Source organism: Quercus suber, unplaced genomic scaffold, assembly GCF_002906115.3.
Source record: "Quercus suber isolate HL8 unplaced genomic scaffold, Cork oak 2.0 scaffold_825, whole genome shotgun sequence".
Lineage (NCBI taxonomy): Eukaryota > Viridiplantae > Streptophyta > Magnoliopsida > Fagales > Fagaceae > Quercus > Quercus suber.
The window spans coordinates 127,711-268,329 of NW_027070255.1; the positions used below are offsets into that span (position 1 = coordinate 127,711).

The 140,619-nt window shown below is 33.4% G+C and overlaps 15 protein-coding genes, 1 non-coding gene and 1 pseudogene across 19 annotated transcripts; 12 read left to right on the forward strand and 5 right to left on the reverse strand.

Annotated features, from left to right (window-relative positions):
• Positions 1 to 1,673: 1,673 nt before the first annotated feature.
• LOC111992289 (acetyl-CoA acetyltransferase 2) lies at positions 1,674 to 6,747 on the forward strand. The gene is made up of 15 exons (XM_024024160.2): positions 1,674 to 1,803; positions 2,769 to 2,837; positions 3,153 to 3,251; positions 3,354 to 3,527; positions 3,648 to 3,753; positions 3,831 to 3,969; positions 4,059 to 4,136; positions 4,216 to 4,281; positions 4,520 to 4,605; positions 5,224 to 5,323; positions 5,471 to 5,581; positions 5,659 to 5,700; positions 6,012 to 6,098; positions 6,268 to 6,374; positions 6,544 to 6,747. The coding sequence occupies exons 2-14, from the start codon at positions 2,789 to 2,791 to the stop codon at positions 6,355 to 6,357; spliced, it is 1,227 nt and encodes a 408-aa protein (XP_023879928.2). The 5' UTR covers positions 1,674 to 1,803; positions 2,769 to 2,788; the 3' UTR covers positions 6,358 to 6,374; positions 6,544 to 6,747.
• Positions 6,748 to 22,993: 16,246 nt separating this feature from the next.
• LOC136061201 (uncharacterized) lies at positions 22,994 to 24,986 on the reverse strand. Its single transcript, XM_065767582.1, has 6 exons — positions 24,868 to 24,986; positions 24,168 to 24,414; positions 23,869 to 24,024; positions 23,674 to 23,753; positions 23,519 to 23,568; positions 22,994 to 23,295 (listed from the first exon to the last, which is right to left on the reverse strand). The coding sequence occupies exons 1-6, from the start codon at positions 24,984 to 24,986 to the stop codon at positions 23,162 to 23,164; spliced, it is 786 nt and encodes a 261-aa protein (XP_065623654.1). The 3' UTR covers positions 22,994 to 23,161.
• A 2,645-nt stretch (positions 24,987 to 27,631) lies between these two features.
• On the forward strand, positions 27,632 to 33,534 carry LOC112017543 (protein RETARDED ROOT GROWTH-LIKE). The gene is made up of 7 exons (XM_024050007.2): positions 27,632 to 28,112; positions 28,464 to 28,572; positions 28,710 to 28,869; positions 30,467 to 30,615; positions 30,743 to 30,894; positions 32,918 to 33,032; positions 33,133 to 33,534. The coding sequence occupies exons 1-7, from the start codon at positions 27,715 to 27,717 to the stop codon at positions 33,268 to 33,270; spliced, it is 1,221 nt and encodes a 406-aa protein (XP_023905775.1). The 5' UTR covers positions 27,632 to 27,714; the 3' UTR covers positions 33,271 to 33,534.
• Positions 33,535 to 37,116: 3,582 nt separating this feature from the next.
• LOC112017580 (protein NRT1/ PTR FAMILY 2.7) lies at positions 37,117 to 42,973 on the forward strand. 2 transcript variants are annotated; one of them, XM_024050041.2, is made up of 4 exons: positions 37,117 to 37,250; positions 37,368 to 37,585; positions 40,525 to 41,063; positions 42,016 to 42,973. In XM_024050041.2, the coding sequence occupies exons 1-4, from the start codon at positions 37,148 to 37,150 to the stop codon at positions 42,851 to 42,853; spliced, it is 1,698 nt and encodes a 565-aa protein (XP_023905809.1). In that variant the 5' UTR covers positions 37,117 to 37,147; the 3' UTR covers positions 42,854 to 42,973. The 2 variants fall into 2 exon arrangements, with proteins under 2 accessions (XP_023905809.1, XP_065623649.1); XM_065767577.1 differs by lacking the exons at positions 37,117 to 37,250; positions 37,368 to 37,585 and adding an exon at positions 39,136 to 39,402.
• A 2,865-nt stretch (positions 42,974 to 45,838) lies between these two features.
• Positions 45,839 to 48,673, forward strand: LOC112005394 (kinesin-like protein KIN-8B). The gene is made up of 8 exons (XM_065767583.1): positions 45,839 to 45,851; positions 45,989 to 46,118; positions 46,266 to 46,514; positions 46,584 to 46,734; positions 47,283 to 47,345; positions 47,424 to 47,657; positions 48,172 to 48,276; positions 48,358 to 48,673. Exons 1-8 carry the CDS (start codon positions 45,839 to 45,841, stop codon positions 48,481 to 48,483), a joined length of 1,071 nt encoding a protein of 356 aa, XP_065623655.1. The 3' UTR covers positions 48,484 to 48,673.
• A 1,498-nt stretch (positions 48,674 to 50,171) lies between these two features.
• On the reverse strand, positions 50,172 to 52,465 carry LOC136061429 (kinesin-like protein KIN-8B). Its single transcript, XM_065767589.1, has 2 exons — positions 51,467 to 52,465; positions 50,172 to 50,831 (listed from the first exon to the last, which is right to left on the reverse strand). The coding sequence occupies exons 1-2, from the start codon at positions 52,043 to 52,045 to the stop codon at positions 50,628 to 50,630; spliced, it is 783 nt and encodes a 260-aa protein (XP_065623661.1). The 5' UTR covers positions 52,046 to 52,465; the 3' UTR covers positions 50,172 to 50,627.
• A 204-nt stretch (positions 52,466 to 52,669) lies between these two features.
• On the reverse strand, positions 52,670 to 54,954 carry LOC136065000 (protein NRT1/ PTR FAMILY 8.2-like). The gene is made up of 2 exons (XM_065767584.1): positions 54,642 to 54,954; positions 52,670 to 53,022 (listed from the first exon to the last, which is right to left on the reverse strand). Exons 1-2 carry the CDS (start codon positions 54,952 to 54,954, stop codon positions 52,670 to 52,672), a joined length of 666 nt encoding a protein of 221 aa, XP_065623656.1.
• Positions 54,955 to 55,955: 1,001 nt separating this feature from the next.
• LOC112017563 (protein NRT1/ PTR FAMILY 2.3-like) lies at positions 55,956 to 60,151 on the forward strand (annotated as a pseudogene).
• A 3,003-nt stretch (positions 60,152 to 63,154) lies between these two features.
• LOC112017564 (protein NRT1/ PTR FAMILY 2.7) lies at positions 63,155 to 67,185 on the forward strand. The gene is made up of 4 exons (XM_024050022.2): positions 63,155 to 63,285; positions 63,387 to 63,604; positions 65,171 to 65,709; positions 66,334 to 67,185. Exons 1-4 carry the CDS (start codon positions 63,156 to 63,158, stop codon positions 67,169 to 67,171), a joined length of 1,725 nt encoding a protein of 574 aa, XP_023905790.1. The 5' UTR covers position 63,155; the 3' UTR covers positions 67,172 to 67,185.
• Positions 67,186 to 75,169: 7,984 nt separating this feature from the next.
• Positions 75,170 to 80,567, forward strand: LOC112017574 (protein NRT1/ PTR FAMILY 2.7). Its single transcript, XM_024050034.2, has 4 exons — positions 75,170 to 75,353; positions 75,509 to 75,726; positions 77,826 to 78,364; positions 79,658 to 80,567. Exons 1-4 carry the CDS (start codon positions 75,224 to 75,226, stop codon positions 80,493 to 80,495), a joined length of 1,725 nt encoding a protein of 574 aa, XP_023905802.1. The 5' UTR covers positions 75,170 to 75,223; the 3' UTR covers positions 80,496 to 80,567.
• An 848-nt stretch (positions 80,568 to 81,415) lies between these two features.
• On the reverse strand, positions 81,416 to 83,276 carry LOC112017530 (uncharacterized). Its single transcript, XM_065767585.1, has 3 exons — positions 83,108 to 83,276; positions 82,188 to 82,977; positions 81,416 to 81,846 (listed from the first exon to the last, which is right to left on the reverse strand). The coding sequence occupies exons 1-3, from the start codon at positions 83,274 to 83,276 to the stop codon at positions 81,594 to 81,596; spliced, it is 1,212 nt and encodes a 403-aa protein (XP_065623657.1). The 3' UTR covers positions 81,416 to 81,593.
• A 2,819-nt stretch (positions 83,277 to 86,095) lies between these two features.
• LOC112017565 (FAD synthetase 2, chloroplastic) lies at positions 86,096 to 89,633 on the reverse strand. Its single transcript, XM_024050023.2, has 5 exons — positions 89,411 to 89,633; positions 88,738 to 88,790; positions 88,490 to 88,625; positions 86,742 to 86,917; positions 86,096 to 86,636 (listed from the first exon to the last, which is right to left on the reverse strand). Exons 1-5 carry the CDS (start codon positions 89,554 to 89,556, stop codon positions 86,125 to 86,127), a joined length of 1,023 nt encoding a protein of 340 aa, XP_023905791.1. The 5' UTR covers positions 89,557 to 89,633; the 3' UTR covers positions 86,096 to 86,124.
• A 28-nt stretch (positions 89,634 to 89,661) lies between these two features.
• LOC112017568 (uncharacterized) lies at positions 89,662 to 94,214 on the forward strand. Of its 2 annotated transcripts, none has more exons than XM_024050026.2 (8): positions 89,662 to 89,862; positions 89,951 to 90,437; positions 90,541 to 90,658; positions 91,639 to 91,760; positions 92,290 to 92,375; positions 93,291 to 93,400; positions 93,491 to 93,526; positions 93,744 to 94,214. In XM_024050026.2, the coding sequence occupies exons 1-8, from the start codon at positions 89,769 to 89,771 to the stop codon at positions 93,798 to 93,800; spliced, it is 1,110 nt and encodes a 369-aa protein (XP_023905794.1). In that variant the 5' UTR covers positions 89,662 to 89,768; the 3' UTR covers positions 93,801 to 94,214. The 2 variants fall into 2 exon arrangements, with proteins under 2 accessions (XP_023905794.1, XP_023905795.1); XM_024050027.2 differs by having other exon boundaries at positions 93,494 to 93,526.
• Positions 94,215 to 99,637: 5,423 nt separating this feature from the next.
• Positions 99,638 to 101,185, forward strand: LOC136065001 (uncharacterized). Its single transcript, XM_065767586.1, has 3 exons — positions 99,638 to 99,882; positions 100,001 to 100,117; positions 101,086 to 101,185. The coding sequence occupies exons 1-3, from the start codon at positions 99,638 to 99,640 to the stop codon at positions 101,183 to 101,185; spliced, it is 462 nt and encodes a 153-aa protein (XP_065623658.1).
• A 3,485-nt stretch (positions 101,186 to 104,670) lies between these two features.
• On the forward strand, positions 104,671 to 106,297 carry LOC112041108 (uncharacterized). The gene is made up of 3 exons (XM_024074005.1): positions 104,671 to 104,924; positions 105,025 to 105,141; positions 106,198 to 106,297. The coding sequence occupies exons 1-3, from the start codon at positions 104,671 to 104,673 to the stop codon at positions 106,295 to 106,297; spliced, it is 471 nt and encodes a 156-aa protein (XP_023929773.1).
• Positions 106,298 to 112,598: 6,301 nt separating this feature from the next.
• On the forward strand, positions 112,599 to 114,436 carry LOC112041115 (uncharacterized). The gene is made up of 2 exons (XR_010626646.1): positions 112,599 to 113,113; positions 114,111 to 114,436. It is a non-coding gene; the product is annotated as an uncharacterized LOC112041115 (transcript).
• Positions 114,437 to 131,508: 17,072 nt separating this feature from the next.
• Positions 131,509 to 134,836, forward strand: LOC112041112 (probable RNA-binding protein ARP1). 2 transcript variants are annotated; one of them, XM_024074010.2, is made up of 6 exons: positions 131,509 to 131,947; positions 132,071 to 132,227; positions 132,780 to 132,912; positions 133,141 to 133,183; positions 133,405 to 133,633; positions 134,482 to 134,836. In XM_024074010.2, the coding sequence occupies exons 1-6, from the start codon at positions 131,762 to 131,764 to the stop codon at positions 134,520 to 134,522; spliced, it is 789 nt and encodes a 262-aa protein (XP_023929778.1). In that variant the 5' UTR covers positions 131,509 to 131,761; the 3' UTR covers positions 134,523 to 134,836. The 2 variants fall into 2 exon arrangements, with proteins under 2 accessions (XP_023929778.1, XP_023929779.1); XM_024074011.2 differs by having other exon boundaries at positions 131,510 to 131,947; positions 134,462 to 134,836.
• The last annotated feature ends 5,783 nt before the right edge of the window (positions 134,837 to 140,619 follow it).

Sequence of the window (140,619 nt, forward strand, 5' to 3'; positions counted from 1 at the left end):
TAGTGGGGACCGATCTGGAAGTGGGGTTCCTACTTGGATAATTGCTTGATCCTCTAATGAATTTGATAGGTAGATCATGCGTTAGTATTTGGTTACGGTAAATCTGTCATATTACTCATGCAAAGTGGTTTAAAAAAAAATTTCATGCGAGGCTTTAGAAACAATAAGGTTGGACAATCGTGAGATCTAAGGTAGCAATGTTTGACACAATTCACAAATACGATACAACACTAATTTTTATTAATTAGTTTTTAGTATAAATGAGCTATTGCAAAATAGGTTGATGATTAATAAATAATTGGGTCAGCTAACTTTATTAGATTGAAACTAACTTTTCTCAAGTAACTCTTTTATTTTTCATGGGTTTCGGTAGAGAATAAGGTGAGACTTTCATGTGTCACTTACCTTTCTTTTTTTTTTTTTTTTTTTTTTGACTCATGAGTAGGGAGTGAACTAATATAATCAAAAGCTATGAAACCACTTCTTTATATATATATATATATATATATATGTAATTCAATTGGGAAAACCTAATGAATTGTACCTAAGTTACTATTTCTAAATTTTACTACTAATTCAAAGGCTCACACTTCCTTGTAACAATTAATTATCAAAATAATAATAATATTTTTTTTTAAAACAAAGGCCAACAAAAAAGTATCACTAAAGAAAAATGTTAGAACACAAGGATATAACAAGTAAGTAGTACATTCACAACATTTTTACATCAAATCTTAAGTGACAAACTGTAATTAACTATAATATAAGTGAACAAAAAAGTACTTATAGTGGCGAGTCAGATTAGAACCAATAACAACTTAGTATTTTAAATTTATTATTAAAATGGTACTTACCTAACATTACTCTTACTCAAATATAAAACTATATAGGCTAAAATGGGATGGTGGGTTTGACCAATGGAGAAGGAAAGTGGCTGTAGAGGTGGAGGGATGGGACTGCGGAGGGATGGGATTGCAGACCAGTGGTCACGGACTAAGAATGGGGTCCTTTAGGAACAATGGATGAGAGATTATACATTGAAGTCTCCAAAGGGAAGCTTTGCACATATATATATGTTTAGATTATGTTAGATTAGAATTTTTATCTTGTATAAATTAAAAAAAAAAAAAAAAAGTTCAGTGGGTAACACGACGTCGTTTTTCATTTATGGTTTTTTTTTTTAATAAAAAAAGTGTTATCGCAATATTTTCATAACAAATCTTAGGTGATAAGTTGTTATTAGTTTTTTAATTTGAACTAACAATTGAAATTACTTTTTTACACATTAGTAACAATCAATAACAACCTGTCACTTTAAATTTATCGTATAAATAATATTAAAATATTGTGAATATGACATTTCTAAAATAATTATAATAATAAATTTAATAATTAAATATTAAAATAAGACAAAAACAGCTTTGTTTTGGTGCTAAGAACATAGATAAATGGAAGTCTGTCAGAGGACTGAGTTTTGAACACTTTTAAAATTTAGAAGACTAAATTTAACCGCTTGAGAAATATAGATGATTGAATTAAATTAAAATAAAGTTAAATAACTGGAATAAATTTTACCTTACTAACTAAAAAAAAATAAATAAAGAAAAAATAAAGTGGGATTTAAAAGTGAATAAAGCTAGTCTTAATGGGTTTTAAGTAAAATCCATATACTTCTACTCGTCCTTGTCCCGTTCCATGATCCTTGTATATATATACACCAACTCAGACTTAAATTTCCAGCTGACCACTTCTCACTTCTCTCTCTTTCTCTCACTCGATCATATAGCTCACCAGAAGAGACAGGTACGATTTTATTATACAAAATCATGAACCTTAATTTCTTCTCTCAATTTTCATTTTTTTTTTGGGTTTTCCCGCACTTTCCCGTCGATTTTCCCGGCATTTCTCTGATTTTTTTTCCATTTACCCATTTTGCTATTTTTGTTCATGATTGAATTGGGTGTCTAGATCTTTTGTTAAATTTTTTGATAATGGATTCGTGTGTGTTGTTGGAGTGGATCTGTGTTTCCCGCACTTTTGTGTTTGGTTGCTGAGAAAACTCTGATACAAACATAAAACTTTCCAGTCAACTTATGCATGCAGTTTGTATGTTAGTACTTTTTTTAACTTCTTACTAGGAATTGGGTTTATGCATTAAATTAAGAAATAAGAGTGGTTGGATTTATTTATTTATTTTAGTTTTGATTTTCATTTGCTCTTATTTAGTGCATGATTTGTTAATTTCTCAACTCTGTTCATGTTCCTGATTTGGAGCTGTTTTGAGGTTAGTCCTCTTTATAAAGCCATGAAAATAAGTGGGTTTAAGTTAGCTCAACTACTTAAGTTCATTGTCGTCGAATAAGGACTTGGGTTTGAATCTCGTCTACACCAAAAATTAATTGGTGACTTGGTCTGATGATATGGAGAAGTTCTCATAGTGAACGCTATAGGTTCAAATTTATCATAAGTATTAAAAATATCCATGAAAAAAAGTGCAGAGTTTTTTATTTTTTATTTTTATTTTTTTATGTGTAAAAAATTTTCTGATTTTATCTTCCTATCACATTTTTTATTTTATTTATTTCCCTTGAAATCAAACATTGGTTAGTGAAAGCAAAAAGATCCATGTGTTTATTTTTGTTGCTTTCTCTTAACTGGGTGGTTATGCATAAAGTTTTTGCTTTAATTGTTTGACTTTATGTATGCTATCTTATGTAATTCTTTGTCTCATAAGCATATCATGTGCTAATAATTCTGTTAATCTGCAGATTTCCATTTGCAAATATCCATGGCTCCAGCAGCAGCAGTAGCATCTTCAGATTCAATTAAGCCTAGAGGTATTGTGTGTTGCTCTGCATTATATACCCCAGGAACTGGGATTGCTGGTTAAGTTTGTAACATTGATGTACACCAGCACCATGAAGCTATTGCAATCATACTAAAGTTATTTAAAATTGAAAAGACAGTGTTGCCTTTGTGCCTTATGTCTATGTGATTAGTTACTTTTTCTTCTTTTTCACCTATTTTTTTCTATGTCCTATAGAGTTCTTTCTGAGCTGAGGTTCAGATGGGAGGATTAATATGGATATTAAACTTTTTGAACTTAACAGAGAACTTAAAAAGTGGATGCTTGCTGGTTTTTTTTTATGCAGATGTTTGCATTGTTGGTGTTGCACGTACGCCAATGGGTGGATTTCTAGGTTCTCTTTCATCTTTACCTGCCACCAAGCTTGGATCTATAGCTATTGAAGGTGAGCCCACGACCTTTATTTCTGCTTCATGAATGGGCAATCTCTGTTTTTGGAATGGTTTATTTTGCCCTTTTCTTGAACTATTTTTTGTGTTCCTTGTAGTGGCTCTTAAAAGAGCAAATATTGATCCATCACTTGTACAAGAAGTAATCTTTGGCAACGTTCTCAGTGCAAATTTAGGGCAGGCTCCTGCCAGACAAGCTGCATTGGGTGCAGGAATACCTAATTCAGTGGTCGCTACCACTGTTAACAAAGTTTGTGCATCAGGGATGAAAGGTGGACACCCTATCATTTTGGAATGTTTATCTGTTTATTTATTTTATCGAAATTTCTTCTTATATAGGAAATGATTATTAAGTGTGTTATCTACTTATCTAATCATTTTTGTCATTGCAGCAACAATGCTTGCAGCACAGAGTATCCAGTTGGGAATCAATGACGTTGTTGTGGCTGGTGGCATGGAAAGCATGTCCAATGCTCCCAAGTACTTCGCAGAAGCAAGGTCTATATACCTTTCTCCTTCCTTTCTCTCTTAATTAAGCTCAAATGCAAAATTTCTGAGTTTATTCCAAAATGCAGGAAGGGATCTCGCTATGGACATGATTCTCTTGTTGATGGAATGCTGAAAGATGGTTTGTGGGATGTCTATAATGATTGTGCCATGGGAACTTGTGCTGAACTATGTGCAGATAAACATACAGTAACAAGGGAGGAGCAGGTGTTCTTCAAAACCCATTTCCTTATTCCATAAAGTTCTATCGAGTCTGCCATAATAGAATTTAATTTGTGACTATTTGATTCCTGCAGGATGACTTTGCTGTTCAGAGCTTTGAGCGCAGTATTGCTGCCCAAAACAGTGGAGCCTTTGCATGGGAAATAGTTCCGGTTGGACATCTATCAATAAGTTAAATGATGTGATGCCACCAGTTGGTTGTAAATACTAACATTAATATGATACATGCAGGTTGAAGTTTCTGGGGGAAGGGGAAAACCATCAACAACTGTTGACAAGGATGAAGGTCTAGGAAGGGTAAAAGAATCCTTCCTTATGAAACAATAGTTGTATAATTTAGTTGTCCTTTAGTTTCACCCTGATGAGTACTTTTCCAGATTTCATAGCAGTTCTCTTTCTCACATTTGCAAACTTTTTGTTAATTTCAACTTTCTGTTAAAGCATGTTTGATAAATAGGTTAACTGACTGTTCAAGTTCTCTCTCCCTCCCTGTCTCTCACTAATATCCTTGCATATTTCTTCTGTGCTCTGTCAGTTTGATGCTGCCAAATTAAGGAAGCTCCGACCTAGTTTCAAGGATAGTGGAGGTTCTGTCACTGCTGGCAATGCTTCTAGTATAAGGTTCATTGATCTGTTTCTGGTCTTCTTTTCCTACTCTGTCATCTTCATCTACTTATATATCTCAGCCAGGGCCTGTACGTTTATTCTTAATAGCTCTTTCTTGGGCCACTAATTATTTGCCATAAGAGTCTGAAATAAATGTTTTTCACAGAAAAAGATATGCACATTAAATACTAAGTTGACCACCAATCTGACTAGAAAAAACTTGATATCACTCTACTAAAGGTTGACCTACCACCCCTTGATTGAAATTCTTTTCTGTGAAAATCTTAATTATTTGGTGAAAGAAAATAGCATCTTGCTTACATCATGTTTGGAGCCTTGAGCAATTACAATATTTTTTGTCTGAACTCTCTTGTATACAACTTGTGTACTAAACCTTCATTAGCTAAAAGTGGACTCATCATTGGTTAAGTTTTTAATCTGCGGACATGTATGAAGTGTCGTTCTTTTTATATATATATATATATATATATTTTTTTTTATGAGCCTTACAAAGACATGAGGATAGTAGCTTCTATCCTTGGAAGGATGAATTGTCCTTCATTTTTTAGTTATGAAAGTATTGCAAAGACATGAACTGAGGCATTTACTGAAAAGTTATTGTCTCATTGACAGTGATGGTGCTGCCGCTTTAGTTTTGGTGAGTGGAGAGACGGTACTAAAGCTTGGATTGGAAGTGATTGCAAAGATCAGTGGGTATGCTGATGCTGCTCAGGTAATACACAAGTGTTAATTACTTTGGCTGGCTTTTAGAGCCACTGCAAATATCGGAAGTGAAAATTGCCATTTTTTTCCTTGACATTATTTTCCACAATAAGTTTTCTTTGTCATACGCTATGTTAATTTTGAACGGACTGTGCAGGCTCCAGAATTCTTTACAACAGCTCCTTCTCTAGCAATTCCAAAAGCTATTTCAAATGCTGGCTTGGAGGCCTCTCAAATTGATTTTTATGAAATAAATGAAGCCTTTGCTGTAAGTTTATGCCACACTTTTAGCATAATTGGCTTATCAATATATGAGTTGCCAATCACATTCTGTAATTTGTGCAGGTTGTGGCCCTTGCAAATCAGAAACTGCTTGGACTTAATCCTGTGAGTTTTTAAACTTCCTTCTCTCTCTCTCTCTCTCTCTCTAACATGTGCATCATTGTGTTGTGCATTTACAGGTGTGTGCATGTGCAGCTTTGTATGTGGTTTTAAGCACTCAAATGATATTTTATGATACTGAATTCTCTTAATTGCATTTAGCATCCATTTACATAGCATCTCTCTCATTGCCCTCTTAAAATTTTTATTAACATAAAGTCCCTTCCTCCAAACCCCCAACCAAAAAACACAACCCTTCTTTATTTTATTTTACTTCTTCATTATTTATTAAATACCTTCCTTATTTTGTTTTTCAGGAGAAAGTTAATGTGCATGGTGGAGCTGTATCCTTGGGACATCCTCTTGGTTGCAGTGGAGCTCGTATCTTGGTCACACTATTGGGGGTATAACTATGGCAGATTACTTCTTTGTTCTGCAATATTTTTTGAATTGCTACTTTTGCATCAATATGTTGCTCTCTCACCAACCTTATCGTTTGGTCTTGCTGACCTGTTGGTATTTATTGTGGTAATTCTGCTTTCTAATTTTCATAGTATCTTAATGCTCTTGTAGGTACTGAAGCAGAAAAATGGGAAATACGGTGTTGGTGGTGTTTGCAATGGAGGAGGTGGTGCATCTGCTCTTGTTGTAGAGCTCGTGTAGACCTTATTTCATTTTAGGTACGTCTCATGCATACTATAGTTGGGAATGACAAATGTATTACTCACTAAACTGCGTGGACCTTGTAAGATAACATATTGATTTTCTGGTGAATGAGAGCATTTATTTTAAAATGGTTTTAATCTTTACTTTATCAAGTTACATGATTGATTATGTGCTTCATGCCAGATTACAAGTCGGGAGTTACATGATCGTTTGTGTTATGCGCTTCAAGCCAGATATGAAATCAGGAGATACTCTGGGGAGAAAGTCAAAATTTTTTGTATTTTATGCCATTTTAATCCCTTTTCTTTTAAATTTTAGCCTTCTTTGTAATAAATGACAAGTGTATTTAGCATTCAAAAGAATGTATTTCTAATACTGTTTTCTCTCTCTCTCTCTCTCTCTCTCTCTCTCTCTCTCTCCAGAGTATTGAATTCATTTGATATACTACTTTAACCAACAGGAGAAAAATAGAAATATTTTTTGGGTAAGAACAATATGGTTCTGAATCTTTTGATGCATATCACACTTCGTTTTGTGGAAAATTCAGAAACTTACATTAAGTAGCCAAAGTTACACACAGGTGTGACTGCATAAAATATTACAACTCAAAACAAAGTAGTAATTCCAACTTTCAGCCACGGTTCAGCAGATACAGTTCAAAAGAATCAGACGATAAAACAACCAGATTCAAGCTGTTCTCTTAAGGGCCCGTTTAATATACCAGTACATGTTGGATGTTCACTACATTCTACAAAAAGCAATTTTAGAGATTCAATCTTTCTCAATTTTAGAGATTCAATCTTTCTCACAACTTGTTAAAGTGACATAATGTGATTAGAGCAACATCACTTTTGCATTAACCTTCTTATTAAAAAAAAATAATTGTTTAGTATTAGCAAAATATCAACAAATAGGGGAAAAAAAAAAACACACACACACACACAAACAATTGTTTCTTAATAAATAGCAGTGCAATTAACTAACAAAATGGAACTCAGCATTCTTTTAAATCTCAAAATCCTCTATGATTGTTTACATATTAAATGTCGCATCAATCTCCCTTTAAATTTATTAAATCAAGAGTCCGCTAAAAAACAATCTTCCATTTTGTTTTGTGAGACCTAGTTTTGGCAACATTCATTGCTGCAATGCTAACTATGTAGTTGCAGTAGAAACTAAAATAGTAATCACAAGTATAACCATATAAATTGGTAGACACTTAATTTTCTAATCCTTTCCTGTCATTGGCACCATTCAAAAATACTTGAAAAGTTTTTGAAGTTTGGGTAGCAATAATTACATTATGCTCATGATGAGGAAACACTTGAACTTATGTTTATTCTTTCAGATGTGATTTTTACCTCAACTTGGGTTTGAGGACTATAAATCTATATATATATATATATATTGTAAAAACTAAAATGTAACATTTACTTTTATTATGCTTTTTATTGAAACACATCAGTGACCATATCATTCACATATTTCCAACTCATTCTCTCTATTTTTAACTATTTTTCTTCTAATTAAATTTCCAACTTAATGTTACACTTTCTCTCTTCCCTTTTTCCCTTTTCACCTCTCTCTACTATCTACCTTAATATCACCTTCCTCTATTTCTTTATTTTCATTTATTTTTTGCTGTTCTTATCCCCATCCTCTTATTATAAATTTGTAGTTCTTTCCCTTTCTATGCATAGGTTTCCCACACCCAAAAAGTTTATTTCTCTCTCTCTCTCTCTCTCTCTCTCTCTCTCTCTCTCTCTCTCTTTTGTTTTTCATTTTTTTTTTTTGTGGATTTTTATATTTTTCTTGCATCTCTACTTTAGGTTAATGAATTTTTGTGTTTGTGTTTTTTTAGAACTCTACTTTAGGTTGATGTGATTTAGTCTTGTATTTTTAAGTTATCATTTATTTATTTATTTTTTTATTTCATTAATTTTATTTTATTGCATTCTAAAGATAATCTATAAGAATATAATTAATGTTATTATATTACATAACATAACTTGGATAATTTGGTGTTTATTACTATATCTTTTATTTTTACTCTTTTTTTCTTATCTTATTTTCTATAAATTTGTTATTCTCTCTTGAGAAATTGATTATTCTATCACTCTCTTGATTTTATATTCTTTGCAACTCTACTTTAGGTTGATGAATCATTGTATTTTTTAAAACTCTATATTAAATTAATATGTTTTGATGCGGTATGTTTTAGGCTTTTAGCACAAGTAGTCTCTCTCCCCCTTATAACTTTGGTTTGATTTTTGTTTGAGTTAATACATAGTTATTTTGGAAGTGGGAATTGAATTTATATATATCAAAACACAATATTGATTATGCATTTGAGTGTGCCTATCATTTGAGTAATATTAAGTACAATTTTGTTATGATTTTTTCATATCATGATAATCACTTTTACAAGAATGAGGAATTTCAATAATTTATTTGAAAATTAAAAAGTATAGTATAATATAATTTTGAAGAATATGGATCACCTCATGAAGGAGTAGTATCATTCACACCTAAAATAATAGAATGATATATTGGTAGGGATAGAAAGAAAGAATAATTTTAGAAATTGTTTAATTTTTAGGAAGAATAAATTATCTTTAACAAATTTTAGAGAACAAATTATACATTATTCTACAATTACAAAATAATTATCTATTTCCGCGTATTGCGTGGGTTTGCAACTAGTTAGTAATAAAAATCAAATAGACATAGGTGATAAATCATTGATAAAAAGTGCAATAACTCAAGGCCACACTCAGTGGTAGCTCTAGGAATATTTTTTAGGGGGGGTTATTCAAATTCGTGTTGAAGAGGTTGATAAGGACCTCTTTGTAAATAATATTTTCTTATTTCATCTTGATCAGTAAAATGATAGGATGAGATATTTTCTTATAACCCATGATCTGATGGAAGATTTTTCAAGTCAACATGAGTTCTCTTAAAAGACAAATCTTCGGCCGGGGATCAATATTGTGGTAGACATGATTTAATTATCAAAAATTTATCCGTAGTACTAACAAGAGAATAAAAGATAAATTATAAGTCCATTGGGTTTTGTTTCTTAGCAGAATTGAGATATTAATTATTGTTACTAAGATTAGATCTTGAAAATCATCTATTTTACTCTTATTATAATAACATTATTAATTATTGTTGTTAAGTGAAATTTAATTATTATTGGTTATAATACTTTAATTTATTATTTATTAGTTTTTGTCTTACTCTTTTCAATTCATTTATTTAAGAATTCAACTCAACTTTGACAACTTCGTAGTCTTTGTAACTCATTAAGAAGAATTTTTGTTGTCTTTTGCATTACTCTATTAACAATCATTAAAAAAAGAAAAATGTTTTCTCTTCAACTGTCTCACGTCCCACTTTCACTACTTCATACTTAACTGTCTTTTAGTGTTTACACTTTATTGCTTACTTAATTGTCTTTTTTATTTAAGACCAACAAATTATTAATTTTTGTTGGTAGGCTTGCTTTTTTCTTTTTTCTTTTTTTTGTGGAGTTTTTTTTTCTTTTGTTTAATATTGGCGTTGAATTAGTTTGTTGTTGGGTTTCTTTAGGGGGTTTAAATTTTTATTTTTGAACCAGTGGAGCCGTCACTGCCCACACTAATTCAATTCTCCATATTCCCACAAATATATCCCTACACACGTGCGAGCATGTGAAAGGGACATATTGCATATTGGTTTCAATCCGTAGCCCAATATTAACATTATCGATCATTACCAATTTATCAAAGTTATTCGTTTGCTGCACCATAAATCATATATCAGTTACTGCTTATTTCTAAAACAATTTTATTTGAATGCGAATTTGCACATGACAATGAAAAGATTTACTAACTTTATTTCTTTCGATAGGATCAAAAATCATGCACTCTATTTTCTTAGTTAGTAATTAATTCTTCGTACATGGCTTTGAGCATGAATCCACACATTCATCTACTTGCTCTCCATCTGTCCAAAAAAAATATATTAGTATTCGTAAACTTGATTAAGTACTTAGCTCCAAGAGAAACATATAATAAGTTCTATAAAAAACAAAATGAAAAAAAAAAAAAAAAATTAAAGAGAAGTTAAAGTTCTTACTAGAATTTTCTTTGGTGCTAATATTAGTGCATAGAGAGGTAGCACAACTAGTTTACAGAAGTATTGGAAGTCTGTGGTGGAGGAAGGTTCTATGCAATCTTTAATGCATTTTAAACCACATGTGAATACATTTTTTGATTGGAAGAGACAAAGACCCAAGCAACCTGTATAGCAATCCTTGAAATTAATAGTGGATTTCCCTACAAGCATCCCAAGAACAAACAAAGCATCACAAGTAGCCCAACTCTTCGTTTCACGATCTTTCTTATACTTTGTAACAATGTAAAACTTTAGAATTGAATTAGAATGTGAATGCCTCCTTCATCCAGCAAAGACTTATATAGACCCAATAAGTTATTGCATGAATAGGAAATTGAGTAATGAAATTTAAATAGAAAATACAAGACTACATGTATTTAAATTAATGGATATAATGCATCACACTTTAAAAGGAATGTCCTACACTTGCGCACTACGGCAACTTGACAGCAGATATCCTATTCCTTACTTCCCACTTCTCCAAGGTTCAGTTTTCTTTTGTAAGGAGACAATGTAATAGGTTAGTGCACTCATTAGCCAGACATGCATCCATTATTCAACAAATGTCCGTTTGGATGGAAGAAGTACCACCAGACCTTATGCTTGTATTCTTGGCTGACTTACACAGCCTTAATGAAAAGTTTCAGTTTTGGATTCCAAAAAGAAAAAAAAAAAAAGAAAAAGAAAAAAAAGGAATGTCCATTATGGTGGATATTTCCCCATGATCTCTGCATATTTGGGCACTAATTAAGTAGCATTTTTTTTTTCTTTCAAGTTCTGATCTAGTTTGAAAATAATTCTTACATTGTTTTTTTCTTAGGAAGCATAGACACGGATATAGATATGACAATTTTTGAAAAATTAGGATGCAACACGATGGAGATACGCATATTAATTTATTATTAAATATATTTTTAAGCATTTATTTGTTAATATAATGTTAAACATATATCAATTTAACTTTAAGAGAAATAATTGATAATAAAATGAATTCATGACTAATAAATTATGTTTAGAAATTAGAATACAGACCCAAAATAAGATCTAAAAGAGTAAATCAAAGGAAAAAATTTGTCTACAAATAAGGGTCGTCAATGGGCCGGGTCGGGCCAACTCGGCCCATTTTTACTTAGCTCATGGGCATAATGGGCTGGGCATAATGGACTATTAACTAGTTAATGGGCCGGGTCGGGCTGGGCCGAAAGAGGAAACTTTAGCCCATGACCCTGCCCATGGGCAATGCCCATTTTGTCTTTAGCGAGCTGGGCTATCGGGTTGGGTCTAATGGGTTACCCATGGGCTTGTGTTAGCATATTATTTTATTATTTTTATAAGGAAAGAATTAATTTTTTATAAGGGAATAATCAATCTATTTTTTTAAAGGAAAGAATTAAGGAATTCATTACTTAATTACAAATTTTTTTACAGTCAAATCTATTTAATTTTTTGTTTTGTTGATGGAAACCTATTTAATTTTTTATTTATTAAGGCTTTAAATAGTTTTTTTTTATTTTTATCTTTAATAAAAAAAATGTCAAATGGTTAATTCAAATTTGATAGACTACTAGAAAAATATATATTTAGTAAACTAAGTTTAGCACAATTACTTTAGGTATCTTACTGGTTGAGGGAGTTCTCTTAAGAAATTCCTCTATAATATCTCAAGATCAATCCTTCATATACGTCCTATATATTTTTATTATGAATTATGAGTTATTAGGCTGGGTCAATGGGTTAGGCCAACGGGCTGGGCAACGGGTTGGGCTACTGGGCTAGCCCACCGGGTACCCATGGGCATAAAAACTGGCCCACAGCCTAACCCACTTGGCTAGTGGGCTACCCATGAGCCTCAATAACAACGGGCCGGGCCGCCCATTAGCCTGGTGGATCGTCGGGTTTCTGGGTCGGGCTGTGGGCCATGGGCTATTTGATGACCCTTATCTACAAACTTGGTTGTAGCCAATGACAATAACTCCCACTAAAAAAATTAATATAACTATAAATTTTGAAAATCTAGTTGTTGGATTGTATATTCTTTATATTAACATTCAAGTTCAATTTATGCCAATTGGATGTTATATACTATTTGATTGATAAACTTATTTTATATGCATAATTTTAGACTATAAAAAAACTTGAAATTCGAATATTTAATTGATGACATAGCTATTAAACTTTGATTTTTTTTGGAAAGTATAAGAAGAAAATATAATCCAATATTGAATTTGTCAAAATTTACATCAAATTAAAAGATATCAAGCGAAGTTGTAACCATTGGCTACAATCAAGTTTGTAGCAAAACTTTTTCTCAAATAAAAAATAACTAAAGTCTTCAAGATTGATACTAAAAAGAAAAAAATGATCAGTGTCCCTATAGTGTCCCAACCGTATCCTACAATTTTTCACAAAAAAATAAGAGACACGATTGGATCACTTATGTAGAAGTGTCTCAAGAGTATCCCGTGTCCAATACGGGTACAACTCCCTAAATAAAGTGTACGTGCTTTCTAAAATTTCTTTCTTTAGTTAAGTATTTACAATGGGATTAATTGGATATCAATTACACTTGGAATAGAAATTTTTTTAAAAATATTTATCTAATTTTTTTATGTATTTTTTTTTTCCAATTAGTTTGTTGTTTCATCTTTTGACAATCATAAAATGCTAGAACGAGGGAAGAGCACAAATAAAACATTTTTCATGATTTATTTATGACTTTTTCTTTTGTTGTAACTCTTGATTTCTATGAAATTATTATATAGCAAAGTTATAAAAATTAGGAATTCTTTAAATGATTTCAATTGCAAAGTTTCTTACATTTTGTTTTCATAAAGGACAAAGTTTAACTACAAAATTGGTTATAGCCAACCTTACTCAATGATGATGTTGAAAATCATCAGTAAGCTACACGGTCCTCATGTGCTCTAGACAAGACCTGCACAACAAAGACAAAGAAGACCCTACAGAGAGTACTGGTGTGGTATTGGCCAAATACCCTTCGAAGGTTAAGTCAGCAAACTTTCATAACTTTAGAGTACTAGAGTTGGGCTAAATTATGTGTACCATGATTTGTGAGGGTTTTGGGGTTTTTATAGTAGTGTAGAGTTGACATTTGTTCTTTGACGGTGAAGGCCTTTTCTTGTAGGGAAGATCCTCATTAATATGCGTATCTTGTGGGATCCTTTCCTTGTAGGAATCCTCTTGATTTGGGTTAATAGTGGGGTGCAAGATGTTTCCTTATATATTCATGCGTTGAGGCCAAGCAAGGTCTTGTCAAACCTGTCAAAGGTGTTAGGACATATGTGTTTTCACTTGTTAAGAACATATGTCACTTATTTATGTAAATTGGCTAATCCTTTGACAAAACACATTCTACTTGTAATTGGGTAGTTCTAGGTGTTTTTAATACTTCAAGAAATAAGGTTTCAAGGTCAAAAGTTGAAGTCATCAAGTTTGTCTAAGAAAAAGCAAGCTGAAGTGCAATTTCATTAAAGCTCGACACCTGCTCGATAGCTACATCGACACCTGCTATCTGTCGAGATTTAAAATTTCAGATTTTTTGATCTGATTTTCTTGGGATCCGTGAATATGCTTTTGGGTATTCTTTTCTCCAAACCCTAAACATATAAAAGGATTTGTTTTAAGAGCCGTTAAGTGTGACACAAGTTGCAAAAGTATTGAGCAATCTCTGTTCAAGAAATTTGTGATCAAAGATGAAGTTCTTGATCTAGTTTATCTTCTCTGAAGAAGTTGCTGTGTATTTGCACCATAGGGTTTTGTGATCAAGCATCTTCCTGATCTTCATCATGTAGGATGAACTGAAGAACTTTGCAGCCAACCTTTCTTACTTAAGTTGGTGTTTTGAAGTCGCGTACTAGGATCCCCGCATTGGTTAGTCACGTACTAGGGAGCCATGCATCAAAGGTGGGAACTGTCACTACAGATCAAGTCCAATTGGGTATTGGGGTAAGTGTTCAACTGTAGGTTGGTAAGGTACTTAGGATTCCTTTACTTGTAACCGCTTGATTTGATAATAGTGGAGTTTCGGGAGTGGTGGCCTGAAAATCACCCGATGCGGTTTTTGCTGCGAGGTTTTTCCCCATTTGTAAACAAATCACCATGTCATTTAATTTCTGCTGCATATTTAGTTATTTGGTGATTTGTTTGTGCTTCCACATATTTGCATGTTAAATTGATTAATTAATAACTTGGTTAATTAGTTAATTGGTTTAATCAGGGGTCATTCAGATTGTGGCCTTTCAAGTGGTATCAGAGCATGCACACTCTGATTAGGTTTAATCTTTGCTGTGTTGATCCATTGACCCCTGCTTGTCATGGATAGAGGACAGTCATTAATTATACCTCCTTTATTTGATTGCACTAACTATGCAAACTGGAAAGTACGCATGAGAGCTTTCTTGCAGTCTTTAGATTAGAAGGTATGGCAAGCTATAGAGATTGGCTGGACCAAGCCAAAAGAAGAACCGGCCGATTGGGATGACGCAAAGATCAAGACGGCTAACTTCAACAGAAGAGCGCTAAATGCTCTATTTAGCGCAGTCACCAATGAGGAGTTCAAGAAGATATCCTCAACTGAAACTGTTAAGGAGGCTTGGATCATCCTCCAGACAACCAATGAAGGAACAAAGGCTGTCAAAGATTCAAAGCTTCAAAGGCTCACTACAAGTTTTGAAGAAATTAAGATGGAGGAGGATGAGTCGTTTGATAAGTTCTATGCCAAGCTAAAGGATATAGTGAACTCAGCTTTCAATCTTGGGGAAACCATTCCTGAACCCAAGGTTGTAAGGAAGGTGCTCAAAACTCTACCTAAGAGATTTCATGCCAAGATTACGGCAATAGAAGAATCAAAGGATATTGACAAAATTCCTTTGACTGAGCTGGTTGGAAACTTGCAGACCTATGAGCTAGGACTATCTTGGATTGGAAAAACAAGTAAAGGCAAGAGCATGGCCTTGAAGGTAAAGAGCAGTGATACAGATGAGTCTTCCGATGATGAAGATTCTAAGATGAAGTCCTACATTACAAGACAGTTTAAGAAGTTTATGAAGAATGCCAATGGGAGGAACTTCGACAAGGACCGCAGACAATCCAATTCTTCTCAGTTTAAGAACCAAGACAAAGGGAAGAAGGACACTAAGGATGGCGGTCAGTACACTATTCCAGCTGGACCAAAGTGCTTTGGATGTCATGGATTCGGTCACATGAAGCATGAATGCCCAACGTATCTTAAGAGCATTGGGAAGAGTAAGGCACTTGCTGCAACCTTGAGTGACATTGAGCTCGAGGATGATTCCGACAATGAGGATAACGGAATCTTAAATACCTTCATTGCCACAGTCAATCCTACTGAAGGGATTGTTGAAGAAGTGGATGAAGAAAAAGAACTGGTGGAGTCCAAATTTGAGAAAATGGATGATCAAGATGATATCTATTCAGCCTATGAGAAGCTTTACAAGCTCTCTGAGAAGCATGAGAAATTGTATAGGCTGGCCACCAAGAAACTCAGTGATATGGAACTTGATCGTGAAGAGTTGTCTACAAAGTTTGATGAGGCGAATCAAACTATTGGAGCACTGAGATTTGAGAACAACTTTTTGGCTGAGAAGACCAAGAAGCTTGAAGCTGAGCAGCTTGATGAGATGCTAAGCAATCAGAAAATTGCTTCGGATCGAACAGGCTTAGGGTATGGTCTTTCTTTCTCTAATACTGCTTTTACTAGTAATACTGTTTTTGTTTCTGTTACTAATAACACTGAAATTGAGAACACTAATGTTAAAACTGAATTAGCTAGTGAGAACTTAGACAAGGGTAAATCAATCTTAGGAGCACCCCCTAATCAAGATAAGAAAGATGCTAAAAACCCTAGGACTAAGAAGGCTAACTCTCAAAAGCCTAAACAAAAGAAGCAGCATCTCTGTCATTATTGTAGAGCTGCTGGTCATACTTGACCTAATTGCTATAAGTGGCTAGCCACTCAATAAAGCAACGACATAATAGCATCTAGAAGCCAAAATCAGCTTCAATCCTCTCTTGCTCCTCTTGGAGATCTTCTGAAAGCCCTCATGTTCCTTTCGAACTTGAATGGTTTCAATTCTTCCCCCTCACCGTCTGTTCAAGGGTTCAATCAAAGGAAAGGTTCCTCCAAGGTGTGGAAGAAAAAGGACTCTAAGTGATTTCATCACTTTCTTTTCCCTTCTTACTTTTCTTATTTGTTGCATTGCTTGTGTGTTTTGCATTTTTGTTGAGTCAGTCTAGTTTTATGTTTTGTTTTGTTTAACATGTTTTTGTGTGTTTACTTTCAGTTTTGTTTACTTTTGTTTTTAAAATAAAAAAAAAATTGAAAAAATCAGAAAAATACAAAAACAGTGTGTGTTTTGTGTACTTGGTACTTGTGTACCTTGATGGCCATTGAAACAAAGTTTCTAAATTTGTATCTTTGTAACTTAGATGAGCATCTCTATGCACAACTAAGCAAGTGAGCTTTGTGACTCTTGTTTGTGATGAGTAAGATTAAGTTATCTCTTAAACTTAACACTCATATCACTCTTTTTGACGGGTAGACTAGAAAATCTTAAGAGAAAGGTAAATAACCATCTCACCACTGTTGCTCGCCAATCATAAATGACACCGTTGCTTCGGTATAGCAAAAGTGCAGTGTCAAAGACATTCGTATGTTTCGGCATAGCAAAAGTGCGATGTCAAATGCTTAACATCTTGGGTATTTCTTTTCTCTCTTTTATGCCCATGTATGATATGCTAAAATAAAGAAAATATGAAAAGAAAATAAAAAAGCAAAAAATCAAAAAAAAATGCTTTTAAATATGTTGCAAGCGTGTATTCTAGGAGATGTGGAGTTATAGATGTACCTCGAAGGTGATAGTCCCCATCAAACAGTTTATGATTGTGTGTGAGTTAAAGTTATTTTCTCATATCTCAGATTGTCATAACATATATACACATATGCAATCTTGCGATGTTTTTCACACACAGCACGCAATATTCTTTGCTACTTTTGATACATGTGCAGGTACAATATGATTTGGCCATCACAAGTGTTTACATGTGCTAATGTATGCTCACTGAACTGTCTTGACTTGTTTTTGAAAAAATAAAATTGGTTAGACTTGTTTAGTGTATGTGTGTGTTTTTGAGGATCCATGTGCTTAATTCTTTGTTGAGAGATGTTTTTGAGAGCTTTATATGTTGATTGGATCAATGGTTGAGGTGTATTTTGGATTGCATTCATGTCTGTGTTTTTCACTTCTCGAAAAACTGCTTTTTAAAGCTGGCTCGACACCTCCTCGATACCTTGTTATCTGTCGAGCTTTTCAAGCCTTTTTCTTATCGCAATCTCGACACCTCTTCGACACCTGGTGGATCGATTGAGAAATCTCCTATCTCCTTGATACCTTCTCGATACCTTGTCGATCGATCGAGCTTCTGTTCTTGGTTCTGGTGTTCATTCCTCGACAACTTCAGCTGTCGACGTGCTTTTTCTCGACACCTACCTCGACACCTTCCTTGATACCTCTTAACACGTAAGCTGTTGAGAATTACTGAGGTTCCTATTTAAGACTCAGTCGCGATTCATACTTCATTTTCTCGATCTCTCTCGATCTATCCGTGACTGTTCCTCTCCCAAACTTGATTGTCTCACTCAAAATCTTTAACACACTTGATTTTCGGCCATTCCTTGCTTCTAATCACTTGGTAAGATCTCATTTTCCATCCTTTTTCATGGATTTCATGTTTTGAAGCTTAGGTTTTGGGGTTTTTGAAAATTTTTGGGGTTTTTGAAAATTAATGAGTTTTTCTTGCAATTGTGGGTTGGGTTTTCACTTAAATGAGTTCAAAATGTCATACATTGCATTTCATGTGCATTAGAATGATATTTACATGCATTTAGATGTGTGTTCTCTGTTTGTGTGCTGGTAGGATTGGATTGGGCTGAGTCATGATGCTTTTTAATTTGCATGTCACATGTCCATGCATTCCCCATACATACGTACTTTTTGTTCAATATATTTGATATATGTGAACTGTTTTGGGACTTTTCTAATTGTCTCCCTCTCTATCTCTTTCTCATTCTGTTTACGTTAGTAGTGTCTATGGCACCCAAACGTAAATCCACTCCGGCTCGGAACCCTCTGCGTTCTAAAGTTTCTTCATCTTCTAATTCTACTCCTCTAAATCTTCGGTTCCGTGATGGAGATGCCCATAAGGCATTTACGGAGAACTTTTCTAGACGAGGTGTTCATTCGGAACGCCAAGTCATTTTGGCGGACTTCGCCGACACTGACCTTCCCTCTGTCATTCACAGTAAGGGATGGGAGTCGCTATGTGATGTCCCGGTCACATGTCCTCTCGTGCTTATTCAGGAGTTTTACTCCAACATGCACGAGATTGATCGTTCAGTACCTCTCTTTTTCACTCGCGTTCGAGGTACGCGTATTCCTGTCACACCGCAGCTTGTTGCGGATGTGCTTAGGGTTCCTAGGATAGAGTTTCTGACTATCCTTCCCGTGAGCATCTGAGAACTGTGTCCAAAGATGAGCTCATTTCTGCTTTTTGTCAGCACCCAGCTAATTGGGGTAAGCATCAGTACACATCATGTAGATCTTTTGCTAAAGGTCCTAGATTCCTAAACATGGTGATGACTTTTGTACTCCATCCACTCTCTCACTACAACTCCATCACAGAGCCTCGTGCTCGATTTTTGTTATCTCTTCTTGAACATCTTACTATAGATTTTCCTTCTCATTTTATTTTTTCTATCATAGATGTTCATCTAGATTCAGCGTCCCGTGATAAGCTCATCTTTCCTTCCGTTATCACGAGAATCTTACGCCATTTTTCTATCCCTTTTCCTGCGTCCAACCACTTCACACACATCTGTGCCATAGATGCCACTACTGTAAAACGTAGTGAGGCTCAGTTTAGGTCACGACAGACGGATTCCACTCCTCCCTCCCATTTAGCTCCATCCAGATTTGCTTCATCAACATCTACTTCTTCTTCCTCTACGGGTGATGTATCTCTTGGAGACATTATGGCGTAGCTGCAGCGCATGGATGCTCACCTCAATACACTCTCCTCTGAGTTGTATCAGGTGAATATTCATGTTGGTCGTATTGCACGACAGCAGGCGACCATGGGTGGTTTTGCTCCTGAGACTACTCCTTCACTACCTTCTCCAGCGTCTTTAGACTCTAAGGATGATGATGATGACACTTCGGATAATGATGATGGAAATGCTAGCTCTACTAATGAGATGTCTACATGACACTCTACCCTTTGTCACTTGTGACAAAAAGGGGGAGTAGTTTTGGGTTATGATAGTAGTCATCTTAGGGGGGGAGTTAGTATAAGACATTTTTGATAGGAGGAGTGTTGATATTTTGAGGGATGTAGTGAGGTTTTGATGTATCTTTTTCTTTTATATTCTTTATAGATACATTGATCTTATATATAAGGTCTTGTGACCAGTTTTACATACATTATACTTACTTTCTCTATATGTGGATGTTATTTCTTTCACCTCTCTCTTCATGTGTTGTTTCTTCTCTATCTTTATACACATGTTCATTATACTTGTATACAATCTATTATTTCTGTTTCACGTAAGATGCCTTGATGATTTTTGTTTAAGTATTTCAGAAATACAGGTTGTCAAAGTCTACTTGCCATAAATTCTCTTATTGCAAAGTTTTTCAAGACTTTGTGTTAGGATAGATTTTATTGTATTCAACAAGTGAATATGAGTTGAGTGATTTATGACTTCTCTCATATGCTCATTTGTTTGTTATGGTTTTGTCACGGATTGCCAAAAGAGGAGATTGTGAGGATATATGTGTTTTCACTTGTTAAGAATATATGTCACTTATTTATGTAAATTGGCCAATCCTTTGACAAAACGCACTCTACTTGTAATTGGGTCGTTCTAGGTGTTTTTAATACTTTAAGAAACAAGGTTTTAAGATCAAGTGTTGAATTCATCAAGTCTGTCCAAGAAAAACAAGCTAAAGTGCAAATTCATTAAATCTCGACACCTGCTCGATAGCTCCTCGACACCTGCTATCTATTGAGAATTACAAAATCAGATTTTCTGATTTAATTTCCTTGGGATCTGTGAATATGCTTTTGGGCCTTCTTTTCTCCAAACCCTAAACATATAAAATGATTGTTTTAAGAGCCGTCAAGATGGACACAAGTTGCAAAAGCATTGAGCAATCTCTCTTAAAAAAAAAATTGTGATTAAAGACGAAATTCTTGACCTAGTTCATCTTCTCTGAAGAAGTTGCTATGTATTTTGCACCAAAGGATTTTGTGACCAAGCATCTTCCTGATTTTCATCGTGTAGGATGAACTGAATAACTTTGCAGCCAACCTCTTCTTCTAAGTTGGTGTTTGAAGTCGCGTACTGGGATCCGCGCATTGGTTAGTCACGTACTTGGGAGCCATGCATCAAAGGTGGGAACTGTCACTACAGATCAAGTTCAATTGGGTATTGGGGTAAGGGTTCAACTGTAAGTTGTTAAGATACTTGGGATTCCTTTACTTGTAACTGCTTGATTTGATAATAGTGGAGTTTCGGGAGTGGTGACCTAAAAATCACCCTGTGGGGTTTTTTACCGTAAGGGTTTTTCACATTCGTAAACAAATTACCGTGTTATTTATTTCCGCTGCTTATTTAGTTTATTGGTGATTTGTTTGTGCTTCCACGCGTTTGCATGATTAATTAATTAATTAACAACTTGGCTAATTAATTAATTAGTTTAAATCACAAGGAGTCATTCAGTTTGTGGCCTATCATTCTTATTATGATTTCAGAAGATTTGTAAAAAACAAAAACAAAAACAAATACAAAAACAAATACAAAAACAAAACTAAATAAGTGTTTTCTATATTTGTATATAAAAAATTTGTCATATTTTCAAGCAAAACAAAAATTATTTATTGTCTCACATTATTAACTTAAAATTATTTGATTTTTGTATTTAACATCTAATATACATACATGATACATTATAAATAGCCTTTAAATCTAATCATCCAAATTATTAGAAAAAATCTTAATATAAATAAATTCGAAATTTGTAATAAAAATATAAATTTGTTAAGTTTAATATAACTATAAAACATTGAACAAGGAAATATTCGTTTTTATGATAAATAATAACATAAATTGGCATAATATTCAATTATAGAATTCGTTTTTATATTCAATAAATATAAATTTATATATAGAATTTGATTTGTAAAACATTTGAGAAATGCTATGTTCATAACATTGTCACAAGAAATCCTAAATAGCAGGTTATTACTTCTATTGTTACTAGTGGATAAGAAAGTAACTCAGTGGTGGGTTTATATTAAAACCAATAATATCCTGCCACCTATAATTTGTTGTGAAAATTTTGTAGATGTAGCATTTCTCAAACTATTTAGATGAGTTTAAGATATGAATAGGTTTTTCAAATATAAATGGAACGAGTTTGAGATGTACTGTAATTCTTAAAATTTATATATAGAATTTGATATGTAAAATATTTAAGAAATGTTATATTCACAACATTGTCACAAGAAATCCTAAGCGGTAGGTTATTACTTATATTGTTATTAGTAGCAGGTTATTACTTATATTTTTACTCACTAGCCTCATCACACGCGCTCTACATGAGCAATGAGGCTCTTTTTTTATTTATTTATTTTGAGTTTAATGTAATTTTCAATTTGAATTTATCTACGGTTAAGGAATTTTTAAGAAACTAAAATTTATGATTTAAAATAAAATAAGGTGAAAACACCATTTTGGTCCGCATATTTTGGGGTCACAATCAATTTAGTCCCTATATTTTGGTAGCAGTCAATTTGGTCTCTCTTATTTTCAATTTGCAGTCAATTTAGTTCTTACCATTAACTCACTAACGAAAAATGTCTCGGTACAAATAGTTTGCACTGTTGGCATATCTAATATTAGAATATTAAATAAAATACAAACTTCTAATATTAGATATGCCAACAATGCAAATCGTTTGCCATGTAGGTATTTTTCATTAAAGAGTTAACGGTAAGGACCAAATTGACTGCAAATTGAAAATAATAGGGACTAAATCGCTGCTACCAAAATGTAGGGACCAAATTGACTATGACCCCAAAATGTAGGAACTAAAATGGTGTTTTTGCCATGAAATAAACTGGGTTTAGTGTATGCTAGTTTTTAGGGAAAAAAATGTATTAAACGAGAGAGATATATTTAAATGAGAAATACTATAAATAGAGTGTGCTAATTTTTAGGAAAAAAGTTTCTCTAATAGTTTTTGAATTTTTTTGAATTACAATTTTAACCCCTTTTTTTTTCTTTTTCTTTTTTTAAGAATAAGGATTATTTAGAAGTATTTTTGACATTTTTTAAAACCATAACTAACTTTCTAAATCTTTTAATACACAGAGATAATACAAATTTAAATCTGGTCTTCATTATTTCATCAAAAAAAAAAATCTTGTCTACATTACACTAGTCTACATTCTGCGGTTTGGCTTTGCTCTACACTAAAAAGCAGAATCTTATTTTTGGTGTCAACTTCACAATTGATCCATGACTACCATTATGTGTGAACATCTATCCAAACTTACGCAAATCTTCGTAGTACTTGTCAAACCACTGTTTTGTTATCTTGGCTTGTTTTAGTCGCTGGTCGATCAGCCAATCTGGGTCGTCTTTACTTGAAACCAATATATCAATGCTATGAGAACCTGCAGAAATCAACTTTATATTAGTAAAGTTGTTCTTCAATAAAGGCCAGCAAATTAAAGATAATTATTTTGATATTTTTTGGGTTCACAAAAATCCAATGGAACTAAAATGACAATGACAATTTGACATTCGTACACATTATTCCTTTCACATTTTAAATATAGCCGTTGCGTATGAAATTGTGAATGTAATGTGTTCGGAGTGTATATTATGAATTTTCACCATTTTTTGTAGTCAAGGCAACGAGGGTGTCTGATATGTCTTCCAATATCCTGAAATAAGAACATATTAAATCATTCTAACTAAATAAAAGGAACAATATTTTTGCCCCCCCAAAAAAAAATAAAAATCTAGATTATATATTTTAGAAAAGTTACCCTGCACTACTATATGGGTCACGGAGGCCATTGGTGAAGATGATGTTGCTACCAAACTTGTGGAGAACCCTTTTTATATGCTGCAATTTTTACATTGAGAAAAAAAAAATAAAAAAAAAATAATGTACATCATTTTTAAATCACTTACACAGACAGAGAGAGAGAGAGAGAGAGAGAGAGAGAGAGAAGCCATACTTCACCACCATAATAAGTTGTGAGCCAATGAGGCGCAGGTTCGACTCCAAATTTGTCCACGCAGTAGTCCTTATAATCTTTGTAATCATATGATATTTCAGGAAACATGGTTTCATTTGGGCCACATCCAATTATCGTAACCTCTTCACTACATGTCTACAAAGGCCAAGGAGAGAGGTCTAATCAAAATAAAGTTCTGTAATTGTTGAAGCTGTGTGAATTCCATGATTTAATTTTGTAAATTAAAATGACTATATAATTAAGAAAAAGATAATTGATAAAAATTTCATATGCATTACCTGCCAGTCCCAACCATCCAAAATTTCTGATGAAATGATTTCACCTAAATCATAGCACTTTTTACTTTCCCCGTAATAAGCAACAACTCCTGAGAAAATTCGGCCAAGAATGTCGGTTCCATTAGCTCCTCCGTCAATACCTCTGCAGAGAGTGTCCACTGGATAGTCTGGAGGACTATCATATTGAGCCACGAATGTATACAGAGTGTTCAAGTAATCTGTTAACTCGGATGCCTTCTTCAATGGCCTAATGGGGGAAAAAATGTTAATAGGACAAAGAAAGAGCTATATAGTTGAAAACTGTGTAAGATGAATGTAACAACATAATTGTATATTATGAATGTACCAACATACATAATTGTATAATATGAATGTACCAACATACATAATTGTTCATTATGAATGTACCAATATACATAATTGTATGTGATGAATGTATTATGGATAATGCAGGAGGCTAGTTGGAGCTGCTAATATAATTGTATAAGATGAATGTACCAACATACATAATTATATGTGATGAATGTATTTTGGATAATGCAGGAGGCTAATTGGAGCTGCTAATATAATTGTATAAGATGAACGTACCAACATTTTCCTTGGAAAAACAAAAATACAGTCCAATGAGTCACCATACATTGTAATTTAAAGTTAACAAAGAAATGGGATATGGAGACAATGAAGAACTCAATATTATTACTTGCAAGTTTTGAATTTCTTGCTGAGTTCGGAAAGGCCATTGGGTTTTGCTGCAACCCTATCAATCTCAGACCATGAACTCTTTACGGTTTCATAGCAGCTCCAACTAGCCTCCTGCATTATCCATAATACAAAGCTTCAAATTTTCAATTGTTACAAGTGAGGGAGGGGAGATTTGAACCATAGTTCTATTTATAAAAGAGATCAGACTATGTCACTGAGCTATAAGCTTCGTGACACTAAGTTAACCCTTTACTAAATATAAGGTATGGTTCAAAGTAAATAGAGTATAAACTATTGATTTTAACCTGAAAGTCCTAGGTAACAACAACAAAATATGAATTTGGTGGCACAAGGTAATCGAAGTAAAGAATGGGTGCTGAAGAGGCCAATGCCCCCATTGCAATATGTGGATACTTCAGGCGGAACCATGTTGCAAGTTCTGTTGAGAAAAAAAAAAAAAAGTGGAAAACAATAGGAAGTGAGATTAATATATGAAGTTTATAGTTTGAGTGGGATTTAATTTTTTATATTCATAAGACTTACCTCCACTATAAGATCCTCCAGCTACTAAAACTGGAGAGGAGTCGGCTGATAAATTTTTCTTCAAGCTTACAATTAATTCTGCATAATCTGCTAGAACTTGATTTGAGTTAAAGTAGCCGCGAATGGTAGCATTTTTCAATGCTCCTTCTCTTGTAAATCCATGTGGGATTGACTGTCCATAGAAGCGATGCTGCACGAAAAATAGTTAGGATGAACAACTTTAGAATATATTTCTTTCATGATGCCACCAGTTTGTTCCAATAAAGGTTAAACAAAAAGGAAAACAATTTGAAGGTCAATAAATGAACAATGTTAAATTTATATATAATTAATCAATTACCAACAGTAGTGGAATCGTATATTTAATGTAGTGAATCTAGTGATTGAACCAAGTAAAGATAGAAATTCAATCTCTATGCTATATAGGCTTGTAGCAATCTTGTTATTCCCATATCGAGTAAACATTGATCAGTAATTAACTTTTAAGAACATAATTTATTCTAAATCCAAGATTATCCGAGCTTGTAAAATATTTTAGCAATTATATTAAAGCTTGTTACAGTATAGTCTTTTGTTCTGGAATAAGAAATTTGTGTTCGAGTTCCATATTATTGTATATTCATATCTTATAGTATGTATCAAAACAATATATTACAATACAATTGGATATTCTAAGAGTCATTCTAGTAATCTTATTATTCTTGAAGCAATTTTAATTTCTCATAAATTATATAAATATGTATAACTACTATATATACATATATATATATATATATTTTTTTTTCAATTCATATCAGAACATTTTCTTATTCGGTATGCAAAGAATGAGGTTATTTATTTATTTTCAATTCAAAATGTAGATATAAAAAGGATTTTTTTTTTTGTGATGTGACCATAATTTTCTTTGTTTTAGAGACATTAAGAAGCAAATCAATGAGGTATTTATTTATTTTTAAGAAATTTTATACACACACAAAACCATATATATCAAGCATGGTTTTAAAAACTGGATCGGACCGGCCGGTCCGACCGGTTCAACCGGGAACCGGCATCAAATCCGGTCCGGTTATGATAAAAAACCGGAAATAGCTTAAAACCCGGTAAACAGTAATAACCGGCCGGTTCAATCTGAGAACCGAAAAAACCGGAGGTCGAACCGGTTTTGCTGTGGTGGTCTGTCCTCTCGCTCTCACGTTACAGTTTCAGTCATTACCGGCCTAAATAAAATTCAATCGGAATGTATTTCTCACTCTCTCAAAGAAAAACCAGTACTGCTTCTCAAAAAAAAAAAAAAAAAAACCAGTACAAGTTCACCTAAAATACTACTAATATAAAGGAAATGCACGCATAAACCTGTACAGGTACGCCGTACGCCTAAAAAACCAAGTGAATGGAGGCCAAAAATTGTTCAGGAGAAAAAAACTCATGAATATTGCTCAAGAAATGCTGAAGTTTCAGGCGAAAACTTCCTTATTTCTCATGAGGAAGACAAACTGACAAAGCAGAGAGAGTGGGGAAAACGAAAAGACGAAAAGAAAGATAGGAAAAAAGAAAGAGAGAAGTCAAAAAGACAAAGAGACAGAGAGAGGGAGAGAATATTGAAGAGGGAGATCTGGAAATGAGACTTTAGCAAAAAGTGGAATAGGAAAGAAACTTTTTAAGTCCAGAGAGATGTTTGAAAGTTTGAATAAATGTGTGGTGGGTGTGAAATGGACGTGTGAGTGTAGGATAGGTGGGAAAAAAGTATCATGTGGGTAAATATATTGTTACCTATTGGTGACTTTCTTTTGGTTATTTGACAAATTAAAAAATAACTAAAAATGTTTGGTAATTGTTACAATTTACCTTTTTATGATTTTTTTTTTTGGTTGAATTTTGTTAAGTGGTGTCCAAAAGTTGGTAACTTAATATTTAATGTTTTACTATTATTAAATTTTTTAGTTAAAATGACTAGTTATAAAATTATTTATTTATTTTATAATTAATAATTATTTATTTATTATTTATGACATCATCGGTTCGACCACCGGTCGGACCATAAAACCAGTAAACACCCTCTATTTCGGTTTTTTCACCGTACCGGTTTTTAAAACCATGGTTATATACACAATTATTGTGATCTCAATTAAGAAACAAGATTTTGAAACAAAACTTGCCCCATTTGAAGGCAAAAAGTCGAAAACCACAAAACCCCTAAAAAAAAATATCTAGCAACAAAAAAAATAACCAGTTGATAAACCCTGACAAAATATATTAGACCCTCTTCCAAAACCCCAACAACTGAAGTAAACACACAAAAAAAATGTGGCGCACCATTGACGCACAGCTAAGAGCCGCGCGTCTCTTCCCTTCTCTCTTCTCATCTTCTTCACAATCACAACCTCTTCACTTCTCACTCAAACCCATCCGTACATTCCTCACCACTAACCCAAAACCTCGCCACACTCTCTACTTAGCCCCCAAAACCCTAAACCTCCGCACCATTTTCTTCACCGCCACCACCACCGCCACCGACTCGATTTCTTGCGCTGCAAGTCTGACTGTGGTACGGTGCGTTTCGTCGTTCTCTCCTGCGGGTTCATTGGACTGGAACGAGCCCGTTTCGTGCTCCGAGGTCGGCGAGGGCAACGGCGACGATGACAACCTTGACGAAGACAACAAACCTTGTATTCCTGTTCGCGCTTATTTCTTCTCTACTAGGTTTGCATTTTGACCTATTTTTAGGAACGTTTCTGAAAGTGTTCAATTTCGTACGTGAAATGAAACCATCGATTGTGTTATAATTAGGCCGGGAATTTTTTTAAAATGGTTCAATTTGCATGTTGAAACTTCAAAAAAAAAAAAAAAATTGAGTGATTTCCGAAATTGGCATAATTGATAAGTTCAAGAACCAAAATACTTAATTGGGTCTTTTTTTTTTTTTTTTTCAATGGAAGGAGCAGTGCCTAAAACATAGGAAGTGGAAAACAAAGAGTGCTTGCATAATTGAAGTTTACTTATCTTTATTTGAATTTTCTGGTTAATTCATTTGTTTATTTATTTTTGGTATAGTGTGGACTTGAGAAGCTTAGTGGAACAGAATAGACAAAATTTTATCCCGCCAACGTCTCGTATGACTAATTATGTTGTTCTTAAGTTTGGCAATCTTTCTGAGATCAATGTAAGATCTTTTTAATTTTTTATTGATTTTTTGTGCCGTTAATGTGTTCATGTTTTGCATCTTAACTATATATATAGCATTTGCTTGTGTAATGCAATTAACTTGACTGTATTGCTGAGGAGGGTTCTCTACTTCAGGGTTTGGGTGCGTCCTTAAGCGGAAGTAACTGCTGTTACATGGTAGTTTTTCAGTATGGCTCCATCGTCTTGTTTAATGTCCGTGAACACGAGGTTGATGGGTATCTGAAAATTGTACAAAAACATGCTACAGGATTACTACCTGAAATGAGAAAGGATGGTAAGATCTTATATCCAGAATATCTTCAATTGAATATACCCTCCACCCCTTTTTATGGGGAAGAAGGTGTCATTTGAGCTAAAACGTACTGGCTCTTTGATTGAATATGAATTTATTGGGTTATCTTTTGTAAATATGTTTGAATCATTACAAGGAAACCTTTGTGAGGAATTTCCTGCATTGCAGTTAGCTTTTCATTGTCAAGCCAGAATGCAAAGAAGTATTAATGATCAAAAAGCTAAAACTTCTGACTTTTAGCATCCTCCTGCCTTGCAACCTTATAGCATTTGCCCTTCTTTGTTTCAAAAACTTATCTTTGTATTTGTTTCTATTAAGTTTTGGCAAAATCTGCACTTATAGTTTTCCTGGAAAATCCATTCTGGACATAACCAAGGTTTTGTTAGAAGGGAGAAATGAATGAAGGATAGGACGCAAATGGGCCTTCCCAAGATTTTGAGTGGCTGATTTGCGCGCTCACACACACACATATATATTAGAACTTAAAAAGGTTTCTGTTAATGACACATTTACGTAGTTGTGTTGTTATTCTTTTTTTTTTTTTTTTGGGAGGGGGGGGGGAATCTGTTACGCTTCTTTTATACTCTGCTTCTTTCATACTCCTCATTTATAAGTTAATGATCTCCCTACTTATTCCAAAAAAAAAAAAAAAAAGAGTCAACGATATCCCTTTGAAATAGCATGATTATTATCAGTGAGTTTAGATAATAGATAACTTTTTTCTTTGGTCGATTTCTTTCATATCCTTGTATCAGGACTGACATATAAATAAGCTTACTCAGTAGAAACAATTATGCGACGGCCCTGCTGGAAAAGTTTTTGTTTTTATTTTTATTTTTATAAGTAATAGTGCTTATTGAAAATAAAAAGAAGAGTAAATGAACCCAAGTACACGGACAGTGTACTATGGATAAAAAATTCAATCAAAATGACATAGATCTCGAAATTCATTTAGAGAAGACAACAAATGGCCACTTAAGGCAGCTAGCCAATCAAACATGGTATGAAGAAGATGCATTTTTAGTGCCACAGACAAATGCTTAGCCCCATCAAAATTACAATGGCTCCTCTCCCTCCAAATATTCTGCATCACACTATAAGGCATGGCTCCTCATACTTAAAACCTAAAACTTCAACAAAAGCACCCCTTCCAGCATTCCAACAACTCCACTTCCTTGGCATGACCTATTGCACTCCAAACGGACAGAATACCAGGTCCTGATGGGCAACTTCACTTATCTTTAAGTTTAATTTAAAGCTTAGTAAGTCATTTCATTTATTTTTTTCAGGTAGCTCAAATTGTTGATATTTATGGTTTGATAATTATCCTCTTAAATCTTCTCCTGTTGTTACCAACTTTCTTTGCTTGAGCGTTGTTATATTCTTTGCCTCTAATGAATAAGAAATGCTGAAGATCTTATATGTTTGGATTCTTTTTTAATTACAAAGTTGCATACACATCCTGTGGGTCCTTGCCCTCCATATGTTCTTGGGAGAGGAGGAAGTGCCAATTGAGCTAGAGCCCATTGACATATTTGGAGTTTTTAATATCTGAATCTGAATTTTTTCAATACTCCAGAGTATGAGGTGAGGGAGAAGGCATCATTGAACACGTGGATGCAAGGTGGATTAGATTACATTATGTTGCAGTACCTGAGTACTGATGGGATCCGTACTATTGGTAGTGTTCTTGGCCAAAGTATTGCTCTTGATTACTACGTGCGCCAGGTATGTTCCATGACAATGCAGTAATGTATTAAAAAAATAATAATAATAAAATAAAGACTTCTATGACAATGTAGAAGTTTTTATGTTGTGAAGGTAAGCGTGTTCATAACTCTTTTTCTTCTCATAGGTTGATGGAATGGTTGCAGAATTTACTGATATAAATCGTGAGATGGAAACAACTGGAAAGTTCAAAATGAAGAGGAAAAAACTTTTTCAGTTAGTGGGAAAGGCAAATTCTAATCTTGCTGATGTGATTCTTAAGCTTGGGCTTTTTGAGAGGTAACAGTGTTAAGTTTAGTGGCTTGCATTAAATGAATTGTTTATGATGGTTCACCAGCCTATATAAGATTACTTTCTCAATACTTTTCCCCAAAAAGAAAATGGGAATTAAAGCTTCAAGAACTGTCTTTACAGTATTCTCATGAAACTGGGAGTCCTGTATGAGTAACAAGAAAAATGTTAATGAAATTGAAGATTAACCTCTGTTCGCTAGTTCTTTCTGTTTGCTTGTAGCAGGAAAGCATTAATCCCAGTGGTAATGTTAGGTTTTGTTAGAGTTTCTTTATTTGTTGTGCTTTTGTTATTTTCTAATAGAAATTTTTTTGTGGAATCATTCTTGTTTTCTTCCCCTCCATATAGTGTATTACCTAGGTTATTGTCTTCGTCTTCAAGGTTGGGAAACATGTTTTATCCTAAATGCATCTGTAGTATACCCAATTTGACAAAACTGTATCCATGTTAGTATCGATTATTTTAGTCTTCTCCAATTTATTTGTTTATTTAGTTTTTTCTATATTTCTTATTCAATTAAATTTTAATTTAAAATATTTAATGCATTTCCATAATTTTCTTTTACCGATTGTTTCACTGCTCTGACTATTGAGCTGGAAAGCAATTTTAATTACTATTTTGATCTTTACCCTGGATGTTGGTAGCACTTGGCTTAATTGAACAGCATGAGGATGATGCTAATTTCAAATACTCAGTTCAGTTTCTTTGATAATGATCCGTCTCAACTTTCTAATCATACTTAGAGCAGAGCACTCACACCAGTGTTTGCAAAATAGCATAAGGGTACAATGTACACATTCAGCTGTAAGAGCAACCACATCAGTTCATGCATTATACACACCTATTTTTACATTTAAAACCTACTTTTTCTATTTTACACATCCACTTTTACAAAACACCCACATCAGTTTATCTATTCTATCCCTTCTTTTATTTAAATAATCAATTTTATCCATTTTTTTATTATTTATCTCAACTACCACTTTACATACACGCGGTCTCTCTCTCTCTACTCATTTTTTCTGATTGCTTGCTCTCTCTCTATACCCATCTCCATACCCACACATCACTCTCCCTCACAGCTCCAATCTCACCCATCTCCATACCCACAACCCATCTCCATACCCACACATCAACTCTCCCTCAGCTCCGATTTCACCCATCTCCATACCTACACATCACTCTCCCTCACAGCTCCGGTCTCACCCATCTTCATACCCACAACCCATCTCCATACACACACATCAACTCTCTCTCAGCTCCGATCTCTCCCATCTCCATACCCACACATCAACTCTTCCTGTCAGCTCCAATCTCACTTAGCTCTGACCCACACATCAACGAGCTCCGATCTCACCTAGCTTCGATCCACACATCAATGAGCTCTGATCTCACCTAGCTCCGATCCACACATCAACGAGCTCCGATCATTCCAGTCAAGCTACGATCAGGCTCCGATTTGTCTCTTTGTTGTTTGTCTGTGTGGGTTTGTTTGTGTGTGGGTGTGTTTGTGTATCTCTTGTGTTTTTTTTTTTTTTTTTTTTTTTGAGCAAGTGAATCTCTGTGTTGATTTGTCTGTGTGGATGTGTTTGTGTGTGGGTGTGTTTGTGTGCATCTGAGGAAAAGGAAGAAGATGAGAAGTGGAGAGTTTGTTGAGCACGGAGAAGAGAGAGAAAAAAAGGAGTGAACAGAAATTAATAAAATAATCTTTACACGAGCTATAGTAACCGTGTAAAATTACACGGTTACTGTAGCTCGTGTAAAGATATACACATTTTTAGAAGCACTGATGTAGTGCATTTTTTAGGCAAAATGTGTAAAAATGGGATCTTTTTCTATTTTACATGATTTTGTCAGTGGATGCTCTAATTGTGTAAAATAGAAAATTGCTACAGTGACCATGTAAATATACACGGTTACTATCTTGTATTCTTCCATCTCATTTAAGATTTATATTTTGTTTGCTATGCATGCTCGGTTTTACTAAAGCAAACTTTACTGATTTTTACAGATCAGACATTGCCTGGAAGGATGCAAAATATGCTCAAATATGGGAATATCTCAGAGATGAATTTGAATTGACTCAGAGATTCGCTAGTCTTGATTTCAAGTTGAAGTTTGTGGAGGTGAAATTTCTCTTTTCTGAACTTATCGTATATCATCTGAATGAATTTAATGTTTCAATTGATGTGCATGCTGTGGTGACATCTTGTTTTCTCTTTACAGCACAATATCCGCTTTCTTCAGGAAATTCTACAGAATAGGAAATCAGATTTTCTGGAGTGGCTCATTATTGCACTGATAGGTGCCGAAATACTTTTATCTGTTTATGACATTGTCCACAGGTCAGCACTTAATCTTTAGGACTAATTTCTGTTGGAGTCTTGCAACAATCACCAAATGTTACTTCAAAAATTTGGCACAAAAACAAGAGTGAAATATTCGGTGAAATTTTTTCGGTGGGTGTAGTTAAACGTTCCATTTCCGTTGATGCACAAAGCCAGAACTAATGCATTGTTCGGTTCATTGTTACTTTGCAATGCATCATACTATTTACTAGTCCATTTTGTAATTTGTATATAAATATTTGAACTGTATTGATAATTATAATACTATTCTTCTGAATCATATGTATGTAGTGTTACTGTTAATCATGATTTGGAAGAATTATTACCTCATAATCTAGTTTTATACACACATTCTAATCTTTCCTGCACAATGTCTCCATTTTAAACTCTGCATGTAATTTCTATGGGGATTGCAAAGCATAAAAAATTTAACAAGAAACTTAAAAACATAACAAATAAGGTACAGAACTAAAAGGGAAGCAATTGGCGATTGTGGAACCTGGTAATGGTAAGTTTTTATAATTCAGAATGTATAGTGCAAGTAATGGTAAGTTTTTGTAGTTCAGAACCTGGTACAAAACTTACCATTACAATTAGGGTGGTAATGGTAAGTTTTTATAATTCAGAACGTATAGTGCAAGTATTCCACAATTTAAGAGTGTACTTCTGCAATTAACTAAAAAGAGAAAAAAAAGACAGCGTGTTATGCCTTCGATCACCAAATTCCACATGCAACGTTCTACACTAACTTTTATTATGTTTTGTGCTTTGATGAGTTTTTTTCATTAACTTATTTTGTTTATTTTGTGAATTATGTAAAAAATAAAATTGTAAAATTTTATTTTTAAAAGAATTGATGTTTTGAAAAACTATCCAAGGATGAAAATAGAGACATCCAATGGGATGGGAGCTGAGCACTTTTCAACAATATCCGGAGCAAGTTTGGCAACCGGTTATAAGATAGCTCTTGGCTTAAATTATCTATTGTTTTAGGTCTTATACTACTTTTTGTCTCAATTCAATTTTAAATAATCTAACTTTTTGTCTTGTATTATGCAAAGATATTCTCGAAAATAAGCAATTATCTTTTTTTTTTTTTTTTTTTTTTACATTAAATACTCAAAAATCAAAATGGGACCTCTGCAAAAGCTACCTAATTTATATTCCAGTACTGCCACCTTCAAATCCAACGGAACATTGAACAATATTTTTTTTATGCCCACTGCATATTGATGACTTAAGAATGATGCATGTGTGACAAAACAGAAAAATCACCGGGGAAAGACAGAGCACTCTATTTTTTGCTAAAAAATAAGAGATGGAGTGCATTTTCCGGTGGCAATCTTTTTTGGTTTTTATTTTTTAATTCGATAGAATTTTAATTTATGTTGTTTGCTCTAGTATAATTTTTCCTTATAATCAAACTAAATACCAATTGATTTTTGGCCTAAGTTGGATTCAAACTCTAAATATTTTATTTAATGACAATAGACTTTATCAGTTAAGTCATTTGAAAATTATACTTTCTCGCTCATTTACTTGCACATTTTTTATCTAATCTATTCATCATTTATAATCCTTGTACAAACACACTCAAATCTACATCTAATTTCAGAACATATTTGCATATTATTTTGTGATTAGATTACATCGCTCATATTAAAACTGTGAAATAATTTTATTGTATTTGACAAAATAAATTGTAACTTTGTATAGAAGGAATATGAGTGCAGTGTAAGTAATGTGTTGTACAAATATGTGTACGATACAAGAAACTGAGGCTTAAAGCCCATTGGACTAATATAAATTCATAACTTAGAAATTGGCCCATCATGAACAGTTCTCTCCAAATGACGAGAATGGAAAAAAAAAAAAAAAAAAAAATCAAAAACTATACTCAATCCAAATAGCAACACTAATTATAAGCATAGTGTTTGTTACAACTAATCAAGACTGAATTAAATATCTACTCAATATCTACACGACACGTGTCTTGGCTGTAACGACTACATTCTTGATTCTACAACTAATCAAAACTGAATTAAATATGTACTCGACACGTGTCTTAGATATTTATAACAAACTTAACACATTGGTTAGACATTAATGATACGGACGGTGACACCATTTTTAGGAAAATGGTACAAAACCGAGCTATTTTACAAAATATTTTATAAACTGTTGCGCTAAATATTGTAATTAATTATTAATAGGTAAAAATGTGATATCAATAGTGAGTCTAGATAAAACAAATAAAATTTTGCTATATTAACAATTTATAAAAACATTATAAAATAGTTTTTTACTATAGTATTATTCTCATTTTAAATTTGATTGTTGGGTATAGTCTCTCATGTTTGGGTTTGACTTATTTCTAGTACTTTTTTAACTGGAGGTTTTCTTTTGTTTTAAATACACTATAGCAAGTGGTGGTGAGTTTTAATCTCCACATTTTATTTAGTTGATGAGTGATGTGACAGTTTCTCATTAAAACAAAATGAGATTTCAGTTAAAAAAGTACTAGAGGTAAGTACTAGAGATTTCTTCCTTTGGTCTAATGCACCACTGCAGTATCACTACTTTGGTGAAAAGTGAAATTATTGTAAGTTGACACTTAAATATATGAAATTGGATACATTCTTAGATTATTTATACCTTTATTGCCTTTTATTTGAGCAATACTATTTGTGTAGAAAAAAAATTTATAATATTTCTTATAATAGTTAAGTTAGTAAGTTTTTACTGGTTCTTATTCGAATCTATTATTAACATCATTTTTTTACTTATTACCAATAATTTGTCACATTAGTTAAGTGTGAATTTTTGTTTTGTTTTTGGAGTCATTAGACGTTCTCGTTTTATTAATATTGAATGAATGTGTGCAAATAAGAAATTATTAAGTCTATTGAAAGAATTGTTGAAATGGTCCTCTCAGAACAACGTCACGAGTGTAAATGTATGCATCAGCTTATTAATTAGCACAAAAAAAAAAAAAAAAACATAAAAGTCATCAGGTGATGTCACATTTGTATAAGTAGCATCAATCTATTGTAGATAATGGAGAAAGACCACACAACAGTCCTAAAACTAATAAATTTAGGGGTGTGCGGAAAACCCACCGACCCGCCAAACCTGACCCAACCCGACCCGCCGGGGTGGGTCGGTTTTTAGGGCTTGGTGGGTTGGGTTACAAAATTATTTTTTAGCGGGTCGGGTTGGGTTTGGGTCATAAATTACAAACCCGCCAAACCTAACCCGACCCACCCATATTTAATATATATTTAAAACATATTATATATTTAATAATTTTTTTTTAAAACTAGCTGTAGGGCATATATATATATATATTATATTTAATAATTTTTTTAAAAAACTAGCTGTAGAGCAGCACTTCTTCAGTTCCTCCTACTAATACTAATCTTTGGGTTTTTTTTTTTTAATATATTAATATTTATATTTTTTCTACCCAATTTAATAATAAAAAAAAATTTGTCAAACTCATGGGTTCAACCCGACCCAATTCGATCCATGTGAGTTGGGTTGAGTTAAATTTTTTTTGACCCACCATAATGGGTTGGGTCAAAAAATCTCCTCAACCCGATTCAACTTAACCTATGCACACTCCTACATTATAGCTGTATGTGACTGTGCCGTGTGCTAGTTGGGGGGGTGGTGTGGGGTTGGGTTGGGTTTTGATTGAAGTAATTGCCATAAATGTATGTGCCCCAACTATAAGAATCTCTATTCAATATTCGTAAACGTAATAGTCAATGTGAGTGTGACACACAGACAAGACCTTCTCATATAATGCAGTCACCGACGAAGACTTCTGCACAATATCTTTAGCTCAAATCTAGTTTAGAGAGAAAATCTAGTTTAGAGAGAAAGAAATAATGGAATCACTACACTTTGAAGAAGGTGTACAAGCACAACAACAAGCATCTAATAATAATGACTCCAAGAGAGGAGGCTGGGCTACTTTCCCCTTCATTATAGGTCTCTCTCTCTCTCTCTCTCTCTCTCTCTCTCTCTTTTACTATACTGGTTTGTGCTCTAATTTAAACTCAAAATTTTTAAGTTGGTCTAATATATGGATTTGTCTTAATTGAGCAGGATGTCATGTCAGTCTTGCTCTTGTAGCTGGTGGGTGGGCATCGAACTTGTTAGTGTATCTAATAACAGAGTATAACATTAAAAGCATAACAGCTACAAAAATACTCAACATTGCCTTCGGTTGCAGCGCTCTCTTTCCTATTGCTGCTGCCATCATCTCCGACTCTTTCTCTGGCTCTTTACCTGTCGTTTCCATCTTCGCCTTTGTTTCCTTGCTGGTAACTAGTGTCTCTTTTAAAAAAAGAATTACTAAGTTCTCAATTTACTAAGTTAGTCAAAGGGTATAAATTTGGGGAAAAGTTATTAGAATCTCATTTCATTACCTTTTGTGTGTGTGTGTGTGTGTGTTTAAAAAAAAAATTGGTACTAAGTTCTCAACTTACTAAGTTAAAGAGACATGTTAGAAATACAAACCTTTTTACAAAATTATTTACAAACGTTTGATTTAGTAAGTGATTATTGGCAAATGAAAAAAATGATGTTAGTGGTGAACCTAGGTAAAACCCAATATATAAGAAACTAGCCATAATAACAGTTTGTAAAAATGTTGTAAAATAGTTTATAACTATAGCATTACCTCTAAGTTAATGCACTTTATTTGTGATGGTAAATGTATTTATAAATCTATTTGACAAGTATATATATAATAATTAGTTTGACCTTGCATGTATTGATAAAATCGTGATATACTTGGTATTATCTATTACCATTTTATGACGTGAAATTGATAAGTTCACACCAAATACCCATTTTTTCTTGGAATAAAGAAAAAAAAAAAAATCAACGCACTTTGCACTTTTTTTTTTTTTTTTTTTAAATTTATCTCATTTAAAAGTGATTTTGTGCAATTTCTCTTTATTTCATTTGAAATAGAAAAGAGGAAACAGATAAAATTATTACTTATATGGATATGCACACACAAAGATTTTTTTTTTTGGTTTCCGTCATTTTATTAAACTGAAGTCATACTTTCAGTTTCCCCTCAAAAAACAAAGAAAAGAAAAAAAGAAAAAAAGAAAAAAGTCATACTTTCAGTTACTTTCTAAATTGACATGAAATTTTTTGCTATTTTTACCAATATTATTTTTGGTCTTCCACCATAGATGCACGTTAGTTTCAAGTTAATCCAAGCAATTAATAAATTCTTGACATGACTTAATATCATAAAATTGTTGTACTAAATATAAAATTTTCAAATGAAATTATGGCAATGGTGCCCTCAACGTAGCTATGCGCTTTTCAGTATAATAACTTTTAAACTAAGTTTGTCATAACACACACATCATGTACAAATATAACAAAAGTTGGGTCTTAGATATTATGGTTAAGCCTAATGTCTATTATGTAACTACCATTTTATTAGAGTATCACCAGCAGTCTCTCCAAATTTTTGTATTGTTTGGAGAGTGAACAGTTCATTTTACATTTTAACTACCCACTTTTTCAAATACACATTTCAACAGATTCTCTATCTCATTTAAATATTATTTCTACATTCATTGTTTATTTTTTTTATCATCATTTATTCTTTTTTTAACAACTATATTTTTCACTGAGAAGTGTTATGTTCACAATATTTTACACAATACTTTCACAACAAAATTTATGTGGAAAGTTGTTATTAGTTCTAATTTAAACCCACCACCGAAATTATTTTTTTAGTCGGAAATATTAACTAATAACAATCTGTTACTTAAAATTTATTGTAAAAATATTGTGAAAATATTGTGGTAGTATTTTTCAATTAGGATTTTTTATTTTTTATATTATTATTTTTTCTTTCATTTCATTTTCATCCATACACGTTTCATTTCATTTTTTCTTTTTTCTTTTTCTTGTTTTTCTCCTCCACACAAGTGTCTAGTCCTATCTCTCTATCTCCCCTTCTTTTATTTTCTTTTTCACTTCAAGAACATTCCAGTTTCAGCAACCTCACATTTTGTTCACATCAGAGAGAGAGAGAGAGAGAGAGAGAGAGAGTGCTGCTCGTCCACCGCCCCACCGCCTCTCGTCCTCCTCCCCACCACAGGGCTGGGTCAGATAGGCTTTTTTTTTTTTTTTTCATATTTTCTTGTTCTAATTCAACTTTATTTTAAGAATTGGATTTTGTTTTATATTTGGATTATGTGAGAAACAGAGAGAATGAGAGAAAAAAAGAAATCCGGAGGAGTGAGAAAAAAGTCTTTTTTTAATTCAACCAGTATTATTTTAAGGGGAAATATTCTTTAGATATGCTATAGTGATCTCTAGGCCTGAAGAGCTACTGTAGCAAATCTAAAAAAAAAATTGGAGATGCAGAGGTTGTTGGAGGGGTTTTTTTTTTTGTGTGAACAGTGATTTTTCTCTCCAAAATTTAGAGATAGCCAGGCTGCTGGTGATGCTCTTAAATCATGAAATTTAAAAATTTTCAATTCCATAGACATTTTAAGGCATTTCTATTTACATCCACAATGAACTATTATTAACTAAAAAGTAATAAAAATTCAAATAAGTTAGGATTAAAATCTATTAAAAAAAACCTTCCACGTGAAATTATAAAAACTCTAGCATACTAAATAGGAATTATAAATTATATAATAATGGTTTATTTAATAATTGCTTATTTTGTTTCTTTCTACAAGTTATTTACTTATGGTCACAAAAAATATCCATTATAAAATTCCATATTTCAAAGGAGTTTATTTATGTTCTATTTTAACTTATTTTATAATCGATTATAATATATAGTTTTTGATTAAATTTGGAATTATATAATTTGCATACATCATGTGAGATGTAACTTAAAATGATTATTATTCTTTTATTTTTAATATCTATTTTATTATTAAAATTTTATTATATTTTTAAAATATTTTTTTTAGTTTACATATGATTCTTGATTAATACATGAATTGCATGGATATACTTTTTGATTTTAGACGCCCAATTAGAGTAATAGACTATAGCTTTAGTCATAATTTGACGGATTTGTGAATGATATCAAGAGCAACATTCACTGAATTTTTTTTTTTCAATTTTGTGTAATCTAAAATATAATTTAGAATATTTTCTTAAATAATTTTATATTGGTCAACAAAATGGAATGTCACAAACTGTCTATTTTAGATGAAATTAATCTTCTTCTTTTTTTCATTCTATTTCATTCTTGAGAATTCAGGGTATGATCATGTTCATCCTCACGGCTGTAATACATTCCTTGAGGCCACCTCAATGTGTAATTGGCTCATACACATGTGAAACCCCATCAAATTTTCAATATGCAGTCATCTACATGACCTTATTGCTGGCTTCACTAGGAGTTGGAGGCACACGCTTCACAATTGCAACTATGGGAGCTGAACAATTTGACAAGGCCAATGATCAAGGAATTTTCTTTAATTGGTATTTTTTAACCTTGTACATTGCTAATGCAATTAGCTTCAGTGCTATTGTTTATATCCAAGACAATGTGAGTTGGGGGTTAGGATTTGGAATCTGTGCCATTGCAAATGTCATTGGCTTAGCCGTATTTATAATGGGAAAGAAATTCTATTGCCAAGTTAAGCCAAAAGGAAGCCCTTTCACAAGCGTAGCTCGTGTCATGGTTTCAGCTATTCGGAAAAGGAAAATACCGAGAACTATTGCAAACCATGACTATAATTTTGGAACCACCGAGGCATTAAAAATGGAAGATGATGCATCGATGAAAAGTTTAAGGTATGAATCACTTTAACTATATGTCTGTTTTGGAAATTATCTTAGCTATATATCACCATTTTGTATTTTTATTGATATTATAACGGTGAAAAAAGAGAGTAAAACTAAAGAAAAATTTGTTATGCATAATAGATCAATATACTTATCTAGTAAATATTGAATTACTTGATTAAGTAGAATAACTCAAATATTAAAAATGACACTATCTCTAACATCATATGCCTTTGATTACCTATAACCTTTTAAGGGTGGTAATGCTTGACATTAATAAGGATCACCACATAAACACAACACAATTATTTGTTGGTTGGTGTTTAAGGCAAATAAGTTCATGTTAATTGTTCCTCCAAAAAAAAAAAAAAGTTCATGTTAAAAAGATTGACCATTTTGACATGAGTAATAATATATTGGGTCAATTTTGTGTTGATATGCTTAACCTACAATCAACTTGAAATGACTTGTTTCTCAAAAAACAAAAACCAAAAAGATTGAAATGACTTGATTTATTATTTGTGTTAATACAATTGACTTAATTATTTTAAACACAAACCTATTTAACCAATATAAAAAACGTTAACGTTTTTCCCCCTATATAAATTAGACTTCAAATATATAATTAAACTTGTTATTATGATTATATAGGTAATTTTTTCAATGAATCCGTAACACTTTTACCCAAAACAGTGAATAAAACCTTTCATTTCATTTTAATTTTCTTAGATTGTGTCGGTCCAAATTTTGTTCCCACCATATCATGGTTGGGTCTACGGTCTACCCAATAGTTCTTGTTTCCCAAGTTATTTATAGTGATGGGGAGTGTTTTAGTTTTCCTTGTTTGACTATTGTTTAAGAGAACAATCATGAATTATGCCATAAGTTGAAATTTTATTGTATTTATCAAAATAAAAAAGATTATTGTTTGTAAAACTAAAATGTCACCACTTCCATACAGATTCTTGAATCGTGCAGCTTTGATAACTGAAGATGACAAACAATTAGATGGCTATTACGCAAGATCATGGAGATTGTGTACCATGGAAGAAGTGGAAGCCCTCAAAACCGTGATAAAACTTATCCCATTATGGTCTGCTGGCATTTTTTTAAGTACTTCAATAGGTATTTCTAGTAGCCTCATAACCCTCCAAGCCTTAACCCTGAATCGACACATTGGGCCACATTTCGAATTCCCAGCTGGGTCATTCCTACTCTTCAACTTATTAGCTACAGCCATCTCAATCTTCATTGTTGATCGTTTCTTCACTCCCATGTGGCGAAATCTAACCCATCGATCTTTGACACCAATCCAACGTATTGGAATTGGACATGTAATCAATATCCTTGGTTTAGTGGGATATGCCTTAATTGAAATTCGAAGACTCCATGTGGTTCGAACCCACAGCCACACTAACCAACCTAGTTTGGTTGTGCCCATGTCAGCATTTTGGCTTGTGGTGCCACTAGCCATTGTGGGTATTGGAGAGGGGTTCCATTTCCCAGGATCAGTTGCATTATATTATCAAGAATTTCCAATATCACTAAAAAGTATGTCCACTGCTATGGTCTCATTATTACTCGCAATTGGGTTTTTTCTAAGCTCAGCTATAATTGATTTGGTAAAGCGAACCACTACATGGTTGCCTGATGATATTAATGTTGGAAGAGTGGACAATGTGTATTGGATGTTGACAGTGATAGGAGTGGTGAATTTTGGCTACTATATAATTTGTGCCAAGTTGTTCAAATACCAAAATATTGAGGAACATGATGGAGATTCGAGGTCTGCTCCCTAAAATTGGGAAGATAAATATTGAGTATTTTTATAAGTTGGTTTACTTACGCTACGTGTGAAGGAAAGAAATTTGTGCCATTTTAGAGTTTAATAAATAGTTGTTTGAGATGAAGTTGGTTTACTTACTCTATGTGTGAAGTAAATTGGTTTACTTATTCTACGTGTTTAGACCCTTTTTGTGATGAAGTTAAATAATACCTTAAAAGCATTGGTAAAGGCCATTAATTTTTTTTTTTTTTTTTAAATTTAATTGTTACAACAAGTGAAGGAGGAGGAGGGGGAGGCTTGATTCTCTTTATAAAAGAAACCAAACAAACGCCCCTAAGTTCCAAGACCACCTACACTTTGTAAAAACCATTTACACACCTCGTGTTTGCATACCCTAAATAAGATATGTATAAACAAATTCCTATACATGACTTGGCTATATCCTCTACGAGTTTTGTGGGTGAGTGATACATGGCCCAAGGGCCTTAGGCTTCACTATGAGAGACCCCGACACTGAAAAATAATTTGATTATGAGAATGGTATAAATACCTCCCTCACCATCCTTATGCAACTAAGAACTGAAAGACTTATTTGAAAAATCCTTTATAGCTTCCAATTTACTATGTTAAGTTTTGGAGTGATCATCACCATCCTTCCATGATTATTATTTTTTATCATTAGGCCAAAACATCACAAGTTCGTGCTTTATGTGTACAGGAACCTGAGGTACCAGAGAACGTTCTTTGGTAAGAACTTCCAATCTCGAACCTCAATACTCAATTACCCTTGTTCAACTTTCCAACACCTACAAGTTCGATCACCAAATTCCGCAAGCCATATTCTACACCAGCATCTAGTTGTTGAAGTATTTGAAGTACTCAAAATGGAACCTCCACTGTAGCTCCTAACAAAGAAATTTATCATGCCCAGAAACAGAACCTGTCACTCTACAATAAGACATTAAAATAAATCTCACAAATATTAAAGTGGTGAAATCGGAACATAAAGTAATAAATAATAGTAGTAGGCCACAAAACAAATTATATTCATAATGTGTATTATGTACATCTGGGTCCGTCCAGCCATGATAATTAGTGTGGCCTTATGACATATAGGGAACTCTATAATTTGATCTTGGTGGAAGAGGTCAACAATGTGAGAAAATTAGAGAAAATTATAAATTTATAACATATCTTATGTTTACTCTTGTCGCGGCTATGATATAAGGGATGTTATTATTTGTTAGAGATATATATTAGTCATATTAGCTCAATGTAATAGGCTCAAGCCCATTCCTACTTGTACTATTAGTGTAGGGTTTAGTCGCCTATATATACTCATGTTAGGGTTCATTGTAACATAGGCTACTGTACTACACTTTTATACAATAAAGATGTAACCTTTAAAGTATTCTTCCATAGATGTAGGCCGACAAGGTTAAACCACGTAACCTTCGTGTTCTCGGTGTTCCTATTCTATGCTTCCTTTTTCGCATCCACTCTAGCATATACAACATGATATAATACATTGCGTTGCTAATATTACATTTAACATGGTATCAGAGCCAAACTCTGTTCTTGGCATCAAACAAAATCTCTAGCAAAGAAGATTCTCACGTGCGTAACACAGATCCACAACAGTGCCCATGCCTTCTTTTAGATCTGGGTCTATAGCATCATGCAGCTCCCACGGAAACTCCGTTGCTGCCTTGCTGCTACATCTCTGATCTCTCAAGCAAGTCGAACCACTCACCTTTCAGATTTGTGCAAATCTAAACTTCGCCTGATGAAATCAACACCACAGACGTGATCAATAACCTCCCGCGACCAAAACCCAGGAACTTGGCCCCCAAAGGAAGCTTCACGCGCCACCACGCGCCGCCAACAACTCCGGAACTCTCACACGCACTGCCAAAGTTTCTTGACTCTCAGCTCGGATCTTAGTCACACGTGCCGCCAAGACGGCCTTGTCGTCCTCCGATCTACTTGGCCTGAGAATCTAGTCCTCATTCGACGTCACACGCGCCTACATGCGCCGCCTGGGTATTTGTCTGGCCACCATGCGCTAGTACGCGCCGTCATGTGCTGAAGAACTTATGTTGATGTCATCAAGTGACATCATCGTTCCACGTCAGCATGCCACGCATGCCCTAAGCTACGTCAGCCCTAGACACGTCAGCAGTGTCGCCTTGTCAGCACCACGTCACCTAGCTGACTGTTGACCCGAACCGACCCAACCCAGACCACCTGGATCTGACGTGTGAGCATTGACTGTTGACTTTTTACGTTGACTTTTGACCAAAAGTTAAAATTTCTGATAGGGCTTATTTTGTTCAGTTTTTCGCGTAGATTCCAATTTTGGACTCCGAGTTTCTTCTTCATTTGAAACTCCGAAATTGGTCCATTGGCATATTATTCATTGTGATTTCTTCAAAGGCATTCTTCAAGACATCTTCAAGACATCTCCAAGTAATCTTCTCATGCTTATCCAACCTCAAGCCTTCATCGAGCTTCCACCTTGAGTTTAAGGGAGGGTGTTAGAGATATATATTAGTCATATTAGCCCAATGTAATAGGCCCAAGCCCATTCCTACTTGTACTAGTAGTTTAGGGTTTAGTCGCCTATATATACTCATGTTAGGGTTCATTGTAACACAAGTTACTGTACTACACTCTTATACAATAAAGATGTAACCTTTAAGGGATTCCTCCATGAATGTAGGCCGACAAGGCTGAAACATGTAACCTTCGTGTTCTCGGTGTTCCTATTCTATGCTTCATTTTCCGCATCTATTCTAGCATATACAATATGATATAACACATTGCGTTGCTAATAATAATGTTATCTTTTTGTTATGTGTTGCTTGTATATTGCAGCATTAGTGTGTTAATTTTTTTTTTTTTTTTTAATTGGGATTGAGTGTTTCTAGCAATGTAAAATAATGTTTCTTTTTGTTATGTGTTGCTTGTATATTGCAGGGTCACATAGTTTGACCTTATGGCCATTTATGGTTTGACTACCCATTTCACATTGTGTAATGGTTTAAAAAAAAAAAACTTGTTCTGTAAAATAATTCACTCCTCTATTTTAATTTCCTTTATACTGTGCTTTCTGGTCTTGGATGGATCAAGTGTGTACTATGATCAGCATACCTATTAGTCAGTTTCCTTTTGCTTCTGATTCAGGTTCACTCAGCAGATAAAATCCTTGAACTTTTGAATGTGGGGAATAGTCGACGGAAAACGGAAAGCACGGAGGCTAATGCAACTTCTTCACGGTGAGCGTGCATGAGTTGAATTTCTTAGTTGCTCTAAACTTTTCACCCCCTTTACCATCCATGTTGAGAAATTTATTACATGGAGCCCTCTCTATGCGGTGCAACCTTTTTGCATGATCTCATATGAAGTTGTCTCCATCTAACCAGATCACATGCAGTTCTAGAGATCACTGTGAAAAGAAAACAGAGAAACAAGTATCGAAATCAAGTCATGCAAGGAAAACTTGCACTTGTAGATCTTGCTGGCAGTGAACGAGCTTCTGAAACACATAATGGAGGCCAAAAGCTAAGAGATGGAGCTAATATCAACCGATCACTTCTTGCCTTAGCAAACTGCATAAATGCTCTGGGGAAGCAACAAAAGAAGGGTCTTGCTTATGTTCCTTACCGGAATAGGTATCTGATTGTACTTATTATAGCCGTAATTCCTCCCTCCTATCGAATCTAATATATATTTCCTTGCAGCAAATTGACACGAATACTTAAGGATGGTCTGAGTGGCAATTCTCAAACGGTCATGGTTGCCACAGTATCCCCTGCAGACAGTCAGTATCACCACACTGTGAATACCTTGAAGTATGCCGACAGGGCAAAGGAAATAAAGACACACATTCAGGTGAACTCCAATTTGTCTGGGATATATCTGCTTTATAATTCTTGAAAGTGTGAGCACTGAGGAAGTTATTTGTGGCTTGCGGTGCTCTAACTGATATTTTCTTTGGATGAACATAATTCTGCTTTAAGGCTACTATTCACCTCTTTTTATATTATAGCTCTTAATAATCCTTGACCTTTTTTTCTATTATGATTTGGGTCAGCTTCCCTCTTGCATGGGATTGGAGTAAGGTCATTTTGTTCTTTGCTAATTGAATTGTCAATACTTTAGTTTGTATTCTGCCACAGCTGAATGTATCCTTCTTGTCAAGAGCCCTGTAGCTCAGTGGCATTGCTTGTTGTAACAATTGATTTATCAAAAAATAAAAAGAACAAACAGTTGAATGTATCCTTCCTGTATATTTCTTTATGGTATCTGCTTGGCTTATCAGATGCTCTATTTTTTTCTTGGGTGCTCATTGTCTGTTTATCACCTCCTAGATTCATGACTTTAAGCATTTATTGTCACTTGGTTGTTCAAGTTATCATAACATTCATGTTTCTTTACAGAAAAACATAGGCACAGTAGATACCCATGTATCAGACTACCAGCGGATGATTGACAGTCTTCAGGTAAGCTATTAAAAGGTATGTGTTGTATTTAAGGTAGCATAGTATATGTCTTGGAACATGACATACTTGATTTTACAGAATGAGGTTTTCCGACTGAGAAAAGAACTAGCTGCAAAGGAATCACAGCTTAGTCTCAAACCTGCTGAAAAAGCTGCAGATGATATGTCTTGGTTGAATGTATTGAGCCATGAAATCAGTGAAAATGTTCAGGAACGGATAAACTTACAGAAGGCATTATTTGAGCTTGAGGAAACTAACCTTCGTAACCGCACTGAACTCCAGCATCTTGATGATGCTATTGCAAAGCAGCAGGTTAGATAATGTCAGTTTAATCATTTAAACTGTATTTTGCATGGTTTATAATTTTGAATGTCAATATATTTTTTTTTCTCTTCCACCCTTGATCTTTCTCAAATTCTGTCTACTTATATATATATATATATAAAGAAACAAATCTTTCTCAAGTCTATGTGGAGCAAAATTTAGTGTTTATTTCTTCTAAGGTCTGAAGGTCTAAACAATTGGTTTTTTTTTTTTTTTTTGGCTGATGTGGGCGTTCAGGGCTCTTAGAGCACCTGACTAATACCTTGGATCTGATGGTCTACGCAACTCCTTAGAATTTAGAATTTTGTGTGTTGCTTTTCTAAATTGTCCGTTAACAAAATCTTATGATTATGGTGCCCAAACACAGGCCAGCTGGAGACCTGAATCTCTGATTTGCTGTTCTATCTCCCCCCCAATCTTTTCTCGCTTTGCACGCCAAACAAGGATTGAACTTCTATACAATGTTTAAAACAATGATGGAGTACCTTTTTCTATGTCACAGGTTATTGAAAAAGATGGAGCGGTTGTGGAGGCTTTAAGAGCAAGAAGGCAAGTCATTCTGGATAACATCCGTGACAACGATGAAGCCGGTGTCAATTACCAAAAGGTAGAATATATCCATGTATTGGGGCTCATAAGAATTACAATTTTGGAACTTTCTATCATATAACCATTTTTACTTTTGCAGGAAATTGAAGCAAATGAGAAGCATCGATGCCAACTCCAAAATATGAATGAGGAAGCCATTAGTGACAGTGGCAATAAAACTTACTTGGGCATTCTCAGTCAATACAGGATCCTGGTAATTAGATAGAAGTATTAATCCACTTATTGTAGAGTTAGCCATTATGATTGTAGAAAGTTTCACCTTGGTATCTGGATCCATTTGAATACATGGTACAAACAAATTAGCGAGGAAGTCATTGTTTTACCAAACAAAACTTGGGAAGTGATATTGTGAATTAAAAAATACTCCCAGTGAGTTAATTAAGTCAACCAAGAACCTACCATGAACCTTAGAAGAAAAAAAAAAAAAAAAAAAAAAACCTTCTTTGAAGAAGTTGATTACTCATCATTATTGTATTGGGTTTTTTGGGCCTAAGTTCGTTTATCATTTGGGCTATGAACTCAAATCTGATCCTTACATTTATTAACTTAGAAATTATAGAAGATTTTTTTTTTTAAATCTAAAAAAATTTCTACAATGTGGTGTAGCCACTTGGCACAACCACGGCTTAGATTGATTAGATGAAGAATTTGAGAATGATTAGATTACACTACGTTGCTGCTTTTTTTAAAAAAAATTATAATACATGTTGCTACTTATTATTATTATTCTTAAATTTTATAATACATGTTGCTACTTTTTTAAAATATTAAATGTTTTCTTCTACGTGTAGTACAGTAATTAAATAAGGATCAGATAAATCAAATGAAAAATTTAAATTGTAATTAAATTAAGATATTTATCAATTTAGAAATTATAGAAGAAGAAAAATTCTATTTTTTTTATAATAGACGTTGCCTTTTTCTTTTTTTCATAATACACGTTGCTACCTTTTTTTTTTATATAAATGTTTTCTTTTATGTAATTAAATAAGAATTAGATAGATTAGATGAAGAATTTGAATTATAATTAAATTAAGATATTTATCAACTTAAAAATTATAGGAGAAGAAAATTATATATTTTTAAAAAAATCTAAAAATTTTATTAAAAAAATTTGCAATATGGTGCAGCTAGTTAGCACAACCACGACTTCTAAACCCAACTTTTATTATATATTATATGATATGATATGATATGATATATATATATATATTGATTATAATTAACGGAATGGATATTGAATTTAACAAGTCTCAAACCTCAGGGTCAATCAAGAATCAGTTTGCACAAACCCACCCAGAGCCAGGGAGTTTTTTTTTTTTTTTTTTTTAATTTAATTATTATCTAGCAATAGAGTTTTATAAATGCAAAAAGTAGTTTCAAATATAAGATTTTCTTTTTAAACTTTGGCGAATGAATATGAGGGGGAAAATGCAGGGAGAGCTTATGCGGGAAGTATGAAAATGGATGATGAATTTAAACGCTATGGAATTAACAAATAATCGCAATAATTAAAAGGCTTTAGATTGAAATTATTGTTTTCATTAGCATAACCCCAACCTCAAGCACATGTTATGCATTACTCTAATTTTTTTTTAAGGGAACATGTTATGTATTACTTTTAGACTGGAAAGATATTCATTGCCAGGCACAAACATGTGCGTCTAGGGTTACAGTTTAAAGCCCCTCACAATTGCTGTATAATGAGAAATAAATTTCCCCAGCAACAAATGGAGTTAGCACCCCAATTTTCATTATTGGAATTCAATTGAATCTATAATCCGATACAGCTAAAATCTACCGGAGTAATTGCAAATATCACCACTTGTAATATTTTCTCATTGCTGTCTTAGGAGAGAACCTGATTAATAATTTCAATCCATCAAATTCACATTAACATCAAATTGCAGCTTTTTTATTAAACGAAGTAGCCCCTAAATGTACACAAATATATACAGGCACAACATCAGAACTACATTTGGGAAGTGACTAGTCAGAAATCTACCCAAATAGTTCTGGACTATATTCCTACAACCACCTCAAAAATCCTTTTTTTATCCTTCAATCCGATTCAGATAAACGTGAGCATGCTCCAACAATCTAGCCAGCATTAAGACTCACCAGTGGACTTCGAGAAAGCCTGTCAAAAGTGAGCATGCTCCAAGTCCAACACTACAAATCTACAGCTCATATGTACATTAGCAGAAAAAAACGAAAAAATGGCAGAAGCAGGAGAGCATTAGTATTCAGGAATACTATACAAAATTGGAAGTGACCTTTGGTATCAGGATTATGGGAACCAAAAGAAATCGCACCCATTGAAGACAATTAAGGCATGTGGGACAGGTCCTAGCAGTTAGAGGATTTGGTATTCTGAAAAATTTTATTTGAGCCAACACAACCAGGGCCTTGTTCCAAAGGACTGCATCCAAATAAACCTCGATTTGTCCCACAATGGCCCATTATTTTTCCTTCTTGCAAATCTTGGCTGCTACTCATTCCAAAATGAGAACTCTCATACAAATGTTGCCTCATAGTAGTATTCCATGCATCCTGCGTGAGAAAATTAACAACAGGTCAAAATAAAAGAATGGGAATGAAATCTTTGTTTGGGGGGTGCGGCAGGGGATCACCACTTATAAAAGCAAACAACAATAAGTAAAATCTTGTTCAAACAGAATATTAACCTCACAACAGGAGGAAAAAAATTATTCAAGTGTATAGTCAGTCATCTGGTAGGTCAACAAAACTCTAAATGATGAGATGATCAGAGGTCATGCAATCTGAAGATTTTCTGGTAGATTATTTTGACAAAACCTGAAATTTTAAATCCAAATATGTGTAGGGTAAAGAAGATGCTTCTTGAGAATTAAATCTCCTTAATCATCTCTTTTCAAGCAGCTTGTTAAAGCGAAACAATTAATTGGTTCTGCCTAGGAATTTCCTTTCTCCTCATTTCTTCTTCCACATGAAGAGAGGCAATATCATTTCTGTCAAAACATCTTAGTTTTCTTTAATTAAAAAAGAAAGAAAGTGATACCAAGATAATTGTGACAAACAGATGTGCCAGAAGAAACAGAAGAAAGGACAGTCTAAGACCATAGCAGTAGAATAATAACACGTACCCAGAGCTAAGCATACATCCTTACAGTAAGCAAGACTACAAATTATAATCTTAGCATGAATACCTTATGCTGATTGCCAAAATCAGCACTGTGAGATATAGAGGACATGCAGCTTTCACCATAAGGAGAAGACTGACTTCTTATCTCTGGATACGAATGGCGCAAATTTTGAGGATGTTTCATAAGAGTGCTGAACCATGAACTTGGCCTGCCACCAACCCAATGCTCACTGCTCTTCCTCAAAGTCAGACATGCTGATGGGGAATGATCATGCGGCAGTAAGAAGTAGGAGTTATGGTGTTTCTCTCTGCAAAAAGTACAAGCTGAATCCAAATGCCCCCTTGAGAATGATCTTGAACCAAAGTCTTGAAAATTCCGGAACATGCAAGATGTTGTAGAGTACGAATGCCCCATGTATGGACAATATCCAAAGGGTTCAAATCTACCATAAGCTAGATTTGGTGACTCCTTCCTATCAGAGAGCCCAGGATAGGGTGTCACCGTCCAGTCTTCAATTGTGATTCCCTGTTTGGCCGCAATGTCCAATATCTGTCTCTCATCAAGTCCTAATCCCATGAGCAAGTTCCACAAGTTTCTTAGTGCTTCCCTTTGGTTGTGGATGACTTGATCCCTCATTGCCATTTCAAACTGAAGCTCAGTATTAGCTATTCCCTACATTAGTGTAGTACAACTGTAAAGCTATAAAGCAAGCTAATAGAACCACATGTACAGCCATTGAAGAATAAAACTATCCAAGGTTTTAAAATCTTTGACTTAATGCCTCACGAAACAATTTATATCAAGGAAAATTTAACAGATGCCCTAAGAGCATTAGTTTAGGAACTATTTTTAGAAACTTTTTATGAGAAAAGAAAAAAGCAACTACCTTTATTGACAGCTTTTTATATTTCACATGAAAGTGGCATTAAAGCTTTCCTAAAATGACCCATTTACAAATGCCCTAAAGGCTCCTGTTAACAAGACCCTTTATATTATAGCAGACGGTAGTCATAACTTCTAACAGAAGTTAACCAACATAGCTTAAGATAAAGGATTATATCATGATGAGTAATCAACTTCTTCAAAGAANTAGGGAGCTAGCCCCGATCGAAGTCCCGTAATGTTTTTCATTATTTTGATACTTAAAACAATTTGGCACAAATTAAAAATAGTAGCCATAATCCACCACTCCTTTCACTACCAACATCAAATACACATTATCCAGTATCCCATCAGTAATATTATCCGTCTACCATCCAGTACTATTCAATCTATCAAATCCATAGTTGTCTGGGTTGAGTATATATGACCCTGTTGCAAGTAATAAAATGCCATAGCAGTGGAAGTATTTCTTAGTGACAGTAAAAATTCTTGATAATACAATGAATCTGATCTTGAAAAATGGAATCCCTTCCCAATCCCCACAATTGCTAGTGGTACCGCAAGCCATAGGGTTGACATGGGCACAACCAAGCTAACTTGACCAGTGAGATTATGGGCTCGAACCATATTGAGCCTTCGAATTTCAATTAGGGTAGACCCCACCAAGTCAGGGACATTGATTATATGTCCAATTCCAATACGTTGAAAGGGTGCCAAAGTTCGACAATTAGATTCCTCTACATGGAAAAGAAGGAATGGTCAATGATGAATGTTGAAATGGCTGCAGCTAAAAAGTACCTATTATGGCACTTGAAAAAAAAATGCTAGTAGATCGTAATGGGATAATTCCGAGTAGAGTTTGGACTTTGGAGGGCTTCCTCTTCTTCCTTTGTACAAAGCCTCCATTATTTTGCGTAAGAGTCCTCTAGTTGTTGGTCACCTTCAGTAATTAGTGTATGTTTGGTTTCGGCTGAAAGCATCTGCATCTGTGTTTTCCTCCTCTCTTTTTTTTTTTCTTTTTTTTTTTGGCACATGAAATTGAGACAAAACGGCTACTGTTTATGCACTGTGCATAAACTGTAGCCAAAAATTTTGACTTTTCCACTTTTTCAGTACAAATTTTACTGTTTACGGACCTATAAATTTTACTTTTCAGTAACTTTTTCATTAAAAATGAGTCTTACAATACTATTCACATATTTAAAAATTATTTTGCTATAGTGTTTTTCAGTTTCAGTTTTCAGTTTTCAGTTGTATCTAAGAATCTACATGAAAATGATGACACTTTAGTTTCACATATAAGAGCAACCGCATTGGTCAATACAAAATTTATGTTTATTTTGTAAAAAAAATCTATTTTATCTATTTTATACACTCATTTTTATAAAACAACCACATCAGTTTATCTATTTTACACATTTATTCAATAAAATATTCATTCTTTTACATTTTTTATTATTTCCTCACTCACTACCCCTCTCTCTTTCACAGACCCAACGCTACCCAAAATCAAGCAAAATCCCAAAACCCATTGATCTTAACATTAGAAGCAAAATCCCAAAACGCTACATATGAAATCAAGCAAAATCCCAAGCATATGCAAGCAACATCAAATCTTAATAGCAAACCAAATCAAAATCCCAAAACCCATTGATCAAACAAAGAAAAATAGAAGTAAACCACCATAGAGGTTGCAGTGCAAGCAAAGTGGCTTATTCAGAGAGGGCTTTGGCAAGGGTCAAATCAGGAAGGTTGAAACTCATTTTTTTTTTTTTTTTTTTAATTATAATTTGATTTAATCTATGTGTGAGATCAGAAAAATTGCGCCACTTGGAGTTTAATAAACAAGTTTTAAAAAAAAAAATATATATTTTGTGGTTACAAATTGAAGGGTATTCTTGAAGCAACCACCCTGAAGTTGGGGTTTACTTGATTAACTTTAGGATTGAAGTTGTGCGATTTTGAAGTTATCTTCTTTAATTAATTTCTTCTTTTAAAATTTAAAGTCAAATTTTCTTCTTCTTTTTCTGTTTTCGATTTTATTTAAGTTGGGCTTTTCTTGATTAACTTTAGGATTGAAGTTGTGTGATTTTTTGTACTAAATACGACATTTTTTTACTATGTGACAGTGCCTACTTTTCTTTAAGGAAAACCGAACAAATTAATTTATGTTTAAAAGAATTAGAATTAAGTACTTATCTTTACCAAATAATATCTTTGACATTAACACAATGTCAAATAAATTGATTTGAAAGAAATAGAATTAATTAAGTACTTCTCTTTAACAAATGATATCTATCTTTTTTTTTTTTTTTTTTTTTGAGAATCAAAGTAGTGTTTTTTATTCAATGAATACTATCAGAGTATGCTAAAACAAGAGAGTGAATCTGTGGTAGAATATCTTCTATCCACACCCTATAATCTGTAACATTTAAAGCAAAACGAGTTAAAGCATGAGCAATCATATCGCCCTCTCTCTTAACATGAGAGTAGCGTGATTTACTAAAACATCTAGCCTTTGATCTTACTGCATCAAGAATTACACCGTCTGTTGACAAAAAGGGTCTATCATATTTGAGAGCATGCATGAGGACTTGACAATCACCCTCCAAGGTGACCTCTTGAAACCCTAGTTCGGACGCTAGCTGCAAGGCCGATGCTGCAGCCATACCTTCAACTTCAAAAGGTGAATATACATGGCTAAGGGTCCTGGACAGCGAAACCAAAACCGCTCCTTGTGCATCCCGAATTATGGCACCAATCCCTGACTTTTGCTACTTACTGAATAGTGCGCCATCAAAATTGATCTTAGCCATGTCCAAGATAGGAGCTCTCCATCCAGCTCGGACCGGTGTGGACTGTGGTGAGGGAGATGACTCATCTTTGACATTAACATAATGTCAAATTCTCCCATCAAAAAAAAAAAAAAAAAAACCATAATGTCAAATTCTAAAGTCAAAAGTGAAAAGATCCTAGCCGGACGTGGCCATTTATGTTGAGTCGGTGACACACATTTGAACCCCAAGCCCGAGAGAGAGAGAGAGGTCCAAGTGTTGCAGAAAAAGATAATGGTGAAGAGCTATGAATCTGATCACCAACTTACACAACAGACTTTCTGCACCAGCCAGCCTTTCATTGTTAAAGGCTATGATTATACCTTAAAATGGAACCTCCACTTTTGCTCCTTAAAAAAAGCACATTTAATTTTATGACTTAAAATAATGCATGTTTGAAGATGAAGCATATATAGTATATTCAAGCGCACACTCTTTTCTCCTGTAATCCATTCACCTTTTATTTTCCCAGGAAAAAAAAAAAAAAAGGTCGAGTGGGTACTAGTAACAATGACGAATTTATTAATATGGAAAATCATGGCTTTTTGCGATTGTATGTAAGAATTAAGAACTCTTCCACAATTCTTATATTATTTGCGTTTCTATCGTGTCTAAATTTTGTATACATTACACGGACCCTTCCTTCCTAGTGACAATTCTTTATCGTTTTTTTTTTTCATTACCAAATAAAATATGTCCGATCTTTAATAATGCATATATGAGAGGGAGAGAAGCTTCCTATATAATAGAGGTGTTTGATATAGGATATATCTGCTTAGCTTATAACAGTTTGAAGGGATATATCTGCTTAGCTCAAAACAGTTCAGAGAGAAAGAATGGAAGGCATAGAATCAAAACAGTTTGAAGGGAGGCTTTCTGCCTTGACTACACCAAATGAAAAAGGTGGACAAGCATCTAAGGAGTCCAAACGAGGAGGGTGGATTACCTTTCCCTTTATCATAGGTCACTATCTCTTTCTTTCTCTCTTTGTGCTATAATATAAACTCCATTTTTAAGTTGGTCTAAATTAAATGGCGCTATATATATATATGTATATATAATATGCACTGTTTTTTTTTTCAAGCAGGAACTCTGATGGGTCTTTCCCTAGTAGCTGGTGGGTGGGCATCGAATTTGATAGTATATCTAATAACAAAGTACAATGTGAAAAGCATAGCAGCTACAAAAATAAATAACATTGCTCTCGGTTGCTTCTCTCTCTTTCCTGTTGCCGGTGCCATCATTGCCGACTCTTTCTTAGGCTCCTTCCCTGTCGTTCTCATCTTCTCCTTTGTTTCCTTACTGGTAATTATTTACTGTTTTTTATATATAGTGTAACAAGCAGACACTAAATAAGCTAATCAATAAAAACATTTATTGATGGTGCTCTTTATTTGATTGATGATGCAAAAACCCAATATGGTGGTGGTGGTAAATAATACTTTATCTTCGTTACATAATTTTTTAATGTCACTCATGAGTATTAGCTCCAATGTCACATCCTTGTAATTATTTTTTAAAAGACACAATAAATAAAGATAAAAATCTTGGATTCAAAGTCTTTGTGTGTACTAATTTTCAATAAGTTTATAACAAGTTAAGGATTTTTTTAGCTATTGACTTTTATTTTATTGATAATGCAAAAACCCAATATGATGGAGGTAAGTAACACGATATCTTCATTACATACATTTTTAATGTCACTCATGAGTTTTAGCTCACACGTCGCATCCTTGTAATTATTATTTATGAGAAAAAGTAAATAAAGACAAAAATAGTGGATTCGTAAGTCTCTGTATCTATTAATTTACAATATGTTTATAATAAGCTAAAAGTTCTATTAATGAGTGCTTTTATGACCGTTGTTAATAGACAATTTAAAAAAAAACTTAAGTTTAAATATAATTTTTTAATTATTCCGAGTATCATATGGTCATACCGATAATATATACATATTTTTGGATTGGTAGATACCCTATTAACGTAACATATGATAATTACTCATAATGTGATGAATTTGTGAATAATATCATACACAACATTAGGTGAGAAATATTCAATTAGGTAATAAAAAACTAATTTAAAAAATGATTTACATAAATAAATGATTTATATATAATTATATATTCCTTAACAAAATGGAATGTCACTAATTTCTTTGAGAATACAGGGTATGATCATGTTCACCCTAACTGCTACAATACATTCCCTGAGGCCAGCCCAATGTGTAATTGGCTCATATACGTGTGAAACCCCATCAAATCTTCAACATGCAGTCCTCTATATGACCCTAGGGTTGGCTTCACTAGGACTTGGAGGCACACGCTTCACAATTGCAACTATGGGAGACGAACAATTTGACAAGCCCAATGATCAAGGAATTTTCTTCAACTGGTATTTTTTCACCTTGTACGTAGCAAATGCAATCAGCTTCTGTGTCATTGTTTATATCCAAGACAATGTGGGTTGGGGATTGGGGTTTGGAATATGTGCCATTGCCAATGCCATTGCAGTAGCCCTATTTGTATTAGGAAAGCAATTCTATCGCCAAGTTAAACCAAAAGGAAGCCCTTTCACAAGCATAGCTCGTGTCATGGTTGCGGCAATTCGGAAAAGGAAATCAGTGGGAATTTCTGGAAACCAAGATTATTATTTGGGAACCACTGGCGTGTTAAAAATGGAAGCTGGTGCATCAACTAAAAGCTTCAGGTATGAGTCACTTTAACTCTCTCTCTCTCTCTCTCTCTCTCTCTCTCTATATATATATATATATGTTTTTGGGGGTTATTGTTTTAGATTTTTGCTTTTTATTTATATTATAATTAATCAATGTAGCCAACATTATAATATCGGAAATTATCATAATTGAATTTAGGAATTGAGATGAATATAACATATCTTAATGCCCAATTTCATGAATAAAAAAAAAGTATATATATATATATATATACCTTAATGCCCAAAAGCATAACTTGTCACTAACTCATGATATTAAAATGTCATGAAGACTCAAGTGGTGACCTTCGAAAAAAAGATATATTACATGGTAGGACACACAAGTCACTAATTATTTCTTTGGTGGTTTTTTTTTTTTAGGGAGTGGTTGGGGTGCAAAATTAGGAATATAAATGTTTGATAAAAAATAAAGACTTGAGACATTTAGGGTTTAAATTAAATTTTCATTTCTTCAAAATTGTAACTATTGAATTTTTTTTTTTTTTTTAAGTTTTTAAAAACTTTACCGATTGAGTTAACTAAAACTCACATAACTATTGAATTATAAATAATAATAATAATAAAATCCTAACAAATTTTATTACTTAAACCTCACGTTTTCCACTTCACAAATGTGCCAAAGAAACTAAGCAAAACTCCACCCTCACTCAGTTCTACTAGGTGGAACCTAAACAAAACACATAAACCCCAACAATAACATGATTTCTAAATTCTAGTGAGAATCACGGCAGCCAATGAAAGAGAGAAACTTAGCAGCCAAAGTGAGAGAAAAACACAATAAAGGGGGAACACAACGTTGATCCCAACAGCCAGAGGCTGGTCTGTGTTGCGATGGTTGCTACGGCTAGCTACAAGGAAGGGATCGACTAGTGTTGGCAGTGCAAGTCGCAGTAGCGGTGGCAAGGAGAGGATCAATTGTTGTAGGTGATGCTAATTAATTCTCACACACTATAATTAAATGAGATTTGCTCTTATCACGAGCGTAAATTTTGAAGGACTTTCTCTAAGTAAAGTAAAGAACATGGATTAGATAAATAATAATAGGGTCATGCTAATGAATGTCCTTAAAGCACTCATTAATAATCAATTTTATGAAAGTTTTGATATCACTTTTATGACAAATGAAAAAAACTGTCAAAATATTAATTACTGTTTTTTCATTTCCCATAAAAACTTTGTTTAAATAGATTATTAATAAGTGCCCTAAGAACACTCGTTAGCATTTTCCATAATAATATTAGGAATTAAAATAAAAGATTGTCCCAATAAACATCCTAACCATTAAAGGGCAAGAATTCAAATTCTCACTTTAAATGATCAAGGTTCTTCAACTTTAAATGTTTAACTTCAAATCTTCAATCACTAATTTATTTTTCCCAGAAAAAAAGTCATATCATGATTGGGTCTACCTTGACTATTATTTATGAAACTAAAGTATCACCATTTTCGTGCAGATGCTTGAATTGTGCAGCACTAATAACTGAAAGTGACAAACAAATGGATGGCTCTTATGCAAGATCATGGAAATTATGTACCGTGGAAGAAGTTGAAGCCCTCAAAACCATAATTAATCAGAATTATCCCAATATGGTCTACAGGCATTTTTATAATTCTCTCGGTAGGTATTTTAAATAGCCTCACAATCCTCCAAGTCCTAACCATGAATCGGCACCTTGGGCCTCATTTCGAAATCCCAGCTGGTTCATTCACACTCTTCAACTTAATAGCTACAACTGTCGCAATCTTCTTCATTGATCGTTTATTGATTCCAATTTGGAGGAAAATAACCTGTCAAACATTGACACCACTCCAGCGTATTGGAATTGGCAATATAATCAATATCCTTGCTTTGATAGCATCAGCCCTAATTGAAATTCGACGACTCCACGTGGTCAGAACCCATAGCCTTATTGGCCAACCCAACTTGGTTCTACCCATCTCAGCCCTATGGCTTGCTGTACCACTAACCATTATAGGCATCGGTGAGGGTTTCATTGTCCCAAGTACAATTGCATTGTACTGTCAAGAATTTCCAAAGTCACTAAGAAGTACGTCCACAGCTATGGTCTCGTTATTACTTGCAATTGGGCTATTTCTAAGCCCGGCAATTATGGATTTGATAGACCAAATCACAGGATGGTTGCCGGATGATATTTACGCTGGAAGATTGGATAATGTGTATTGGATATTAACAGTGATGGGAGTGCTCAATTTTGGCTACTATCTGATTTGTGCCAAGTTGTTTAAGTATCAAAATGTTGAGGAACATGATGGGCCTTCAGTGCTGGCTCTCTAGAATCTGGAAGATTGAGACTGTTTTTAGAAGTTGCTTTAATCTAGGTGTGACTTTGGAGTTTAATAAATAGTTGCATTTATGCATTTGGTAATGTAGGTGTTTACAATTTGAAGGGTTTTCTTTAGCAACCACGCTGAGGTTGGGGGGTTTTTTCTCTTCTTTTATGTATGGAATCTGGAAAGTGGAAACATTAAGATAGTAGAATAAAATTATCGGTATTCTTTGGATGTTAACTGGGCTTTAGCTCTTAAAAGTTCAAATATATATTCTATGAGTTAAAAATAAATCGATTTACACTTAAACAAACAGCAATAAAGATTCGAGCCTTTTCCTGAAAGGACTTTCTCAACTTCCATTGTATGCGGCTTTCATGTGGACTGCTAAATTGAAAAGTATTGTTTGATTCTGGCTACGTCAGTTGCAAAGTGTGGTTTCAATTCGACTTAATTTGAAGTATGATATCATAAAGAATATTTGTTAACCTCTTTTAATTAAGCCAGTATTTTGTGAATCAAATCCGCATAGCACACTTCAGGGAAAGTGCAACTGGAAAGCACAAAAGAGCCAGCACAAGAAGAGAACCCTTTTTTTTTTAAGGTAAGGTTGGAAAAAATAAATTTACAATAGATTATTCTATATGGCAGTAACACCACCAAATAAAATAAAATTTTAATTTCTCATCAATTTGTTTTTGACACTTCAAGGTAATACAATTTTTATTTGTAGATTTAAAAACTGATATGTCAACTTAAAAATAATAAAAAAAATTAAGAAATGTGGTTATCATGTTGTTGGTGTGATACTAATATATAATAATATATAAGTAGTATAAATAAGACTACTAGCCTATAAGGTATGTGTCACATTCCTTAAGAAGGAAAGAGAACTCTCTCACCTAGCCTTTCACCTCACCAAAATTGCATTTATGATTTGTAAATTAATTGTCATGTGTTAATGGGTAATTGTATATATATCTATTTATTAATTATCGATACTATAGATAGTGGAGTAATTATATGCTGTATAAAAAGAAATGTAAATGGTTATTTTTATAAAATTCATATATGAAACAATTTATTGGAAACACTTATTATCAAAAATAAAAATTGATTTGGAATATGGTATGTTTTTTTCTCATGCTTAATTGCTTTAATAACAATAGAAACAAAAACCATCAAAAGGTAAAAAATAATTTAATAGCACATCTAATTAAAATTAATTGAAATAATTAAATATTTGTGAATTTACTAAAGTAACTTGGTCATATTTGTAATATTAATCTTAACATGAATGAATATATGTGAATTCACCAATTTCAATAGAGATTGGCATCCAAATACTATTTATTAGTTCTTTTCTATCCCATTAACTTTTTCGTCAATATTAAATATTCTATATTTCTTTTTAAGAATCCAATTTTTGGATCAGTTTCTTCTTCTATAAGATTTTATATGTAATCAAACGATATGAAAACATCACATAATGCCAAAAATTTATTCTTGCTCAACAAGTCATCATTATAACTCTAGGATCATTTGAGAAGCACGCTGAGTGCCTGAGGCCTGAGAGAGTAATATATATTTTTTTTGGTTAGACAAACCTAGTAATTAAAATAATTTATCACAGTTAAGTACGTACTTTTCTGTTCAAGAGATCCAAACAAATTAAATCAATTAATCTTTAAAAGCAATAAAATTAAGTAATATTTTTTTTTTTACCAAATGGTTCATTTGACAACATAATGTTAAACTCTTAAAAGTCATAAGTTCCTAGCCGACAGTATCATATGCGTGAAAAATGAAATCAATGAATTATTACTTGCAATAAAGCCTGATGACAGATACCTGTGTTCATTTAGGACTATTGTCACATGCAGACGGAACAACATTTAGGGCTTAAAGGGTCCCTTTACAGAAATGTTTCTTTTTTATAGACATATTCTAGCCTAATTTGAATTGGGTCCAAAATAAAATAAAATTTAGTTCCCTTTCTCTAAAATTTTGGCCCTTCTCTATAGATTAGGCCAAATATTATCACAAATTAAATAAATACAGGTATCTTATCACAAATATTTTTTGAAGTTTGGATTCGTGTTTGAATTTTACACATTGACATTTCAGAATTTAAATCTTACTACTTTAAGTTTGAGGGTGTTTAAATTTTACCCACAAACCTGAGAAGGTAAAATCCAAATTTTAAAAATTTATGGTATAAAATTTAAATAATTCTAAAATTTAGGGACGTAGTTTCTAATTTAACCTACATTTTATTTTATACTTCTATCCCTCCAAGGTGAAATCCTGGTTCCCCATGCGTGATGCACAGACAGTCTTTAACACCAAGAGAGACTTTTTGAAGTCCAAATGTTGCAGAAAAAGATAATGGCTTAGGGCTACATACCAATCTTATCACCAACTTCCACAGCCCGCATTCACCAATCACCATCCTCTATTAGTTGTTGAACACACTCAAAATGAAACTTCCTCTAGCTTTAGCTCATAAAAAAGAAACATATATTTTTTTAGGTATGTCTCCTCACAAGCAATTGTCAACTTGCAATTCATCATAGCACTGCATAACTGATGACTTGTAGATAAATTGGATTAATGCGTGAAGATGAAGCTTATTCATATGGTCACATACACAATCTTTTCATTACCTAACTCTAACTGTGCACCTTTTATTGCTTGTTAATTCTTTCCCAAATTAAAGAAAAAAACAACAAAACACAAACAAACCAACAAAAAAAGTCACGATGGAATATATTAACACTATATTGTAAATCATGGCTATATTCTTCAACTTCACTTATATCGTGCGTAAACCTTTCAAGTAAAATGTGGACATCACAATTAATTTCCCTTTATGTTTTGTCCTTACCAAGGTAAATTTGTCTCCATTTTTTGTGGGGTGGTTGGGGAGGGTAACGAAGTCATTGCCTAATGCATGAGAGAAAGAGGACCTTCCTATAAAGCATCTTCACTGAAATCTAGTTCCGACAAAAATGGAAGGAACGGAATCACAACACTCTGAAAGGGAGCTTTATGCCTTGACTAAACCCAATGAAGAAGGTGAACAAGCATCTAATAACGAGTCCAAACAAGGAGGCTGGATTACCTTCCCCTTCATTACAGGTCTCTCTCTCTCTCTCTCTCTCTCTCTAGCTCTCTCTCTGTGTTGTAAATAAAAGTAGTAGCTAGGTCTAAATATAGCATATTGTACACTGTTTAAGCAGGAACTCTAATGGGTCTTTCCCTAGTAGCTGGTGGATGGGCGTCGAATTTGCTAGTATATCTAATAACAGAGTTTAACGTGAAAAGCATAACCGCTACAAAAATATACAACATTGTCCTCGGTTGCAACTTTCTCTTTCCTGTTGCTGGTGCCATCATGGCCGACTCTTTCTTAGGCTCCTTTCCTGTCGTTGCCATCTTCGCCTTTGTTTCCTTACTGGTAATTAATGTTTTTTTTTTTTTTTTTTTTATTTTTTTTCATGTACTTTAGTTATGGAACTTTTTTTTTTTTTTTTTCTCTTTTTTGAGAATCACAGTTATGATACTTTTAAGAGTTTGACTTCTTTTCAATACTTTTTTAACTGAAAATGTCCTCTTATTTTAAATATATAATAGCAAGTGATAGTGGGTTTTAATCTTCACTTTTTAGTTAATTAGTTAGTGATGTAACAGTTTCTTATTAAAATAAAAAAAAATACTGCAGGTAAGCCAAACCCTACTTTTAAAGTAAAAAAGAATATTGTAGTGGTGAAAAACATATACATTCGCTGCATAATTTTTTGAATGCAATGTTCAAAAAAAAAAATTTGGAATGAGAAATTTTATTTAATTTAAAGAAGAAGAAAAATTGGTATAAGTCTAAAAGAGCGCTTTAAAAATATGTGCTTTATCCTCTTTCTAACTAGTTTACTTTAACCCAAAAAAAGAATGTATAGTATTTTTTTTTTTTAAATATCTTATTTTGTAAGGTACAATTATACTTTACAAGGAATAGCAATGAGATGGGGCATAGTCGGATTATGGTTGGCTAAAACTCACATTTGACAAGAGAGATGTTGAATCGGGATGAAACGAGTTAGAGATATTTTGTTATCTTTAATGAAGTGGTTTCGACATTAATAAGTGGAGATGAAAACAAAGGGGAAGAATAATAAAAAAAAGAAATAATAAGTCTATATGAAAAAGTATAATAAAATAAATTCAAAAATCTCAATTTCACTATAGGATTTGCAAATGATAATAGAATATATATATATATATACACACACACACAATGAATAAGAAAAGATCAAATTATATATACAACATATCGGCCGGTCTCGTGGACTTTAATCCCATATTATCAATAAAAGAGTAGGAATGTGGGCTTATAATGTAGGTATGCTTGTGACTAAAAAATTACAAAATTTTCTTTAATTTTTAAGGAAATTAGGCACTTATATATAGTTTCCAAATTGAATTTTTTTTTTTTCTTCTTGTTATACTCTAATTTTATGTGCCCTTTGCACTCAAACTTTGGCATGTCTATACTTCACCTAGCTAGATTAATTTGGCGTCAATTTTTTTTTTTTCTACCAGTACTATACTTTTGCCCAACTCACTTTTTTAATCAAAATAACTTCCAAAAATAAGCTGTACAAAGTGAATTTGGATTATCTTTTTTTGTTAATTTATTTGCTTGAGTAAAAATTTTTAAAGCCCCTTTTTTTCTAGATAAAATGGTATTTTTCCAATTTTCAAGAAAAACTAATCCGAATGCACACATAAGCTCCAAATATTATATATTTTAAACTATATTTGTCATAAGGGCACATACATGTGCACATTTTTGGACTGGTGTGGGTCCGAATTGCATAGGAACAATTCATTTTCATATAACCTAAACAATATTGCAGAATAAATTTTTACATACATTTACTAGTATATTCGTCAACAAAAAAAATGGTATGTCAATAAAAGCAATTTAAACTCATTTCTATTTCCGCTTGTCTTCTTGAGAATTCAGGGTATGATAATGTTCACCCTAACGGCTACAATACATTCCTTGAGGCCACAAGGATGTGCAGTTGCCTCATACACATGTGAAACCCCATCAAATCTTCAATATGGAGTCCTCTACATGACCTTACTGGTAGCTTCACTAGGACTTGGAGGCACACGTTTCACAATTGCAACTATGGGAGCTGGACAATTTGACAAGCCCAGTGATCAAGGAACTTTCTTTAACTGGTATTTTTTCAGCTTGTATTTTGCTAGTGCAATCAGTTTAACTGCCATTGTCTATATCCAGGACAATGTGAGTTGGGGATTAGGGTTTGGAATATGTATCATTGCAAATGCTATTAGCCTAGTCTTATTTGTATTGGGAAAGCGATTTTATCGCCAAGTCAAGCCAAATGGAAGCCCTTTCACGAGCATAGCTCGTGTCGTGGTTGCAGCAATTCGAAAAAGAAAAAAATTGGAAACTTTTGGAAGGCAGGATTATTATTATGGATTCACTGGGGCGTTAAAGATGGAAGACAATTTACCAACTAAAAGCTTCAGGTATGAATCACTATAACTATTTTCTTTAATTATATTTTAATTGCATGTCTTTTTTTTTTTTTTGGTAAATATGGGTTGTCATGAATCATTATAAAAAGTTCTATAAATATATAAATTAAACAGAACATAATAGAGATTCTTGTTGAATAACTACTTAATTTATGAATAACTACAGTATAGATCTCTAGTTATATGTTAAATTCAAAGGTGAAAGTGGACTCATAATTTATTGGTTGCATGTGAAACTTGTTAATTTAAAATTTATTAAAAAAAAAAAAAAACACTTGCACACAGTTGTATCAGTATTGTATGGGTGTTTCTTACTGCATGTTTCACCATTAAACTCTTTTCTAAGTATTCTTTAATTTAAAAACTTATAATTTGACTTATTTATTTATTTAAAGTTAACTAAATTACTTGAATTCAAATCTTATATCACATTTAAGTAAATAAGCTAAGTACAAATAAGCTAATCAAATGGAAAGAGAATGAGTGGGAATAGATAAATGACAATATTAACTAGGAATTAAATATACTGGATACCCCTATCAACATCATAATTATTTAAGTTTGACAATTGAGATAGTCACTTTAAATGGTTAAGGTTCTTCATTTTTTTTGCAGATTCTTAAATCTTGCAGCACTTAAAACTGAAGGTGATAGACAATTAAATGGCTTGTATGCAAGATCATGGAAGCTATGTACAGTGGAAGAAGTGGAAGATCTCAAAACCCTAATCCGAATTATCCCATTATGGTCTACTGGAATTTTCTTAGGTATCTCAATAGGTAATTTTTCTAGCCTCGTAACTCTCCAAGCACTAACCATGGACCGACACCTTGGGCTCCATTTCAAAATCCCAGCTGGAACATTTCTACTCTTCAACTTCTTAGCTACAGTCATCTCAATCCTTATTGTTGATCGTTTCCTCCTCCCCACGTGGCGCAATCTAGCCCGTCGAACATTGACACCTCTCCAACGTATTGGAATTGGCCACATCATCAATATATTTGGTTTGATGGGGGCTGCCTTAATTGAATCTAGAAGACTCCATGTGGTTCGAACCCATCAGCTCATGGGTCAACCTGGATTGGTTGTGCCCATGTCAGCCCTATGGCTTGTGGTACCACTAGGCATTGTGGGCATTGGTGAGGGATTCCATTTCCCAGGATCAGTTGGATTGTATTATCAAGAATTTCCAAACTCATTAAAAAGTACATCCACTGCTATGGTCTCGTTATTACTCGCAATTGGGTTATATCTAAGTCCGGCAATTACAGGTTTGGTGGAACAAATCACAGGATGGTTACCAAATAATATTAATGATGGAAGACTTGACAATGTGTATTGGATGTTGGCAGTATTAGGAGTGGTGAATTTTGGCTACTATCTAATTTGTGCCAAGATGTTTAAGTATCAAAATGTTGAGGACAATAATGGACCTCTGGGGCCAGCTCCCTAAAATCATGAAGATTGTAATTGTTTTTATAAATAATGACAGTTAGTATTTATGAATTTGGTAATGTAGGTGGTTTTCATAACGAAGGGTAGTTTTCCTGAGTGACCTCCTTGAAGTTTGGGGTTTTCGAGTAAACTCCCTAAAGAGCTTTGTGATTTTTCTCTTCTTTCTTTTTAGCACTAAAAAGTTCAAACATCCAATTGGCTAATAATAACACAGGTTCACCAACAAAATATTAGTGGAATGTGGAATAAGTATAGATTAAATAGAAGAAGTGCCTAATTTTAAATTTGCAAAAATTACAAATTTAACTACAATGCTCTTCACACCCATTCTCAAATTTTAAATTGCTAGAATAGAACTAGCCGGAGATCCTATTTGTAGAATCACCGTCCTTTATTTTTAGTACTTACAACAAATGCTACACAAACAACCTGGCCATGTTTCTTTTGCTACGTTTAGGAGAAAAAAAAAAAGAATCGGCAAATTTAGAATTGTATATATCATTCTTGTCATACTTGGTGGTCGGGTTGTCTCTCTAGCCTCTTAGAAGCAATGTTTTTATCCTTTTTTAATATGTGCTTTAAGTATAGTTAATTAAAATAAATAACTGAATCTAGAATAGAAACAAGATCGTGAAAATAAAATGTTGTTCTTGATTGATCGAGCATCAATTAAGGATCATTCGAGATTGGCAATTTGGCATCTTGATCAATCAAGCACATGTCGAGCTTACATAATAGAAAATATTTCTTCGAGCTACTTCAAGTATAGAATTAATCCCTCTTTTACAATGAGCAAAATACACCAACAATCCTGAAATTGATTATACCGAAATTATCATGAATGAACCAATACTGACAACCTAACACAAACATTAACAATTTTTTAAGGGTCTACTTGAGTACATGTAAACACACTCAGAAATCTCATTATGAAACATTAACTACAACCCAAATACTATCTAGTTCATTAACTTTTTTGTCAATATTAAATATTACGTACTTCTTTTTGAGAATCCAATTTTTGGATCAGTTGCTTTCTTCTGTAAGATTTTTTTTATGTAATCAAACGGTATGAAAACATCACATAATGCCAAAAATTTATTCTTCCTCACCATGACACCATTATAGCTCTAGGATCATTTGAGAATTAAGCACGCTGAGGCTTGAGAGTACTTTTTCTTTTGGTTAAAGAAAACTAAGTAATTAAATTTATTTATAACAGTTAATTGAGTACGTACTTTACTGTTCCCAAAAAAAAAAAAAAAAAACACCAAACAAATCAGTTGAGTAATACTATAGACATAAACTATTCTACAAACATTTTATAAATTGCTAATGTGGCATGCTCCACGTCAGCTTTTTAAAAACTAAAATGCCACTTAAGATATTAACAAATTCAATTTAAAAAAAACCCTCCTAAACACAAAACATATCAGACTTAGAGCTAACAAAACCTAAAAAAAGAATTCTAAAACCCTCAAGCTTCTCTACCTCTTTTCCCGCTGCATCTCCTCTGCCTCCCTCCCTCCTAGCCACTTCGGTCTCAACTCCCAAATCCACAATCTGCTTCCTCTTGCCCATGCCTCCACCCCACCACCCTTCGACTAACTCCACTGCCACATAAGTTGTTGGAATCGTTGCAAAAGCTGTCGGAGCTATGGCTAAGAATGGTGTTCTCACAATGGTTGAGAATGATACTCCCACAATGCTATCTGATGCTTCTCATTCTTCTACTTTTGGTAATTCCTCGACTATTTGTATTTTATTTATAATGTTTCTAAATACAATACAAAGTTTAAAGTTTTTATATTTTTTATTGGATAATTAAGTAGTATTTCTAATGAAAACAATCATCTAATTGTCAGACAATGAAGACTGCATGTCTACATATGAAGAAATCGTCACTGATAAGGAAGAAAATTAGCAAAAGTTAGAGATTGAAAAGATTGAAAAAAAGGTGCATGAAGTCAACAAGATTTAAGATGGAAATGAAATTATTTTAGAACCAAAGGTTGGAATGATGTTTAATTCGGAAGAAGAAGTTAGAGCATATTATATGCAATATGCTAAACAAGCAGTTTTTGGTGTGTCGAAGAGAACCTTTAAACTTGGACATGATGGGAATTTAAAATATTTCACTCTTTCATGTGTTAATCAAGGTAAGGCAAAAATTAAGGCAACTAATGCTCTTAAACCAAGACCAAAAAAAATATCTCGAGTGCAAGACAAAGATTAATGCTACTTGTTGTCCTGATGGAAGTTTTAGATTGTCTACTGTTATGCTTGATCGTATCTATACATTAAGTCCCAGAAAAGCTAGATATTTTAGATGTCATAAAAAGATGGATTCTTATGTGAAAAGAAGGATTGAATTAAATGATAAAGCTAGAATTCGTATCAATAAAAACTATAAATCTATTGTTTTTGAAGCAAGAGGATTTGAGAAGCTTTCATTTGGAGAGAAAGACAGTAGAAATTTTTTTGACAAAGCAAGGTGGCTTCAACTTGGGATGGGAGATGCTGGAGCACATCATGACTATTTTGTTAGAATGCAAAAGAAGGATAACTGATTTTATTATGTAATGGATGTGGATGGTAGATATCGATTGAGGAATGTGTTTTGGACGGATGCAAAAAGTAGAGCTAAATGTGAATATTTTGGGGATGTTATAATATTTGACACCACATACTTAAATTCATATAAAATTCCATTTGCTCCATTTGTAGGAGTGAATTATCATGGTCAATCAATACTTCTTGGGTGTGGTCTAATATCAAGCGAGAATGTTGATACTTTTGTTTGGTTGTTTGAATCATTGATGAAGTGTATGTCAAGCTGAGCTCCAAAAGCAATTATAACTGATCAAGACAAAGCTATGAAAAGGGCAATGAAAATAGTATTCCCTTAAACTAAACATAAGTTTTGTTTATGGCATATAATGAAGAAAATTCTTGAGAAATTTAAAGGGTATTCTCAATATGAGGCGATTAAGAGGAATATAGAGTGCTCTGTATATGACTCCTTGAGTTGTGATGAATTTGAAGACAGTTGGCAAAGATTACTTGAGATGCATAATCTTCAAGATAATGAATGGTTGCAATGGTTGTATTAAGAGCGACATCATTTGATACCAACATATGTTAAAAATACATTTTGGGTGAAAATATCTACTACACAACGTAGTGAAAGTATGAATGTCTTTTTTTGATAGTTATGTGGGCCTGAAGACTACATTAAAGCAATTTGTTGATCAATATGATGAGGTCTTAAAGAGTAAAGTTGAAAAGGAGAACACAGAAGATTTTATTTGTTTAACTTCTACTTCAAGGGTTCCATGTATAACTCATTATGCCATTGAGAAGCAATTTCAGGCCATTCTCAACTGATAGGACTTTCTCAACTTCCTTTGCATGTGACTTTCCTGTGGACCGCTAAATTGAAAAGTATATGTTGTTCGATTCTAGAATCTAGACACCTACTTTATGATATCATACTTCAAAGTCGAATCGAAACCATACTTTGCAACTGATAAGATTTTATTTGTTTAACTTCAACTTCAAGGGTTCCATGTATAACTCATTATGCCATTGAGAAGCAATTTCAGGCCATTCTTAACTGATAGGACTTTCTCAACTTCCTTTGCATGTGACTTTCCTGTGGACCATTAAATTGAAAAGTATATGTTGTTCGATTCTAGAATCTAGACACCTACTTTATGATATCATACTTCAAAGTCGAATAGAAACCATACTTTGCAACTGATCAGTCAGTTGCAAAGTATGGTTTTGATTCGACTTTAAGTATATGATATCATAAAGAATATTTTGTAAACTCTTATAAGCCAGTATTTTGTGAACCAAAATCCTCAAAGCATACTACGGGTAAAGTGCAACTGGAAAGCTAAAAGAGCCAACTCAAGAAGAAAACAATTTTTTTTTTCTTTTTGAGGCTATTGTTGGGAACAATAAATTTACAATATATCATCGATCTATATGGCAATAACACCACCAACTAAAAAAATAAATTAAAAAATAACAATTTTTATCTTCAGTTATATTTTTTTAAAGCTATTAGGATATATAATACAATTTTTATTTGTCAATTTTATAAACTGATTTGTCAACTTTAAAAAAAAAAATAATTAAGAAATTTATTTATCTTGATATTGTCTTGTTGCTGTAATACTATTATATAAATAGTATAAGACTATAAGGTATATGTCGCATTCCTTAAGAATGAAAGAGAATTCTCTCACCCAGCCTTCCACCTCACCAACGTTGAATTTATGATTTATTTTAAAGCATTAATTAATCATCATGTGGTGAAGCCACGTTGAGACTGACAGAGCCACCCCCCTTCCCCCACAAAAAAAAAAAAAAAATTATTAGCATATATTAATATGATAATTATCCTTATTAATTTAAATTTTTCTAAGAAAATACTAGAACAATGAAACTAGCCCGCCAATTTTGGATATGATTTAAAAAAAAAAATGCTAGAAATACAATATTTTTATAACAATTTCATAACAAAGCTTAAGTGTCAAGTAGATTAAAAAAAATGATGTTAATAATGGAACTAAATTAAAAACAATAATAATTTACTTACTAAAATTTGTTGTGACAACTCAAAAATAAAAAATATGATTCCAATTTTTTTTTTTTTTATCTATTTTCATTGAAAAACTTTTGGGCTTTGCACTTTTGGATTTTAAGGCGGGAAGATCTCTTCTTCATTCTAGAAAAATCACCGGCCACAAAGTCAAACATCTTCAGTAGATCTACATCTGTTTGTGGGAAAATAATGTATACGCTTAGTGCATAAGATACCATCTTCTATTGTATGATTTCTTGACCTAGTTTGTTACCGTTAGCATTTCCCTTATTTTTATCTTCTTTAGTTCTTTATCCCACGGTCCCAGGCACCAGTCTGCCAGACGTTTAAACTTTAATGACTTGAAGTTTAGAGAAGATTTATTTGACAAATTTGAGATTAAAATTTGGTCCATGTCCTACACGTGTATGGTTTGTCTTCAGAAGCAAAAGCAATACTATTAGAAATAGTGCAATACTATTTAGAATCTCAATACTTTCATGTATGACTTTTCTTCAACTTGTCGTTTGTTGTTAAATTAATATAATATTAATAATATATAAATATAATAAACGCTTATATGTGTAACTGAGTGTTTTTTTGGGTGAATACTGAATAGGTAATGGTTATTTGATTATATGATTTTGTACTTATTGAATAATTGTGTGTTATTTTCGACACATTCGATAATTATAATGAGAAATGAGATATTTAAACTTTAGATGTATCTGTTAAAAAAATCATGAAATGCAAGTTACAAAAATTTTGACAATTTTTTTTTTCTTATAAGTCTTTTAGCAATCTTTAATCATCTCATTCAAATATTTTAGATAGTATAGATATATGCATATTAATTTTATTTTATGTCCCCCCCTACAAATTTTTGGTTCCACCACTGCATGGACAATGGGTAAATGTATTGTAGTGTAGTAATTATATATATAAAAGAAATGTAGATGGTTATTTTTATAAAATTCATATAAGAAACAATTTGTTTGAAATACTTATTATAAAAATAAAAATTTATTTGGAATATGATATTCTTCCTTATACTTAATTGCTTAAATAACAATTGAAACAAAAACCATCTAAAGGTAAAACTAATTTAATAACACACGCATGCAATTAAAAATATACAAAATAATTGTGCACTTAAATTATTTGAAATAATTAAATATTTGTGAATTCACTAAAGTATTGTGGTCATATTTGTATTATTAATCTTAACATGAAGGAATATTTGTGAATTTACCAATTTTCCAATAGAGATTGACATTTTTTTTGTGTGAATTTCAAATATCTTATTCAACGACAATAGACTTTACCAATTAGCATCTTAATCAAATCAAGCACCAGTTGAGGTTACATAATACCTAGAAATGATTTCTTTGAGCTATTTCAAGTATAGAATAAATCGCTCTTTTACAATGAGCAAATACACCAATAATCTTGAAATTGATTATAAGGAAATTATCATGAATGAACCAACACGAACAACCTAACACAAACATAAACAATTTTTTAAGGGTCTATATAAATAGGTCACTTGAATACATATAACCACACTTAGAAATTTCATTATGAAAATATTTATTACAACCCCCAAATACTATATATCTAGTTCTTTTCTATCCCAATATTAAATAGTTTCTTCTTCTCTAAGGTGTTATATGTAATCAAACGATATGAAAACGTCACATAATGCCAAAAATTTATTCTTGCTCAACAAGTCACCATTTTAACTCTAGAGAGTACTTTTTTTTTTCGTTAAACACAACCAAGTAATTAGAATAATTTATCACAGTTAAGTACGTATTTTCTGTTCAAAAGAAATCCAATCAAATCAATTAATCTTTGAAAGCAATAAAATTAAGTACTAAATTTTTTTTTACCAAATGATTCCTTTGACAGCATAATATGTCAAACTCTTAAAAGTCACAAGTTCCTAGCCGACAGTATCATATGCGTGAAAAATGAAAATCAATGAATTATAACTTGCAATAAAGCCTGATGCATGAAAGATTCCTGTATTCATTTATGGACTATGGTGACATGCAAATGGAACCACATTTTGGGCTTAAATGGTCTTTTACCATTTGCACTATGGTGACATGCAACCTAATTTGCACTATGGTGACATGCAAACTGAATTTTGGACCATGGTGACATGCAAACTGAATTATAATTTGCAGAAAATTTTCTTTTATATATATATATATATATATATTCTAGCCTGATTTGAATCAGTCCAAAAAAAATTTTCATTTGGTTCTCCTCTCTCCAAGATCTTGGCCCTTCTCGATATATTAAGCCAATTATTATCACAAATTAAATGAATCAAGTATCATTATCACAAATGGACAGATCACAAATGATAAATATATAAAGTCTGATGACAATTACATTTTTTTTGTTTTTGTTTATACCTTGGACCCCTCTAAGTTGAAATCCTAGTTCTGCATGATGCACCGACAGTATTTTAACACCAAAAGAGAGTTTTTGAAGTCCAAATGTTGCAGACAAAAGATAATGGCTAAGGGATACGTACCAATCTTATCATCGACTTCCACAGCCCACATGCACCATCCTAGCCATTCGACTTGTTCATCATAGCACTGCACGTACGTACAACTGTTGTCGTGCAGATAAATTGGATTTATGTGTGAAGATAAAGCTTATAGCCTTATACAAACACACACTGACACACTCACTATTTTCTTCTTTTTCTTTTTCTTCTTTTTGGCTTTCCACAATGTATATTCAAAGTTTTCAACTAAATACTAATTACTATTCGCGACAAGTGAGCCCTAGTAAGATAAATCGCTGGTTTAAAAAGTTTTTTCAAAATATAAGTACCCGAACTCGAACTGAGGAGCACACTCACTCTTTTCATCACCTAACAATGCACCTTTTATTTTTTTTTAATTTCTTCCCAAAGAACAAAAACAAAAAAACAAAACACGAACCAACAAAAAAGTCACGATGGAATTTATTAACACTAATAATCCTTTTGGATTGGAGGGGGGAATGGGGAATAAAGTAAAATAAAGTAAAATTGACATAAAATTAGTTTATTTTCCATTAAATTTACTCTATTCTCTTCCACTCTCCCTCATTTCCTCTTCAATCCAAACAGGCCCTAAATTGTAAACCATAATAGAATATATTTACACTATTTTGCAAATCAATCATGGCTATTTTCTTCGACTTTGCTTATATTATGTGTTATCCTTTCAAGTAAAAAAATTTACATCTCAATTTCCTTCTTCTTCTTTTTTTTTTTTTTTTTTTGTTACCATGGTAAACTTGTCCCTTTTTTTGGGTGGGTGGGAAGGGTAATGAGGTCATTGCTTAAAGCATGAGAGAGAGGACCTTACTTCCTAATATAATAATAGGACACCGAGTAAGTAAACTTTCCTACATAGCATCTTAGCTGAAATCTAGTTCAGAGAAAGAATGGAACGCGTGGAATCATCACAACACTCTGAAAGGGAGCTTTATGCCTTGACTACACCCAATGAAGAAGCTGAACAAGCATCTAACGAATCCAAACAAGGAGGCTGGATTACCTTCCCATTCATTACAGGTCTCTCTCTATCTCTCTCTCTCTCTCTCTCTCTCTCTCTCTCTCTCTCTGTGTTTTGTAAATAAAACTACCTAATCTCTCTCTCTCTCTCTGTGTTTTGTAAATAAAACTACCTAAGTAGGTCAAAATATAACATTGTACACTGTTTTAAGCAGGAACTCTATTTGGGCTTTCCCTAGTAGCTGGTGGATGGGCATCGAATTTGATAGTATATCTAATAACAGAGTATAACGTGAAAAGCATAACTGCTACAAAAATATTCAACGTTGTACAGGGTAGCAATTGTCTCTTTCCAGTTGCCGGTGCCATCATTGCCGACTCTTTCTTAGGCTCTTTCCCTGTCGTTGCCTTCTTCGCCTTTGTTTCCTTACTGGTATATAAATTAATGTTGATTTTTTTTTTTTTTTTTTGGGAGTGTTTAATGAGTTATATTAGAATATTTTTAACTTTTAATCTAATAATCAGTCGAAACTTTTTGTTCATGCACTTTAGTTGTGGAACCCTTCTTTTTTCTTTTTTCAAGAATCATAGTTATGGAACTTATTATAAAGCAAAAAAGAATATCATATGGTGGTGAAAAACATATTACATTCGCCTCATAATTTTTTGAATGCGAATTGCAGATATAACAGATATAATCTTATGTTGCAACTGCACGAATAATTTTATTTAAAGGTTCAGTTAATTGGTGCATTTAGAAGTTAGAATAATTATTAATATATTATTTTAAGAAAATTTTAATATTACTTTTATGAAAAATATAAAAAATTGATAAAAATAATTTTTTTTTCCTATAATTAGTTTCTAAAAATACTTCTTAAATTAATGTCTTTAGGACATCTATTAACTTTTCTCTTTATATATTTAATTTAAAGAAAAGTAAAATTGATAGAAGTCTAAAAGAGCACTTTTAAAAATGTGTGATTTATCCTCTTTCTAACGAGTCTATTTTAACTCAAAAAAAAAATTAATATTATTTTTAAATTATCATATTTTATAAAGTACGATTATACTTTTACAAGGGGTAGCAATGAAATGGGGCATGCTAGGATTAAGGCTGCTTGGTCCCTCTTTAGGGTGGGAACAACTCACAAAAGATAAGATTGATGCTAGACCATGCCAGGACAAGACAAGTTAAGAGTCCTAGTCCAAAAAGATAGAGAAAGTCTATATAAAAAATTTAATAAAATAAATTCAATAAATAGATAGAATCAAACTATATGATAGATAGTGTTTCCTACCGGTGAATTAGATTCCAAGGTTAAGCAATCTCAATTTCAGCATAGGATTTGCAAGTTAATATTAAATTGGGCCTCCTCGAAAGGCGTGAATAACATTCAAGGGAGAGTGTTAAGAGATAGAGAAAACAAGTGTTCTTAGGGATGATAAAAAAAAAATATGTATATAAAAAATAGGATGAATAAAAAAGATCTAATTATATATACAATTTAAATAAATATATTCACCCCCATTTGGTTACCTCTTCAGGGTGGAGAAAACTGCGTGGGTTAAGCGGATTGAAAAAGCCTTTCATATATACTTTTACACAATATAAACAAAATACACAAAATATGTTGATATAAATAAATTTTAGGGAAGAATGTTTATAAGTGTATAAACTGCCTTAAGGGATAAATCACTTTTGGTTTAGGTGGGCTTCAGATTAATACTATAAGTCTCATCCACTCATCTTCTTTATTCACTTAGCAAAATTAAGAAAAATAACATATCAGTCTTGTGGGCTTTAATCCCACATTATCAAAGAAAGAGTAAGAATGTATGCTTATAGAGTAGGTAGGCTTGTGACTAAACAAAACAAAACAAGAAAAAAAAAATTACAAAAGTAATTTTTCTTTAGTTCCGAAGGAAAATTCACATTTATATATATATAGTAGTTTCCAAATCGAACTTTTTTCTTCTTGTTATACTCTAATTTTTGGGCCCTTTGCACTTGAACTTTGGCATGGCTAATATCTTCGCCTAGACAAATTTAAGAATTTGGGATCAATTTTTTTTTTAAAATTTTTTTATGAATAAATTTTTAAAACTTCATTTTTTTTTTTTACATATAACTATACTTTTGTCGAACTCATTTTTAAGCAAAATAAACCTCCAAAAATAAGCATTACAAAGTGTATTTGGATTATCTTTTTTCATTAACTTATTTGCTTGAGTAAAACTTTATAAAGCTTTGCCTTTTCTAGATAAAATGGTATTTTTGTTAATTTTCAAGTTTCAACAAAAACTAATTCGAAAGCCTATCATAAACTAAACTTGTCATAAGTGCTTATACATGTTTACCTATTTTTGGACTGGTATAGCCTATAGGCCCCAATTACATAGAAAGAATTCATTTTCGTATAATCTCTTTTTTGAGGAAAAAAAGGTCAATGAAAGCCTATCACAGATTAAATTTAAACTCAAATTATTTTTTCATTATATTTTTTCTCGTCTTCGATCTTGAGAATTCAGGGTACGATCATGTTCACCATAACGGCTACAATACAGTCCTTGAGGCCACCGGGATGTGCAGTTGGCTCACACACATGTGAAACCCCATCAAACCTTCAATACGGAGTCCTCTACATGACCTTACTGCTTGCTTCACTAGGCCTTGGAGGCACACGCTTCACAATTGCAACTTTGGGAGCTGGACAATTTGACAAGCCCAATGATCAAGCAACTTTCTTTAATTGGTATTTTTTTGCCTTGTATTTTGCTAATGCAATCAGCTTCTCTGCCGTTGTCTATATCCAGGACAATGTGAGTTGGGGATTAGGGTTTGGAGTATGTGTCATTGCAAATGCTATTAGCCTAGTCTTATTTGTATTGGGAAAGCGATTTTATCGCCAAGTTAAACCAAATGGAAGCCCTTTCACAAGCATAGCTCGTGTCATGGTTGCAGCAATTCGAAAGAGAAAAATACTAAAAACTGTTGGAAGGCAGGATTATTATTTTGGATTCACTGAGGCGTCAAAGTCGGAAGACAATTTACCAACTAAAAGTTTCAGGTATGAATCACTATAACTATTTTCTGTAATTATATTTTAACTGTATACATGTCAATATTTTTTTTTTTGGTAAATATGGTATGTCACTTAAAAAAATTTAATAAATAAATAAATTAAACAGAATATAATAGAGATTCTTGTTGAATAACTAAATTTATGAATAACTACAGTATAGGTCTCTAGTTATATGTTATATTCAAATTAAGGACATTATTTTCAATCACAATAATAGGTGAAAGTGGACTCAGAATTTATTGGTTGCATGTGAAACTTGTCAATTTAAAAATAATAATAATAATACTTGCACACAGTTGTATCAGTATTTGTATGGGTGTTTCTTACTGCATGTTTCACCATTAAACTCTTTCGTAAGTATTCTTTAATTTTAAAACTTAAAAATCTGACTTATTTATTTAAAGTTAACTAAATTACTAGAAAAAAATAATAATTATCTCACATTATTTAAGAGAGTGTATTGTGGATAGTATAACTTGTAACACCCTCTCTTAAAAGTTACCATAAATTTTGAGTGGAGTTGTATAATGTGCGTTTGTGTTAGAACATCTTTCCTTCTCCCTTGTATGTGTATTTGTTTCTCCACAACAACAACAAAAAAAAAAAAAAAAAAAAAAACTTTCCTTCTCCCTTGTATGTGTATTTGTTTCTCCACAACAACAACAAAAAAAAAAAAAAAAAAAAAAGAAGAAGAAGAATGAGCGGGAATAGGTAAATGACAATATCAACTAGGAATATATTAAATATCCTGGATATTTCCATCAATATCATAATTATTTAAGTTTGACAATTGAGATAGTCACTTTAAGAGCAACCACATCAATGATTGCAAAAATTTACAAAATACAAAAAGTACTTAATTTTGCAAATTTTAACTCAAAAAACACCCACATCACTACTTGTAAAAATGTGCAAATATACAAAACTGCTTTGCAAAAGAACAGTAACCATACATATATGCATGGTTACTGTTCATGTGCAAATGATTTTTTTTCTTTTTTTCTCTCTCCCCGTCAAGTTGCTCAATCTGTCTTCTTCTCACAACAAAGAAAGAAAAAGGTAGGTGAAGTCATGTGGGTAGTGGTTTGTTTGATATAATAAAAAATTAAAAAAATATATTATTATTTAAATAAAATAGATAAACTGATGTGAGTGTTTTATAAAAGTGGGTGTGTAAAATAAAAAACGTATGTTTTTTCTTGCAAAATAGACAAGAATTTTGCACGAACTGATGCGATTGCTCTAAGTTGTTAAGGTTCTTCATTCATTTTTTTGCAGATTCTTAAATCTTGCAGCACTTAAAACTGAAGGTGATAGACAATTAAATGGCTTGTATGCAAGATCATGGAAGCTATGTACCGTGGAAGAAGTGGAAGATCTCAAAACCCTAATCCGAATTATCCCATTATGGTCTACTGGAATTTTCTTAGGTATTTCAATAGGAATTTTTTCTAGCCTCGTAACCCTCCAAGCACTAACTATGGATCGACACCTTGGGCCCCATTTCAAAATCCCAGCTGGAACATTTCTACTCTTCAACATCTTAGCTACAATCATCTCAATCCTTATTATTGATCGTTTCCTCCTCCCCACGTGGCGAAATCTAGCTCGTCGAACATTGACACCTCTCCAACGTATTGGAATTGGCCACATCATCAATATATTTGGTTTTGTGGGGGCTGCCTTAATTGAATCTAAACGACTCCATGTGGCCCGAACCCATCACCTCATGGGTCAGCCTAGCTTGGTTGTGTCCATGTCAGCGCTATGGCTTGTGGTACCACTAGGGATTGTGGGTCTTGGTGAGGGATTTCATTTCCCAGGTTCAGTTGGATTGTATTATCAAGAATTTCCAAAGTCACTAAAAAGTACATCCACTGCTATGGTCTCGTTATTACTCGCAATTGGGTTATATCTAAGTCCGGCAATTACAACTTTGGTAGACCGAACCACGGGATGGTTACCAAACAATATTAATGATGGAAGAGTTGATAATGTGTATTGGATGTTGGCAGTAATAGGAGTGGTGAATTTTGGCTACTTTCTAATTTGTGCCAAGATGTTTAAGTATCAAAATGTTGAGGACCATAATGGGCCTTCAGGGCTAGCTCCCTAAAATTATGAAGATTGTAATTGTTTTTATAAATAATGAGTTTAATAAATCGTTTGTCTTTATGAGTTTCGATAATGTAGGTGTTCTGCAGATTGAAGGATTTCCTAAGCGACCTCCTTGAAGTTAATTTTGGGGTTTTCAAGCAACCTCCCTAAAGAGCTTTGTGATTTTTTTTTTTTTTTTTCTCTTCTTTTTAGCTCTAAAAAGTTCAAACATATATATCCAATTTGGCCAATAATAACATAGGTTCACCAACAAAATATTAGTGGAATTTGGAATAAGTGTAAATTCAATAGTAGAAGTGCCGAATTCTACGATGACAATGGAAAGGGGCAGGTGAAATGAAAAGGGAAATGGGTAAATTAAAGTTGAATTTGACAGTCGAAGACTCGAAGCACCTGATTGAGCTTTATATAAGCAATGCCCAATAACAAGGTGTGTAAATTGCAGAGACTAATATTAACAAGTTTCTATCTTTTGTTACAATTTTTTTTTTTAGGGACTTTTTATTTCTAATTTCCCAGACATACTTTTAACATAACATGATTATAATAACATTCATCTCACATGTCATTATCATTAGTATTATACACCATCACAATTGGGAAAGCCAAATTTAAGTCATGAATTGGTCACTGCGAAAGTCAATATTCACTTTTAACAGTAAGCAATTGAAAAAAGAAAAAAGAAAAATGAAAAAACAACAATAACAATAAGCATTATATTTATACTGTCAATCATCACTACAAAATTGCTTCTCAACTTCTTTTACACGTGAATTTTCTATGGAACATAGTGTTGTCTAGTTATTGACTATTCTATCTCTATGGTTTTCAACTTCAAAGTATGACACATCGTAAAGAATTTCAGTAACCTTTTTATGCAGACAATCATCGAAGCAAAATCTCACACACACATTTTCATATTATAATATATCATTAGATAATATTACAAAATCTCTTACATATAATTATATCCCGGTGCATGACTATTATATAGTAATAATACTCAAACCAATCAAAACCCAAAGTATAAGAAATAAAATACAAAACCAGATATATCCACTCTATAAAATATTGACAATATCTTAAAAAACCAAAGTTAAGATTGTTCTGCTGCCGCTGGTGAAGTAGGTTGGGACGCGGATGGAGATAACTTTGCTGGAGACTTGTTCTTACGCACATATTTTCGAGCCCAAACATGCTTCCCATTGATGGAGAATTTCGCTTTGTTCTTATGGTCAAGGACCACTTCAATGAAGGAAGCTACAGGAACAACAAGGCGTGCATAAAGTGGTTGCTCCTCTGGTAGAACCTCTTGCATGAAAATTTCTTCAATGAAATCTCCAAATTTCCTTCAAGATAACAAAAAATAAGAAAGATATGTCAAATAGTTTATAAATACATTGAACCCCACATTAATTTTTTTATCAATTTAAATTTAGGTATCATCGCATATATCTTATATTGTCTAATTAAATTCAAAGGCATGTTATTTATCAATATAACACAAGTTTTTCAATTGAATTCAACTAAATGACTATATTTATCAATGTAACACAAATAATGTTATCTTTGTAAATAAATGGGTTTGAATTTAATTATCATTAAGGTTTCCTAGGAATTGAATCTAATATATACACATTTTTAATGGAAAATAAAGTAAAAAGAACAATTTTGTTTAGATAGAGGGTACCTAGTGAAGAACTCTCGAACTTCATTCTCTGTAATGGGGTACCCTTTAGAGAAAGTCAAGAAAATAGTTCTCTCATCTGGTGGGACTTCTTTCGCTTCCTCATCACTAGGGCTACTCAACTTAATGCGACTCAAAACCTCACCAATTTCATTGTTCAAAATCTGTCTCTGAAACGAAAGATCATAAGGATCAAAACCCCGAGAAACCTCCAAAGGCAGCCCTCCTCCACTCACAGGCACATGAGGAGCCAAATCCAAAAACTGTGAAATCCCAACGTTAGGAGATTGAACCCCAACAACCCCAGAAGAGTTGTAATACAAAGCAGAAGACAAGGGGTTCAGAATTGCACTATGATAGTTCACCGGCTTGTCAAACTCAAACCCAATACCAGTGCTTTCTTGGGCACTCTTGTTTGCTTGTGCAAGTTTCACTATGTCCTCGAAGGCTCTCACGCAAACCTCGTTGATAATCTTAGTGACACCACGAATAATGCCAATACGATTGTCATGGAAGAAACGGAGTGAGACCCCAGTTTTTGTTAGGCTCTGAATCAAAGGGATCATGTCAGAGGTACTATCAGAAGAGAAACGAAACTGGTCACTCTCAATGCAAGTCAAGGCCATGACAGACTCGTCGACTAGTGCGTTGAGTATAGTGTCTGGCAAGGACAATATTTTGGAGTACACCATGTCGATTTCCTCACCAACTTTCTCGAGCCAAAGCCAAAGTGCCATGACTTGGGTGGCCTCAGCAGGGTCACGGCCAAGGTTGAAAACCAAGCGAAGAGGTACTATCAGAAGAGAAACGAAACTGGTCACTCTCAATGCAAGTCAAGGCCATGACAGACTCGTCGACTAGTGCGTTGAGTATAGTGTCTGGCAAGGACAATATTTTGGAGTACACCATGTCGATTTCCTCACCAACTTTCTCGAGCCAAAGCCAAAGTGCCATGACTTGGGTGGCCTCAGCAGGGTCACGGCCAAGGTTGAAAACCAAGCGAGTGAAGAGGGTACGGTCTATGGTGTGGAACATGTTGAATTCCTCTTGTGAGATTGAATCCCTAATGGGAGGAGAAGAAGGATCAGCCATTTTTTTTGGTGGTTTGGAAACTGAAGAGTCTCGTTTCGTTGGTGTGAATTATTGGGGTTTGAGAGTTGGGTTTTATATGGATGAATAGGTGCCATTGGTGAACTTTGGGATGCGAGATGATTGTTGGGGACGAAGCGCCACTTCGAAATGGTGCCATTGTTTCTTAAATGGAAGGCTTTGTTGGAGTTTCTATACGTGGAAGTTTCAATTTTCAAAGACAAACGGTCAAGAACACTAGGTGCTGTTTGGTTTTTGTACCGTTTGTCAAATGTGCTACGGACAAATGACACGATCGGTTAAATTAAGATCCTGAGGCCGTTTGGACTCAGCGTTTTGCTGAGTCCACGTTTCACGTTTTGCCCTTTTTTTTTTTTTTTTTTTTCTTTTTTCCGGAAAAGTGAACAGTAAAATCACATGATTTTACTGTTCAGGGGACAAAAACACTGTTCATGCACTGTTTTGGCACTGTTCACGCACTAAAAAATATTAAAAATGGGTCCCACGGTACTATTTACACATTTAAAAATTATTTTGCTACAGTATTTTCAGTTTTCAGTTTTCAGTTTTCAGTTTCAGTAACAATAAGTTCAATCCAAACACACCCCCTATCTATTTACACAACTTTTACTATTACTTTTTATAAAAAAATTAATAAAAAAAAAAACTTTTACCATAAGGCTCTACTCGTCATACGTGGTGAGTTGCGATAAAAATTATGAATTTTATTGTGATTCTAACATTTTTTTTGGAGTCTTTGACAATCTGTATTTTTTATCAATTAATATGACATTATTTATTTTTATCTATTTATTGAACTTTTTTGAAATATTACTATATAAATACCTTACCTCTCTCCTACTCTATTCACTTAAAACATGTAGAGCCGTAGAGGTACTATCTGGCTTAACTCACTCCCGGTGGTTGCTATTATGTTTTTAAAACTTTAATAATATTTGACAAAATGGAAGTCCATGATTGCAGGCATGGGTGAACCAGGAATTTTGGTTTGAGGGGCCAAATATAATATTGATATATCATTAAAAAAATTCAAAATACTTTACCATTACTTTTTATTAAAAAAAATAAAAATATAAACTTTTACCACAACACTCAATTTGTTATATGTAGCGAGTTGTGGCAAAATTTATGAATTTTGTTATGATTCTAACATTTTTCTTGGAGTCTTTAACAATCTACATTTTTTATCAATTAATCTGGCATTATATATTTATTTATTGAACTTTTTTGAAATATTACTATATAAATACCTTACCTCTCTCCTGCTCTATGCACTTAGAGCATGTAGAGGTACTATTTGGCTTAACTCACACCCGATGGTTGCCATTATGTTTTTAAAACTTTAATAATATTTGACAAAATGGAAGTCCATGATTGCGGGCATGGGTGGAACCAGAAATTTTGATTTGAGGAGCCAAATATAATATTGATATATCATTAAAAAAAATTTCAAAACACTTTTTTTTTTTAAGAACTTGTTATCTTTATAAAGTTTTTGAGTATTCAAAAAATTCCTTAGTTTGCTATAAACATTTACCAAAAAAATTCACCATCATTTTTTTTTAATATATGTTTAACATCTCTCTTTTTCTTTCCACTACTATCACTCCTAAGTCCAAATATTAAATCAATCCATAATTTTCATTTTAAATTTTAAATTTAATCAAGCATTGACAAATAATTGAAAATTTAACAATACCAACAAAAGACTAACATTTCATTTGTTTCAATGAAAGCTCTTATTTAAAGATATGTTTTTGCATTTTCTTGTATTTGGTAGTACCAAGAAAAAAAGGTCAAATGAACACGCTCTCTTAATTTCCCTTATTTAGTTTGGTATGAGATAGATTTTTTTTTCATTAAAATTTTCTAAAAAACAATCCTATCTACACAAAGCTAAATAAAGAAAACAACTATATCTCACACAAAGCTAAATAAAGAAAGTCAAAAAATAGTTTTCCAACTCATTTTAAGATTAATACCAAACATAGGAAAATGAAATACTTTTTAGACAATGTTTTTTAAAAAATAATTTATTTTCCATAAAATGTTAATGTCGAAACAAACATATTAGTCCCAATAAATAAATAAAAATTTCTTTGCAAGAGAAAATTATTTTGAACTAAAATCATAACTCCACCACTGTCTGGCGGGTTTTTTTGGGCGGTGGATCTGCTGGGTTTTGGGTTTTTGCCAGTGGATCTTATGGGTTTTAAGATGAAATTTTTTTTTAGCTTGCAAACATTTTAGAAGTGCAACAACACACTGAAAAAGAAAACACTTTTACTCACCCTGGATTATCAAAGAAGCATTTCTAAGTTTATACAACATATTAAACATTAATTCTTTTTGAGTGTAGAAAATGGAGCCCTTTTTTCTGCATACACAAGACGGGTATGGGGTTAGAATCTCTCATCCTCGTCCCCGCAGAGACAAATACAAGAACTGTATTGAAGCATTAGGATGCAGTAATACAACTGAGGGGACCAGCCCGTACACACAAGGTCTGTTGCAAATGAAAAAAACACTTCCGGCTAACCAAGCCAGCAAAAACCGACAATAATTTGACTTCTCTTTAATCTGTACTTAGAAAAGAAATTCCTTACATTTATGTATAACATCTTAGTTTCACCTGAGAAACAAATCAATTAATTCTGAATTGATGAACTAGCTATGAATATACTCTGCATAAGGTGCTGAATAATTGCATATTGCCCATCACGCATGCAGCAACAGAAGTACCAATTCATTTTAGAATGTGGATAAAACTTCTCATCTGCATATATTTTACAGAAGGAAAATTGAGTGTGGAAAAAAAGTATTAATTGAATCAAGTTCCTGAATCACCAAATTCAATACATAAGAGCCGCAAGTCTTGATTACCGACAATATTACATGTACCTACCTCATCCATTTCAATATGAACATGCTTTGTGTCAATAACTACTTTACATGGTACTAGGTTGTCCTCACCAATAGAAAGAGAGCACTTCTCATATAGACCCTCCTTTGGTGCTAGATTTAACAAACAGGACTTTGGAGCTGTCACCCTACTTTTGTTGCTGGTAAATCCTTCCTGGTCCTTTGCCATCAATATAAGCCGATGTTTACGACCCAAAAGCTCTGAAACATATCTCATATCCCCTACAGCAAGGGCACGACGAACACGAGTTGATGAGACTTGTCCTCTCTCTTTTGAATCACTGGAGTTCATATTTCTGGCATATTGTTTCTTGTCCATAACAGAACCTATAATGTAAGCCCCCAAACCATACTCTTCACACAGCCTCACCAGCTCTAATGCATCGCCAGCAGCTCTATATCCAAATCGGTAATTTTCACCTGTAAAAATTTCCCATCAAGGCATCTAATTCAGCGTATATCAAGAGTATTTTTGACTCATAAAAGGTGCACAATGATAGCAATTGGATCCTTAATCATATTTACCTGCAACAACTCCACGTACTCCAAGCTCTTTTGCCAACTTCCCAACAAATTGTCGAGGAGTGAGATGTCGAACACTTGAAAATTCAACTTGAAACTCTGCTGGAATCATGTTATTACAGTATGGGGCCCAAGAGGAAAGAACTCGCATCCGATCACATTTGGCAACTATGGGAGCCCTAAAGTAATTTAAAATTTTTAATTTAATCAATGAAATTGTTCAGAACTTGAATATCAGGAAAAATGTATAGGAGCAAGGGGCACTGCAAATGCAAGGCATAATTTTCACAAAACCATGAGGATGACTCACATTTATTTCCCATAATATATATATATATATATATAGTTTTACAATAAATATTAAGAAAAGTGGCAATTTCCAGAAATTATTAGTATAAAGTTCTAGATACTCGTAATTGAAATTGACTCCATTTTGCAAATTTTGACCTACTAACATGAAAAAAAAAAAAAAAAAAAAAAAATATATATATATATATATATAGTTTTACAATAAATATTAAGAAAAGTGGCAATTTCCAGAAATTATTAGTATAAAGTTCTAGATACTCGTAATTGAAATTGACTCCATTTTGCAAATTTTGACCTACTAACATGAAAAAAAAAAAAAAAAAAAAATAGCAAATATTGAGGTAAAAATGATTATGTTACCCCATGGAACCCTTTAAAACATAACCAGCTTTAAAATTTTCCCATCCATTATTGATAAACTCGCATTATCAGCTGTAAACAGTCCAAACCTATGGGCTGTCCCTACATCACTAAGATCAAATAGTGATAATCTGTGTATGCTTCAGAAAGAAAATAATGCCATGTTGGGCATGAGAATCAACCTACAAGTTACAAGCAAACAACATTAAAAAATAATGGATACATGATTTTCTTCATAGATCCCCTTTAAGTGCTGATAAAAGGCTCTAGCAGAACTATTTATTAAAATGCTGAGCAGCTGAGGAAAGACATAAGCCTCTATATTTCCACTTATTCCCAAGCATAACTTTCAAGAAAATTATATAATATTTTTTGTCTACATGATTGTAAGATATCTTCAGATCCACTCTCACCAAAATTTAGTAACCTAACATCTCCTGTGAACCGGATCATGATAAGAAAACTAAGGTAACCAGCACACCTTCAATTGCCAAGTCCTTTTTTACTACTTCAATAATTCTTATTTTTGGGCTTCCTCTACAAAGCAAAAATAAAATGAAAAGGTCTGTTACCAATGCCATAGACCTTGAAAACCCCTGAAATGGAATTGGTAATAAATTTGTTATCTTAACTTTGGTACTCATCTCTTAAAACTATCTGGTGCTGAATCCAAAGTTTGTAAAGTTGTAGCCACCACCCTGTCAAGCTTAAAGTAAGATAACTTCTCAACCCTTTTCTGGATGCAAGTAGGTGGTTTCAACTCAACTGATCAGTCCATAATAGTAAAAAATTACCAACAAGTGCACAAAACCACAGAATATACTAGTGATTTTGCATAGCCTCTCTCTCTCTCTCTCTCATCCTTGCTTTGTATATTAACCATAGAAGCAAAAAAATTATGCAAATAGTCATCCCTCAACCATTTTTACTTCTGTCATGATACAAAACCAATTTTGTGTACCTTGACAATGAGCGCCTAATTAGCAATTAAGCACAGAACAAAGGCAATTGATAACGACTCCATAAATATTGGGAAAGAAGAATTCAAATAAATGAATAATAAAGATATATAACATCCATACCTAGGTTCCCAACCAAGCACCTCTGCGATTCCAACAAATGACAAAAGAAATGGAGGTCCAACCTTTGCTGCTTGAATTGCAAGTTCTCGATGACCAATGTGAAGGGCATCAAACTTTCCCAATGCTACTATTCCTCCTAGAGATGATAATCACGGGTTCAAATACTAAAAAGCCATACGGAACGAAAGCACGATAGTTTTTTCCGTTTAGAAATAATAAATAGATGGTAAATATAGGATGAAAGAAACCTGCCACTGGGGGCAATCCTTGCGATGGAATTTCACGATCCTCTTCTTGTTGGCTTCGGGCACAAACGAAAAAAAAAAAAAGAGAGAGAAGCAAATCAGATTCTACATCAAAATATGATACGAAGCAATACATATCTAGCATAATGATTCCCACATTAGAACTAGAATTTAGAACCCTTTTTTATTGCAACCACCAAATCATCCCGAGGAACCTTCTGATTTGCTAATACTTAAAAGTTAACAGAATCATAATTATTTCTTTCCTAAACTTCTAATGAGAAAGTAGAGCATATATTCCTAACTTTCTGATTGCTAGACTCGAAACCGCAACTTGTTCCTTAGGTGCAGTACCTTAGATTTTTCAATTAAATTCGAACACATAAGTATATGAATTTAAGCATCCCCAGCTCGCCGAAAGACGGTATTGTTAGTGCTGCAATCATGTGCTTGAATTTTTAAAGAAAGAAAATAAAAATTTTCAGCAAGTTAATACAGTAAGTTATTAGTAGAACTGTAGAAGACAGATTTAGAGGATTTTTTTAATTCTAGTGCCTCTCAAACTCACTGTTTAAACAAATAAACAATCGGGAAACAAAGGAATTTGTATAATTAAGAGCTAAAAAGCATAGGTATTTATAGTAATCCTTGAGTGCGTGCGTGCGTGCGTGCGTACCTTAGTTCACTGGTGATTGAACAGAGAAGAGGTCGAGACGTTGAACGCCGATGTAGCTGGCGGAAAACGGCCCCACGTGGCCGAAGGTTAACGGCGGCGCGAGGGAGAACGACGACATTTCCGATGACAAACGGCGCCGTGGGCATCGCCGTGAGAGGGGAGAGAGGGAGAGACTGATTAAAGTGAGCGGAGATAAAAATTTTAAAAAGAAATAGCAATTTCTAGGTTTTGCTAATATATCCTAATATATAAAGCCCTAAACTACGTCGTTTCACTTTGGAAAAATATGGCAAACGGTAAACTATAACTAAAAACTCTAAGTTGACTCTCCCTCACAAGTCAAGACCAGAGAGCAAAAATGAGTACTAGTTCGAGGTTTCTGTTGAGCAACGGCGTCGTATTGCACTCCTCCGACGCTCCTCCCATAACAACTTTCCTCGAATCACATCCAGGTACCTCTTAATTTCTCAGATCAAAACGCTGTGTTTAGTTAGTAGCTATTTGCTTACCAAATTAATTAAATAAATAAATAAATTTCAGGCGCTTACACTACCACTCGAACTCACAACAATGCCTCGTGCCTTTTGTTCTGGGAAAGGCACGTGAAAAGGCTAGCCGAGTCGGTAAGAATTCTATCGAATTCGACTCCACAGCTTTTGTTCAAACAAAACAATAGTAGTAGTATGATTATGCATTCACTGCCACAATTTACAATGGGTCCATTTCGGGCGCTTGTTAACGATTCGATGAGTAAAGTGTTGCCAATTGCGATGAAGGAGAGGAGGAGTGATGGGGAGGAATTGTCGGTTACCACGCTTGTTAGTGGGAATATTGAGAGATTGAGTGGAATTGGGAATGTGGATGATGATGATGATGATGATGGTAGAGTGTGTCAAGCTCTTGATGTGTATGTTTATGTTGGGAGTTATGTGGTTCCTGCATTTGGGGTTCGAGGAAATGGTGCTCGTTTGGCCGTGGTGGGTCGCGGGAGGGATGTGGCGAATGCTAAGTACTCGGATTGGGTGAGGTCAGTGTGCATGTTTTTGTTGAGGGAAAGGAAAGAAATTTATGTCACGTTGTTGAAGCAAAAATAAGACACTTTTTTTTTTTTTTGTTTGTTTTCTTGGCAGGCTTAGGAAGCCTCTTGAAAAGTTGAGGCCTTTTGCAGTGACTGAGCTCTTGTTGTCAAATGATGGTGATAAGATACTTGAAGGATGTGTTACAAACTTTTTCGTTGTTTGTCGAAAGGTGAGTGGCTAAGAATTTAAGAAATGCTCAATTATTGTGACTGCTTATCTTGGTTGAAATTTGGTTTAATTTTAGTGGGAGATTGTTCACCAATTATCATTTGTTCCCATTTCTATTGATCGGGAAATCCTACTGTTTAACTGTTTTTGGTTCATATTTAACCATTTAATTGTCGTTGGACTTAACTTTACGTGAATCCTATCATGAGATTGTTCTCAGGGTGGAGAAGTTGGTTTTTATAGAGTTAAATTGGCATGCAATAAAGAACTAGAAAATCACGGTTTGTATAGTGACTATATAGAACAATTTTAACAGCAACTAGTTTTCAAGTAAGTCTGAATTGCCTACTATGTCTATTATATATATATATATATATAAATGAAAGCTTTTTTTTCAAATTATTGTATAATCTGCAAAATCATTTGAATTCTCTTATTAACTTGTTTTGAAATTCACTTTTGAATAGTTATAAAACCACTCACAACTTATTTTACTTTCTCTAGGAATTGAACAACCACCATCATTGATTTTGGAAATATATAGGGAAATCTTTTTATTAAGGGAATTGAAAGGTGATTACCTTTGTTTCTTAGAATGTCTGATGTACACAAGTTAAAATATTGTCTTTGCACTAGAGCGATAGTCCTATTCATAAGAAAAAGAGAGTGTTTATGCTTTACTATCTTTTGGAGCTTTGCATGGGTTCCAAATTTCAAATACTTTTAGAATGCTTATTCCCATGACATTGAAACTCTCTTTTTCTACTTGGAACTTGTAGATAAAAAATGCTCATCAAAGCAAGTTTTAAATGACAAGGTGGCTTGGTATTAGCTGGCACTGTTGCTTTCTCTTCATATTCTTAGAATAGCTCATGACTTATGAGAATCTTATCAATATCAGGATTGCATGTATTGTTGTATGTTCCCTGCTATTTGGTATTAGTTTTATAATTATAATTTTTTTACGGAAGGTGTTTACAGGATATTGATGAAGCTAAGGGAGACTACTTGAATGATCGCAATGATACATGTGCTTTTGAAGTACAAACAGCTCCTATTGGTGATGGTGTCCTTCCTGGAATTATTCGCCAAATAGTTATTGAGTAAGTATTTTCTTGTTTTCAAGTGTACTTACTTTTTGTTGTAAATTTATGTCTTACATAGGAAGATTTCAGTTAGCACCATTGTCCCAAATTGTGGTCATCTCTCATTCAGATTTACATCCACAAAAACCTGCTCACTGTCAATGTTTCCATCTTTTTTGCAAGGGAAGACTTTGAAGCTTTCTCAAATCTCCATAGATAATGTTGAGAGTGAACTTAAATATCAGATTGTCTCTTGTGTGGAGTCTTCTATCACATTTATTTTAATAGAATTACAACTATGAAGCATCCAAAAAAATTTCCCAGTAGCATTGTTAAATTCTTGTTGAGTGAGCATCTGTGCTATTCAGGGTTGAGGATTGGGCACTTGGATAAGTCTAGGCAATATCTTGGCATTCAGCTTGTCCAAGTTCAGTTTCCATTTTGCTTCACCCAATGTTAATGGGTAGCTAAATCAATAAGAAAAGGGAATAAAATGCTTATTTATACAATTTGTTATTTTTGATTTTGCTATTTTACAATTCTGCAGGGTATGCTTCAGCAAGGGAATCTCATTTCGGGAAGTTGCACCTTCTTGGTCAAAGCATGAAACTTGGGAAGAAGCATTCATCACAAGTAAATTTTTTAACTTCCTGTAATTTTTCCTGGGATGGCAATTGCCAGTTGAGTGAGCACAGAGCATATCTTTTTGCTTTTAGAATCTGTACATGTCCGGCTGTGGGTTCTCTTCTTGTTGCTAGGACAAGTTTCAATCTCATAGGAATTCCAAATGCTCAATTATTATGGTCCAAGAATGACGATTTGGACACTAATTTGTAATATTTTTTATAGGTAGCTTTGACCAGAAGATTTATTTTAGTTGAGGGCTTTAATGCATCCGTACTTATTTTACTATGCATTTTTCTAAAAATGCCATTCAGTCTGCATTGATACATTTCACTATCACGCAGTTTCAACAACTTAGCTGTTTACTGTTTAGTTTGTGCAACATTGTTGAAATGGACGGTCAGGATTTTCATATGAACCATATTATTTTTATGTTATGGCTTCAAGATATGAGTCTTATCTATTGATTCACTTTTCCATTTTTCTTTAGTTTCATATACCCCCTCAACGCATATATGCAGTATGCTCTTTCCTTAGAAAACCCACTCTCTTATACTCTAGGTTGTGTCCAACTTTTTGGATCACCATTTACTGCTATCAGCATGGACTGCGTTTCCTTAGAAAACCCAGTCTCTTATACTCTAGGTTGTGTCTAACTTGTGGATCGCCACCTCTGCTTTCAGCATGGAAAAAGTTATTAATTTGTGTCATAATGTCAGAAAACTTGAAATCTGCCAATTACATTTTTCACCAGTTTGATACCTTATGGTTTCCCATCTCAATTACAATGTGATGAAGGCTGTTTTTTTTTTTTCTGGAATTTAATCCTGTGGCAAAAGCCGTACCCAAAAGTAATAGTAGATTGCAAGAAAGTTCTTGGTACCATTGCTGAAATCATTTTATTAATGTACTGTTGTATTACAGATAGCTTGAGACTTCTGCAACATGTGGAGACAATATTAGTTCCAAGTTCTTGGGAATCAATTATTTCAAAAACTCAGGAGGAGATATCATGGGAAGAGAAGCAATTCAAGGTGTGAATTTCTAAGAGTTTAACTAGATTCAGAGCTTTGAGTTGCTATAAGTTGCTGATTTTTCATGATTGTTTTATTTTGAATTAAAAGCAGGATGGTCCCGGGATGATCACCACATTAATTCAGGTGAGCATGTATATTCTGCATTACTTGCACTGTTCATAAAAATGTATTCATGTGTGCAACTGTTGAATGTACAACAGTACAAGGATAGATAAGTAAGAAAACCCTCCTGGAAAGTGAAACTGTGGATCATCATTTAAGGCTCTATATGCCCTTGTTTTCTTATTCTTTTCAAAAAAACATGGAGAGAATGAAAATGATCCTTCTTCTTCTGGTACAGAAAGAGATCATGGAGAGAGCAATTCTAGAAGGTTTTCCGTTATGTAATGCTGTATGAAAGGTGGAGCCTTATCGTTTACCTTTTGATATTCTCAAGCACACATTGGACCACCTTGCTAGGAAGGACTGAGTGACTTAATTGCCACTGTCTACACTTTGATATTCTCAAGCACACATTGGACCACATTGCTAGGAAGGAGTGAGTGACTTGATTGCCACTGTCTACACCAGTATGTAAATTTCAAGTCTATAAAGGGTCTAGTGCTCTTTTCAGCTCCAACCGCACTCAACATGTGAGAGTCCTGCTTCTTTGTCTATGCGCTGGGACTGGTTGTGATGGACCAGGGATTTTTACATATGCTATTAGCTGTCCATGGTTAATATTTGAACGTTTGGTGAGAGTACTTTGATGTATGTTATGAATTTTCTCTGTATACTTGCAACATGATAATGAAATATGTGTTTTTTTTAACTTAACACCCCTCCTTGTGAGAGGCCCGCTAATTAGAAAGAAACACTTTCTCGTAGCTCATGCATTTTATACGCTAGTCCAATGCTAATGCCACCACTTCTTAAATTTTGTTAGGTGGAGGAGCTCTAAAATATCTTGCACTTTGTGAATCAAATGAAACCACATAAAGCTTGAGAAAATTGATAGGAATGTGAATGAGTCTGCGTGGCTTGCTAATGTTAAAGGATTCTAGCTTGAGTAACGCCAAAGATACAACAAAATATCACAACATTTTTAAACTAGTATGCCAACTCACACATGGGTCCATCACAATCGGAGTCAGGACTTACAATTATGAGGGCGGGTTTGTTGTTGGCTATGTGCGGCGGCTCCGACCTTTGGTTCTACTACTATTTAACTATTTGAGGGATTTTTTTTTTTTGTTTGGGTGTGTATGACTTTGATGTTGGGTAAGGAAGAATAATTTTATTTAAAATTTTTAAAGAGCTGGGCTTTTGTGTCGGGTAAAATTGGTTAATTGGGCTTATTTTGTTTTAGATTTACTATTGGTAATTTTTGTTGTTGTGATAATTTTTGAGCTTGTATATTTTGTTTTAGATTTTAGATCTATTGACTTCTTTATGATCTTTATAAGGAGGAATGCTAAAGCTACAAACTTTTTTACAAATTGTTGATGTAGTGAGTGGTTATTAATAAGTCAAAAAGTGGTGTAAGCGGTGGGCTAAGTGCAAACCAATATGAATTTTCTACATCAACAGTTTGTAAAAATGTTGTAGAAAAGTTTATGACAATAGCATTACTCTTAAAATAATTAATGATATTATTAAAGGAGGGCAAAGTGTACTTTTAGAGAACAAAATTGCTAAAATTAGTACTCGAATACGTACTAATATTTTTTTAAAAAAAATTGGGGGGAGGGGGGCCATTGCCCCCCAAGTCAAAGTGTGCCTCCATCCCTTATCGCAATCTTCTATTTAAAATTTTTTAATATGCTAATTTTGAGAATGTTGTGAGTTTTTGTTGTTTCCATGGCAATACTCTTCTGGCTTAGCGGCCTTGACTTACATATTGGTGGTTGTAGACTTGTAGTGTTAACCCTTCCCAAATGTTAGTGGGAGGGGTTGTAGACTTGTCCTAGAATTTTTCTAGATATTCGATTCCAGTGAGATCTCTCTCTCTCTCTCTCTCTCTCTCTCTCTCTCTCTCTCTCTCTCTCTCTCTCTCTGTGAAGCAATCAAACTAAGAATAACGAAGTGAGAATATCCTTAACTATTTGATTAACACAATCTTAAAAAGTAATCAAACTGATAATATCCATAACTATTCTCGTGCAACTACAAATATATATATTTTTTATTAAATGATACATGATGATGCCAAAAATTATCAGTTAGTCGCACGGTCTTCACGTGCTCTTGACGAAACCTGTGAAACGAAATCGAAGACCTTATAGAAAGTACCGGTGTGGTACAAGCCAAATATCCTTCGAAGGTTAAGTTAGAGAGAGAGAATTTCTACAACTCTAGAGTGCCAAAACTGGGGAATGATGCTTACCTTGATTTATGAGGATTTTGAGGTTTTTATAGTAATGTAGAGTTGACCTCTATTCTTTCGTAGAAAAGGTATTTCCTTGTAGAAAGGATTCTCATTAATACTCATATTTTATGGGATCATTTCCTTGTAGGGACTCCTCTGATTAGGGTTGGGCATAGAATGCAAGATATTTCCATATTGGGATTCTTGGAGACCACTCATACCGCGTAAGTGCCACGCAACTTTAACAAACTATCTCCCTTAGACCCGTCTACTTTAAGGAGTCCATCCGTCACCTTGCCTCTCTGTCCAGGTCATGAACTTGACTACTAGTTCGTTGGTTGGTTGAGTACCGAGGCCGTCTTTTTTGATGACTTCGTAACTTATGATTGTCTCCATTCATTGGATCTATCTGCTTTGGGATTTATCCCTATCAGATGCCCCATCACTCCATGGGTCCGTTGCCTGGTATTTTAGATGGACACGTGAGGTGATGGTTTCACCTAGTTCTAGGGAATTATGTTTTGATTTACAGGGTTGTTGAGAGTTAGAAATGTTGAGGGGACACGTGGCACGATTTTAGTGGTGGGTTACTCAGATTGAAGCGTTGCTTCGTCTCTTGCACAGTTTCTTCTATATATATATATATATATATGTTGCTTTCTTCCCTCATTTCCAACTTTTGATGTTAATTCCCAGTGTCAGAACTCAACCGTCGCCCACAAGAATCTATCAATCCGTCATCTCAGGGCACCCGTTTACTGTGCTCCCATCTTCTTATTCGTACCATATACTTGTAAATGCTCTCATCCTGTATACTTTTGCTTTTTCTTTCATTCAAGACTTATATGACTACTGCGTATATAGACCTATAGAGTCTTAGGAGTTTATCCATCACTTGTGGGTGTAATAGATGTCTAGTGAAGCATTGAGTGAACAGACATGTGTCTACGAAGGAGCGGGCTACGATGAAGTGTACTCGTCAAGTCAAATGAACTCGGCGCCTCATACCCTGAAAGGGATCCGTCTACTAACTCACCTTCCAAGAAGGAAGATGAGGACTCGAATGAGGACAGGTCAGAGAGTGATATGGACGAAGTTTCAAACAACAAGGAGAGCGACGAGTCCCCTCTTCGAACCGTTGTTAGCCCCGATGGCCTTAGGAACTTCGTCCTTCCCTTAATATGGACGGTTAATGATTTTAGTTTGACCATTCAAAGAAAACACTTCAACACCTTACGGGATAGGTATCAAATTCTCTTTGATATCCCCATTCGTTTGCCATACAAGTTTGAAAAGTGTTACTATTGTGATGCCCCTGACGTTGGGATGTTTAAGCAGATGTTCAAGGCTGGGTTTAGGCTGCCTTTAAATGCATTCCACTGTCGCTTGGCCTAATACCATCACCCAGATTTCTCTAAATGCCTAGAGAATCTTCCTTGTGCTAAGGTGTTATATGGGGTACTAAGTAAGGGGAGCCGTCGCTTAACCGTGGAGGAGTTCTTCCATTGCTATCACCGGTCGGAGATAATTAAGTCAAGGGGCATATATAGTTTCCTGCCAAGGAAACCATCGCTAAGGTTGGTGTACAAAACCCCTGACTCCAACCAGAACTGGAAAAACCGATATTTTTTCGTCCAGGGAGATAATTGGGTGTGTCACCATGATGAACGGCAGGATATGCCCGTTCTTGATAAAACCTGGGGTATATTGCCCCCGTCTAGTAGGTGTCCATTTACTTAGTTTGTTTGTCACTTACACATAATTATTGTTGCCTAACTTAATGCTTATTTTGGTTGCAGCCTAGGTTCATCCAGAGGTTACCCTCGAGTAGTGGAAACAACTCGTCACCCCTAGACACCATCCACTAGTATCATAAGGGTCCCGAGCCTTCAGTCGTAGCCTGTTGCTACAACAAGACCGCCCGTAAGCGTAAGTCCGTCATTTGTCTTTACTACTATTCATTCTTTGTTCTTTTTGATTGATTATTGTCTAACCCTCCCTTCCCGTTCCCTTTGGTGCAGAAATGGATGATAGTAAAAGGAAAGCCCTCATCCATAAACAAGCTACTGAACATGCAAAGAAGCGGTTGGACAGGGTCATGTCCTTTGTTGAAGGGACGGTGCAAGCTAAGTTGTTCACAAAGTGGAAGTTTACAGATAAAAGCAACCATCCACCCAAGAAGCTCAAAGAGGTAGCTACGTCAACTGTCGGAGAGACGCCTGCAGCTACCCAGGTGCCCCCTCCTCTCCGTCACGGTGTTGGTAAGGGCTTGATGATGGCCAAAGGTCTCGTCCTTGAGAAGTACCCTCCTCTTCCTTGTGAGGATCCAAAACATGTTGTAAGGCTTCTGTCGTTCATCGTCAAAGGCGATGACTATGAAAGCCTGAGCAATCATGCCACTAAGGCCATGGGGGAGTCAAGTCTCTTTGGCTTGGCTCAGCTGCGCAACCGCCCTCCTTCCATTCCGTTATTCAACTACTGTTCTTAGTTCTAACCAGCTCTTAACTTTTTACAGGAGGTGCTGATGATGTAGGGTTTGATGGACTGTTGCCTGGCCTGAGAGAAATGGGTCGACCGTCTAAAGGAGAAGGCTGAGGCTATCGAGACGGAGCTAAATGAGCTTAAGGCTTGGAAGGAAGTACAAGTCAAAAAGCTGACCATGACCAAGAAAGCCTTGGAAGAGTCTAAGAGCCATGCTAATGAGCTGAGAAAAGTGCTCCAGGACAAAAAGGGGGAAATCTCCAAACTAAGGGGGCAAGTTCGTCAAGTTAAAGAAGACGGTAAGATAGAGTTTCGCAACTCTGACGGCTTTCTTACCGAACTCAGCGACTGCTATGCCAACAGCTTCTCAGAGTGTCTCCGTCAGGTTAAGGCTATCTACCCTAACCTGGACGCATCGCAGGTTTCTTTAGATAACATGGCCTAAACTCCTACTAGGACCATCGACCACGAAGGTACTAATGAGATCCTTATGACCGATCCCTTACCTAACATTCAGGGTGATGAAGAGGCGACTCCTAAGAATAAGCAGGTCAAGTCCGTTGGGGATGAGAACCGTCTTGTTGGGGAGGAGGATGAGCCAACTGAGCATGAAAAAGGTCGTTAACGAAGAAACCCTCGTCAACCAAGCCTAGTGTTTTTTGTAAAAAAAAATTTTATTTTTTAATTGTATTATGGAAATCCTTTTTAAGAACAATGGTTGTGTAATTTCTAACATTGCCCACAAAATTTTGGGTTTTTATTTCTAAGTTTATGTGCTTCCATTCTATCTAAAAAAAATTTGGACCGTCAACTTTGTAGATTTTAGGCCACTCATTGGATTTTTTAAACCAAGAATGGTTCATCCACTTTATAAGAGTGGCTTAGTAGATTTTTAGAATGACCATAGTCCATCCACCTCACGGGTTGGACTTCGTAAATTTGTAAGATAAACATGGTCCGTCCACATCCGCGTTTTAATAAATAACTCTGGCTTATCATCCGTTCACCTTATGCAAGGGGCTCTTAATAAACCTTATAGTGTTGCAATGATTCGTTCATTTCGTAAATCGTACTTAACAGGTTCCTATGGGTATCTCTAGATCCATCCACCTAAGGAATTGCGTAAACCACTTGGGTTTCTATGAATCCGTCCACTTAAGGACGTGTATGAATTTCAAGTTATCCCTTGAGATCTCCTTGTATCTGTCCACTCAAGGACTTGTATAAATTTCAAGTTATCCCTTGGGATTTCCTTGTATCCGTCCACTAGGGGACTTGTATAAATTTCAAATTATCCCTTGGAATTTTTGAATCCACCCACTTAAGGACTTATATGCATTTCAAGTTATCCCTTGGGATTTCCTTGTATTCGTCCACTCAAGGACTTGTATAAATTTTAAATTGCGATGAAAGAGATGAGGAGTGATAGGGAGGAGTTGTCGGTTACCACGCTTGTTAGTGGGAATATTGAGAGAATGAGTGGAATTAGGAATGTGGATGATGATGATGATGATGATGATGATGGAAGAGTGTGTGAAGCTCTTGATGTGTATGTTTATGTTAGGAGTTATGTGGTACCTACATTTGGGGTTCGAGAAAATGGTGCTCGTTTGGCTGTGGTGGGTCACGGGAGGGATGTGGTGAATGCTAAGTACTCGGATTAGGTGAGGTCAGTGTGCATGTTTTTGTTCAAGGAAAGGAAAGAAATTTATGTCACATTGTTGAAGCAAAAATAAGACACTTTTTATTTGTTTTTGTTTTCTTGGCAGGCTTAGGAAGCCTCTTGAAAAGATGAGGCCTTTTGCAGTGATTGGGCTCTTGTTGTCAAATGATGGTGATCAGATACTTGAAGGATATGTTACAAACTTTTCGTTGTTTGTCGAAAGGTGAGTGGCTAAGAATTTAAGAAATGCTCAATTCTTGTGACTGCTTATCTCAATTGAAATTTGGTTTAATTTTAGTGGTAGATTGTTCACCAAGTAGCATTTGTTCCTATTTCTATTGATCGGGAAATCCTACTATTTAACTATTTTTGGTTCATATTTAACCATTTAATTGTCGCTGGACTTAACTTTACGTGAATCCTATCATGAGATTGTTCTCAGGTTGGAGAAGTTGGTTTTTATAGCGTTAAATTGGCATGCAATAAAGAACTAGAAAATCAAGGTTTGTGTAGTGACTATATAGAACTATTTTAACAGCAACTAGTTTTCAAGTAAATCTGAATTGCCTACTATGTCTATTTTATTTATATATATATATATATAAATGAATGCTTTTTTTCAAATTATTGTATAATTTGCAAATCATTTGAATTCTCTTATTGACTTGTATTGAAATCCACTTTTGAATAGTTATAAAACCACTCACAACTTATTTTACCTTCTCTAGGAATTGAACAACCACCATCATTGATTTTGGAAATATATAGGGAAATCTTTTTATTAAGGGAATTGAAAGGTGATTATCTTTGTTTCTTAGAATGTTTGATACACAAAAGTTAAGATATTGTCTTTGCACTAGAGCGATAGTCCTATTCATAAGAAAAAGAGGGTGTTTATGCTTTACTATCTTTTGGAGCTTTGCATGGGTTCCAAATTTCAAATACTTTTAGAATGCTTATTCCTATGACATTGAAACTCTCTTTTTCCACTGGAACTTGTAGATAAAAAATGCTCATCAAAACAAGTTTTAAATGACAAGGTGGCTTGGTATTAGCTGGTACTGTTGCTTTCTCTTCATATTTTTAGAATAGCTCATGACTTATGAGAATCTTATCAATATCAGGATTGCATGTATTGTTGTATGTTCCCTGCTATTTGGTATTAGTTTTATAATTATAATTCTTTTACAGAAGGTGTTTACAGGATATTGATGAAGCCAAGGGAGACTACTTGAATGATTGCAATGATACATGTGCTTTTGAAGTACAAGTAGCTCCTATTGTAGTTTGATAAAAATGTTTGATGCAACTTGCAAAGTTATCAACACTATTGCTGAGGAAGGAGCTAATTATAAACAACATAGTGATGCCAAAGGAGCTTATTAGGTATTAATATCAATTGAATTTGTTTTAATTTTCCATATGATGAAAGAGATTGTGGGAATTACTAATATTCTTTGCCAAGCTTTGCAATAACATTCTCAGGATCTTTTAAATGTCATGCATTTAGTTTCAACTACAAAATCACTTATTCAAAAGTTGAGAGCTGATGGATGGGAACCTTTTACTTACTAGTGTTATATCATTTTGTGGACAACATGAAATTGATATTCCTAATTTAAATGCTCGTTACACTAAAACTCAAGGTAGATACTGTCATCAACATGAAGCTTTGATAACAATAGAACATCATTTAAGAATTTGACATATTTACAGTTGCAATAGATTTTCAATAGCAAGAATTGAATATTAAATTTTGTGAGCTAACAGTAGATCTTCTCACTCTTAGTTCAGCATTAAATCCTAAGGATGCTTTTAGATCATTCAAAATTGGTGATATTTGCAATTTGACTGAAAATTATTATCCTCAAGATTTCACTGAGCATGAAATTTGTCTTTCAAAACATCAATTGCAACATTATGAGTTTGATGTGACAAAGCATCTAGATTTTCAGAATATGGGTACAATATTTGAGCTATGTAGGGATTAGAAATTTCAGGAAAGTCTAAATTCTATCATTTAATTGATAGACTGATTCGTCTTGTGTTGACTCTTCCAATTTCTTCAACAACTACAGAACAAGCTTTTTCAGTTTGAAACTATTAAAAACAAGACTTCGCAATAGAATGGATGATGAACTTTTGGCAGATAATATGATAGTTTATATAGAAAAGGAAATTGCTGAGAATTTCACCATAGAAATGATTATGGATGAATTCTATTCCATGAAAAATCATCGTCAGACATGATTTTGATGTGAAATGTTTTTTTGTGTATGAATATTTTTGTATATGTCTATATTGAACTAGACAGTTTTTGTATGTTCATTAATGTTTAAGATATATCAAAATTGAAATTTCATATTCAATAGATTTATTATTTATGTTTTTTATATCAATACTTCGAATCGACCCCCCATGTAAAATTCCTGGCTACGCCCCTGCATACTAGGATTCATTGCAATACCACATTTACTTTTAAGGATTAAAATAAATACTTAAAAAATTCATTTTTAATCTTAACCTTTTGATCAAATTTTTTTAACCTTTTAAATTTAACCCTTTTACTTTTTCACTTTGATGCATTTAAAAGGTTAGATACTTAGAATATGTTCAGTATTACTTACTAAGCATTACCTCAAAAACTTCTACGCTCTAACAAATATTTTTGCAAATAACTTGCCTGCATATCCAAAATCAACATATATAATTAATGCATTTATTATCCACACAAAGCAATTGCACCCATTACAGAATACATAAAGAGTATAAATATCAAACTACAACATTCTATAGATACAACATAAGCGGTCTCAAGGCATTTAATAGTTTGCAAGTTTAGGTAGAGTTTTCTATATTGTCCATTTGTCCGTGTAAGCAAAGGGGAGTGGCTAGTAACACTATTATGCCTTCCAAGTTTTAACTTCTAATAATGAGACCAATTTTACTTTATGCATTTGCTAAAAAAAAAAAATTTACTTTATGCAATTATACTATAAAATAATGTCAATTGTTAGTTTGTTACGCAAGCAAAAGTTATTTGCTATTCACGCTTGCCATACTCGGTGATAGAAAAATGAAATCAAAAGAAGGAAAAGAAAGAAGAGACGTACAAGAGAGAAAGCGAATTCCAAAAAAAAAAAAAAAAAAAGAAGCAAGCAAGACAGAGATGAAGAGCGAAAAGTGGAACTGTATTAAAAAGCTGAAGCAGGTTGCGACCATCAATAAACGGTTGAGAAGAGCATAGGCACGTCCAGCCACTAATGTTGCACGCTCTATCGTCATCGGCATGGAGAGAACCGAGTTGAACAAGATTGCTCGCTATTTTTCGAAAAGGAACAAAGTAACAGTCTCTTCTTGGAAGGAGGTTAAGGCTCTCATCTTCTTTCATGACGACTATGGATACGTGTAGAAATTATTGCATTGGCGAAGAAGTATGACGGAATCAGAAAAAAGGCAAATCAATATTGCATCGAGTTGCTCGATTAATGGTAATAATCGTCTACCACATTTTTTTTAGAATTTGTATTTTTTTTTTTTTTTGTTCTTTCTATTTTTTTTTTTTTTTTGGAGGTATTGTGAAAGTGAGAAAGTGAAGAAGATGGTGCTGCCGGCTTTGCAAGCTTTATGTTGTTATTTTTCTTTATTTTAGGGTTCATATGTTTCAATAAACGAGATAGAATGAGCACGTAATGGTGTTTGGTTGCTTTTTTGAGGAACATTTGTGTTTGGTTTTACTCAATATTGAAATCACGAGTTGATTTGTTATAATTATAATGTCTAGCCTCTTTTTCTCTTTCTTCCTTTCCTCTTATTGAATTGATTTGTATGGGATTTTTGAGGCGGGGGTCAAGTGGTTGCGGCAGCGTGGATTTTGGGTTTAATTTGTGACGTGGGTTGTGAGGTGGTCTCTGATGGTGGCGGGTCTAGTGTGGGTTATGGGTTTTGGTGGGTGTGCGGTGGTGGGTCTGGTGTTTGGTGTGGTGCTGTGGAAGAGAGGGTTTTGTTAGCACTACAAAAAAATTAGGCTATTCCAACGTTTGCAAAACCGCTGGGATAGCCCCAAAAAGTGCTGGAATAGAGTCAAAATTCCTATCATGGCATTTTTTTTTTCACTTCAAATTGTCGGGCAGTGATAGTTGGTATAGGGTCACTAGACCTATACTACCGCTTTTGAAAAGCGCTGGGATATGTCCTGACGCTCTTCAGACCCTATTTCGACATTTTTACTTGTGTTAGAACAGCTCTTACCAATAGCTTTGAAGACTTGTACCAGTGGATTTCAGGGCCTATACTGGCGCTTTTTGTTTATTAAAAAGCACTAGTATAGGTCAATCTATACAAACGGTTTTATAACTGCCTTTATAGGGTATTCACGGAAATATGAATACAACCTATACTAGCGCTTTTGAAAGCACTGGCATAGGCAGTACCTATTCCAATGTTCTCGAAAGCACTGGTATAGGTCTTCAATAAATATAATTAAAAATGCCTATACCAGCGCTTTTGAAAGCACTGGTATAGGCAATATTTATTCCAGCGTTCTCGAAAGTGCTAGTATAGGTCTTCAATGAATATAATTAAAAAAACCTATACCAACACTTTTTAACCGCCAGAATAGGTTTTGCCTATGTCAGCGCTTTCAAAAGCACTGGTATAGGGTATATGCCCATACCCTATTCTATTGATTTTTAAAGCGTCAGAATAGGACAACCATATCCCTTGGGATTTCCTTGTATTCGTCCACTCAAGGACTTGTATAAATTTTAAATTGCGATGAAGGAGATGAGGAGTGATAGGGAGGAGTTATCGGTTACCACGCTTGTTAGTGGGAATATTGAGAGAATGAGTGGAATTAGGAATGTGGATGATGATGATGATGATGGAAGAGTGTGTGAAGCTCTTGATGTGTATGTTTATGTTGGGAGTTATGTGGTACCTATATTTGGGGTTCGAGAAAATGGTGCTTGTTTGGCTGTGGTGGGTCGCGGGAGGGATGTGGTGAATGCTAAGTACTCGGATTGGGTGAGGTCGGTGTGCATGTTTTTGTTCAAGGAAAGGAAAGAAATTTATGTCACATTGTTGAAGCAAAAATAAGACACTTTTTATTTGTTTTTGTTTTCTTGGCAGGCTTAGGAAGCCTCTTGAAAAGATGAGGCCTTTTGCAGTGACTGAGCTCTTGTTGTCAAATGATGGTGATCAGATACTTGAAGGATATGTTACAAACTTTTCGTTGTTTGTCGAAAGGTGAGTGGCTAAGAATTTAAGAAATGCTCAGTTCTTGTGACTGCTTATCTCAATTGAAATTTGGTTTAATTTTAGTGGTAGATTGTTCACCAAGTAGTATTTGTTCCTATTTCTATTGATCGGGAAATCCTACTGTTTAACTGTTTTTGGTTTATATTTAACCATTTAATTGTCGTTGGACTTAACTTTACGTGAATCCTATCATGAGATTGTTCTCAGGTTGGAGAAGTTGGTTTTTATAGCGTTAAATTGGCATGCAATAAAGAACTAGAAAATCAAGGTTTGTGTAGTGACTATATAGAACTATTTTAACAGCAACTAGTTTTCAAGTAAGTCTGAATTGCCTACTATGTCTATTTTATATATATATATATATATATATATATATATATAAATGAATGCTTTTTTTCAAATTATTAGCCTACTATGTCTATTTTATATATATATATATATATATATATATATATAAATGAATGCTTTTTTTCAAATTATTGTATAATTTGCAAATCATTTGAATTCTCTTATTGACTTGTATTGAAATCCACTTTTAAATAGTTGTAAAACCACTCACAACTTATTTTACCTTCTCTAGGAATTGAACAACCACCATCATTGATTTTGGAAATATATAGGGAAATCTTTTTATTAAGGGAATTGAAAGGTGATTATCTTTGTTTCTTAGAATGTCTGATGTACAAAAGTTAAGATATTGTCTTTGCACTAGAGCGATAGTCCTATTCATAAGAAAAAGAGAGTGTTTATGCTTTACTATCTTTTGGAGCTTTGCATGGGTTCCAAATTTCAAATACTTTTAGAATGCTTATTCCCATGACATTGAAACTCTCTTTTTCCACTGGAACTTGTAGATAAAAAAATGCTCATCAAAACAAGTTTTAAATGACAAGGTGGCTTGGTATTAGCTGGCACTGTTGCTTTCTCTTCATATTCTTAGAATAGCTCATGACTTATGAGAATCTTATCAATATCAGGATTGCATGTATTGTTGTATGTTCCCTGCTATTTGGTATTAGTTTTATAATTATAATTTTTTTACAGAAGGTGTTTACAGGATATTGATGAAGCCAAGGGAGACTACTTGAATGATTGCAATGATACATGTGCTTTTGAAGTACAAGTAGCTCCTATTGTAGTTTGATAAAAATGTTTGATGCAACTTGCAAAGTTATCAACACTATTGCTAAGGAAGGAGCTAATTATAAATAACATAGTGATGCCAAAGGAGCTTATCAGGTATTAATATCATTTGAATTTGTTTTAATTTTGCATATGATGAAAGAGATTATGGGAATTACTAATATTCTTTGCCAAGCTTTGCAACAACATTCTCAGGATCTTTTAAATGTCATGCATTTAGTTTCAACTACAAAATCACTTATTCAAAAGTTGAGAGCTGATGGATGGGAACCTTTTACTTACTAGTGTTACATCATTTTGTGGACAACATGAAATTGATATTCCTAATTTAAATGCTCGTTACACTAAAACTCAAGGTAGATACCGTCATCAACATGAAGCTTTGATAACAATAGAACATCATTTAAGAATTTGACATATTTACAGTTGCAATAGATTTTCAATAGCAAGAATTGAATATTAGATTTATTGATCTAATAGTAGATCTTCTCACTCTTAGTTCAGCATTAAATCCTAAGGATGCTTTTAGATCATTCAAAATTGGTGATATTTGCAATTTGGCTGAAAATTATTATCATCAAGATTTCACTGAGCATGAAATTTGTCTTTCAAAACATCAATTGCAACATTATGAGCTTGATGTGACAAAGCATCCAGATTTTCAGAATATGGGTACAATATTTGAGCTATGTAGGAATTAGAAATTTCAGGGAAGTCTAAATTCTATCATTTAATTGATAGACTGATTCGTCTTGTACTGACTCTTCCAATTTCTACAGCAACTACAGAACAAGCCTTTTCAGCTTTGAAACTATTAAAAACAAGACTTCGCAATAGAATGGAGGATAAACTTTTGGCAGATAATATGATAGTTTATATAGAAAAAGAAATTGCTGAGAATTTCACCATAGAAATGATTATGGATGAATTCTATTCCATGAAAAATCATCGTCAGACATGATTTTGATGTGAAATGTTTTTTTGTGTGTGAATATTTTTGTATATGTCTATATTGAACTAGACAGTTTTTGTATGTTCATTAGTGTTTAAGATATATCAAAATTGAAATTTCATATTCAATAGACTTATTATTTATGTTTTTTATATCAATACTTCGAATCGGCCCCCCATGTAAAAATTCCTGGCTACGCCCCTGCATACTAGGATTCATTGCAATACCACATTTACTTTTAAGGATTAAAATAAATAGTTAAAAAATTCATTTTTAATCTCGACCTTTTGATCAAATTTTTTTAACCTTTTAAATTTAACCCTTTTACTTTTTCACTTTGATGCATTTAAAAGGTTAGATACTTAGAATATGTTCAATATTACTTACTAAGCATTACCTCAAAAACTTCTACGCTCTAACAAATATTTTTGCAAATAACTTGCCTGCATATCCAAAATCAAGATATATAATTAATGCATTTATTATCCACACAAAGCAATTGCACCCAGTACAGAATACATAAAGAGTATAAATATCAAACTACAACATTCTATAGATACAACATAAGCGGTCTCAAGGCATTTAATAGTTTGCAAGTTTAGGTAGAGTTTTCTATATTGTCCATTTGTCCATGTAAGCAAAGGGGAGTGGCTAGTAACACTATTATGCCTTCCAAGTTTTAACTTCTAATAACGAAACCAATTTTATTGCTCAAAAAAAAAAATTTACTTTATGCAATTATACTATAAAATAATGTCAATTGTTAGTTTGTTACGCAAGCAAAAGTTATTTGCTATTCACGCTTGCCATACTCGGTGATAGAAAAATGAAATCAAAAGAAGGAAAAGAAAGAAGAGACGTACAAGAGAGAAAGCGAATTCCCAAAAAAAAAAAAAAAAGAAGCAAGCAAGACAGAGATGAAGAGCGAAAAGTGAAACTGTATTAAAAAGCTGAAGCAGGTTGCGACCATCAATAAACGGTTGAGAAGAGCATAGGCACGTCCAGCCACTGATGTTGCACGCTCTATCGTCATCGGCATGGAGAGAACCGTGTTGAACAAGATTGCTCGCTATTTTTCGAAAAGGAACAAAGTAACAGTCTCTTCTTGGAAGGAGGTTAAGGCTCTCATCTTCTTTTGTGACGACTATGGATACGTGTAGAAATTATTGCATTGGCGAAGAAGTACGACGGAATTAGAAAAAAGGCAAATCAATATTGCATCGAGTTGCTCGATTAATGGTAATAATCGTCTACCACATTTTTTTTAGAATTTGTATTTTTTTTTTTTGTTCTTTCTATTTTTGTTTTTTTTGGAGGTATTGTGAAAGTGAGAAAGTGAAGAAGATGGTGCTGCTGGCTTTGCAAGCTTTATGTTGTTCTTTTTCTTTATTTTAGGGTTCATATGTTTCAATGAACGAGATAGAATGAGCAGGTAATGGTGTTTGGTTGCTTTTTTGAGGAACATGTGTTTGGTTTTACTCAATATTGAAATCACGAGTTGATTTGTTATAATTATAATGTCTAGCCTCTCTTTCTCTTTCTTCCTTTCCTTTTATTGAATCGATTTGTATGGGATTTTTGAGGCGAGGGTCAGGTGGTTGCGGCGGCGTGGATTTTGGGTTTAATTTGTGGCATGGGTTGTGGGGTGGTCTCTGATGGTGGTGGGTCTAGTGTGGGTTATGGGTTTTGGTGGGTGTGTGATGGTGGGTCTGGAATTTGGTGTGGTGCTGTGGAAGAGAGGGTTTTGTTAGCACTACAAAAAAATGGGGTTATTCCAACGTTTGCAAAACCGCTAGGATAGCCCCAAAAAATGTTGGAATAGAGTCAAAATTCCTATCATGGCATTTTTTTTCCACTTCAAATTGTCAGGCAGTGATAGTTTGTATAGGGTCACTAGACTTATACTACCGCTTTTGAAAAGCGCTGGGATATGTCCCGACGCTTTTCAGACCCTATTCCGACATTTTTACTTGTGTCAGAACAGCCCTTACCAATAGCTTTGAAGACTTGTACCAGCGGATTTCAGGGCCTATACTGGCGCTTTTTGTTTATTAAAAAGCACCAGTATAGGTCAATCTATACAAGCGGTTTTATAACTGCCTTTATAGGGTATTCACGGAAATATGAATACAACCTATACTAGCGCTTTTGAAAGCACTGGCATGGCAGTACTTATTCCAATGTTCTCGGACGCACTGGTATAGGTCTTCAATAAATATAATTAAAAATGCCTATACCAGCGCTTTTGAATGCACTGGCATAGGCAGTATTTATTCCAGCGTTCTCGAAAGTGCTAGTATAGGTCTTTAATGAATATAATTAAAAAGACCTATACCAACACTTTTTAACCACCAGAATAGTTTCTGCCTATGTCAGCGCTTTCAAAAGCACTGGTATAGGGTATATGCCCATACCCTATTCTAGTGATTGTTAAAGCGTTAGAATAGGACAACCATATTCCAGCACTTTTGAAGCTTTGGGATAGGATGGTTTCAAAAATTAAATTAATTAAAAAAAAAACGATAAACCTAACCTATAGCGGCGGTTATAAAACATTGCAATATGGCTTCCTATACTAGCGTTTTTGGAAACCGTCACTATAGGCCTCTTATTGCAACGATTTATAAGGTGCCTGCCGTTATAGGGTTTCCTATACCAGTAGTTTCAAAAAGCGCTGGTATAGGCTTCTCTATTATGGCGGTTTTTAAAAGCTCTGGGGAAAAAACGCTGCAATAGGACGATTTTTTTTTTTTTTTTTTTTTAGTGTAGGGTTTTGGGTTTTCTAAAGTACAAAGTGCGTTGTTGCTGTGTTTTGGGTTTAATTTGTGGTGTGGGTTATGGGGTGGTCCCTGATGGTGGTGCGATGGTGGCGGGTTATGGGTTTTGGTGGTTGTGCGGTGGTGGACCTGGTGTTTGGTGTGGTGCTGTGGAGGAGAAGGTTTTGTTTGGGTTTTGGGTTCAAAAGTATGGAGACACAGTATGATGATTAGAGTACGCATGGCTTGATCTGGTTTGGCAACAGTAATACGTGTAGTTTCTCTCTCATTACTATTTTACTTATCAGCACTAATTCTTTACCTCCCCTAAAATTAGCAAAACAGAACTATTTTTGTACACGTAATGTAAAGTAAAATAGCAATGATATTTAAGAAGCCAATTTTAATGGATGATGAAAATTTCATATTAATATTGGTTGATTTTTATGTTATCTCTCTTGCTGGATATAGTTACCTTTTTTTTTTTTTTTTGAGAAAGTTACCTACAAGTTAGCTAGGCATGCACAATTTATTTCATAAATGTTTGTGAGGATGGAACTCATGGAAAAGACCCCTCCTTCATCCAACACCAAATGGATTTAGATGCATCTGTTTAAGCGTTTTAATGAAAAATTGATTAAACTTCTTTAAAAATAAAACTCACATGATAATCAGTAAAAATTTAATTAATTATTTTTTCCGCTTTATGTAGTTATAAAAGAAATCGATTGAATTAGAGTTTATTGGGAGCTTTAATACGTAATTATAAGGTTATGAATTGGTTGTGTCATTGTCTTGAGTTGGTGTAGATTCCACATCTCCAAATCAAGAAGCATGGAGCCATGCAATTAATTGATGTGAGCCATCATAAAAGGCCTAATCCTTTTACACTGCTTTACCCATCAACCCTTTAAGCTATTACCCATGACAGAAATCAAGAACCATATCACCCATACACCACCAACCCAAAACCACCACAAGCCACCCCAATCTACCATCTATTGATCCAATTGAAAAAACCTGCAATGACTGTATGGCAAGACTGGTGAGAGAAAGTCCAAGAAAGAGAGGAGAAATGGTTGGGACGTTGGCATATTTATTTCATTAGCTACAACATAAGCGGTCTCATATCCTCCAGTTGTCATTTTTATTTCATTACCATATTACATGCATATTAAAAATAAAAAAATTGAACGAGTTCTTGTTAATTCAATTAATACTCCGTAAAACTGTTTTTCCCTAAAAAAAATAGTAAAGCTTTTCTTAAATGTAAGATATTTGGGTTCAAAATCTATAAGAGTAATGCTATAGACACAAATTATTTTACAACATTTTTATAAACTGTTGATGTGACTTTAGCATTTTTCAAATAGTTATTGTAAGTAAAAATGTGATGTTAATGATTAACTCATATTAGAACTAGTAAAAATTTGCCACATTAATAGTTTGTATCTGTAGCATTACTCAATTGACATAGCAATAAGGTTATAAACTGTTGATGTGACTTTAGCATTTTTCAAATAGTTATTGTAAGTAAAAATGTGATGTTAATAATTAGCCCATATTAGAACTAGTAAAAATTTGTCACATTAATAGTTTGTATCTGTAGCATTACTCAATTGACATAGCAATAAGGTTAGCCCAAATCTTATTGCTATGTCAATTGAGTAATGCTACAGATACAAACTATTTTACAACATTTTTACAAACTGTTAACATCTATTTTTTTTTTAAATGAACCCAAATATAACATATAATTAAATCTATACTATTAATAATAGGATTCTTTATTTGGGTTTCAACATTTTGTATACTAAAATACTCTTACACAAATTCTTAAACTCTCTAAAATACCCCTATCTTTTAGTTAAATAATTTTAAATTAAAAAAAATAGAAACTGGTTAAAAGAGTATTTTATTGTTCCTAAATTTTAGGTTTTTTCCTTTATTTTCTTCATTCAGCCTAAAACTTAGAATACTATCTCTATTTCATTTTTAAACATTATTCCACGTTATCTTACTCATTTTTTTAATACACAGTTATTTATATATTACTTTTAAACATTATAATACTAATTCAAAAAAATGAATAAAAAAAATATTATTGCATGCGCAAAGTGCGTATGATGAGTCTAATATTATATAAATCTTCCAAAATAGATACTAGTAGAAAGTGTAATTAGAAAATAGTAATTTATATTTGATATTTTTAAAATAAATATATATAGATAATCTATAGATTATTAAAAAATACTTTAATAATTGAACGAACAAGTATACTCTGAGGGAAAGTTCATTATAAAAAATAAATAAATAAAAACCCATAATTTTATTCTTAGAACATATTAAACCCTGTACTTATTTTTTGTATATTTGTGAAAGTATACAATTTAAACTTTAAAGTATCCCATTTTAATATGGTTTAAAGTATATTCTAAGAATAAAACAATGGGATTTTTCTTATAAAAAAAAAACTATAGGATTTTTTTTTTAAAATGTTGTTTCTCCTATATTTGACAAGTTCAAAAAAGGCAATACATTTAAGAAAAAAAAAAAAAAAAAAAACCGGAAGCAACGAACGGTGGCAACCATACAATAGCACTACGCAATTATGTCCTGCAACTTTAGATTAGGTCCTTTATGATTTAATGTGGTATATATTGCAGTCTCAGTTCAAGGACTTTTCTGTGCATGGAAGAATGATGTACATTTTGGTTTCAAATGAATGTTTCTAGATTTGTATGATTTTGGGACTGTCGTTGGATGTGATTTTGAGAAGACTCATAAGGCTTAGAATTGTGTGGTTTGGGTTTTGTGCAGACATTTTAGCTGAAAAGATTTCTCATTGACTGTTGTATATAGAGGGACTTGTGTCTTATCCATTTTTTTTTTTCTTCTTCATAACATGCCACTACATTGCTATGGGCCTCTAGTTATATACATAAATATATTTCTTAGTTCCTCTGATCTTCATACTTGTGGTGAAGTCATCATTATTAGTAATTGATAACTTGAATGTTTCCCTTGTGTTCAGTTTGCTGATGCTGAAGGCTAGGACCATATCCAGTTCTTCCCTCCCGGCATCCTGTTTTGGCAGGACCAATATTGGGTAATGGATCCTTTAATTGCAAATTAGGAATTATAAGTTTTTTCTTGGGTTCTTTGTTTCTGAGATTTATCCATGTTTCATTTAATTATTTCAAATGACTTCTTCTGGCTTTAAGTTGAATGGCAAAAATCATTAATGACAAGTAACCTTTATTTGTAACTTATTTATTTATACTGCACATAGCATATTTTGACACATACATAACATAGTACAATTTCTCTCAAATGTAATAATATTGCACACAACATAGTTTGATTACTCTCTTTATGTAATATTTTTGGGGAGGGGATTTGGCTGGCTGAACTCAAGCCTGTCTGTGATTGTTTGGTGATGGAAATACCATCCTTTTGCATTACCTTAATTATCCTATTTTATTTCCCCTTCTGTTTGACTTGTTAATCAAGATAGGAAGATCATCTGACAGGGCATTTTTAGTTTGTTGCTGTAACCTCCATGGCAGACTGAACTATGCCTTATAGAAGGTGGCTTTTTCAGTGCATAAGTCTCCAATTTTTTCATTTGAGGGACTAATTTCTTATTAATACGATTGTTCTTGAATTAGAACACGCAGCATGTTACTGAAGTAGCTGGCAGTAGAAATGTTTTTTCGTGGTTATTAAAATCATATTGGCCATTTCAAAAGTTCAGATAGGTAACAAAAGCTACTTGCAGGATGGTAGATATACTGCTATGTAAGATTGTAAGCGAGTAAACCTATATTTATTGGCTGCTTCTATTGTGCCTATTGCTTTCAAGAAATCATTTTTTTTCATTTTCATTTTATTTTGTTGAAGTTATTCTATATCTCACAAAAATGAAATTATTTCAATTTCACATAGGTTCTCTTAGAAACAGTGTGATTCTATTTGTGGCATTATAAATTTTTGTGATAACTCCTGTGTAAACTTAAAATGATGCGTTTTGTTTGGTGCTTAGAGGGTTTAGGTGGTGCGGTGTCTAGTTGGATTCTAATAACCAGTTTTCTGGGATGTTGCAGGTGCAGGGACAACTATGCAAGGAATTGAGTAGTGAGTTCTAGATTTTCCAGAACTATCTTTTCAGATTCTAATGCGGGTAAAATTGTTTAGTTTCAGCACCAGTAGCTTTTTTTTTTTTAAAGTGGATTTATCTTTCTCATTCGAAATACTACATATTTCTGGGGCTTTTGTTTTGGTTGTTGGGGCAGGGTGTTTAGGATTGGTCCCATCACCAGAACAGATTTAATAGTCTGATAAGCACTGTAAATTGGATCTATCTAATTGATTTGCCTGACAATTTCAAATGCTGGAATATATGGAGGTTTGATGAGAGGACCTACCCTTATGTTTTGTTTGTTTTGGACCATTGATAAAGTTTTCTATTTGCCTATCATACCCCACCCCCACCCCCCCCCCCCNCTTACTAAGCATTACCTCAAAAACTTCTACGCTCTAACAAATATTTTTGCAAATAACTTGCCTGCATATCCAAAATCAAGATATATAATTAATGCATTTATTATCCACACAAAGCAATTGCACCCAGTACAGAATACATAAAGAGTATAAATATCAAACTACAACATTCTATAGATACAACATAAGCGGTCTCAAGGCATTTAATAGTTTGCAAGTTTAGGTAGAGTTTTCTATATTGTCCATTTGTCCATGTAAGCAAAGGGGAGTGGCTAGTAACACTATTATGCCTTCCAAGTTTTAACTTCTAATAACGAAACCAATTTTATTGCTCAAAAAAAAAAATTTACTTTATGCAATTATACTATAAAATAATGTCAATTGTTAGTTTGTTACGCAAGCAAAAGTTATTTGCTATTCACGCTTGCCATACTCGGTGATAGAAAAATGAAATCAAAAGAAGGAAAAGAAAGAAGAGACGTACAAGAGAGAAAGCGAATTCCCAAAAAAAAAAAAAAAAGAAGCAAGCAAGACAGAGATGAAGAGCGAAAAGTGAAACTGTATTAAAAAGCTGAAGCAGGTTGCGACCATCAATAAACGGTTGAGAAGAGCATAGGCACGTCCAGCCACTGATGTTGCACGCTCTATCGTCATCGGCATGGAGAGAACCGTGTTGAACAAGATTGCTCGCTATTTTTCGAAAAGGAACAAAGTAACAGTCTCTTCTTGGAAGGAGGTTAAGGCTCTCATCTTCTTTTGTGACGACTATGGATACGTGTAGAAATTATTGCATTGGCGAAGAAGTACGACGGAATTAGAAAAAAGGCAAATCAATATTGCATCGAGTTGCTCGATTAATGGTAATAATCGTCTACCACATTTTTTTTAGAATTTGTATTTTTTTTTTTTGTTCTTTCTATTTTTGTTTTTTTTGGAGGTATTGTGAAAGTGAGAAAGTGAAGAAGATGGTGCTGCTGGCTTTGCAAGCTTTATGTTGTTCTTTTTCTTTATTTTAGGGTTCATATGTTTCAATGAACGAGATAGAATGAGCAGGTAATGGTGTTTGGTTGCTTTTTTGAGGAACATGTGTTTGGTTTTACTCAATATTGAAATCACGAGTTGATTTGTTATAATTATAATGTCTAGCCTCTCTTTCTCTTTCTTCCTTTCCTTTTATTGAATCGATTTGTATGGGATTTTTGAGGCGAGGGTCAGGTGGTTGCGGCGGCGTGGATTTTGGGTTTAATTTGTGGCATGGGTTGTGGGGTGGTCTCTGATGGTGGTGGGTCTAGTGTGGGTTATGGGTTTTGGTGGGTGTGTGATGGTGGGTCTGGAATTTGGTGTGGTGCTGTGGAAGAGAGGGTTTTGTTAGCACTACAAAAAAATGGGGCTATTCCAACGTTTGCAAAACCGCTAGGATAGCCCCAAAAAATGTTGGAATAGAGTCAAAATTCCTATCATGGCATTTTTTTTCCACTTCAAATTGTCAGGCAGTGATAGTTTGTATAGGGTCACTAGACTTATACTACCGCTTTTGAAAAGCGCTGGGATATGTCCCGACGCTTTTCAGACCCTATTCCGACATTTTTACTTGTGTCAGAACAGCCCTTACCAATAGCTTTGAAGACTTGTACCAGCGGATTTCAGGGCCTATACTGGCGCTTTTTGTTTATTAAAAAGCACCAGTATAGGTCAATCTATACAAGCGGTTTTATAACTGCCTTTATAGGGTATTCACGGAAATATGAATACAACCTATACTAGCGCTTTTGAAAGCACTGGCATGGCAGTACTTATTCCAATGTTCTCGGACGCACTGGTATAGGTCTTCAATAAATATAATTAAAAATGCCTATACCAGCGCTTTTGAATGCACTGGCATAGGCAGTATTTATTCCAGCGTTCTCGAAAGTGCTAGTATAGGTCTTTAATGAATATAATTAAAAAGACCTATACCAACACTTTTTAACCACCAGAATAGTTTCTGCCTATGTCAGCGCTTTCAAAAGCACTGGTATAGGGTATATGCCCATACCCTATTCTAGTGATTGTTAAAGCGTTAGAATAGGACAACCATATTCCAGCACTTTTGAAGCTTTGGGATAGGATGGTTTCAAAAATTAAATTAATTAAAAAAAAAACGATAAACCTAACCTATAGCGGCGGTTATAAAACATTGCAATATGGCTTCCTATACTAGCGTTTTTGGAAACCGTCACTATAGGCCTCTTATTGCAACGATTTATAAGGTGCCTGCCGTTATAGGGTTTCCTATACCAGTAGTTTCAAAAAGCGCTGGTATAGGCTTCTCTATTATGGCGGTTTTTAAAAGCTCTGGGGAAAAAACGCTGCAATAGGACGATTTTTTTTTTTTTTTTTTTGTAGTGTAGGGTTTTGGGTTTTCTAAAGTACAAAGTGCGTTGTTGCTGTGTTTTGGGTTTAATTTGTGGTGTGGGTTATGGGGTGGTCCCTGATGGTGGTGCGATGGTGGCGGGTTATGGGTTTTGGTGGTTGTGCGGTGGTGGACCTGGTGTTTGGTGTGGTGCTGTGGAGGAGAAGGTTTTGTTTGGGTTTTGGGTTCAAAAGTATGGAGACACAGTATGATGATTAGAGTACGCATGGCTTGATCTGGTTTGGCAACAGTAATACGTGTAGTTTCTCTCTCATTACTATTTTACTTATCAGCACTAATTCTTTACCTCCCCTAAAATTAGCAAAACAGAACTATTTTTGTACACGTAATGTAAAGTAAAATAGCAATGATATTTAAGAAGCCAATTTTAATGGATGATGAAAATTTCATATTAATATTGGTTGATTTTTATGTTATCTCTCTTGCTGGATATAGTTACCTTTTTTTTTTTTTTTTGAGAAAGTTACCTACAAGTTAGCTAGGCATGCACAATTTATTTCATAAATGTTTGTGAGGATGGAACTCATGGAAAAGACCCCTCCTTCATCCAACACCAAATGGATTTAGATGCATCTGTTTAAGCGTTTTAATGAAAAATTGATTAAACTTCTTTAAAAATAAAACTCACATGATAATCAGTAAAAATTTAATTAATTATTTTTTCCGCTTTATGTAGTTATAAAAGAAATCGATTGAATTAGAGTTTATTGGGAGCTTTAATACGTAATTATAAGGTTATGAATTGGTTGTGTCATTGTCTTGAGTTGGTGTAGATTCCACATCTCCAAATCAAGAAGCATGGAGCCATGCAATTAATTGATGTGAGCCATCATAAAAGGCCTAATCCTTTTACACTGCTTTACCCATCAACCCTTTAAGCTATTACCCATGACAGAAATCAAGAACCATATCACCCATACACCACCAACCCAAAACCACCACAAGCCACCCCAATCTACCATCTATTGATCCAATTGAAAAAACCTGCAATGACTGTATGGCAAGACTGATGAGAGAAAGTCCAAGAAAGAGAGGAGAAATGGTTGGGACGTTGGCATATTTATTTCATTAGCTACAACATAAGCGGTCTCATATCCTCCAGTTGTCATTTTTATTTCATTACCATATTACATGCATATTAAAAATAAAAAAATTGAACGAGTTCTTGTTAATTCAATTAATACTCCGTAAAACTGTTTTTCCCTAAAAAAAATAGTAAAGCTTTTCTTAAATGTAAGATATTTGGGTTCAAAATCTATAAGAGTAATGCTATAGACACAAATTATTTTACAACATTTTTATAAACTGTTGATGTGACTTTAGCATTTTTCAAATAGTTATTGTAAGTAAAAATGTGATGTTAATGATTAACTCATATTAGAACTAGTAAAAATTTGCCACATTAATAGTTTGTATCTGTAGCATTACTCAATTGACATAGCAATAAGGTTATAAACTGTTGATGTGACTTTAGCATTTTTCAAATAGTTATTGTAAGTAAAAATGTGATGTTAATAATTAGCCCATATTAGAACTAGTAAAAATTTGTCACATTAATAGTTTGTATCTGTAGCATTACTCAATTGACATAGCAATAAGGTTAGCCCAAATCTTATTGCTATGTCAATTGAGTAATGCTACAGATACAAACTATTTTACAACATTTTTACAAACTGTTAACATCTATTTTTTTTTTAAATGAACCCAAATATAACATATAATTAAATCTATACTATTAATAATAGGATTCTTTATTTGGGTTTCAACATTTTGTATACTAAAATACTCTTACACAAATTCTTAAACTCTCTAAAATACCCCTATCTTTTAGTTAAATAATTTTAAATTAAAAAAAATAGAAACTGGTTAAAAGAGTATTTTATTGTTCCTAAATTTTAGGTTTTTTCCTTTATTTTCTTCATTCAGCCTAAAACTTAGAATACTATCTCTATTTCATTTTTAAACATTATTCCACGTTATCTTACTCATTTTTTTAATACACAGTTATTTATATATTACTTTTAAACATTATAATACTAATTCAAAAAAATGAATAAAAAAAATATTATTGCATGCGCAAAGTGCGTATGATGAGTCTAATATTATATAAATCTTCCAAAATAGATACTAGTAGAAAGTGTAATTAGAAAATAGTAATTTATATTTGATATTTTTAAAATAAATATATATAGATAATCTATAGATTATTAAAAAATACTTTAATAATTGAACGAACAAGTATACTCTGAGGGAAAGTTCATTATAAAAAATAAATAAATAAAAACCCATAATTTTATTCTTAGAACATATTAAACCCTGTACTTATTTTTTGTATATTTGTGAAAGTATACAATTTAAACTTTAAAGTATCCCATTTTAATATGGTTTAAAGTATATTCTAAGAATAAAACAATGGGATTTTTCTTATAAAAAAAAAACTATAGGATTTTTTTTTTAAAATGTTGTTTCTCCTATATTTGACAAGTTCAAAAAAGGCAATACATTTAAGAAAAAAAAAAAAAAAAAAAACCGGAAGCAACGAACGGTAGTGATAAGCATAAAGCCAAAAAGCTCGCCCTCTTTGATCAAACTCTCTCTTTTTCTCATTCTCATTCTCTCTCTATCTTCTCCAGCGTCCGATCACTCTCTCCCCCTTAAAATCCTTTAGTTTTATAAAAAAAAATTAAATTTCAATTCCACCAATCCAACACCTCCCTCCTCTCCTCTCCTCTCTCTCTTCAACGCGCGCCAAATACAAAACTAACTAAAACCACTTCAGGTACCTCTCTCTCTCTCTCCCCTCTCTCTCTCTCTAACCTCTCTTTTTTCTCTCTAAATTTCCTTCCATGGCGGACCCTATGTATTTGTATCTGAGTGTTTTGTGTATAGATTCATAGAATCAGATTGCTGAGTTTATTGTTATATGTGTGTGTGTGTGTGTTTGTGGAATGTGTGAATGCAGTGATCTGTTCTAGGGTTTTGAATTTTTGCTGCGAGCGTGGAATGGCGGAGGCTCCGACGAGTCCGGCCGGCGGGAGCCACGACAGCGGCGGAGAGCAGAGCCCGCGCTCGACGGGCGGGGTGCGAGAGCAGGACCGGTATTTGCCGATCGCCAACATAAGCAGGATCATGAAGAAGGCGTTGCCGGCTAATGCAACCCCCCCCCCCCCCCCCCCAAAAAAATAAAAATAAAAATAAAAGAAAGTGGCATTCTATCATTCTTTCTGGCAATGTAGGATTGCCTCTAGAGGTCTATGAATGCTAACCAATGCATTTTCAATCTCTGATTTCGGTTCCTTGCAAGAGTATCATAATAAGGGTATGATAAGTACAAGCTAGGGATTCAAAAGTAGGTGAGGAAACCATCTTGTATTTACAGGACAAATACTTTATCATCCTACAGCTAAATTTGATTGACAAGGGATGACAATACCGTCTACAAATCAATCTTTTTAATCCTTCTTATGTACTTTCTAATTTATATACTAAATAACGGAGAACAGTAAAGTCTAGACTTGCCAAGTTGGCGATTGGCAGTTCTGGTGTAAAAAGTGTCTCATTTTGTGGTTTGAGTGTGACATCGTGAAGTTGAAAGCTCTGGGATAACTCGTGAGATTGGAGATGATATTATGTTCGATTATGAGTGAGACCACAATTTTTAATTTACTTGTTTTAAGGGAAGGGAGAGAAAAAAAGGTTTTGAGGACCCAGGATTTTTATTTATCCAATTTCAGAGTGAAAGCTGGTCCTGATTATATGATAAATTTAATCGTGAGTCTTACTCAGCCTTCGTCTGTGGTTGTTTAATAAGAGCTGCTGCAGCAGAAACAACGGAAAATATGTTTTTTTTTTTTTTTTTTTTTTCAAAACATCAGATTTGGGCCATAAAAGCAGCAAAGGTTTAGCATGAAACACTGTCTCTTTCAAGGAAAACCGAAATACTCATTCTGGATTGTAGTGATTTTGATTCAAAATTGACTTAGAGGGTGTTTGGATATCGCTTATTTTGCTAAAATTGAAAAATTATTGTTGAAAGTATTGTAAATAAAGGTAAAAATTAATTAAAATAATACAGTAAGGTTCATAAATAGTGTCAAAAAGTACAGTGAAACTTATGAATAGTAACAAAAATAAATTAAATAGTAAAATAATTTTAATTTTTCATCCTATCCCAAACACATACTAAAGCAACTCAGACTTCCCGTGGGAGAGTGCATTTTAAAAACTCTTTGAATGGTCCATCGTTCATCTTAGTCGCTACCGAACAACACAAGCATGAAGTATGTATGACGTTGTAATTATTTTGAAATATCACAAAGCTGTAAATTACTTTCACAGTTTTACTCTGAGCTGAGCAATATCAAATTGGTCCACCCCTACTGTACTGGTTAATGAGCAAACCTCTTGTAGTCTAGTGTTCAAGTTTCTTGTAGCCATTTGGAAGAGACTTCAAATGAATTAGGTATCAGCTAACCATATTTGTCTCACATTCAAAAACAAACACAAGTCTCACAGTCAAGTCGAGGACTACTTATTCTCAAAAAAAAAAAAAAAAGTCGAGGACTACTATTATTCATATTTCACAAGGGGCACACGCGGTAGCACGTGAAAAACTCATTAGTTGGCCGGTGAGGACGTTGTCACGTTACATACACACGTGTCTATGTGATAATACAAAAGAAAGAGGGTGTGGTGGTCACATCATATTTTGGATCTCTTTTTCCTGATCAAATTTGAAGAACCCCATTAGAAGAAGTACATGAGTACACCTCTGAAAATATTTTGTGATTATCTTATGTTTCTCTCCCTCACACACACACCCCCCACGACGTGACCATCATTTCTTGCCTGCACGAGCTGGCCAGCTCAAACCCCAACACCACCCACTTTGTCCTCTCTACGTGTGGAAACTAGAAAGAATTACTCCTTTTTATGGGCACCCCAAAACAACATGGCAAATATAACCCAACAATGATAGATGAAGTAAAATTCGGGAGAACCTAATCTAGAATATATAAAAAATTTGAACCATAAATGTCTCTACGGTAAAAATACTAAGAACTGTCAATCAGTTGGGTTCTAATTCTGTTAACAAAATTGTCATTATACATGATTACTTGTAGATCAATTTTTTAAGACATATGAGTTTTGGCCAATTAGGTTCAATGGGTATATTGTAAGATGCTTCTATCATTAGAAAGTGACACAGATAGGTTGTAATGATCCTGTTTGTACAACCGTATTTGAATTAAACTTGGGAAAAAAATTTATAAAAAGAAAAAAAAAATTGAATTGCATGGTAAAGTCTTTACAGACATTTACAGAGTATACAGTACAGAAAGCAGTGGAAGAATATGATATGATTCTGCCATATACAATGCACACATATCAAATCGTGGTGATACTAGGAACTAGATGCACATTGACATTATTGATGGATCATGTTAACAGAAGCAAGTGCAGGCAAGAAAGAAAATGTGTTAACTTTGGCCTCCAGCTCATACCCTGAGAGGGTCCAGCTCATGCCACAAGCACCCCTTAGAGATGCCTCAACTTACACTAAATAAATTCATTTCTTTTTTACCAAAGAGTACCAGACCTCACCAGTCACCACACCTTGAATGCGCCAAAAATCCACGCACTGATTTTTGTTTTCTTGGTCAAAACTCAAAAAACAACCTTAGTTTTGATTAGCGCGCTAGGATTATAAACTATTTTACAACTTTTTACTATAATTTTAATGTGATAAATTGTATGATTGTCTATTATTACGTCACAATTGTCGCAAAGAAGTTGCGTAAGAAATTTTTTTTTCATTGATTTCTCACCCTGGAATGTAATGTATTAACCACAAGTACTCCTGGTTGGTATACAGCTGGCCACGTTATAATCCCCATAGAGAGAGAGTGAGTGTGTTTTTTCAGGTGAGAGAGGTATTAAGAGAGATTCAGTCCAGTACATCTGGCAGTCCTCACGTGGCCTATCATCTAATCTTATATTCGTTGAACTCTAAGTGTATAGTATTTGCTTACTGTATTGCATTTGCATTTGCATTTACATTTTGCAGAGACAACAAAGGCATCACCTCCATGCTCTTTTATTCTTCTTGTATCAATGCATTCACGCTGTCCCCATATCACTGCCGATTCACGCGCTTGATTACTACCAAAATCTTACGTCTTTATTTTACCTGGTTTATTTAATATTATGGGAATTTTTCAAGAAATTAATGTTTGTTTCACTTTAATATTATATTTTATTATAGTTGTTATATTTTCATAAATATGAGGTTATGGTGAAAAAGATACATTGTTAATTTAAGAGAACAAGTGCAATTGGAGTGTTTAGGGAATTGTTTATTTGTGATAGTTTATTTGTATGATGTAAGACAAAAGGTTGAAAGTTCGTTTATTTAAAAAAAAATTAAAAGTTAAATTATTTAAAATAAAATTGAGATTAAAAAAAAAATAGTACGAGACCTGCAAAAAATATATAAAATAAGCCAAAAAAATAACTTATAATTATTTTCCAAAGTCACACTTGTTCAAAGTTCAAACTTCAAACAAAGTAGGATTTTATTGGCTAGATTGTTTTATAAAACCAAGTTGATGACTACTACCGATTCCAATTTATTAATGTAAAGACACTTAAAAAGTGAACAAGTGCAATCAGTTTCGTGTCCGATTAAAAATTATTTATTTTCAATAGCTTATTTGTATAATATGAGAAAAAAAATGTTAAAAACTAACTAATTTATTTCTTAAAAAAATTGAAAATTATATTATTTGAAATAAAGTTAAGACAAAAAGTAATATGGATTCACAAATAGTAAATAATTTAAACAAAAAAACTAGCTTTTTAATCATCGGTTGCTAAACACACACTTCATATATAAAATGTTTGACTTCTTTTTCTCCTCTCTCCACACTGGTTCTTGATTACTTTTAATTAAGCTGTGTGTAATTTGCACTCGCAAAATTATAAATTTTTCTTACTGTTTTTAACCTATTATGTTGTAATTTGGGGTTTGTTCAATTGATAAAGGTCATAAAAGTAGCATCAATATTACACTTTATTTGTCAGATAAATTACGGAAATAGATTATACAACAGGAACAATAGCGACTCTGTTTTACATATATATATATATATATATATGGTGAAAATTCACATGTACGAGAAGGCTTGTTATTTAGGCTTGTTAGATGAGACCACATTTCATCAAATAATTATGGTGTCTGCATTATTTGGACAACTTATTCTCTCTTTTTTTTCTTTTTTTCTTTTTTTATGTGGACAACTTATTCTCGTACATGTGAATTCCACGTGAGATAGACGTAGATATATGAGGTCCTACAATATTTTCTATTTGCTGTACGCATCTAAAATATTACAGTAGCAGTGGACACATGTTATACATGTATACAACTCATGTATAACCTGAGTTGTAAATTTTGTTGGATTAATAGAGACTGTAATGGTGTAGCTCATGTTTCTGCCAAGCTGACGGGTAGTCTTAAAAGGTCATTTTCTTGTAATAAGTCCAACCTCCCTGTCAGTATTGCTGATATTTGCAGGGCCGATTGTTCTTATGTTGTTTTTTAGTTTTTTTCTTTAATGAAAGTCTGGATTATCAAAAAAAAAAAAAAAAGTGTATAACTCGTATGTATTTTAAACACAAACTCAAATTCTAAACTTAAAAAAAAAAAAAAAAAAAAAAAAAAAGGTTAATTAAGAGCAACTTCACCAGGATTTTAAATTTAAAAGCTTTGGATTTCAAAATTTTACTGTTCAGTTGTCTTTACTTGAAGAAACTGCCATGTAATGGGCATTACATTTCGATTGATAATTAATTAGTTGACAACGACCGTATGGTCGGCATTTCACTCCAATTTGTGAGGTTAGCTTTGGGAGTCAAATCCCCTCAATTTAAAGTTTTATTTATTTATTTATTTATACTAAATACTGTGTTTGTTTTGAGTTGATTTTAACAGTAAGTTGATGATATTTGGGGATATTATAAAAATAACACTAAATAGTGCTATTCCAACTATTGGATTGTATTACTAGTGCACTTTTTTTTTTTTTTTTTATCAAAATTACATTATTTGTTAATAACTTCTTATTAGATATAATTTTGAAAAATCTACCGTAGGATTACATTAACTCATTATACTATCCAAACTTACAATATATCAAAATAATAAGTGATTAATAACTCTTTTATATAAAAAATATTTAAATTTTTTTGTTTCACTCAAAATTATATATGCATAAAATATTGATTTATAGACCATATAGTAAATCACATGTAATCAACACAAGATTCTCTACATGGTAAAAATAAAGAGGACGTGTAATTTAATAGTTGCATATATAATAAATTAATTGTTTATTTTCAAAATCTCTGTTCATTAAAAAGTAATAAAATTTTGTATTTTCAGTATAGGCTTATTCCATATATAACTTAATTTTGACTTTAAGAGATTATGCTACATAAAATTTGTTCACTCCTAGGTCCTAGCTTGTAAAGTCTTATTCTGGAGAAGTATTAGATATCTCGGAGATATGTCACATTTCTCTCACACGAAAGAGTGTGTGACATAAAATAAAATTTTTTTGTTCTGGTCTTATCTTCTTATCTTTTTTTTTTTCTTGTTTCTACACTGACACACAAAAGGAGGGGACCTCCCACCCCTCACGGGCAATGAAAAAAATGTTTACTATCAAACTATTTTTTTCCGTTTGAATTAAGTAAGCATTTTCAATTAGAAAATTGCTACATCCACAATATTTTTACAACAAACATTAGGTGGTAAGTTGTTACTAATTCTAATTTGAATCTACCACTTAAATTATTATTTTTTTGTCTGCCCATAACAGTCAGTAATAACCTGCTATTTATGATTTGTGATGAAAATGTTGTATATATAACATTTTTCTTTCAATTATCTTGTTTAAAATTTAAAAAAAAAAAATTATTATTTTTCTCCTTAATTTGCGCCCGAAATTATTCAATCTTGAAATAAGCCATTAATCACGTACGCGGTACGAAGAAGAAAAAAACTAGCTAGTGAATAACGTGCATCCAATCATGCTATAGATTGAAGATTTTCCAACTAAATCAGATAGTATAATGCAAAATTAATAGTTCCATCATCGTCTTTTTCTCAATTCTCAACCTCATAGTCACAAAAGGTCAAGTCTCTATTATCTTCCCTAACATGACTACCACAATACATTAATTCAGAGTCATATGTAATGCAATTAGCACGTATCTAAACAATTGGTGATTATAGACAATAATATTGTCTTGTTATGATCAAACAATCATATCTTAAATATAATAAACAAGATCACGACTATTTCAAAGTCAGAGGTAATAAATTGTTACTGATATATATCCATCACAATTCAAATCAAGTTTTAACATATGTGCCCCCTCAAAAAAAAAAAAAAAAGTTTTAACATATGTGGTGCAAACATTTAATAATTTCAGTAATCTTTTTTCGTCAATAAGAAATTTAGGTTCGAAACTTAGCTTAAAAAAAATTGCTTGTGTATTAACTTTTTGATCAAAATCAATTATCGTGAACTCACTTAACTTACTTCAATGCATAGGTTGTGCTCAATAGCCTTTTATCTTTTAAAAAAAAATTTATCATGGATGTCTAAAATTTTTTATAATCAGTAATTTAATATTGTATCAAAGCAGAAAGTCTAGAGTTTGATTCCTGTCTCTCATACTCGAAAAATACTTAGGTACTTTCGGAGTATAATAAAATAGTATTCATTCCTCTTATATTTATGGTAGACCATATCATGAATTTAATGAATGAATCCTACTAGAATATGGGAGGAGAAAGAATTATTCATCATACTTCAGAAATACCTAATAATTACTTCTTACACTTTACCTCCCATTTAAAATCTCACGTGTTGGACCTATTTATCAAAAGAAAGTTTAAGCCCATAAATGAGGAGGAATGTTAGAAGTATGTAGATAAATGATTAAATTTACTATATTTCAGTAGATTAAACTTTTAAAACAATCGATAATTTAATATCTTCGAATATATTATGTGCATATTTCGCTTATCTTACACATAAAAGATAAGTATAAGAAGTATAAGAAAAGATCGCCTAGGGGTATCACCTCAAGATCATTAGATTGGAGAAATAGCAGCATTTTGTAGAATACTTAAAAGAATGATTTCATTTCAGTACCTCATGAATCCTTAGATTCATTGTGACCATTAATCCCACACTGTCCCAAGTTTTACTTTGCACAAAATGTGTGCATGAATGAAGTCTCATATCTATTTTCCTCTCTCTCTTTTATAAAACTCAAAGAGGTACAAAAATATCTAAAGAAATAGCAGCATTGTGTAGAATATGTGAGAATGATTTCATTTCCCGTAAGACACAGACACTACTCACTACCAGTCCTTACTGTTCTGGAACAGCCTGGACCAACCATGGCCGTATTTGAACGGTACATATGGTATATATACATGCGTGTATTGCCAAATTTGGGCAAAACAAAAAACCCAAAATTGGAGCGTGAGGCTCAGACGCTCAGTGGTTCCGCGCGTGGACTTGACTCTTCTCGTACAGTAGTACAATGTCAGTGGTGTACTGAGTTGTGGGGACCTCGAGATCAAGTAGAGGTAGCCAGGTAGGTAAGTAACGTTGAGGTTGATGCACCTCAGAGTCTCGTATCTTTAATCTGACTTTTGACCGTTTCGCTGCCCACAATACAATACAAGAATTTTGCTTGAACGTGGAAACAAACTACACTTTACGAACCACAATTACTTGACAACATATATTTTTGCCAATCATATTTTGCCACACCTTTCTCCCTCTTCTTTTTCTTTAAAAAATATTCTTTAAAAACATTCACATGAAACTGCCAAATAATATGAAAAAAAGCTAACTTATAATCAAAGAAGCATTTTACATCAAATACTGGGAAAAATGACGGTTGGCCTTAATTTTTAAACTATTTAGTCAAATTGCCCAAATTTTAAATTATTTAGCAAAATATTTATATTTTAAAATTTACTATTGCTGGAGTAAAGTTCAATCTGGAACTTAACAATGTTGACATTTATTATGCGTATTTTGCCACTTGATTTTTTTATTTTTTTTTACAAATATACGCATAGAACTTAGTATTACTAATGTTGATAATTTGGCTAAACTCATTCTTAGTAATAACTAATATGAAATTGCAAAAGAATAATATTTTACTAAATAGTTTGAAAAGATTGTAATTTGGGTATCTAGTTTAAAAATTAAAACTATTTTGTCATCTTTACCTCAAATACTCCTCAGCACAGATGATGTGGCACGCCATAATTGGGTACATAATGAAAGTGGAATCATTTGGGGACGTTGGGCTGATAATATTCCACAAGAAGGAATCTTCTCAGCGCGTGGCCGTTTCTGAAACTATGGGCCGTTAACGTATTCGCCGACAACCATTCTAAAACAACACAACGCGTACGTTAAATTCGTTAATTTTTGGGGACCCCACCATTTTTAATGTACGGTTTTACTAACTACCGCTCTCCACTCGTCTAATTAATTACTCTGTTCTTATTCCTAAATAGTGATATTACTATTTTTTTTAAGTCATTACTAAAAATTTTATAATTATTTATTTGAAATTTTAAATTCACAAGATCAATTTTATGTCAAGAATTATGTAGCTCAATGGTATTCTTTTTTTTTATAAGGAGAACTGTAAGGACTAGATTTGTGGCTCAGTCCAAAATGAATGGACTTAGGCTCAAATCTGGTCCTTACAATTTGCGCCGTCTGTAGGAAAAATTTATGTAATAGTGAGTGCAACGCTTAACTATGGTAGGATCAGGTCTACACCAGGCAAAGTCTTTGGTATCCCAGCATGGCGACTCTTTTGTCAGCCTTGAGCAAAGAGGTGACCGTGAAGGAAGTATGCATACTGCTCATATTGATTGGAGTCAACTTCGATGAACACGGGGAGGATTGCTTGACGAGGGGAAACTCTGTTAAGTGGATTTATAGGAACACTTGCCTTCTCGGACAAGAGGTTCGTTCATATCAGTATTCCTTATTTGTGCATGATAACCATCCAATTTCATATGAGCCGTTGTCCAATTTACTAGGACCTAGTTCTTTGACCCACTCTCTACAAATTCATTATTTTGGACTCTTTGAGCCTAAGTCCATTAATCCTGGATTGAACCACAAATCTGGTCCTTACAAGAATCAAGATTAAAATAAAGTTTCCTTTATTTGTTGCAACAATTTATAAGGAAAAATAGTAATTTTTAAAATTTAAAAGATATTACATTAGTAATGTGCCTTTAAAAATTTAAATTTTTTCTTAGTAGTCAAACAATTTGGGATGAAGTGAATATATTATTTGCTTCTTCTTTTATTTTTATTTTATTTTCTTTTACTTCTTTGTGAGATAAATGGACTAATGGAGTTGCTTCAAGAAATGTTTAGCTTAAAATAAAATAAACCTTTATTCTAATTTTATAGGGTTGGGATTGTGTCCATTGCATCAATTGCACTGAACACATTAAGATGCGAACATATATCCACTTTTGGACATATATTCGTATCTCAACATGTTTAGTACACTAATGCACTAGACACAAGCTGTCTAGTTTTGTATTCTCTAAAATTAGGTCTTGTATTCATAATTTTTGTTGCCGTTGAAATGGAATGGTTGAAGAATTATTTGGAAATTTGGGAGGTTTTATTTTATTTTATTTTTTTCCTTGCACATTTCAATTTCTCTTCTATGAATACAAACATTTCCAGCCTAGTCACAGCTAGCAACTGCTCTTTCTGTTTTAATTCATTTAAATATTTTTGGTAGTGTCTGGTGATTAGTACTATGGCACATTGTGCCACCACACGTCAATGTCCACAGATTAATTAGTCTTTATAAGAAACGTTAGCATTGTTTGTAAGATTATGATGAATTCATGACAATTGTCGATAAGAAAAATCAAAGCACGTGCAGGAGTACCAACAAGCAAATGAGTGCCAAATTTAAAAGATGCGATATCTAGCTCAGCATATTTAAGAGCAAAACAAGTGGAAAGTGACAATTTATTGAGGAAATGTACAAGTGAAGGAAGTTAAATGAGTGAGAGAACAAAATTTACATGAAATTTGTTAAAAAGAAATGGTCATATTAATGGGCATCTTTAGAATAAGAAAAATTATTGAATATTTCAAGAGTACCATAAATACATATTCTCTCCTCTTACATGAATGGTAAGTCTCACCATGAATTTAATTAGTGGAACTCACAATTATATGAGATTGAGGAGTATGCATTTATGATACTCCGAGAGTATTTTATAATTACTCTTAGAACAATTGCTAATAAACAATTTTAGAAAAGTTTTAACACAATTTTTATGGGAAATATAAAAAGTCACATTTCCTTTTAAAACTTTAAAAAGTTTCTAAAAGTACTTAAACCAATATTTTTATGACATACGTTACCTTTTTTTGAAAAGAAATAGTTTCGTTGATCAGCAATAATATTAACTACCAAAAGGTGCAAGGGGATCTTATATGTTCTATATTATTTCCAGCCCTCATCCATGCTAAAACCTAAAAGGTTGCATTAGAAAATGAAAAGTAATAAAAGAGAAAAGGGTTCATGTTAAAATAATCGTTCCATGATTCCATCTTTTCAATTCATTAAAACATTATATGCAAAATATATTGACCTAAAAACTTCATAAATTTTAGGCAGCTGGATTATTGATACGTTTTGAACTTATAAATGGTCAATTAGGGGTGGGGTAGGAGTATGACAAAAACCATGCAAGTCTTAGATTTGAATCTCGCATAGCTACACAAAGAGAAAATGAAGGGACCATTAAAATGAGTTTGTCACTTTCTTGTACCTCGGAATGCTTAGTTAGATATAATTTAATTTAATTTAAAATAGATCAATTTTAGTTAATTCAACTAATAATATATTAATTTTTAAATAAAATACACGATACTCGAACAACTAACATGTTATTGAATCTCACATATACTAAAAAGAAACATATTAATGTTTTATTTATAATAAAAGATAATTACTTTTTATAACGTTACCTCTCACTTCAAAAATACAAATACAGCTTAATCCAAAAAGAACATGATTAATAAATACAACGAATATAATGACATTTTATATTATTTTAACAAAAAAAAAATGCTAACAAGTGCTCTTAAATTATTGGTTAACAGTTAATTTAAAAAAAAAAATTTGACATCATTTTTATAAAAAAAACTGCCAGATACTAATTGATATTTTTTTTTATAAAATTTTTTTTAATTAAATTATTAACTAATACTTTAAAAGTACTTATCACCATAACTTTGTGACAATATTTGACAAAAATTATTGTCGACTAAGTTTTTGTTTTTTTAATGGACGATGAAGAAGTGTGCGTGTGAGATCACGTTGGTCATACTCATAGCCTTACGCAAAGTCTACCTGTCTGCCTCTCTGTCTCTATGTTTTTCCCTCATTTTTTTATTCCAACCACACCCTGTACTTTCTTTTCACCCCTTCCCCTTATAACCTTCCCTCTTCTCTCCCCCACAGAACCAGCCTCTCAATTCTCTCTCTCTGTCAAAAACACAGACAAAGATTCAAACTTTACACTCTCAAAAAAAAAAAAAAAAAAAACACACACACACACACACACAGAGATAATTGAGACTAAAGGTTTAGCTGAGTTCTCTCTGCAACAACTTTTCACTTGTTGGGTCTAATCTTTGAGTGATTTTGTTCACTTATTGGGTTGTCTAGAGAAGAGAGAATATGACTATGAGCAACAATAGTATGGGGCAGTTTGGGGACACAACACTAACCAAAGTGTTTGTTGGAGGTTTAGCATGGGAAACTCCGAAGGAGGCCATGGGAGAACACTTTGAGAAGTACGGTGAGATTTTGGAGGCTGTGATTATCACTGATAAGGTCACTGGCAGATCCAAGGGCTATGGATTCGTAAGTGTTTGTTTGGTAGATCTTTGTTAATTTTTTTTTTCTTGTGCATGGTGGTGTCTTGTCATTGTCACATATATGGTATTAATTGTATCTGTGTTATTATTATTATTATTATTTTTGTAGGTTACGTTCAAGGAGCCTGAAGCAGCTAAAAAGGCTTGCGAGGATGCCACACCCATCATCAATGGCCGCAGAGCTAACTGCAACTTGGCTTCACTTGGAGCCAGGCGCCCAAGGCCTTCTAATTCCACCCCTCCTCCTCCTCCTGCTCCTCAACAAGGTATCCATTACACATTAGTCATATTCAACAGTATGTCAGTCGTCAGAAAGTTTTACATTTTACTAAAACAAAGTAAAATACAATAATATTCATACAATTCCTAAATCAATATGAGACATGTAAGTTTGGCTTAACCCCCCCCCCCCCCCAAAAAAAAAAAAAAACAGTTTATTTGGATTAGCTTTTTTATTATTAATTAATTTATTTTTAAATTTTCTTTTTTTTTTCCAAGTATAAATGTATTTTTGTCAACTTTAAATTTTTAGGAAAAAAGGTTAATCCAAACGAACAATAAAAACATTCTAAAAAATTGTTATATTTATTTTGTTTTACTAAAATATGTCATTTTACCAATTTTTATCTTGTGTGAAATGGAATGAGTAACTAATAAGAAAATGATAATCTAAAATCCAAATGGGAAACTTTTATTTTTATTTTTTCCTGTTCTTCTTTCAATTGTGAGGTTTGAAGAGGAAAATATTAATAATAATGGCACTTTTTATAAATGTGACCATCATGGAGGTCTAATGTTGTTTGATTTACATCATGAAGGATCAAACTTTGGACCTAGGGCCACGTCAGCTGCATCGGCAAATCACGTGCAGTGGTACTACCCGGCGGGGACACCGCTTTCACCCTTTCATCATCATCAGCATCACCATCATCAGCCTGTTCCTTTCTATGGGTATGTTCACTTGTGGATGAGTTTGTATAGAAGGTATCTTATGTATAAGATATACGTTTTGTTTAGTCACTCTATAGTCATATACTGTGGGACCCGTATAATATGCATATATTCCATAAATGAGATAGTTATTGTTGTGAGTTGGATTCTGTGTGAAATAATTTATATGTATATTTTAGAAATAGACAGTCTCTTATGCTATGATTTTCTTGATTGCCTTATTTTCAGGTACTCTCCTACATACATTGCTTCTGATATTAGTTACAACCATGTAAGTGGATCTTATACAATTGAATTTGGACCACCTAACAACAACATCTTGATGTTTTGGTTTGGGAATCAATCAATGAAGGAAACTCACACCAATGTCCTACATTGTCCTAGTTATTGTTTTAAGAACTAATTAATGCACTGTTTTTTTTTTTTTTTGGGGGTTAATTAAAGGGTTGAGCATGTTAGGTATGTTGTTAATTTGTCTCTAATGGTGCTCAGAAGCTAAGCTACAATGGAGGGACCTATATGAATGGGCATTACTCTCAAGTGTATCCAGGGCAAGCTATGGTGGGTGCGAACACATATATGCCCATGTACCCTTATTATCATTACCATCAATCACAGACAATGGGCCTACCTGCTCACATCTTCTCGCCAACTACAACGGGCCCCATTGCCCCAGTCCCAGCCATCATGTCAAAACCAGCATCGATAGGTCCCAACACAGGTAAGACACATTGAGTTATGCTGTGTTTGCCCCACACCATAACATTACCTAGTAGTCAAAGTCAATGTCTTAAAAAAGAAATCAAGAAGAAATCATTGGTGTCACGTGGGCTTGTCTGTCTTTGATTTGGGTTTAGCAACTGCCAACTGGCCCTTCACGAACCCACGTGGCTTGGTGGACCAAAATGTCTTTTTATTTAAGGATTTTGCTTTTATTTGGAAACTAGAAAAATAAAATAATAATTAAAAAAAAAGTTTTTATTTATAGGGTTAATTTGACCAATAGGAGCTTAGCCACATTTGCATGAAGTATTGGCTGCCAAATCAATGCCAACTCCGGACAAATCTCTTTGATTTTGTCTCCTACATATTTTATGAATCAAATTCTTTTACGCCATTGAAAGAATGAGAAATAAAATATAATTTCTTTAGAAGTAGTGTTTATCTTACACACATTATTGTAAGTAAACATTTTTTTTTTCACTGGGCCAAAAAAAAAAAAAAAAGTTTGTGTATGAAAATCGTGATTTCAAGTTCAAGTTGTTGTGCAAAAAAGTGCTCGTGTGTATGAAATTGTGATTGTAAGTTCAAGTCACAAGTTCAGTGCAAAAAAAGTGTTTGCGTGTATTTTAACCTTTTTTGAAATGCTGGATGGTAATTTGATTTTTAACCTTTTCAGCCTTCCTTCCTTTTTGTTATTTGTTTCAACATATTGAAAATAAATATAGCAATGAAGCTCCAATGGGGGTTAATTTACTATGTTAGATTAGCAGGCACATTGAGTTTGAGGCAGTATTTTAATAAATGTGAACTGATATTACAAGGACAGTTTGCTTGGCTGTGGAATAGGTACAGTTGGCGCAGGAGAGAGCTTCAAAAAGGTTGGCTAAAAGGGCACTTAGTTGGCAATAACAAAGGGGAAGGTGGTGGCTGCTCAGAGCAACATTATTATCTGATCTGTTGTGGCTCTTCTTTCCAATTTTTTTTTTTTTCATTTTTTATTCTTATTCTAATTAGATGCAAGCTTTATAAGATTCTTTCATTCTCATTCTCTCTCTCTCTGTCTAACATCTAAGCTTGAGCTGTGAACCATTAAGAAAAAATGTAACTGAAGTCCATGTGTACCTGTGATTACCCATATCTGATGGGTTTCTTTTGATGGATTCAGTGAACTTTACTACATAAAGCCTGCATCTTCAAATAATTACATCTCTCTCTCTCTCTCTCTCTCTCTCTCATAGCTAATACTCCGCATGCATTTATTGAGTAACGCTACAAACATAAAAGTTCATGACTACAAATTTCTAAGATAATAATTGTGATTCGTGCAATATCATATGTGTTAACCATTAAAATACTACTTTATAGAGTACGAATCATAACATGCCTACCATCTTAACCTTTGTGGGGAAAAAAAGTGTTACTAAACTTATTGTTTGTAATTCTCCTCTAGTTAGGCTTTGCTTTAGCTGATTGTTGTGGTCCTGTGGAGGAAATATATAATTGCTTTGGGAGACTTTTGTGGTTATATTATTCCAGCTCTTCCTAATACCCAAAAAAAAAAAAAAAAGTGTATCATTTTCTCTTTGCAAGAGAGCAACTCCATGCATCAAGGCATAATCAATCTAGTGCAATCATATCTACTTAATTATAATATCAAAGAGTACAAATTAACCATAACCAAAATGAGTTTAAAAAAAAAAAAAAAAAAGAAGAGTTAGCTGTGATCTTGTCTCAACAACCATGAGAATGCTGATAATTACAATGATAAGAAAGGAAAAAAAAAATGCTTGGAAATGACTGCTCAACGGTTTTTTAGGTGGTTGAATCAACCCCTTGTAAAGAAATAATTAATAACGGTGGTGACTGGTGGTGAGTAAGAATAAACACAATAGTTATTCATCCCATCAAAAAAAAAAAAAAAAAAAGCACAAAGTTAAGAAAGGTTGACCTCCCAACATTTAGCCGATAAATATGGCAATGATTTGGAAGAGAACAAAATGGATTATATGAAATTAAACTAGTGTATTACATATTCCTTGTATAAAAGTAAAAGGATAAATTGCAAATTACATCCCTAAAATTTAGAGATGATTGAATTTTACATCCTAAAATTTTAGAATTTTAATTTTACCTCCTAAAGTTAGATGATGTTTGGATTTTATACCCTAAAATTTCAGAATTTAGATTTTACCCTCTATATTTTAGAAATGTTTGAATTTTACTCCCTAGAGTTTTAGGGTATTTGGATTTTACACCCTAAAGTTTTAAAATTTGATAATGTAAAATCCAAATAACCCTATACTTTAGGAAAAATCCAAATTCTAAAACATCCTAGCGTAAAATTCAGACACTCGAAACCTCATGAAGTAAAATTCAAATTTTGAAACTTTCGGATATAAAATCCAATCACTCCTAAACTTTAGGAGTGTAATTTGTAACTTACCAAGTAAAAAGTGGGTCTCATATTTTAGATTCTGCTTATAGAATCCACATTTGTATGAGCAAGTTGCACTCGCAATACATGCACTCGGTGTATTTTTTTCTGCTTGACACCTATCACTTGAAACTATTCCACAAAAACCACTATGCTTCCGTAATACTTCATCATGATCCTATCTATCATCTAACCTAGGATTGGCTCCAGAAATTAGCAGGATTTGGATGGACTTTGTCCAAAGGATTGACATTTTACTAGACATGAATGAGTAGACTCTTGACCTAATGTTTTGTTTCGTAATGCTACTACACAGTACACACATCAAGAGTTTTACATACTGTCATCATAAGTTCCATTCAACTGTCACATCTACCAACAAGCACTATATCAACTATTTACAACAAACTTGCAATAAAACTCTCTAAGATTGATTATCTGATATACTGGTCAACTATCATTTTGATATGGATTTGTTACTTTTTCTCTATTACTCACAATCAATTATATCGTAATTAAGTTGTCACATCATAATTCTGTCTTTTTAATTTGTTAAGATGCGCATATTCAACTATTAATTCCTAGTGTTTTTTTTTTTTTTTTTTTTGTTTTGTTTCATTCAATCATGTAGAAGAAAATCCTAAAATCTATTAGATGATGCGCATATTCAACTATTAATTCCTAGTGTTTTTTTTTTTTTTTTTTTTGTTTTGTTTCATTCAATCATGTAGAAGAAAATCCTAAAATCTATTAGATGTGTAACTAATTTGTAAGACAAATGAAATTGATGAATAAATTGAGGAAAAGCTATAATTCCTGCTTTGATGTATAAGAAATTGGATTATCAATTAAGTTGAATTAACATTTTCATAAGTTATTCAATTCCGTCTCGTAGCTCTCTTCGATAACAATGTTGCCATCAATTAGGTTCCATTTGTTTAGAGGGGTGGAAAAGTGGGAGGATAGAAAATGATGAGAAGATAGAAAAGTTGGAGGATAGAGAAGATTTTAACTTCCCTCCATTTTGTTTGGTTGGAAGTGAAAAAATAGAGGGATGAAAAAAGTGAGTTTGTAAAAATTTATTCATATACTCTTATTAAAAAATTATGCACAATTAAAATAAAAAAAGTGACAAGCATCCCCAAAAAAAAACACCAAAATTTATTAAAAAATAAAAATCATGTCTAGGAAAAAAATCATATCTAGTTAAGCAAAAAGAGAGAGAGAGAGAGAGAGAGAGAGAGAGAGAGAGAAAAGAAAAGAAGAAAAACAAAACAAACCTCCATGCCACAGCTAAAAGAAATCAAAAGAAAAAAAAGGGAAAAAAAAGACGTTGGGGGGTCGGGGGGCGGAGGGAAGGGAAACTCCCAATAAAGCAAAAGGCTGTTAAAAAACAATAAAAACGTTAAGCCAAAGGCTATTAAAAAAAAAAAAAAAAACTACCGTAGTAATGTTAAGCTCATGTGCAACTTGTACATGAACATTTCTGTCATTAAGTCATCATATTTTTCCCCATCAAGTTTTTTCTCTATTTTGAAAAGTAAACTTTTTGTGGGCCAAAAAAAAAAACAACTAGACCCCACTATTTATTTTCCTTCCTCTCCATCCAACTAAACACTTTCATTTCTATTTCTTCTCCAAAATTTTCTTTCTCCCTTATTTTACTTACAAACGAACACACGCTTAGTGGCAACCACATGAAATAGAGGACAGCACGGGTCAAAGACCCTTAAGAATTTAAACATTATGAGTGACACAATTAATAAGGTCCAATCTGTTGAATAACCCTTTCTCTTAAGCAAGTTCTAGGCCCTGAAAAGTCATCCCAGGGTTCAGCCTCAATGCCACAATTCTGCATTGGAGAGCCTTATACAAATGAAACAAATCCTACAGCCCATCTAATCTACCCTGCCCAAATTCTCCAGCAAAACAGCAAAACCTTGGCATGCGCTCTAAGTTTCATAAATGGGTTGAATCTTAGGCCCAACCAGGTTTGCACAATCTTAATGTTAAATTCACTACCAAATAAGCCAAAGGCTATTAAAAAAAAAAAAAAAAACTACCGTAGTAATGTTAAGCTCATGTGCAACTTGTACATGAACATTTCTGTCATTAAGTCATCATATTTTTCCCCATCAAGTTTTTTCTCTATTTTGAAAAGTAAACTTTTTGTGGGCCAAAAAAAAAAACAACTAGACCCCACTATTTATTTTCCTTCCTCTCCATCCAACTAAACACTTTCATTTCTATTTCTTCTCCAAAATTTTCTTTCTCCCTTATTTTACTTACAAACGAACACACGCTTAGTGGCAACCACATGAAATAGAGGACAGCACGGGTCAAAGACCCTTAAGAATTTAAACATTATGAGTGACACAATTAATAAGGTCCAATCTGTTGAATAACCCTTTCTCTTAAGCAAGTTCTAGGCCCTGAAAAGTCATCCCAGGGTTCAGCCTCAATGCCACAATTCTGCATTGGAGAGCCTTATACAAATGAAACAAATCCTACAGCCCATCTAATCTACCCTGCCCAAATTCTCCAGCAAAACAGCAAAACCTTGGCATGCGCTCTAAGTTTCATAAATGGGTTGAATCTTAGGCCCAACCAGGTTTGCACAATCTTAATGTTAAATTCACTACCAAATCCCAAAAATGTTAAATACGCTCAATTAGGTTTGGTGGCACTAACCAAAAAAAAGTTGGGTCAAAAGGAGAGTCCACCCTTTTGAGAGAAAAACTTAGCCCAATTGCTCATTTTGTACAATTTTAAACTTTTCTCACTGTTAAAGATATATATTAGACAGATATTAGCCCAATGTAATAGGCCCAAGTCCAGTCCTACTTGTACTAGTAGTCTAGGGTTTAGTCGCCTATATATACTCATGTTAGGGTTCATTATAACACAGGTTATTGTACTACACTCCTATACAATAAAGATGTAGCCCTTAAGGGATTCCTCTGTGGATGTAAGCCGTCAAGGCTGAACCACGTAACTCTCGTGTTCTTGATGTTCCTATTCTATGCTTCCTCTTCCGCATCCTCTCTAGCATACACAACATGGTATAACACATTGCGTTTGATAATATTCTCCATTTAACATGGTATCAAAGCTAATATTCAACACTCACAAAAAGATTATAGCCTATATGGATTAGAAATGTTGTTTTTTTAAGCAAAACGAAGAGCTCATTTGAAGAAATATTCTTAGAAGAAAAAGCATCAAGTAGAATTCTTCCTGTTATAACATATTCACTGTTTTACAATATTTTTATAAATTATTGATGTGATTTTAATATTTTTTAAATAATTATTAATAAGTATAAATGTGATGTTAGTAGTAATCTATATTTGAACTAATAAAAATTTGTAACATCAATAATTTATAAAAATATTATAAAATAGTTTGTATATATATATATATATATATGCAGCGTTACCCTTTTTTGACATACATGCCAAACGATTTAATTTCATTTGATAATTACCAATACGTAAAAGCAGTATATATATTACATAGCAAAAATAGAGCTACTCGGAATCTTAAAAGGCACTTTCCAAAGTGACCTGTCAACATTGAAGTAAAAGAAGATTATAGAACAAAAAGTACAGAAAATCCGTATTGTCATTAAGTACAGATAAAGCAGCAGTAACCGAGATGAATTCCACAGTCATAAACACACTAGTTTCTAAACTTCGAAATCCTCGTTCTATGAGGAATGTTAGAGCTGAGTCTAAATATTTTATTTCACTTTTTTTATTTTATTTTATATTTTATTAATAAATACTTGTCACATGGTCACTTAATTAATTAAATATTATTATTATTGATTTATTAATATTTCAATTATTAATTAATAGTAATATTTAATTAATTAGGTGAATATGTGATAAGTATTTATTGATGGAGTATAAAGTGGAACAAGAAAAGTATGACAGAAGATTATATATCTTGTTCTAATATATTTTATAAATTGCATTATGAAAATATTTGCCAGCAGATTAATACCATAATTAGAAGGATTTTGTGCCCAAGAGAAGCATTGTAGAAAATGTTTTTATTGCCCAAGAGATTGTAAAGGACTATCATAAAGAAAGCAAAATTAAGGTCCACAATCAAGGAAAATCTTAGGAAGGCATATAATTGATTAATTATAATAGTTGGGACTTCTTTCTCAAAAAATAAAAATAAAAGTTAGGACTCGTCCTACATTGCTTATCTGTTGTCTGGTACCAAGGTTTGTAAATTAGGTCAGGAAATGTATAACACCACCAATATTCACTATGGTTGTAAATGGAAGTCTAGTTGGATTTTTAGGAGCATGAAGAGCTTAAGGAAAGATGATCCATTGTCACCTTAATTATTTGTTTTAAGTTATAATTATAGAGGGTCCTATAAAGTCTGAAGAGGAAGTCAGAGTTCAGGAAGTAAAAGAATTTAGTCTTCACCCTTTATGCTCAATACTTTAGCTTGCACATTTGTACGTTGTTGTCTTGTTGAGGATTGATTGATATTTTCAGTGGTGACAAATCTTTTATCAACTTTTTAGG

What these genes read in the sequence shown, in the direction of transcription:
- LOC111992289 (XM_024024160.2), top strand. Translation starts at nt 2,789, where the DNA reads ATGGCTCCAGCAGCAGCAGTAGCATCTTCAGATTCAATTAAGCCTAGA. An exon ending in CAGTAACAAGGGAGGAGCAG is followed by an intron (nt 3,970 to 4,058) that starts GTGTTCTTCAAA and finishes TGATTCCTGCAG; the next exon opens with GATGACTTTGCTGTTCAGAG. An exon ending in TTGCATGGGAAATAGTTCCG is followed by an intron (nt 4,137 to 4,215) that starts GTTGGACATCTA and finishes TGATACATGCAG; the next exon opens with GTTGAAGTTTCTGGGGGAAG.
- LOC136061201 (XM_065767582.1), bottom strand. Translation starts at nt 24,986, where the DNA reads ATGCAGGAGGCTAGTTGGAGCTGCTATGAAACCGTAAAGAGTTCATGG. An exon ending in TGGATGGTTGGGACTGGCAG is followed by an intron (nt 24,025 to 24,167) that starts GTAATGCATATG and finishes TGGCCTTTGTAG; the next exon opens with ACATGTAGTGAAGAGGTTAC. An exon ending in GACCCATATAGTAGTGCAGG is followed by an intron (nt 23,569 to 23,673) that starts GTAACTTTTCTA and finishes TTCTTATTTCAG; the next exon opens with GATATTGGAAGACATATCAG.
- LOC112017543 (XM_024050007.2), top strand. Translation starts at nt 27,715, where the DNA reads ATGTGGCGCACCATTGACGCACAGCTAAGAGCCGCGCGTCTCTTCCCT. An exon ending in AAGCTTGGGCTTTTTGAGAG is followed by an intron (nt 30,895 to 32,917) that starts GTAACAGTGTTA and finishes TGATTTTTACAG; the next exon opens with ATCAGACATTGCCTGGAAGG. An exon ending in TCAAGTTGAAGTTTGTGGAG is followed by an intron (nt 33,033 to 33,132) that starts GTGAAATTTCTC and finishes TTCTCTTTACAG; the next exon opens with CACAATATCCGCTTTCTTCA.
- LOC112017580 (XM_024050041.2), top strand. Translation starts at nt 37,148, where the DNA reads ATGGAATCACTACACTTTGAAGAAGGTGTACAAGCACAACAACAAGCA. An exon ending in TCGCCTTTGTTTCCTTGCTG is followed by an intron (nt 37,586 to 40,524) that starts GTAACTAGTGTC and finishes TTGAGAATTCAG; the next exon opens with GGTATGATCATGTTCATCCT. An exon ending in GCATCGATGAAAAGTTTAAG is followed by an intron (nt 41,064 to 42,015) that starts GTATGAATCACT and finishes ACTTCCATACAG; the next exon opens with ATTCTTGAATCGTGCAGCTT.
- LOC112005394 (XM_065767583.1), top strand. An exon ending in AAATAAAGACACACATTCAG is followed by an intron (nt 46,735 to 47,282) that starts GTGAACTCCAAT and finishes GTTTCTTTACAG; the next exon opens with AAAAACATAGGCACAGTAGA. An exon ending in CCGGTGTCAATTACCAAAAG is followed by an intron (nt 48,277 to 48,357) that starts GTAGAATATATC and finishes TTACTTTTGCAG; the next exon opens with GAAATTGAAGCAAATGAGAA.
- LOC136061429 (XM_065767589.1), bottom strand. Translation starts at nt 52,045, where the DNA reads ATGGCAATGAGGGATCAAGTCATCCACAACCAAAGGGAAGCACTAAGA. An exon ending in ATTTTGGCAATCAGCATAAG is followed by an intron (nt 50,832 to 51,466) that starts GTATTCATGCTA and finishes TTTCTCACGCAG; the next exon opens with GATGCATGGAATACTACTAT.
- LOC136065000 (XM_065767584.1), bottom strand. Translation starts at nt 54,954, where the DNA reads ATGGCTGCAGCATCGGCCTTGCAGCTAGCGTCCGAACTAGGGTTTCAA. An exon ending in TGTTTTAGCATACTCTGATA is followed by an intron (nt 53,023 to 54,641) that starts GTATTCATTGAA and finishes TTTTCCATGTAG; the next exon opens with AGGAATCTAATTGTCGAACT.
- LOC112017564 (XM_024050022.2), top strand. Translation starts at nt 63,156, where the DNA reads ATGGAAGGAACGGAATCACAACACTCTGAAAGGGAGCTTTATGCCTTG. An exon ending in TCGCCTTTGTTTCCTTACTG is followed by an intron (nt 63,605 to 65,170) that starts GTAATTAATGTT and finishes TTGAGAATTCAG; the next exon opens with GGTATGATAATGTTCACCCT. An exon ending in TTACCAACTAAAAGCTTCAG is followed by an intron (nt 65,710 to 66,333) that starts GTATGAATCACT and finishes TTTTTTTTGCAG; the next exon opens with ATTCTTAAATCTTGCAGCAC.
- LOC112017574 (XM_024050034.2), top strand. Translation starts at nt 75,224, where the DNA reads ATGGAACGCGTGGAATCATCACAACACTCTGAAAGGGAGCTTTATGCC. An exon ending in TACCTTCCCATTCATTACAG is followed by an intron (nt 75,354 to 75,508) that starts GTCTCTCTCTAT and finishes TGTTTTAAGCAG; the next exon opens with GAACTCTATTTGGGCTTTCC. An exon ending in TCGCCTTTGTTTCCTTACTG is followed by an intron (nt 75,727 to 77,825) that starts GTATATAAATTA and finishes TTGAGAATTCAG; the next exon opens with GGTACGATCATGTTCACCAT.
- LOC112017530 (XM_065767585.1), bottom strand. Translation starts at nt 83,276, where the DNA reads ATGGCTGATCCTTCTTCTCCTCCCATTAGGGATTCAATCTCACAAGAG. An exon ending in GCTTTGGCTCGAGAAAGTTG is followed by an intron (nt 82,978 to 83,107) that starts GTGAGGAAATCG and finishes CTCTTCTGATAG; the next exon opens with TACCTCTTCGCTTGGTTTTC. An exon ending in GTTCGAGAGTTCTTCACTAG is followed by an intron (nt 81,847 to 82,187) that starts GTACCCTCTATC and finishes GTTATCTTGAAG; the next exon opens with GAAATTTGGAGATTTCATTG.
- LOC112017565 (XM_024050023.2), bottom strand. Translation starts at nt 89,556, where the DNA reads ATGCCCACGGCGCCGTTTGTCATCGGAAATGTCGTCGTTCTCCCTCGC. An exon ending in GTGCTTGGTTGGGAACCTAG is followed by an intron (nt 86,918 to 88,489) that starts GTATGGATGTTA and finishes AAATTACTTTAG; the next exon opens with GGCTCCCATAGTTGCCAAAT. An exon ending in AGTACGTGGAGTTGTTGCAG is followed by an intron (nt 86,637 to 86,741) that starts GTAAATATGATT and finishes AAATTTTTACAG; the next exon opens with GTGAAAATTACCGATTTGGA.
- LOC112017568 (XM_024050026.2), top strand. Translation starts at nt 89,769, where the DNA reads ATGAGTACTAGTTCGAGGTTTCTGTTGAGCAACGGCGTCGTATTGCAC. An exon ending in GGAAGAAGCATTCATCACAA is followed by an intron (nt 92,376 to 93,290) that starts GTAAATTTTTTA and finishes GTTGTATTACAG; the next exon opens with ATAGCTTGAGACTTCTGCAA. An exon ending in TGATCACCACATTAATTCAG is followed by an intron (nt 93,527 to 93,743) that starts GTGAGCATGTAT and finishes CTTCTGGTACAG; the next exon opens with AAAGAGATCATGGAGAGAGC.
- LOC136065001 (XM_065767586.1), top strand. Translation starts at nt 99,638, where the DNA reads ATGAAAGAGATGAGGAGTGATAGGGAGGAGTTGTCGGTTACCACGCTT. An exon ending in AGGGATGTGGTGAATGCTAA is followed by an intron (nt 99,883 to 100,000) that starts GTACTCGGATTA and finishes TTTTCTTGGCAG; the next exon opens with GCTTAGGAAGCCTCTTGAAA. An exon ending in TTTTCGTTGTTTGTCGAAAG is followed by an intron (nt 100,118 to 101,085) that starts GTGAGTGGCTAA and finishes ATTCTTTTACAG; the next exon opens with AAGGTGTTTACAGGATATTG.
- LOC112041108 (XM_024074005.1), top strand. Translation starts at nt 104,671, where the DNA reads ATGAAGGAGATGAGGAGTGATAGGGAGGAGTTATCGGTTACCACGCTT. An exon ending in AAGTACTCGGATTGGGTGAG is followed by an intron (nt 104,925 to 105,024) that starts GTCGGTGTGCAT and finishes TTTTCTTGGCAG; the next exon opens with GCTTAGGAAGCCTCTTGAAA. An exon ending in TTTTCGTTGTTTGTCGAAAG is followed by an intron (nt 105,142 to 106,197) that starts GTGAGTGGCTAA and finishes ATTTTTTTACAG; the next exon opens with AAGGTGTTTACAGGATATTG.
- LOC112041112 (XM_024074010.2), top strand. Translation starts at nt 131,762, where the DNA reads ATGACTATGAGCAACAATAGTATGGGGCAGTTTGGGGACACAACACTA. An exon ending in TCCTCCTGCTCCTCAACAAG is followed by an intron (nt 132,228 to 132,779) that starts GTATCCATTACA and finishes TACATCATGAAG; the next exon opens with GATCAAACTTTGGACCTAGG. An exon ending in CTGATATTAGTTACAACCAT is followed by an intron (nt 133,184 to 133,404) that starts GTAAGTGGATCT and finishes AATGGTGCTCAG; the next exon opens with AAGCTAAGCTACAATGGAGG.